The sequence below is a fragment of the Pistacia vera genome, unplaced genomic scaffold (genome assembly GCF_008641045.1).
Source record: "Pistacia vera cultivar Batoury unplaced genomic scaffold, PisVer_v2 Contig254, whole genome shotgun sequence".
Lineage (NCBI taxonomy): Eukaryota > Viridiplantae > Streptophyta > Magnoliopsida > Sapindales > Anacardiaceae > Pistacia > Pistacia vera.
Genome location: NW_022196062.1, coordinates 259300 through 398737, shown reverse-complemented (window position 1 = coordinate 398737; position 139438 = coordinate 259300). Strand labels below are relative to the sequence as shown.

General features: G+C 34.5%; 17 protein-coding genes, 2 long non-coding RNA genes, 1 other non-coding gene and 3 pseudogenes across 26 annotated transcripts in view; 12 read left to right on the top strand and 11 right to left on the bottom strand.

Annotated features, from left to right (window-relative positions):
- Nucleotides 1-385, bottom strand: part of LOC116132503 — a 2209-nt gene extending 1824 nt beyond the window's left edge. Inside the window, exon 1 of the mRNA XM_031418169.1 lies at nt 1-385. This exon is cut by the window's left edge and continues 13 nt beyond it. Within this exon, the coding sequence (XP_031274029.1) occupies nt 1-332 (332 nt within the window). The 5' untranslated portion in view covers nt 333-385.
- Nucleotides 386-10335: 9950 nt separating this feature from the next.
- On the bottom strand, nt 10336-15979 carry LOC116132497 (guanylyl cyclase 1). Of its 3 annotated transcripts, none has more exons than XM_031418164.1 (10): nt 15842-15979; nt 14729-15036; nt 14386-14510; nt 13809-13920; nt 12674-12748; nt 12215-12303; nt 11800-11858; nt 11332-11404; nt 10640-10715; nt 10336-10433 (listed from the first exon to the last, which is right to left on the bottom strand). In XM_031418164.1, exons 2-10 carry the CDS (start codon nt 14903-14905, stop codon nt 10407-10409), a joined length of 813 nt encoding a protein of 270 aa, XP_031274024.1. In that variant the 5' UTR covers nt 14906-15036; nt 15842-15979; the 3' UTR covers nt 10336-10406. The 3 variants fall into 3 exon arrangements, with proteins under 3 accessions (XP_031274024.1, XP_031274023.1, XP_031274025.1); XM_031418163.1 differs by having other exon boundaries at nt 14729-15027; nt 15842-15973; XM_031418165.1 differs by lacking the exon at nt 15842-15979 and having other exon boundaries at nt 14386-14528; nt 14729-14858.
- Nucleotides 15980-22178: 6199 nt separating this feature from the next.
- Nucleotides 22179-24888, top strand: LOC116132523 (annotated as a pseudogene).
- Nucleotides 24889-28216: 3328 nt separating this feature from the next.
- On the top strand, nt 28217-39988 carry LOC116132521 (annotated as a pseudogene).
- LOC116132494 lies at nt 30469-30834 on the bottom strand. Its single transcript, XR_004128424.1, has 3 exons — nt 30755-30834; nt 30582-30657; nt 30469-30497 (listed from the first exon to the last, which is right to left on the bottom strand). It is a non-coding gene; the product is annotated as an uncharacterized LOC116132494 (long non-coding RNA).
- A 506-nt stretch (nt 39989-40494) lies between the features above and the next one.
- LOC116132495 lies at nt 40495-40835 on the bottom strand. The gene is made up of 3 exons (XR_004128425.1): nt 40800-40835; nt 40655-40715; nt 40495-40525 (listed from the first exon to the last, which is right to left on the bottom strand). It is a non-coding gene; the product is annotated as an uncharacterized LOC116132495 (long non-coding RNA).
- Nucleotides 40836-43405: 2570 nt separating this feature from the next.
- On the top strand, nt 43406-46552 carry LOC116132498 (rop guanine nucleotide exchange factor 5-like). Its single transcript, XM_031418166.1, has 7 exons — nt 43406-43821; nt 44232-44348; nt 44486-44640; nt 44813-44887; nt 44970-45260; nt 45387-45743; nt 45825-46552. The coding sequence occupies exons 1-7, from the start codon at nt 43533-43535 to the stop codon at nt 46338-46340; spliced, it is 1800 nt and encodes a 599-aa protein (XP_031274026.1). The 5' UTR covers nt 43406-43532; the 3' UTR covers nt 46341-46552.
- An 80-nt stretch (nt 46553-46632) lies between these two features.
- Nucleotides 46633-46704, bottom strand: TRNAP-AGG. The gene has a single exon. It is a non-coding gene; the product is annotated as a tRNA-Pro (tRNA).
- Nucleotides 46705-49804: 3100 nt separating this feature from the next.
- On the top strand, nt 49805-50361 carry LOC116132520. The gene has a single exon (XM_031418183.1). It carries the CDS (start codon nt 49810-49812, stop codon nt 50359-50361), a length of 552 nt encoding a protein of 183 aa, XP_031274043.1. The 5' UTR covers nt 49805-49809.
- Nucleotides 50362-52105: 1744 nt separating this feature from the next.
- LOC116132490 lies at nt 52106-52933 on the top strand. The gene has a single exon (XM_031418157.1). The coding sequence runs from the start codon at nt 52295-52297 to the stop codon at nt 52814-52816; it is 522 nt and encodes a 173-aa protein (XP_031274017.1). The 5' UTR covers nt 52106-52294; the 3' UTR covers nt 52817-52933.
- A 437-nt stretch (nt 52934-53370) lies between these two features.
- Nucleotides 53371-54018, top strand: LOC116132492. The gene is made up of 2 exons (XM_031418159.1): nt 53371-53743; nt 53835-54018. Exons 1-2 carry the CDS (start codon nt 53401-53403, stop codon nt 53849-53851), a joined length of 360 nt encoding a protein of 119 aa, XP_031274019.1. The 5' UTR covers nt 53371-53400; the 3' UTR covers nt 53852-54018.
- A 136-nt stretch (nt 54019-54154) lies between these two features.
- On the bottom strand, nt 54155-56379 carry LOC116132491. The gene is made up of 5 exons (XM_031418158.1): nt 55925-56379; nt 54928-55149; nt 54753-54828; nt 54606-54666; nt 54155-54480 (listed from the first exon to the last, which is right to left on the bottom strand). The coding sequence occupies exons 1-4, from the start codon at nt 56063-56065 to the stop codon at nt 54650-54652; spliced, it is 456 nt and encodes a 151-aa protein (XP_031274018.1). The 5' UTR covers nt 56066-56379; the 3' UTR covers nt 54155-54480; nt 54606-54649.
- Nucleotides 56380-78787: 22408 nt separating this feature from the next.
- LOC116132519 lies at nt 78788-81930 on the bottom strand (annotated as a pseudogene).
- A 1624-nt stretch (nt 81931-83554) lies between these two features.
- Nucleotides 83555-86795, bottom strand: LOC116132475 (cucumisin-like). Its single transcript, XM_031418136.1, has 10 exons — nt 86673-86795; nt 86407-86495; nt 86220-86311; nt 85867-86110; nt 85271-85784; nt 85073-85170; nt 84764-84982; nt 84551-84662; nt 84261-84474; nt 83555-84164 (listed from the first exon to the last, which is right to left on the bottom strand). Exons 1-10 carry the CDS (start codon nt 86760-86762, stop codon nt 83623-83625), a joined length of 2214 nt encoding a protein of 737 aa, XP_031273996.1. The 5' UTR covers nt 86763-86795; the 3' UTR covers nt 83555-83622.
- A 5751-nt stretch (nt 86796-92546) lies between these two features.
- On the bottom strand, nt 92547-95903 carry LOC116132484 (cucumisin-like). Its single transcript, XM_031418151.1, has 10 exons — nt 95779-95903; nt 95472-95560; nt 95245-95336; nt 94888-95131; nt 94291-94804; nt 94091-94194; nt 93781-93999; nt 93568-93679; nt 93276-93489; nt 92547-93179 (listed from the first exon to the last, which is right to left on the bottom strand). The coding sequence occupies exons 1-10, from the start codon at nt 95866-95868 to the stop codon at nt 92638-92640; spliced, it is 2220 nt and encodes a 739-aa protein (XP_031274011.1). The 5' UTR covers nt 95869-95903; the 3' UTR covers nt 92547-92637.
- A 3703-nt stretch (nt 95904-99606) lies between these two features.
- Nucleotides 99607-108139, bottom strand: LOC116132518 (cucumisin-like). Its single transcript, XM_031418182.1, has 18 exons — nt 108036-108139; nt 107710-107801; nt 106629-106723; nt 106265-106508; nt 105174-105687; nt 104990-105090; nt 104645-104863; nt 104420-104531; nt 104107-104320; nt 103488-104068; nt 102122-102210; nt 101895-101986; nt 101660-101781; nt 101099-101202; nt 100789-101007; nt 100576-100687; nt 100284-100497; nt 99607-100187 (listed from the first exon to the last, which is right to left on the bottom strand). The coding sequence occupies exons 1-18, from the start codon at nt 108132-108134 to the stop codon at nt 99646-99648; spliced, it is 3765 nt and encodes a 1254-aa protein (XP_031274042.1). The 5' UTR covers nt 108135-108139; the 3' UTR covers nt 99607-99645.
- A 3219-nt stretch (nt 108140-111358) lies between these two features.
- On the top strand, nt 111359-112760 carry LOC116132517 (ras-related protein Rab2BV-like). The gene is made up of 2 exons (XM_031418181.1): nt 111359-111523; nt 112272-112760. The coding sequence occupies exons 1-2, from the start codon at nt 111359-111361 to the stop codon at nt 112758-112760; spliced, it is 654 nt and encodes a 217-aa protein (XP_031274041.1).
- Nucleotides 112761-115804: 3044 nt separating this feature from the next.
- Nucleotides 115805-118917, top strand: LOC116132476 (protein NRT1/ PTR FAMILY 5.6-like). Of its 2 annotated transcripts, none has more exons than XM_031418137.1 (4): nt 115805-116095; nt 116835-117094; nt 117176-117720; nt 117802-118917. In XM_031418137.1, the coding sequence occupies exons 1-4, from the start codon at nt 115960-115962 to the stop codon at nt 118679-118681; spliced, it is 1821 nt and encodes a 606-aa protein (XP_031273997.1). In that variant the 5' UTR covers nt 115805-115959; the 3' UTR covers nt 118682-118917. The 2 variants fall into 2 exon arrangements, with proteins under 2 accessions (XP_031273997.1, XP_031273999.1); XM_031418139.1 differs by having other exon boundaries at nt 115806-116095; nt 116877-117094.
- A 141-nt stretch (nt 118918-119058) lies between these two features.
- Nucleotides 119059-121917, top strand: LOC116132479 (BEL1-like homeodomain protein 9). The gene is made up of 4 exons (XM_031418144.1): nt 119059-119771; nt 120601-120956; nt 121049-121109; nt 121182-121917. The coding sequence occupies exons 1-4, from the start codon at nt 119202-119204 to the stop codon at nt 121656-121658; spliced, it is 1464 nt and encodes a 487-aa protein (XP_031274004.1). The 5' UTR covers nt 119059-119201; the 3' UTR covers nt 121659-121917.
- A 715-nt stretch (nt 121918-122632) lies between these two features.
- Nucleotides 122633-124952, top strand: LOC116132478 (protein NRT1/ PTR FAMILY 5.6-like). The gene is made up of 3 exons (XM_031418143.1): nt 122633-123129; nt 123211-123755; nt 123837-124952. The coding sequence occupies exons 1-3, from the start codon at nt 123046-123048 to the stop codon at nt 124714-124716; spliced, it is 1509 nt and encodes a 502-aa protein (XP_031274003.1). The 5' UTR covers nt 122633-123045; the 3' UTR covers nt 124717-124952.
- Nucleotides 124953-125236: 284 nt separating this feature from the next.
- LOC116132516 (BEL1-like homeodomain protein 9) lies at nt 125237-127778 on the top strand. Its single transcript, XM_031418180.1, has 4 exons — nt 125237-125806; nt 126635-126990; nt 127083-127143; nt 127216-127778. Exons 1-4 carry the CDS (start codon nt 125237-125239, stop codon nt 127690-127692), a joined length of 1464 nt encoding a protein of 487 aa, XP_031274040.1. The 3' UTR covers nt 127693-127778.
- Nucleotides 127779-128963: 1185 nt separating this feature from the next.
- Nucleotides 128964-133777, top strand: LOC116132483 (mitochondrial substrate carrier family protein B-like). 3 transcript variants are annotated; one of them, XM_031418148.1, is made up of 8 exons: nt 128964-129115; nt 129220-129541; nt 130269-130445; nt 130548-130700; nt 131037-131138; nt 131253-131323; nt 131444-131511; nt 133329-133777. In XM_031418148.1, the coding sequence occupies exons 2-8, from the start codon at nt 129317-129319 to the stop codon at nt 133568-133570; spliced, it is 1038 nt and encodes a 345-aa protein (XP_031274008.1). In that variant the 5' UTR covers nt 128964-129115; nt 129220-129316; the 3' UTR covers nt 133571-133777. The 3 variants fall into 3 exon arrangements, with proteins under 3 accessions (XP_031274008.1, XP_031274010.1, XP_031274009.1); XM_031418150.1 differs by having other exon boundaries at nt 128965-129115; nt 130551-130700; XM_031418149.1 differs by having other exon boundaries at nt 129065-129115; nt 129315-129541.
- Nucleotides 133778-134156: 379 nt separating this feature from the next.
- LOC116132480 (protein DA1-related 2) lies at nt 134157-137339 on the bottom strand. Of its 2 annotated transcripts, none has more exons than XM_031418145.1 (11): nt 137188-137339; nt 136625-136712; nt 136402-136513; nt 136025-136145; nt 135835-135918; nt 135626-135745; nt 135322-135534; nt 135182-135244; nt 134944-135059; nt 134758-134822; nt 134157-134668 (listed from the first exon to the last, which is right to left on the bottom strand). In XM_031418145.1, exons 1-11 carry the CDS (start codon nt 137215-137217, stop codon nt 134346-134348), a joined length of 1335 nt encoding a protein of 444 aa, XP_031274005.1. In that variant the 5' UTR covers nt 137218-137339; the 3' UTR covers nt 134157-134345. The 2 variants fall into 2 exon arrangements, with proteins under 2 accessions (XP_031274005.1, XP_031274006.1); XM_031418146.1 differs by having other exon boundaries at nt 134758-134816; nt 137188-137338.
- Nucleotides 137340-139438: the final 2099 nt, after the last annotated feature.

The following is a 139438-nucleotide window of genomic DNA, read 5'->3' as shown; positions in this document are numbered from 1 at the left end:
TTAGTGAGACCAGGAACAGCGAGTTTCTGAGTTGAGGAGTGAGTGAGACGGCGAGTTAACCCAGCAAGGAAGTCCTCCTCGTCGCTGGTGTTCTCCGTCTCAGTCGAACCTTGCACTGACACCACCGGAGAACTAAGGGCTGAATCGAGCGAGTCAAACTCGTAAGGAAACTCAGTAGGGAAGCTGAGAGTACTGGGCTTCTTCAACTCATCAACACTCTTCACATAACCGTTCTTCACAACGGGGGAGTTTTCCTTATCCACGATAAGTACATCTTCAAACTTAGAAGGTAACCAAAAGACGGCGTCGTTCAAAGACTCTGACTCGGCCATGTTGGCAGAAGAAAAAAAACAAAGACACAGAATAGAGTAGAAGAGGGTTTGGTTTGGTTTGGTTTTGAGAGCTGCGTTTTGCTGCGTGAAGAAGATTTAAATCCTTAATAATGACGGAGCTTTGAGTTTGAGAGAAAGAGAGAGAGAGAGAATGAGGGACCCAACAAAAGAAGAGTAAAGAGAGAGAAAGATGGATGAGAATGTTGACGACAAGGTGCTTTTATTAAGGTTTCAGGGTTGCTTCGAGACAGCTTCAAAAAAAATTGTAAGAAGCAAAAAATGCACGGCACAGAGAAGGAGAGAGACGGCAAGGTGGATCGAGACGTTTGTGCTGCTGCGTAATTCGCCTGCCATCTGTGCATTTTTATTAGGGTTTAACATGTAAGTAACCCATATATGTGATTAAACGGAAAAATAGAGTGTAATCTGGCTACTCAAAGCAACGTGCGGAAACCATCACCTGGTTAATTAGGATTTTTAGGCGAATTAAGATCTTGAGCTCGATTCGTCTCAATTGTTAATACAAATGGTGACTATCGGTTTATTCAATCATTAACTTAAGGTTTTAAGAATTAATTAACGTATCGGTAAGTTGGTCCAAACACCCCGATCATTAAAAAGAAAAAAAAAAAATAGTGTGGGAGGGTAACATAGGACAAGTGATGTTGTGAGTATATAATAGTTGACTCTAATGTCAAAATCATGATTGGATCCCATACAAGGGTGGCCATGTAATTATTTGACTCACTGTTTATCATTTGCAAAGGAATAAGATTGAGGTCAAATGCAAATTTTTATTTTTATTTTCCATGTATAAATTAATATTTTTAAAATATATATTCACCAAATGTTAATAGAATAATGTTACAGTTACCGAAGGATGCACATTAAATAACATGACAAAATTCTAACTGTAGATTTAATCAATAGTCAAGATTATGTTACGTCATTCGGTGTACATCCTTCTATAACTATATTATTTTTCATGTTAATATACCAAATATTTATCATTTCAAGTAGTGAGGGTTATGAAGTTTAATTATTAATTAAATTAAAAATAATATAATTAAAACTTGAAAGTAACGAACATTGGGTTAATTTTATAAAAGGCTATGATGTTGATTAAGATGATTACAGGTGGAACCCACGTTTGATTTGGGTAAGAAACATATATAGCTAGTAGCAGCACATTCTCAGTCCTCATTGCTGCTTTATTCGTAGCACTCTGTGTCACTAATTAAAGTAACGACATAATCATTATCACTTCTCCACCCCATAATTCCTCATTACTATCTATTAATTAACCCTTAATCATTTTATTATTTATTTTTTTTATTTTTTTTTTAACACCTTATCTTATCTTATCTTCTTCTTACGTTTTACTGAGGACCTTAAATGAAACGTTTAAGAAACGTTATCTACCAAATGGGTTTTTTCTTAATTAATTAAACTTGATTTTGTCCTTTTCTATTACATAATATTCCAATTTTAGAATAAGTTGAATTAAGATTCTAGTGTTCTTCTTGTAATTTTGCTATCTTTATGATTCTTATTTGATATGTAAACCAAGTCAATTCTAAATTTAAATATAAAAATATATACCAAATAAAATAATTCAATTCGTTAGGTTTAGATATGATGGTCACATTATTAGATTTACCTAACAAAATTCCCATTTTAAATTTGAAATCTTCATTATTTATATGATATAATCTTATTTATAAATTAAAATATTTAAAAATTTTAGTTTTTTATTAATTAATTAATCCATGCGTTATGTTATGTGTAAGAATATAAGCCATAATGAGTAAAACATCATTTTAATGATAAATTTCACAGATTTTGCCTGCTCTCATTGTTGCTTCTTGAAGCAAGCTAAAGTAAGTGGGTGTCACAGAGGACCCGTGAACTGCCTGGTGATCACAGCATTATCCACTGTGTTTAATAGGGGAATCTGAATCTTCTGGTTACGTGGCGTTAACCCAGATTCGGCAGCTTAATTGTCATTATCCTTTCTGTAATTTCGCCTCTTTCAACGCCTCCAATTTCACGCCGTTATCTAACGCCATTTAGCTTTTCTATAATTAATATTAATCATTATTCATAATTTAAATATTTTTTATTTATTAATTTAAGAGATAATATCTAAAATTAATTATTATTTTTGTCGGGATTACACAGTAATTAAGGATAAGTTTATCATAATCATGATTACATGGATCACATCATCCAAGTCTCATAGGCAAAGACGCAAAGTCACCTATAAGCCTAGGTCTCTAAGACCTGTGCCCTACAAATATTTGGTCGTTATAACGACAGTTATCACGGACCTGAAAACCGAATTATAGTTGATTCAATACATTTCCCGCTAAAAGTGATGATTGGAAATAAAAGAGAAAAAAAAGAAACAAAATTTATTAAGAGAGTGAAACGAGGAAGTTGCTGTGGGCCGTGCGACACCTTCTGAAAATGACATCACATTAGCCAAAAGAGCGGGAACAGAATTTTTTTTTTTTTTTATAAATTTCTAAAACTCATAATTATATCGATTTGATTTGATGACCGAATATTTTCTCTAAATTTTGGGGTGCACTTAGTTGATTATTACGATACCTTTCACAATAATATTTAAAAAAAAATGGGGGAGTATTACATGTAAGATTTAGAAATTAAAAAAAAAATACCTTTAAGTTTTTGTATTTAATAAACACTCTTATAATAAAATATTAAAAATAAACAAAAATACCCTTTATCTACCAATTAAATATTGACAACGGGTCACCACTATCGGAGGGTGGCCAGAGTTATCATATCGATACACAACCGACTGGATCTGGCTGATCATGCATTGATATAGCCTTTTTTGGTCAGATCTACGGTTAGATCTGGCCACTGACTTTCAGATCTTGTAGTATTTGGCTGTTAATGACGGTTAAAAGATATGGCCATCGTTGATAATTTTTCGGTCAGATCCACTGTAGATCTAATGAAAAAATACTAGATCAACGCACTACTGACTAAATCTAGCTGGTAGTGTGTCATTATATCAGATTCCGGCCAGCTTCTAATGGTGGTGGCCGGAATCTGGCAAATGTGGATTGTTAGGGTGTTTTTGTCAATTTCTAAAAAAAATTGGGTATTTAGTTAAATTAACAAATCTAAGGGGTTTAAAAAGAATTGAATAATATTTTAAGAATACGCAAATAAATGTATTTTTGAGATAGAATAGGGAATAAAGTAGTGAAAAATTGTGTACCAAATGATTGTTGAAAGCAGTTATCCACAGCATTTTGTGTATTTATAAGGGGTAATAGAAGTTTAAAAATTTCAAGAAATTTGCTTGTATATTAGAGGAAATTAAGGTTATATTAAAGGGTAGAGTCGACGATGAGCCGACACGATACAAAAAAAGTACGACACAACACGACACGACACGACACTAAAATATACAAGTTGTGTCGTGGGCCTTAAAAAAGGCACGTGAGCCAGCATGGCATAACACAAAAATAATAAAATAAAATTTATAAAATTATAAGAATTTAAAAATTAATGAAAATAAGATATGTAATAATTTTTAATCCTAATTTCTATGTTTGTATTTGTAATTTATAATTATAACTCATAAATAATAAAAAGTATTAAAATTTAATTAATATTTTATAATTAATATAAATATAAAATATCATTAAATATATCAAATAAAATATTTTAATAATAAGTTAAAATTATTATAATTTATAAATATTAAATTTAAATATTTTTAGAAAACATGTAAATCGATGTTAGGCACGAAATGATATATAACGTTGGTAATGGTAATTTAGTAGGAGTAATGTTATCGTCATTGATGATAATAAATTAAATTTATGTATAGAATGATATAATAAAATTCTAATGATTTTGTTACTCTCATTCTATGTACAAATTTAATATACTATCATCGCACAAATTTAATATAAGTGATTGTATTATTTTTCAATTTGGTAAACGGGCACGGCATAATAGGCACAAATTTTGTCTGATATGACACGACTTACGATATAATAAGTCTTGAATTTTAAGACACGGTCTATTGCCACCTCTCTCAAAGGTAATAATGTCTCTAAGCGTACAACTTATTGCTCTGTATGGGCTGCCATATGGTACTGCGCAGTTCATCGGTGTTGGCGGTTTAATATATTAGTCCCACTCTCATTAAACGCGTGTGTGCTCACTTTTAATTAAAATGTTAATATCTCGTATCTCTGTGCGTGAAAGTCCAATTAGTTGTCTTACCGTACTTGTCAGAGAGAAATTATTGATAAAATATTTTGTCTGATATCAACTAATTTAATATAAGAAATTAAAAATAATTAATTAAATAAACAATTAGGCTCCGTTTGGTTCACAATTTTATGTTTTTGGGAAAAGTTTTTTGAAAAAAGTTAAAAAAAGTTGAATTAGGCGGGTATTACGATGTAGGATTTACAAATTGATAAATATCCCCTATGTTTATTTTTTTACAAAACACCCCTTATAATAAAATATTAAAAGTTAACAAAAACACCTCCAATCCACCCTCAAATACGGACAGCCGGCCACTACCACCGAAGGGTGATCGGAGTCGCCGTAACAAAAACATTAAAAATATTTAAGGGTATTTAATTGAATTAACAAATTTAGGGGGTTTAAATAATGTTGAATAAAGTTGAATAATATTGTGAATTTTTGAGTATTTTACTGTTTAACTTTTTTGGGAATACTAAAAGTAGTATTCCCAAAATCCAACCAAACGAAGCCTTAATCTCATTGACTAACAACTTTTTTGGTGGGATAACTGTTCTGTAGATATATATAATAGAAAAATTATTTTATCTTATTTGATTAAAGAGGTAATTATGATATTTTATCATTTTATAAATAATTTTTGTTCATTAATGGGCATCAGACGATATACCGCGCGTGAGAAAAGTATGAGTAGTAAGCGCGTATGGATAAAGCTAAAACGAAGACTGACGGACACAGACACATTCGTGGTGATTGTTGGTGGGCTGTGTCTGCCGACCAGTCTGCACAAACTAGTCCTTTTTTCTTTTTATTTTAACCCTAAACTTTACTTTATTTTCAAAAATACATATTGTAAATTGCCCACAGATAGAAATTTCCATTTTTTATTGTATTTCACCCCTCAAGAATGTGTTTTTAATTTTGTGGGAGAGATTTTTAGTAATTAAGCAAAAGATAACTAGATAAGGGATCTAAATGATATTTATCGTGAATTTGTGGAAATATTACATCATAAATAGACGTAAACAGAAGTTTGCTTTGATATTCCCGCAAGATATTTTTGAATTTGGCGCCGAAATACACAATCAACCGTCAGTGTCACAAATCTTCTGAAATGAGAAGACATAAATAAATATTTTATTATTTAGGTTTTTGAAATTTGAAGTTTAAACTCAACGGTTGGAATGGATATGGGGCAGGTAGCTATTTCCCACTAGAAGCCAATGTCTCATTGATTGGTTAATTTGTAGTTGCTGATTTTAAATTTGTTTTGGGATAATGACATCCACCCTCCCATCCCATGTCCAGTTAAATAACGAAACATCGTCAGAATTGTATTATTATTATGGATTAATGAATATTTGTTTAATTTATAAGTGTACCCTCTCCTTTAATTGGAAGTAATACTATATCAATAATATTTTTTATAAATTTTCTCTCATAATCCTAACGTGATATTTCGTAATTAATCAATTTATAATTAATTAATAAAACTTATATGGGACTTGTTTTGAATTGACTAATTGTAAGCTGTCACGCCAAGGTTGTGAGAGAAGGTTGTTGGTATAGTATTATTCATTAATTTGACGATTATAAAAACCTAAGTTCTCCTTATAAATCCTACGAGTTAACTACTTTTTCCCACCTAAATAATAGTTTAATGATATTTTTTCACCCATAGATTTTTAAAATATAATTTTATTATCCAAATTTATATTTCGACGACTAACAAAAAACAAACTCGATCCAGACTATTGGGGTTTTAAAGAAAGAAGTCCAATAATAAGTCTTTTGGTAGTAAAATGTTGAAATTCGGTTATTGAGATTGATTAGAATTTGACCTGAGAGAGGCGATCTCTCGATTGCCGACGATTAATGGCATCAACAAAAGTAAGGTTTAAAAGGTTTTAATAAATGATAATCGAAAAAGAGAATAGTAATGATGTGAGATCGTAACGATGTTGAAATTGAAAATAGAATATAAAATTAGATAATAAAGTAATATTTTAAATGTTTATAGGCAAAAAAAAGTGTCATTAAACCGTTATTTGAGTGGAAAAAAGTTGTTTACTCTTAATCCTACTATCTTTCTATTTATTTGTGGTAAAAATTAAACATAAATGTGATGCACATGTACCATACCAAATCTTCACCTTTCTTATTCAATGAGACCTGCCCTGAATCTGTAGGGGTATGGAATCTTTCATCCTTATATGTCACGTTAGCATGTGTCATTTATCCATATTAGGTGATTACAAAACACTCCTTCCACCAAAGATATTGAGAAATAAATGGAATTAATAGTACGTCTCCAGTCCAGAACTTTGTATTAATAATGAAGCAACACGTACTAGTTTTCTTCAATGGATTTGACTTTGAATGAAAGATGTTAGGTTTGGTAAATAAAATAGAGCACCAACCATGCAGAAAAATTAACAGTGAATTGATTTGATTTACTTTCTAACACATGCCTCTCTTAATTTTTAAGTCCTTAACCTCTGAAATGGCAGATTTTAACTGGGCCAGCTTTCTTTGTGGGTGAAATGGAGTAAATGAATGTTTTTTTTAATTTAATTAAATTCTAATAATAAAGAGGTTAGGTCCTTTTATTTTACCCTTGATTTAGGGGTACATTTGTTTTAGTATTTTTGAAAACATAAAAATTGGGTAATAATAATAAGGTAAAATTTAAAATTTAATAAAATATCCCTTAATTTTTATTAATTTATTGAACACCCCTATAATAAAATTATTAAAAATTACAAAAATATCTCCGCTCACCCATTAAATACCGACAGTCATCTACCACCGTTAGAGGGTGGCTGGAGTTACCGTATCGATGCACGATTGGCTAGATCTAGTCGGTCATATGCTAAAATGACATTTTTACAGTCAGATTCACCGTGAACCTAATCGAAAAATGCAAGATCTACAACTAGATTTGACCATAAACTATCAGATTTGGTCGCGTTTTTTTTTTTAAGTATAATATTAGGGATAAAATAATTTCTATTTATGATATGGTAAGAATGAAAGGACGAAAACAAGTGCGAATTGATGGGCTTTAGAAAATTGAATGCTTAGGATCCCTACTTATATAACATAAGATCAAGAGTACACTCTGACTCACGTGCTCTACATGTAATGCTGAGTGGTCAATGGTCAATTCCTCGAATACAGGGCACCAATAATGCAATGTATTACCCTTTTAAATGAAACCACTTTCATAATAAATTCATTTCCCTACCAAGAAAAATCTTTTTAAATTTTTCTACCTTTTTTCTTTTATATTTATTAAGGGTTTAATGATAACTTTTTTAATGGGATTTTATGATATTTATCGGGGAGTTTTGTTAAATTTATTTTTAATATAATATTGAAATACATGGAGTTGAGGTTCACATGACATGGTCATTAAATATCCTAGATTCCTCAAATATATGAAAGCTAATTGAAGCAATGGATGAATTGAATTAAGTTTGTAAATGGGATTTTCAGATCCAAAAAATGGGACACCAGATCTACAAAAAATCCTGGAATGAATCTAAATCACTTGTTTCTTTTCCGACCCTTAAGTGTTGTGACTGCAAGGCTTGGCTTATTACTAGAAATTGACAAGAAAGAACCCACCATAAATCTGGCTAAATGGAGGGTATCTGAAAAGAACTTGACAGATAGGCAAAATTATGTTTATTAGAAAATGACATGTCCATGCCTAACACAACCCTTTTGTTCTTCCAAGCCATCAACTCTATTATTATTAGTATTATTTTGTGTGAGAAATGTCTTGTTTGTAGTTATGGGCAACTAGGTCTAGCAGAGGATGCACATGCTTCATTTTTTTTTTTTATATATATATTTTTTTTAAGGTTTGTAAGTACATTAAAATACTGCTACAAAGTGGGGATGTAAGAAAGTGATTTGGGAGTGGATTTGTCAGTTGAATTTGATGACAAGTTTGGAGCAACCTAGGACCATTTGTTCATGGTTCTAACTCCCTCTATGCAACCATGTGATTGGTGTCATTATTGGTTCCATGAAAAATACAAAAAAAAAAAAAAGCTAAATATTTATATTTAAATGCCTAGTTTGAAACTTCCAATTACAAACACTAAAAGATTTTGGCCGACACCAACTAAATATCTGCCTGCCCTAAGAAGTTAAAGAAATCTTACTTTTTTCTTCCCCTAAAATAATCCTGAGGTGAATTTAAGTGGTTATACAATTTTGTGCGTTATCCACATAGACAAACAAAGAGGGAAGTGGGCATGCGAGAATTGTTTGAAATTCGGAAAAAAAAAATATGACCGAAGCGAATAATATGTAATGCAATTACATTTACAAAGGACCAAGTAATGGGGTGGATGTATGGAGAGACATGTCTCATTGTTCTACGGGAAATAATAATAATAATAATAATAAAGGGTGTCGAGAACCTTGTTTTGGGAGATTCTTGGAAATATGTTATGTTATGTCCTCCAATACCACTGTAGCTTTACATCTTCGTTTTGAATCTCCCTCTCTTATGTCTAATTAGCCCATTACACGTCCATCACCAACTCACTAATTCTATTAAACAATTTACACACTTTTCTCCTTTTTTTTCTTAAAAAAAAAAAAAAAATTAGATTTGTTCAACATGCCTGCAATTAAGAACCTAACTCGATTCAGGTAATGTGTCCCTTTTCGATCAGATTTATACAATTTAAAGATTCATTATTACCTAATCATATTAATTTTTCTATGTTTTCAGGGATTTGTTCCCGGCAGTTGCAGGCTGCCCAAAAGCCTCCGGTATTGCAGCATTTTTATTTGGATATGGTATCAGTATCACTACCCTTCTAAAAAGATAAGACTCGTGCTAAATAACCTCCACCCTTTTGCTATACTGCACAAGCAAACAACAGGTTCTGATTTGGGCTTGCTTACAAAGATGCAAGCCAATGAGCAACGATACAATGTTTTTCTGATGAAAAATGATATCCTTACAAAGATCCATATAAAAAATGCTACAAAATAATATCAATAAGAAGAAAAAAATAAAGAAAAAACAGAAAAAGAGATAAGAAGAGATAAGAAGAGAGAGAAATCATAAAAATCAAAGGTAAGGATTGTCTTTGTATACCCCTTTGTATGTCTTTGTAAAACGGGCATTGCTCTTTTATGATAGTTATAAACTTATAATAGGTCAAAAAATTAGTGGGTATTACATACGAAATAAATACAAAAATGGAAATAAGAATCTTTTCTTTCATATTTTAAGAATCACAGGCAGAATAAACAATCGGAATACTGTCCTTCAAGAAAATATCAGCAAAAAAAAAATTGAGATTACAATTTTATCTTAAACAGGAGGTGGTCAGTATTTAGCAGTACCGATAATATTTTCGATTTCAAGAACACTACTGAGATAATTAAGAAGAAAAAAAAAATACATTTGCAAAGTAATTGAAGCATAATTTATTAAACAAAAGTGCCAATGAAAAGCGGACCAATTTATTGAAGAAAAAGTGGTATAACTGAGCTTTCAGAATCTGTTTGAAGACAGGGCAACTGCCTGTGTCTCAACATTATTTGGAAGAATAATACACAATCTATTAAAAGAAAAGAATTTACAAAAATTATATGTTAATTTACATTTAAATATGAATTAAATACTTACAAGCATATATGCATGTAAAGTGAAGTGAGAGATTTTATCAGTTTGGTTTATAATGATGCACATATTATACACAAATTTGTAATATACGCAAGGTGTAATGTCACATAATCGGATTGACATGAAGAAAGTTATGCTCAAGAAAAGGTCTACTTCTCACTCTTCCCCAGGGATATCTGTAAGATGGAAAATTGGAAATATTGAAAATAAAAGGTGATAATTTTAATAAAACTAGAAATCAAATCTTTTGTTCATGTAATGACTCGGTTCTGTTTTATTTACTTCTTATTTCTTAGATCATACTCGTGTTAATTATGAATTTAACAAGGTTTTGTGAAAATACACTAACATTATGAGGCATTGGCAAGGTGAAGATAATTACCAGGAGAAGATCTTCGTCAGTACCAAAGGATTTTCGAGCTTCTTCAAGGCGCTTTGATGAGACCCTCTCATGTTTCCTGCACAAGTTTTCAAAGACCATGCTTCGATAACAAGCTAAACTAAATTTTCAAATGCAAATACTATTGACAAAATATCATAAAAAAAGATTTAACATCCTAAAAAATGATGCCCCAAGTTCTTCCAAGCAAATGAGGCGCAAAATTTTGTTAACATTTTCTGAAAAAGCATTCACAGGGCAAATAAATTCTGTTTAAATGGTTCTACCTAACAAATTTGAATTATTTAGCACAATCAACTAACATTAACCATAACATTACAGGGAGATACTCTGATCCCCAGTCCATCCACCATTTTAAAGAACTATATTTATCTGAATAATATATCTTGTTAAGTTTAGGGAGACCTTCAAAGTTCTAGTTTTGACATATAGTTTGGAACACAGGATTTATTTGCTTTGGTAAGCGTACACTAGCAGTGTAGTCCATCACAAATTTTTTTACCATAAGAACTGACTCCTGAGTGCTTAGTCATTCACGCACCACCATATTAATGAACATCGATATTCTCAGCCAAAAAATTGGTTAGGAGCAAATGTTCTTTTTCCTTTCCTTTCTGTTGTGATCTATCAACGGGGAAAGTAGAAATGACAACAAAAGAGAACAAAGATTATACCCAGAACTGGCAGGATCTCTGATTTCAAACTCATCTGCACCAGCATCGTAGCCACATATCACAACATAGTGACCTAAAGAAGACATTCCATCTCAACAATATCAATTCAAACGTCTCACACATATATAAGAATTAAAGAACAACTAAGTATACTTCTCCAGAAAATTTTGAAAGATAAGGATTATTGACCCTGATATAAAGGATGGATATCAAAAGAAAAGAATCTAACACACCGCTTTTGTATTAACTCAATCATAATGACATAACTATGTCTATATATACACTCAGAAATTGTCATGTAGCACCCAAAGAAGATTTGACCAGAACAAGTTAACAATGAATATTCTGTTAAGCTCCCTAAGATAAATAGACTGAAATAAGTCCATTTGAGCACTCTATTATATAAAGCAATGCTAAGACCCTTATCACAAAAAGTAATGAACATTGAAATTAAACACCACTCCTCACCAGTATAACCACAGTCGTTGTAGAGGCCCGGGACAATGACATCCTCCATCCAAGGCTGACTGTGACACAAAAGTTTGGCAGAGCATTTAATAAAGGGGACAATTATTACTTAAGAGCAGCTCTTCTTTCTAGTGAAGCCTTTAGTTTAAAGTTACTCATATGCAGAAGTAATGGAGGTGGAAGAAGTAAAGAGGATGTATGAAGGGAAAGTTTTGGCTAATTAAATACGCTAATAAACTTTGTCATGAAAACTAAAAAATATAGAGATTTTTCCTCATTTTTTGGGTCTGCACAAGACAGGAAAATATACATGGTATAATAACATAATAGCCATGTAACAGTTAAAGGTGAAATTATTTAAAAGTAAAAATACAAAAAGCACAAATAAAAGAAATATATTGTAGGAAGTAAATACCTTAATTTATACTGGTCAACTAATGCAATCGCAACATAGTTCCCAGACAATATCTTGAGAGAAATTTCTACTCTGCTGATTGACCTGCACTGTAAAAAGGAGAAGGTTCGTAGGCTTATCCAAAGAGTATATTTAAATCAAGCATGAATAAGGAGCATCTTAATGATGATAGATAATAAAAACAAGGTGGTTTTTGGTCCACTTCTAGGTTCATCCCAATTTACCTTCCATACGTTTTGATACTCAATGAAACCAAAATAAATATTTACTAATCCAAGAGAGACCAACCCATCTAGTTCAAATTTTCAAGTTACACTCTGTAAAATATGAACACTGTGCAACAGTCCAGCTTCAAAATTTGTTGCAACGAGACAGCGGAAAACACTTTACCATAGAACATTGCTGTGCAAACAAAAAATAATTCTAAAACATGAAGTGCATTTGATGACAGGATTATACCTCTATATTAATACCAGCTCCCCTTGCTTTCTGGAATAGCATATCCACTCGAACAAGATCAGTGGGCAATTGCTCCTGCAAAATATTGAGACAAAACATCCACTAATATTACTGTCACAAATGGCAATGAAATGAACTAAAAAGTATATTAATAGTCAACTATAAATTACAAAAGCGTCAAGGAAAGATCATAAGAATGATAATATATGTACAGTTGAATTGAGGAAAACAACAGTAGAGAAAAAAATATATCAAAACCCTGTTTTTTCTTTCAGAAGCCAAATCCTGCTAATAGAATCATCACAAGCATTAATGCATGATAAATAGCAATAGCGGCTATTAATCCAAGATTCAGTTAATGCCTAGAGAAAGAGGAATAAAGTAAGTCTTATCGATTAAATGTCAGTTGCTCATGGTAACTGGTTTATATGATCAATAAGAAAAAACAACTATCAGATAAAATATACACAAAAACAATAAGTTCTAGTTCCACCATAAAATAAAATCTACTTTGGCAGTTTAAGAAGTGTTGATCAGGGATATGATAACAGAGCTCGAAAACCCCAAAGCTTAATGAAACACATTGTGGTGAAGGAGGCAAAAAGAGAGGCCCACATCTATAAAAAATGATGTTGTTCACTTCAAACTAGTGTAAGAACATGAACTTTGTATAATAGTCAACATCAAGCATATCCTAAAAAGTATGGATGGCATGGGTAATAACATATAAACTTTGCACATCTATATTCATATATCAAATGCCAACTAAACCAAGCAAATTGTCTTTGCAACTTTGCACTCCAAACGGACATGAAAAAGTATAATCCAGCATACCTCATCATTAATGATTTATAATGTGTTAAAAAAAAAAAAAAGGAAAAAACAACATTCAAGAAAGACTACTCAATAATGAGATTGGCCTTTAGGTATTGATGGTAGCACAATACTTTGAAATCTAATCATGCAAAGACTAGGTGCTCCAAGAACTCAACATTTGTTCATCTTACAATAGAGATAAACCCCCAAACAGAACAAAAAAACATCATGTTAAAAAATTACTACTTGATCAATTTGCAAGTTACAATAAAAGAATTACTAGGTCATTGAAACTACTCATGCATATGAAAGAAATCACCTGGTAAAATGTCTCCACAGAGTAATTGGGGTTTGCTCCAAATGTTACTGTGAAGTAGGAAAACTTAACATTAAATTTCTGCAGTAAATATGCCAGATCGACGGTCCAAATGCTGCAATAAGATTTTGGGAATGAGATTCATCATATATTTTTCATACCAGCTCATACTACTGCATCTCAAGTATACTCCACTCACTTTTTAAAAATGACAACATAGAGGCTTATGGGTACTCCTCCACACTATCAACTTTATTAGAGCACATAGTATTCATGTCAAGATCAGCAATCAAGCTAACTGATCAACGGAAGAGCCATTAAGCTATCTTAGAGAAGACCTCTTCATGTCTCTCATATCATTCAGTGCATCCATGACCTATGATGCAATCTATATGACTATCTAACATCTTTAAACAAGTTTTTCATTTAAAAGTTAAGAAAGCTTTCACTCCATTCTTATTTTCAGCGATTCCAAACAACAAATGCTTCTATTTTAATCAATCAGATAAAATTATCAACAACTAAATTCACAAAGCAGTCCATAAAAAAATGACGTTCTATTTTATAGTGAACAACAAACCTGGTTGTGCAGCATAACTCTGCCAAACCTTGAATATCACAGTTGTTGATTCCAATTGTTCTCAATACCATCAAAACGCATGCAAGGCCACAGTCCCAAGACTCTTGCTGGTTTATATGAGGGACCTACAACCACCAGGCCAACTTAAAGTATTCAAACAAAACTAGAATTACAACTTGCTGAAAAATATTGATTATCAATAAGAATGTTCATAAACATAAACAAAATTAAAGTTTTACGTTGTTATCTTATTTCATGATCTATTTACTAACTACCTAAACCTAAAATCCAACATAAAGTGTATATGAAAAATAAGGCATAAAAAGAGCCAATATGCACTCACTTGAACAAAGTGCACTCTTGGCAAGACTGCATCATTGTACTTCTCATTACTTGACAAGTGCTCAGATGAGCAGCGTTCTACCACACTTACAAGATTTCCATCTGATACATTCACTATTTCTTCTTCGTCTTCTTCGGCTTTAAGAATCTTATTTAATACAAAATAAAAAGGCCACATGAGCAACCAAATTCACAGTGGAATCCAGCACAGCTTAACCAGGTTGTTAAAATCAGTCTGAGTATCTTCTCAGCTTTGTCCTGTAATCCTTCAAATTATTCCAAGAGTATCACTTCTCAAACCTGTTGCAGCTATGACATGCAAACAATAAGAATAATAGTAGCAGTAAAGAAAAAGAAAAGAACTTCTGTGGCTATTACATAAAATTGTATGGTTCAAGTTTTGCAATTCTGATTAATACAAGCTAGCATCAACTTGTAAACTACTATGCATCAATAACTTTGCATTTGAAATGCAATTACAATTTAGCATTCCACTGATTGGAATCACTTTGCGCTTAATAATTTTCTTAATTTTTAACAGACATCATTAATTCCATAAATGAAACAGAGTTCCATTAGATTAACTTGTATGAATGTTTAAGCCTCTTATTATCAACATTTTGAACAATTCTTCACACAAATCTACTCTTGATCACATGTAAACCTGAATACCGCCATCACAGTTAATCTGCTCATAGTATGAGTTGTTCTATTAAACTAAAATCAATCTCATTCTAGAATGATTTGGTCTGAAACAATGATATTTAGCTCAAACTGCTTCGTTCTCAACAACTTTTAATTCTCAATAATCATAGAAATTCAAAACCTGAGCCAATTCTTACAAGTTCTACACCAGAACCACTAGAGATCAATTAAATCAGTGCTGTGTGTATACAGCTCATAAAATGGCAGCTCAAATTCATAATTAAATAAATCAAAACGAAAAGCAGCAGAAATCGATCAAAGTATCAAAGATAATTAAGATTTCAGCTTAATAAGAACGTAAGATGATAATTAACTAGTGATCTAATCAAATGAACAGAAAAAAAAAAGAGTAATCCTTTATAAATTACGCGTATATCTTGACATATGTACAGAGAGTTAAAAAATTTACCTAAGAAAGAGAAAGTTTGATTGACGAGAGAGAAAAAGACGCTTGTCCGAGAAAGAAAGGATGAAAGTTTCTTCTTTTTCTGTTTTCGCTCGCCTCTGACTCTTGACTTTAAGGTGATTGATCGTTTCTGGAGAAAATATAGCGTAATTGAAAATAAGCGAGCGTTTTAATTACTTATACGTTATACCGATCCGTGCTGGCACCCCTGCTTGCTAATCCGTAACGGTTTGTCGTTTTTAGTTAAAATATGTATAATTGTACATGCCAATCATGCCTCTAACATTATTAGTTTCCAATAAAAATTTAATGTTTTAGTGGCAAGTCATTTTGTTTCCTCTTCCAATAATATTATGTGATATAATTTAATAATTAATTTTTTTTTAAGTTATGCAAAGTATTTATGAAATTAAATATGGGTCCAGCAAAAATTAAATATGGAGTAAACTACTTTTTCCCACCCAAGCTTTGCCTTTTCACCAAAAAAGTTTCAAAATACCACTTTCCTACTCAAAGTTTATATTTCGTTTACTACCCATAATACACTTTCCGATTCGACAACCAATAGAGAGCAAACTCAGTTCAGGATATTGAGGTTTTTGAAGAGGGATGCCAGTAAGTCTTTTGGTGATAACAGGTTGGATTTTGGTGATCGAGATTGGTCAAAATCTAACTTGGAAGGGGCAGTTACGCGTTTCACAAATCGCTCGATTGCCAACAATTGACAAGGTCAGCGAGAGTAGGGTTTAAAAGGTTTTAGTGAGTGATGACCGGAAAAGAGAATGAAGGTGGTTTGACGTCACAAAGATGTTGAAATTAGCCGACAATTGGTTGGAATATAAACTTTGGGTGAAAAAGTGGTATTTTAAAACTTTTTGGGTGAAAAAGTGTCATTAAAGCAAACCTTGGGTGGGAAAGAGTCTTTTTCTCATTAAATATGAGTTAAACTATTGTAATACAAATTTTTGACAAAAATTCCTGATCATTAATTCATAATAACCTAATGACTTAAAAACTATTTAGTTGGCATTAAAATTTAATTAACTCTAATTTCTTATCCAAATCCGTTGGATTACATTAAGTCAATGGACTATGGATTTGTGTTACAATAACTAAACTCAGTAAATATACTCACAATTTTATAATATAATAATATAAACACATTTTACAAACTAAAAAATTGTTTTGAAAATTTACTTACTACTATATGAATATGAGCTGAGCCGGGCCGGACCAGACCAGTGAGGCTTTGACCCAATCCATGCAACATAGCAGAGCCCATTACTATTCAAATGGACGAACGAGTGGTCTAAAAGTCCTGACATTTGTTATAATGAATCAAAAGTAGCCCGTGATTCATAAATGGCCTATTGAAATAAATCACTTCAACTCTACTATAACCTGACGCTCCTGGCACAGAGATTACATTTTTGTTTGTGAGTACAAACAATGAAACAAATATACCCAAAAGAGGTCATTTTCTTTTGGGGCAGAAAATCTTGTTGGACAATCGACAAAACGGTGGTTTGAGGATTAGCCTCAAGATGCCTAAGATCATCTTTGACAATAAATAAAAAGATTGCCCAATTTGTAGGTTTTGAAGTTTGAATTTGAAGTCCTTGAGTTGTTGAGTTCCATAATATTATAATGTGAGATTTTATGGGTGTTTGATTTGTATTTAGTTTTAAGTATTAATCATTCATAAATCATAGTTTATTAATGAAGTGTTGGTGAAAAGGGCAGGTGGCTCAAGTGGGTTCAATCCTTTTTAACATCTAACCTTTTTATGGGTCATTACATTACTTAAAAGGTGATTTGGTCTAACCACTTTGAAGCTTCTTCACCATTGTATTAATATAATAAATGCTAATTAGAAGTAGGGCGACCTTAGCCCTAAATGGGAATTTAATTCAATCTCTTATAATACCAAATTAATATTAATTGTTATTTTAAAAACTTATATTTAATATAGTAGCCTATTATGATTTCTGTTTTCCTGTAAATAACAAAAATCACTTAAGATTTATGAAACGACATAAATCTTTGAGCTATTAAGTTTTACATGTTAAAATAAATGGGAGGATGGTAATTGGATTAAATTTATGAACTCGTAATAATTTATGTTTTTCAACTGCTTATTAACTTCTATAATGGTAAAGAGAATTTTATTAAATTGGAAACCTTATGAGAATTTTATATTATATCAACTTCAAAAGGTCGATGTCTTCAACTCTAAATTCAACATTAACTATTATAATTTTGTCTTTAACAATTTTATCTTTAAATTAATCTCAAATTGGGCATGGATGTTTATACTATAACACTTTATTTGATTTCATAAGAAGGTTTTTTTTTTTTTTTTTCGCTTATATAAGAATGATTATATTTAAATTATTTAAAAAGAAAATAAGGTAGATGTGGACAAATGATTCCAAGAAACACAAAGTTGAAATGAAAAGGCGGGATGTAAGAATTAAGAGGATAAAACTTTGATAAAGTGACCACCATGCCTACATAAAAAGTCAAGGGTTATTTAACTTTTTTATGGTGAAAAAGGTTACTTTTTATTATTTTTTCAACTCAATTTGCTAGCCGTTGCTGCTCCTTTTCCCCTTTTTCTATTTAGTTGTAAGTTTTTTAAAGACTCAAAAGGAAATGAAATGAAGTTCGTTTTAGAAGATTTATATTGAAAGCTCAACTACCCACTCAAATCATTTGATGTATAACCAATTGGGACTAAATTGTGAGAATACTTCAACTCCAATTAAGAACTAAGAAAAAGATACCCAATAATTGTTTCTCCATGTGAAACATTTAATTTGACATGTGAAAATTCGTAATGTTGTCCTTATTTAATTCTTTAGCTCGATTAAACTTAAAGTTGTGATTGATTGATGTTTAGCGTTGAAACTATTTTCCTCCTGCTTAGGGAAACTAACGCTATCACCTAAAAATGGAGATTCTATCATTCAAATAACGATGTAAAGGATCTAAAAGATATTTTTAACAAATTACTTAACCTTTTTTACATTAGAGAATTGCAACAATGCTAAAATGGTTAGTAATTTATTCAAAATAGACAACCATTTTAGCTAAAATGACAAATCGAACTATCAATTGAACGGTTTGATAGGAACTCTTAGGTGTATTGCTCAAAAGGTCTTGAATTTGAGTTCCTTTTCGGATGTTAATAGAGGTAGTCACTAGAGCTCTTATCTGGCCGGTAATTTTAAGATCCCGAAAAATTAATTAAGATATATATAAGCTGATCTAGATACCCCTGATGCTTAAAAAAAAAAAAAGGACAAGTCATTTGGCCTACACTTTTCAACTGATTATTCAAAATATAATTTTTACCCTTTGCATCATTACATATAATTGACAAACATGTTATTCAGTGGTTAGAATATTAGTTTCCCAGAATTGGGAGGGGAAAACGTTTTCACGACAAATTTTAGGATGGCAATTGAATGAGCCCATAAATGTAATTCAAATAGACATTGTACAAGCCAATGGGCAATTGCCAATTTGCCACGTCCTCTCTAACATGTCTCACATAAAAAATTATCTTACATTTAAAATAGCCCTAAGGTTATCAGTTTTAATCAAAACTCTAGACTAAACGAGTTTTTATAAAGGCTCTATTTTCGAGCAACAAAAAGTTGGGTAGTATATGATTAGAGAATAGACATTTTAGATCAGAATTCACTCAGATCCTGAAAAAAACCACCACCTGTCTTTTTCCCTATATCAAATATTCACATCAAACGGCTACTTCATCATTCAAATTAACTAACAACTTTACCATATTACCCTTCTACCAAATCTAAATATTACAAAATGTGCCAACTTTTGTCACTATCCAAAACGATAGCCCCTTCAGGACAAAATATAAGGCTCGTAAATATACTATACATCAAAAAAAAATAATAAAAAATAATAATAATAATAATAATTTAATGGCAAAATACGTTTACAAATTTCATGGCTGCCAATCTGGCACATAATAACAATTTATGGTTACATAATAGCAATTAATATAACATTTAGGGTACGTTTGGTTTATCATTTTGGTAGAATTTTAGGAATAATATTGAATAATTGGATAGGGGAGTATTACGAGATAAAATTTAAAATTTATGAAAAAGCTTCCAAGGTTTGCTAATTTAATAAATACCCTAATATATTAAATATTGAAAATGATAAAAACACCCTTACCACTCGCAGTGCCTGATTCTGCCACCAGCCGGAATCTGATCGGAAAATGGAAATGGGAAATGGCCACACATACCGTCGGATCTGGACTGTATTCGATCGATATGGCCTTTTCTGGCCTTATCCACCACGGATTTGGCCGAAAAATGCAAATTTAAGGCCGAATGTGGCCTTCGACGGCTGGAAAAGGCCATCTTTGGTCGTCAGCAACGACCAAGATATGACCGTCGTTGTCTGTCAACGATCACGGATTTAGACAGAAAATGCCAGATCTGGCCATTACCGACAATTTTCGGTGGTGTTGTGACTGTTTTGATAGATTCCCGCTACCACCGGCGGTGGGTTGTCGGAATCTGACAAGTATTGGCGGGTGGGAGTGTTTTGTTAGTTTTTAAACTTTTTTCTGGGGGTATTTAATGAAATTAATAAACTTATAAGGTCTAAAAATAATTAAAAAAATAGACTAATATTTTGAGAATAACGTGCCAAACAACATTTGAAGAATATGATCCAATATAGATAAAAACAATAAGACAAACTCACTCTTAGCTATTAATGGACCGTTGTGTGTATTATCTTTTTGGGTCAAAAGTAGGTGGCTCTATAATTAGGACCACCTATAGCTATAAATATTTTCCTTAATTTACTTTATGAAAAGATATTATATTTTTATCTACATTTAGATAATGGGACAATTATAATTTTGATTATGTAATTAATGAACGTGAAGTTATAGACTTTGATAGGGTCTAATTTTTTCGAGTTATTTATAAATTTGAAGGCATAAATACATAAAGTAATATTTGACTTATTTTGTGGCGGAAATTAGAAAATTAATAAAGTTTTGAAGATGAATTATATTATACTTAACATCACGTTACTTTCGATTAATTCAACAAAGGAGTCAAAGCATGCGAAAATTTTGACTCTAAATTTTACCCATGTTTTGAGATTTTATTATGTATTCCCCTAAATACATGTACATAATTTATTCAATAAAGTATGAATAGCCGTATTTTTTGTGTTAATTCACATGATTTTATATTAATTTAAAAAACTTTTGAATATGGGATTTTTGCCCATGTTTTGAAGAATTTAATTGAGGATTTGACCCAAATGCGAGTTAAATATGTATTACATATAGAATACAAGAATAGTAGGTATGAATAGCCTATTTTTTCTTCTTTTTGTCAAATTACACCTTAAATCACATGAATTACATTAGTTTTAAAAGTTTTGAATATAGGATCTAACCATGTTTTATGTTAATTGACATTATTGAACTTAAATACGTGTACACATTCATATAATAAATTTTTTTTTATGGTCAAATTCATACATTAATTTCTCTAACGAGGTTGGAAATTTTTGTTTTTAAAGTTTACAATTTTAGAAAAAATAAAAAAAAATTGGTTGATATATTTCAAAAATATTTTAAAATGTTTTGAAATTAAATTCTATTTTCTTTAAAATATAAATAATTTGATGGTCCAAATAGGCCAGTTAATAATTCAATTTCGTTCATAATTGTATTTAAAATAAAATAAATGGAGTTTAATGTTGAAATGTAAAACAAGGCTGAAATTCACCCCACAAATTAAAAAAATGAGCTGGAAATATAATCAAATTAACCATCTAAAAATCATTAATTCTCAACATACACCTACTTACCTGTCCGTTAATTTTATATAGGAAAAAAAAAATAAAAATTGCTAAAATCATTTTATTTTCAAACAATTTCAGAACGAACCCATCAAGTCAATTTTTTAATTTAATTTTTTAAATTTATTAGTACACAAAAAATTAAAAATGACTCGGAAAAGCGAGAAAAGAGCAGGTAAAACCGTAACTCATGGTATTTAGCAGGGTAAATGTAAATTCGTAGTGTTTCCCATAGTCCGCCCAAACCTGCCAAAGTACGTATATTTTATTATAATTTGAACGAACGTATTTTCTAGTCAGTCACTGAAAGTGAAAGAGAGACGTTGTCATGTCTGTGCTTCTTCTTAAAACTTTCTCTTCATTTCAATTTCAAAATCAAAAATCAATTTCGACAGTCACAGGACAAGACATTTTCAAACCACAAACGTTTTCCTTAGTTGTGTTTCAATTTATTTTGGAAAGAATGGGAAGTTTAGTGAAGAAGAATGGTACTGGTGGTAGTGAGACAGTGACAACTACTACCACTGAGTCCGGGACGAGTCAAGAAAGAGTAGTAGTTCAGCGGCTCAAGCTGTGATGACTCATCGAGGAAGTGAAAAAAATGGGTCTTGTTCACCCTTCTTTTGGGTTGGCCTATCAGGAAAGCTGAAGTGTCGAAGAAAAGTTTGGTTTCTGATGAAAAGGGAAATGAAGAGAAGAGCCATTTTGATGATTTGAAGTTTAAGAAACGGGTTCTCTCATTTCAGGTTGGCTTTTTGGCTTTTGGGTATGTTTGGTTGCTGAGAAAACATTGTGGGAAAAGGATAAAGTTTCTGTTTTTGAGTTTAAACTTATTTCTTTTAATTAAGTCGTACAACTTTTGGATCAGATGAGGTGTTTCTGTTTGATTACAGAAAGTACGCAATTCTGATGTTTTAGATTTCAAATTTAGAATTTAAATGTTTTTGTTTCAGGACTAGTACAGTAAAAATTCAAAATTTCTGATGTTTTAAGTTATCCCTGTAACAAAAGGAGTAATATAGTTTTTATGTTTCTACCGGTTTGTCTTTGGGTAGTGGATTAACATTTTTTTTTTTTTTTTCTGATTATGTTTTCCTTTTTTTGGTAAACTGATTATTTTTATTTTACTTGGTGATTTGGAAAAGATGGATATGATGAAGGAAAGGTTGCAAAATTGTTGCTTGGTGAAGACATGTCAGGTTCTGGTAAAGGTGTTTGCCCAGCTTTGGCTATCTAATTCCATTACCAATCTATGTGGTATGCTCTCTTCTTTGTGTGCAGATTTCTCTCTATTACAATTACTTTTCAATTTCTTTTTTGTCGTTCTTAATTATTTGGACTGTAATTTACTATCTTTTGGTATGATTTTTAGCTACTATATTTGGACAACTGTGGAGATTAGAACCTTACCTTCTGAGAAGAAATCAATGTGGAAAAGAGAATGGAGCTGCTTCTTTGTGTTAGTGATCACATTGTGGAATTGATCCCATCTTGGCAAACATTTTCAATGGAAAAAACTTGAGGTAAGGGAAAATTTTAGGCCTTTCTGTTTTTTTCTGAAAGTGCTTGAACTATACACTTTCTTTAATTGTAAGGATCTCAGGAAAAGCTGAACTTTTGAACCTTCTCTACTTTCACCATCTGATTTATGGCGTTTTGAGCTAAAATGGGTGTTTTGCAATTTGTAGGTCATGTCTTGCAGGCCTAGATCAGATATTTTCATGAATCTCCCGCTCTCAGGAAACTAGACAACATGCTCCTTGTAAGATTTCACTTTCATTGTTTCATTGTTCTCAGTTTGGTAAAGCCATTTTCAACTTACATCTAGTTTATTCTATGACAGGAAATATTGGATAGTTTTGTGGATACCGAATTTGGTATGTTGATCAAGGGATTATAGCCCCAGAAGCAGATGGATCAGCCTCTTTCGGAAAACAATTCAGCGGCAAGAAGAGAAGTGGTGGCTTCCTGTGCCCCGTGTACCTGCTGGTGGCCTCTCTGAAATTCAAGAAAGCAACTGCATCACACGCGTGAATGCACAAACCAGATCCTTAAAGCTGCAATGGCCATAAATAGTATTACCTTAGCAGAAATGGAAGTGCCTGAGTCATACTTAGAATCACTTCCAAGGTTGGATATCCAAAAGATAATTCTTTTTCTAGTGTCAACTAAATCATCACAAATGTTTGATTATGATGCTTGTTTTATGCAACTGTTTTTTTTTTTTTATTTGTTTGTTCTCAGAATGGGAGAACCTGTTTAGGGGAAGTTATTTACAGGTAATTACTCAGATCAGTTCTCTGCTGACTGCTTGCTAGATTGCCTTGACCTGTCCTCAGAGCACGTTGCTCTTGAGATAGCAAACCGTGTGGAAGCCTCAATATACGTGTGGCGTCGAAGAGCTCACTCGAAGCCCCAACCAAATCCAAATCGTTCCACTGCAAAATCATCATGGGAATGGTGAAGGACTTCATGATTGATGGAGAAAGAGGGAATTGCTTGCTGAAAGATCTGAAAGTCTCTTGCTTTGCTTGAAACAGCGGTTTCCTAGTCTACACAAACTACATTGGACACCAGCAAGATCACTGCAACAAGGTTCTATTTCCTTTCTTGAAAATCTTGTTCCTTTCACTATATATGAACTTCAACTGAGAAGTTCTTTTGAACTTTTCAGGATGTTGGGAAATCCATTCTTGAGAGCTATTCAAGAGTTTTGGAGGTCTGGCATTCAACATTGTGGCTCGGATTGATGATTTATATATTGTGGATGACTTGAATAAAATTCAGATAAGCTGTCATCAGTTACAACAGTAGTGTAATTTCTCATAAGAAAGTTACAATCCCCTTCGGTAATGTGCCTGCCTCAGGCACTCCGTATAAAGCAACATAACACACCAAGCTTCTCACCTGCACCTCTAATTAGTCCTGCAAGAGGGAGAGACTCCTTTTCTCGCAACAACAACAAGGCTAACCGCCGCGGTTTGGGGTGAAGAGAGTGTTGTCAAATTATCTTGGTGTTGACACAAAAGCAAAGGTGTGTGGGAATCCAACTGAGGAGATAAGTTCAGTTGCAACAAATGGTTATGAAGGTTTGGTGCATCAAGAATTCATCATCAGCCAACCAAAATGGGACGAAGTTGTGCCAAAATCAGCCTCGATATACTGTCTCTTGAGAGTTTTTGAGGAATGAAAAATACAGTGTGAGAATTAGGATTGTTAATGGTAGAGGACATTTCTTGTGACTATGAGTTGAAATATCTTGTTTACCCATCTTATTGGTTTATTTGAATGTAATGTAGCTGTGAGTTGATAGAATAATATATATATGAGATTGCAGATTGGCTTCATCAGATCAGAGAGTTTTGAGGGAAAAACGAAAATACTTTGGCATTTATGAGTTGATTCTTATTTTCCGTTCAGGATATCTTTTCATGTGCCATAAAAAGATGAACATCTTAAACGGGGCATTCCGAGAATTGAACTCGGGACCTCTCGCACCTAAGCGAGATCATACCACTAGACCAAAGCTGTTGTATTTGTGTTGTTGTGATTTTAAATTATAACATCAATACAAGTTTAATCCTTTTTACAAGCATTTTGAATTAAGAAAATGGATAAAACATGTGAACCCAGAAAACAAAAAAGGGGATACTGACAATAATTCGAGGATGTTTACTTCAGTGCTTCGTTTGATAATTCATTTGGAATATGACCCTTTCAATTTGAGACATCAACAAATACACATAAATAGTTGGAAAATTGTAAAAGTATAAAGAAGCTTGAACTACAATTGTAAAGTATAAGATCTATTATGAGACTTACTCATCCCAGGAGGTCCATCAAAATTTAAATTAAATATTTAGTTAAACAATTAAACACTAAGTCTTATTAACAAACAACATATATATCTATATAATGTTGAGCAGACTGCTTCTTCTAACGAACGTAGGAGATATATGATTGCCATGTAGGATGTCGTTAATTGGTCCACGTGTTTGCTGTTTATTGAGGCTTGTTATAATGGAATTATTCACATGCATTCAATTAATGTATTCAATACAAATATTTCACATTCTCTTTAATTTGAGATCTTTCACATTTCTTTATATATCTATATAATGCTGAAGCAGATTGCTTCTTCTGATGCCACGTAGGATTGAATATGATCGCCATGTAAGATGTCGTTAATTGGTCACGTGTTGTGTTTATTGGGCTTGCTAAAAGGGACTATTCAAATGCATTCAATTAATGTATTCAATACAAATCTTTACATTTCTTTTAATTTGATAAAAATGTATGTACACAGTCTTTTTTTTGTTTTGTTTTTTCTATATATATGGAATGAATAATAAAAAATGTATTTACATTACAAACGTCATAAAAAAATAACTAACCATTAATATATTACATACAACCATTAATATATTACATACAACTGTTCAATATATGATTCTGACGATATATTTCATTTTTAATTCTAGATCTTTCACATTCCTCTTTATTTGATAATTACTAATGATTCATGTGTGTTATTGATTTCCATGAATATTAAGAGATTGCTATAATAAGGATTATTCACATTCATTCAATTAATATATTCAAATAGATCTTGCACATTCCCTTTTAATTTGAGATCTTTCAATTCTCTTTTAATTTGATAAATACTAATGATTCACATGGTGTGTTATTGATTTCCATGAATATTAGAGATTGTATATAGGGATTTATTCACATGATTCAATTAATGTATTCAATATAGATCTTTCACATCTCTTTTAATTTGAGATCTTTCACATTCCTTTTTAATTTGAAAATTACTAATTTTTGTTCGCAATCGTTCATACAAACGTCATTCAATGCATCTAAAGCTATATAAGAATAGACAAACCAACAATCCATACACCTTCAAATATTTATTTCATTTCACACAGATATCATTAACAAATGGAAGACGAAAAACCAACTTGTCAATCCAAAATCCAAACAAATAGAAGCGTGCGGTAATAACATCAATGATATATTATATCCTTCTACTATCTACTTTTACATGTCCATTGTTAATTTTTAGCAGTTCAAGCATAACATCATATAGTTCTACTTTTTTCCTTGAGGAATACCAAGTCTTTTTCTTTGGTAACAATCAGGGATTCACGTTTCGTAAATCGAATATTATGCATGTTGAGCTGTTATTTCTAACAAAACATTCATAATATCTTTTTCATCACTCTGATAGTGTTGAGTTTGTCCAGCTGGTTTTAAGGTTTTGTAGAATACCTCAGTTCAGGGGACCATCTGATGTTGAAACAATTTCTCTTGCCATTACAATTGTTATTACAGTCTTCAATTTATAACCAAACTTATGTATTTTTCTTATGAATAAAAGATAACAACTCTCTCATATGCAGAAGATACTCTACTTTAATCGAACCGAAAACTTCCAAAGAAAATTCTTTAAACATAAAAAAAACTGATAAAAAAAATCTATTAAAAATATTTGACCTTTTTTTTTTTTTGTGAAACAATAATCGTTTACGATTTCTTAAAATATAAAAATTCAATAATAAAATAAAAATAATTTAATAAATAAACCCGCCAATGCGGGGCATGCCATCTGTTATAAACATAAATTAACAACGCAGGCAGATAAAATAAATATACACTACTATCGTTGTCGGGGTCATAGATTTAGTGAAAGAAACATGGAGATTTATAGGTTCGGAATGAATACTTACACCCTTATAATTAATCGTACTTTGTGAAAAGTTAATTCGGACAAAAACCACTACTGTGGCATGATGGTAAAAGAGCAAAAAAAGATCTAACATGGTTTCTGAAGTCGGTTCCCCAAGGTAAAAAAACAAGAGGAAGATTTAACATGGTCTCCAAAGTCCTAAGAGAATGATCTAACATGGTCTCCTATATGCGAGTGTCCTTGAGGGTAAAAAAACAAGAGGGGGATCTAACATGATCTTCCGATTCGAGTCTCCACGGTTGCTAATAGAGGTGGCAATTAGAATTCTTATCGACGGTAGTTCCAAGGTTCAAAGGATTATTGAGGTACGCGTAAGCTAACCCACACTCTCGATCATTCAAAAAAAAAAAATTTCGGATAAAAAATCCGATCCAATTTATTATACATTAAAAAAAAAAACTAATGTATGATTATGATGAATGGGTAATTACCCAACATAAAATGTTTAGTTAATAATATTACAATGAGTCAATAACGAGCAATAAAGCAACAACTTTCCAATGATCAATTTAATAATCAAATTAAAACCATATAATATAAATATAAATTCCATGTCACGATTTAGTAACATTACTTGCCACTATTCTTTTTCAGCTTTCAACGTGAAATGCGTACGTTCACTCTGGACCAAATATTCAAATAAAGCTAACTACTTCCCAATGATCCCTCTCCTCTTTCTCATTATCGACCAAAAATTCCTCAACTCCGAATCTAAATCTCCTCGTCTGATCTCTAAGCGCGCCGTTTTAATGACGACGAGCATCCACATAACGGCCCTAGATGCCCGTCAACGTTAACTCCCTTTTCACTCTCGCCGTTTTCGTGGGCTGGCAGGAACCCCAGGGACCTCCAGCACCCTCATCACCGATCTCATTGCAGGCGGCCCAAACTTTGCCGAGAACATGATCTCCTTCCACGTGTACGCCTTCAGTTCCTTCTTGTTTTCTAGCATCATTGCGTTGAGTCTGAAGCAAGCCATCCGACGTTTCAACCAGTCACACATTTTGATTCGGATTTCGAGGCTCAAGTCACAAAGGTTTGCTTCGGGTCGGGATGCTGGTTTCGGTGTCGGGTCGGTTGCTGGATGTATTTGTTTGATGATCGCGTTGGTTAATCTCGTTCAAATCAAACTTGGGACGCTGTCGTGTGCGAATGGAAGTGGGCATGGTTTTGCGCCATTGTGCCGCTTGTGATTTGGTCCCTGTGCGTTGTTGTTTATGTTTCTGTTGTTTTGTACGCTTTTCTAAGGCTAGTTAGTTTTTTTTTTTTTTTGGTCGTCTTATTGTTCTTGTGTGCTGTGTAATGGTTTAGTTAAGAACTATGAATTGACAGGAGAGATGCGTTCTTAGGTTAATAAAAATTCTGATGAAAATTTGATGTTAATGAATTAACTTTTTTTTTTTTTGTTTTTTTAAATTGGGTTTATTGTAAATTGGGATTGGTTGGTTTCGAGATATTTGTAGTTGTAGGGGTGGCAAGCTAGTTTAGTAGAGTTTGAAATTGTTGCATTGATGTAGTGTTAGTTGATTGTGAAACGTGTTCGATTGCTATATATTTTGAAGGATAGAAAATTAGTGGAAGGGTGGCTAAAGCTTTCGAAAGCACTAAAAGTTATTTGCTAAAATAGTTGGTAATCTTCATCTGCAATAGGGTGTTTGGTGAGAAAATAGTGACTTTTGGTTTTAGTGGTTCTTCCACTATGATTTGGAGTTGACGTGTAAAGATATCTTTAGCTGCATGTTTCAGTATAAATCCTGCTAGATTGTGGAGTGTTTGTGCATCGCATTGAAGAAAATGGAAACTCCAGAAGTACACTTGCATTCTTGTGTTTCTGGAATTTGGGCATTTCTGGGTCAATAATGGAGTTGATGGGGCTGGTAATGTGGGAAATCATCCCCTGATAGGGAAGCTTTTAAGCTCGTTCCCTGTGAATGGCTGGCAAGATGAGAAGGCTCCAGTCTCCGGCCAGTGCTGCCAAGCAGTCAAGAAACTGGCCCAGAACCCCAAATGCCTATGTGCTGTTATGCTGTCTAATACAGCTAAGAGCTCCGGTGTCAAGCCCGAGATAGCCATAACCATCCCCAAGCGTTGCAACCTTGCTGATCGTCCTGTGGGTTACCAGTGTGGAGGTAAGCTGGCATATTCTTAGCTTTTCGCTGAATATTTTTCCATTATGCTTCCAGGCTTGGCTTCAATTTGATTGGTTTTTGTTTGTTGCAGCTTACACACTGCCTGAAGAGTAAAGAGAGTAAGTTATGGTGCCTGTGGTTGTAAAGTGGTTACTACTAGCTATAACCATGCTTTGATTTTATCCTTGTTGCTAGTTTATCTAGCTTGTTAAATTGTGTATACTTGTTACCCAGGCATCTGAATAATATCAAATAATCTATTGTCTTTGCTTAACAAAATTGCTGCTTCTTGTTTGAATTTTGCTACAGAGTCTATTAACTCAATAAACTGTTCATGTTTACAATCTCAAGCTGATGAGTTTTAGTTCAAAGTGAAAGTAAAAAGAAGGTGGGAGACTAATAGAGAGATACAGAGAATATATCAGTCCATATATAATATTTTAGTTTGAGGGCTGAAAACCCAGAAAACATGGTTCATCAACTGAAAGGAAAATGGGTTTGTTACACAAAGAGACTGTGTACATGATTTCCCGTTGAGTGATGACATTAAGTTCTCTTATATTATCAGAGCTCATATAGATATATAACTTGCTCAAGTTGACTAGTTGGAAAAAAGAACCCATCATGTTTGCAGCAAGTCCTGACTTCATTACTCTCAGCTATTCTCTTCTAATACTAGACCACTTATTTCTAATAATATAAGATAAAAGTTGATCACCATTCCTGAAGTAACCAACAGCAACAATAGTTTATAATGCTATATTAATGTATTCAGAAAGCACAAGAGGAATAAACGAATCAGATAACCATTTAACCTACCAAATGGATTTAGAATAACTTACTGTATATCTAGATGGTGACTTTGCTTATATGAGGGCAAGGTATTAGTAATAGAGCGAGCCTGCAGAAAAAAATATACATTAAACTCTTATTTAAGTGTCAAACTTGGAAGATTAATAGGCTTACTAAATGTTAACCAACATACCCTGCCACCAATTTCCTCTTGAAGCGCTGTTAGCATTGTTTCCATTAGGGTCATCCTCTCCCCCATCTTTCTTAGACTGAAGATAACCCCAAAAATAAATAAATCAGTTATAATTTGGTAATGCTACATGCTATTATAATTGAGGACATGATGTATGGGTTTATTTAACTTACAGCATGGTGAGATTCAGTGGGGGTTTTGGTTCTTGGAGAGTAGTTTTCTTGGCCTCCATATGTATATTGAAGAGCTAAAATAGCAAGGTTCTGCAGTTTCATTCTGATAAATTGAATTTTTTCTTTGCTACTAAAAAATACTCTCAGCCTTGGTGTTTCGCCCTGCTTTTAGTGACCCCATTATTCCACTGTGAGAAGACTCTTTCCCACTTTCCATCTGATCATCAATCAAAAAGAAAGAAAATATTTGATTCAGAACGTGCAACATAATTTTTTCATCAACTTCAAAGAGAAGCACACTTCTTTCGATTCAGGAAAATCCATTGGGGTGTCTTTTTGATGGAGCAGCCAAAGACACTGGATTGTCCTTGAGATAACAGTAGTCTGTCTGTATACTATAAACTAGTTCAATACACAGTAATAAACAAATAAAAGAAATCTATCCTAATTCCTAGATCTGTAAAGGAAAACAAATCCAAACCTTTAAATAAACCCTTTTTTTCTTTATAGTGAACAAATGATTCAAATTCAATTTTCTAAATCTACTTGTTCTCTACCAACCATGAAAACTAGCTCACTAAACATTAATATATGACATGCAGCTGATGAAAGAACTTTCAACTTTGGCAGGCACCCCTCTATATTGTCTCCTATAATATTCAATTTGAGAGATCCCAATTTTAACCCAAATAAACTTTAAACTCCTGAGTAGAAAGTAAAAGAACAACCCTCCAACGAAACATGACAAATATATGTGATTCACTTAACCAAGAACTTTGCAAAGCTCAACAAAGCAAATAAAACAACCATTTTAATAACATAAGCTATCTGCCGAAGAGCAAGGCCACTAGTCTACCAACGAAAAATAAAGATTTTTAAGTGTTAAGCATGAGCAAATCTAAAAGCAAAACAATATAGATATGTACTGAAGTGAAGTATTTTTTATTTTAACTAATTAGAAGAAAATAATTATACCGTTGATGGTGGTGGGAAAATAGAGCTAAAAATCCCAGTGGTGGAGGATGAAGAAGATGAAGAGGAGTCCTTGGGACCAAAAAGATGATCAAAATTTCTGGATGAAGAAGAACCACCTGTTGCTTGCCTTTTGTTTCCATGTTAAATTATCAGAAGTAGAGCAAAGCAAGGCTAGGTAAGGTAGCTTTCTTTGTCAAGTAACGAACAAAACTACTCTTGATAGTTTTCTCTTAACGGGAAACGACCTCGCTGACTAAAAGACCCTAAAGAAGAGCAGTGGATAAGCTTTGCAGAGATAGAGACAAACAGATAACTAGGAGGCAGATAGCAGAGAGCAGTGAAGATTGCAGATGGTTGAAGATATTTCAAACGGCTCTGCTATTTATAGACCCCAGAAACCACAGTTCTCTTGGCGCTACTACCCCAGTGGCTTCATTCATTTCCTCCCTCTCTTTGACACATGGGCTCTTCCTTTAACCAGTGGATTCACTGCCAGCTTCAATCCCTCGAAGCCACGCGTCCTCATATTCTTTCTTTCATTTTCATTCAAATGTTCGGATACGTTATTTACGTATCTAATAGTTTCACTAAAAGAAAATGTTTTATAAATGTACTAAAGATGTGATATGTTTATTCCATGACACTTGTTTGACTGGTTTTGTTTCGAGATTTAGGGAGAGATTGAAGAAGGCTCTTCACTTCTAGACTTTGGGTTTCTATGGAGATAAAATGGAAAGATTGTTCACTATTATTTGCTCAACTTGGGCAATTCGGGATATGCTCTATTTCTACAAACAGTGACTCCCAACAATTCTATCCAACTTTTTTGTCTACCAAAATCAACAAAGATACCAAAAAATATATGGCAATCTTCCTTCAAATCTTTGAAAATCAAAGACAGAATATATGATTTTTCTTTGATTTCAAAGACAGTATTAAGAGTTTCTGCCTTTTCGCCATTTTCTTTGAATTTCATCAAGAGTTAGTAGATGTTTGTTTATTAGTGTAGATACATGAACACTTCCTTGAAAAGTCCCACAAATATATAATCTGATCTTTCAAATGGATTTATTCAAGATTGTTATGAAGAGTAGGGCACTTATACAAGCAAAAAAGCAAAGTCATTAGCTTAAACAAAAGGTTAATTAATTGAGGCGGCAGGTAGCACTATATATTTAAGGATGATTTGAAATGATCATCTAGGTATCTCTTGAAGCCAGCCATGGAATAAATAAACTATAATAAGAAGGCTAAACGTCCGTCCAAGAATATGGCACTTGTGTGTCTTTAAATGGTTCTAAGTAGATAACGATCACACTAATGTCTATTCTAAACCAGATCAACATAATAAATTGTACTTGTTAATTAAACAATCTTTTTTTCTGGATGAGGTTCGTCTGAGACTAAAAGAACCAAATATAAAAGAACAAAGATCACTGATATATACATGATCCATTTTCTTGGAAGATTTCGAATCCTATTTATCATTAATATGTGGTTATAGATCTTTTCTTTTAAGTAATTAATTAAACTAAAGCTCTCCATTTACTTCATGTCACGTGTAATCCCACTATAATCCAGGGTGATAAAGCAAGATAATATATACGAGGCTTATAATTGATAGAATTTCCATGGAAGAAGATACTGAAGTTTGGGAATTTTGTTTGACAATCTTCCTTAAGGTTCCTTTCGGATAGCTTTTGCGATAGAGGATAAGTGCATGCATGAAATGAAAACTGCCTTAATTAAATTGTGACAATTTCACTTGCAAAAGTTAAAAAGAATTTTCTAGTGTAAGTGAGACAGGCTTCAAACATTGAATTGAAATGCCTTCAATGGCATATTCCACCATTTTCTCAGTATTCTTACTGACCATTTAAGTGAAACACTATTCAGTCACTATTATAGAAAGTATATATACCTGGTCGTCTCTCCCATGAAGCTACTTGTCAAATTGCAAGAAGTGAAGAACCAAATATTCCAAGTTTTCTGGATTCTACCCCAATTTGCCATTTAGCTAGTTTTGATTTTGAGTAAACAACAGATTCCCACGCAAGGTTTAGTGAAATCCCAAAATTGATACTCCTAATTGCATTTATTTCAGATTTCTGCCCTTAAATTAACATCGTTAATGACTGTTGGAGGTGATCGGAAATGGTGAGTGAGGTCAGCAAGTGGAGGTATGATTTTTGTAGAGGAGGTTGTAAGGAGTCCAACAGTAGTCTCAGAAGTCCTTTTGGACTTCGAAATCGGTCAGAAAAACCCAAAAACCGTCGGCTTGGACGTTACTAACGTGAGCCGTCTTTTGCTAACACGAACCCATCTTCAGCCAAAGAAAGCACCGATGCACTTTAGTGTGCTAACGTGCCATAGTGAAAAGTTGAGAATTCTGTTAAAATAAAGAAAACGATGTTACTTTAAGATGAGAATCTAGAATAAATGCAATTAGGAGTATTAACTTGGATTTCGCTAAACCTCGGGTGGGAATATGTCATTTTCTCTTTGATTTTCGACACATGCTTATTATTGGTCACAATTGACGATTTGATTTTGAAGCTTTAGATGATATAAAATTCTTTAGATGGATCTACTTTTGTTGATGTGCTTTATGAAATTTGTTTGCGTAAGGCTGAGTGTGGAATATTACGTATGTAATATAATGCAGAATTTAATCACTTACCTCCATCCGTATGGTTCAAGTGTTGTAGAAAGCCAAACATGAATGATTTGTGAGTGAGTGTTTGAGAGATAACACAAACTACATTGGACACCAGCAAGATCCACTGCAACAAGGTTCTATTTCCTTTCTTTGAAAGATTCTTTGTTCCTTCACTATATATGAACTTCAACGAAGTTCTTTTGAACTTTTCAGGATGTTGGGAAATCCATTCTTGAGAGCTATTCAAGGTTTTGGAGAGTCTGGCATTCAACATTGTGGCTCGGATTGATGATTTAATAAGTGGATGACTTGAATAAAAATTCAGATAAGCTGTCATCAGTTACAACAGTCAGTGTAATTTCTCATAAGAAAGTTACAATCCCCTTCGGTAATGTGCCTGCCTCAGGCACTCCGTATAAGCAACATAACACACCAAGCTTCTCACCTGCACCTCTAATTAGTCCTGCAAGAGGGGAGAGAATCCTTTTCTCGTCACACCAACAACAACAAGGCTAACCGCCGCGGTTTTGGGGTGAAGAGAGTGTGTCAAATTATCTTGGTGTTGACACAAAAGCAAAGTTGTGGGAATCCAACTGAGGAGATAAGTTCAGTTGCAACAAATGGTTATGAAGGTTTGGGCATCAAAAGAATCTCATCAGCCAACCAAAATGGGACGAAGTTGCGCCAAAATCAGCCTCGATATACTGTCTCTTGAGAGAGTTTTGAGAGAATGAAAAATACAGTGTGAGAATTAGGATTGTTAATGGTAGAGGACATTTCTTGGACTAGAGTTGAAATATCTTGTTTACCACTTATTGGTTTATTTGAATGTAATGTAGCTGTGAGTTGATAGAATAATATATATATGAGATTGCAGATTGGCTTCATCAGATCAGAGAGTTTTGAGGGAAAAACATGAAAATACTGCATTATGAGTTGATTCTTATTTTCCGTTCACGGAATATCTTTTCATGTGCCATAAAAAGATGAACATCTTAAACGGGGCATTCCGAGAATTGAACTCGGGACCTCTCGCACCTAAGCGAGAATCATACCACTAGACCAAATGCCCTTGTTGATATTTTGTTGTTGATTTTAAATTTATAACATCAATAACAAGTTTAATGCTTTTCAAGCATTTTGAATAAGAAAATGGATAAAACATGTGAACTCCAGAAAAAAAAAAATGGAGGATACTGACAATAATGAGGATGTTACTTCAGTGCTTCGTTTTGGAAATTCATTTGTGAATATGACCCTTTCAATTTGAGACATCAACAAAATACCATCAATAGCTTGGAAAATTTAAAAGTATAAAGAAGCTTGAACTACATTGAAAGTTCAAAAGACCATCTATTATGAGAATTACTCATCCCAGGAGGTCCATCAAAATTTAAATTAAATTTTTAGTAAACAATTAAACATCTAAGATCTTATAACAAACAACAGTATATATCTATATAACGTTGTAGCAGACTTTTTTTGACGATACGTAAGATGAGCATGATCGTCATGTATGATGTCGTTAATTGGTCCACGTGTTTGCTGTTTATTGGGCTTGTTATAATAGGAATTATTCACATGCATTCAATTAATGTATTCAATACAATATTTCGCATTCCTCTTTTACTGAGATCTTTCACATTTCTTTTATATATCTATATAATGCTGAAGCAGATGCTTCTTCTGAGCCACGTAGGATTGACATATGATCGCCATGTAAGACTCGTTAATTGGTTCCCGTGTTTGTGTTTATTGGGCTTGCTAAATAGGGATATTCAAATGTATTCAATTAATGTATTCAATACAAATCTTTACATTCTCTTTAATTTGAAATTTCATTTTTTTAATTTGATAAAATGTATGTACACAATCTTTTTTTTTGTTTTTTGTTTTTCTATTATCAATGGAAGATAATATAAAATGTATTACATTTACAAACGTCATAAAAAAAAAAATAACTCACATTAATATATTACATACAACGTGTAATATATTGATTCGCAACATGTATTTCAATTTTTTAATTCGAGATCTTTCACATTTCTTTAATTTGATGAATTACTAATGTTTCAGTGTGTGTTATTGATTTCCATGAATATTAAGAGATGCTATATAAGGATTATTCACATTCATTTAATTAATTATTCAATAAAGATCTTGCACATTCCCTTTTAATTTAGATCTTTACATTCCTCTTTAATTTGTAAATCACTAATGATTCACGTGTGTGTATTGATTTCCATGAATATTAAGAGTTGTTATATAGGGATTTATTCACATGAATTCAATTAATGATTCAATATAGATCTTTCACATTCCTCTTTTAATTTGAGATCTTTCACATTCCTTTTTAATTTGAAAAATTACTAATTGTTGCGCAATCGTTCATAAAAACGTCATTCAATGCATCTAAAGCTATATAAGAATAGAATCAACACATCCATAACCTTTAAAATTTATTTCATTTCACACAGATATCATTAACAAATGGAAGACGAAAGACCAACTATTGTCAATCCAAAATCCAAACAAATAGAAGCGTGCGGTAATAACATAATGATTACTCTTATATTTTATAATATCTACTTTTAATCCATTGTTATTTTTAGCTGTTCAAGCAACAACATATATATAGTTCTATTTTTTTCCTTGAGGAATACAAGTGCTTTCTTTGACAATAACAGAGATTCACGTTTCTGTAATACGATATTACATGCATGGTTGAGCTGTTATTTCTAACAAAACATTATAATATCTTTTCATCACTCTGGCAGTGTTGAGTTTGTTAGCATGACTTTAAGGTTTATAGAATACCTTAGTTCAGGGGACCATCTGATGTAAACAATTTCTCTTGCCATTACAATTGTTATTACAATCTTCAATTTATAACAAACTTTATGTATTTTCTTATGAATAAAAGAAACAACTCTCTCATTAGGCAGAAGATACTCTACTTTAATTGAATCGAAAACTTCCAAAGAAAAATCTTTAAACATAAAAAACCCGTAAAAAAATAAAAATAAAACTAAAAAAAATTCTATTATAATTAATATTGACTTTTTTTGTGAAACAATAACGTTTACGATTTCTTAAAATATAAAAATTCAATAATAAAATAAAAATAATTTAATAATAAACCCGGCAATGCGCGGACATGCCATCTGTTATAAACATAAATTAACAAGTGGCGAATAAAATAAATATACACATACTATTGTTGTCGGGGTCATAGTTTAGTGAAGAAAACATGGAAATTTATAGGTTTCGGAATGAATACTTACACCCTTATAATTAACATACTTTGTGAAAAGTTAATTCGGACAAAAAAACACTACTGTGGCATGATGGTAAAGAGCAAAAAAAGATCTAACATGGTTTCTGAAGTCTGGTCCCCAAGGTAAAAGACAAGAGGAGATTTAACATGGTCTCCAAAGTCCAAGAGAAGGTAAACATGGTCTCCTAATGCGAGTGTCTGAGGGTAAAAAAAAAGAGAGGGATCTAATATGTCTTCCGAATTCGAGTCTCCACGGTTGCTAATAGAGATGGCAATTAGAACTTTTATCCGACCGGTAGTTCCAAGGTTCCAGAGGATTATTGAGGTACACGTAAGCTAACCAACACCTCGATCATCAAAAAAAAAAATTCGGATAAAAAATCTTGATCCAATTTATTTACATTAAAAAAAAAACTAATGTATGTTATGAGAATGGTAATTACCAACATAAAATGTTTAGTTAATAATATTACAATGAGTCAATAACGAGCAATAAAGCTAACTACTTCCCAAGATCAATTTAATAATCAAATTAAAACCATATAATAAATATAAATTCCATGTCACGATTTAGAAACATTACTTGCCACTATTCTTTTTCAGATCTTCAACGTGAAATGCGTAACGTTCACTCTGAACAAATATTCAAATAAAGCTAACTACTTTCCCAATGTCCCTCCTCCTTCTTCTCATTATCCGACAAAAAATTCCTCAACTCCGAATCTAAATCTCCTCGTCTGATCTCTAAGCGCCGCCGTTTTAGACGACGAGCATCCACATAACGGCCCTAGACCCTCGTCAACGTTAACTCCTCTTCACTCTCGCCGTTTTCGTCGGGCTGGCATGGAACCCCAGGGACCCCTCCAGCACCCTCATCACCGATCTCACTTGCAGGCCTGGCCCAAACTTTGCCGAGAACATGATCTCTTCCACGTGTACGCCTTCAGTTTCTTGTTTTTAGCATCATTGCGTTGAGTCTGAAGCAAGCATCCGACGTTTCAACCAGTCACATTTTGATTCGGATTTCGAGGCTCAAGTCAACAAAGGTTTGCTCGGTCGGGATGCTGGTTCCGGTGTCGGGTCGGTTGCTGGGTGTATTGTTTGATGATCGCGTTGGTTAATCTCGTTCAAATCAAACTTGGGACGCTGTCGTGTGCGAATGGAAGTGGGCATGGTTTTGCCGCCATTGTGCCGCTTGTGATCTTGGTCCCTTGTGCGTTGTTGATTTATGTTCTGTTGTTTTGTACGCTTTTCTACAGGCTAGTTAGTTTTTTTGTTTTTTGGTCGTATTATTGTTCTTGTGTGCTGTGTAATGGTTTAGTTAAGAACTATGAATTGACGAGAGATTGCGTTCTTATGGTTAATAAAATTTGACTTGAAAATTTGATGTTAATGAATTAACTTTTTTTTTTTGTTTTTTTTTAAATGGGTTTATTGTTAAATAGTGGATTGGTTGGCTTTCTAGATATTTGTAGTTGTAGGGGTGGCAAGCTAGTTTAGTAGAGTTTGAAATTGTTGCTTGATGTAGTGTTAGTGATTGTGAAACGTGTTCGATTGCTATATATTTTGAAGGATAGAAAATTAGTGGAGGGTGGCTAAAGCTTTGAAAGCACTAACAGTTATTTGCTTAAAATAGTTGGATCTTCAATCTGCAATGAGGTGTTTGGTGAGAAAATAAGTGACTTTTGGTTTTAGTGGTTCTTCCACTATGATTTGTGAGCTTGACGTGTAAAGATATCTTTAGCTGCATGTTTCAGTATAAATCCTGCAGATTGTGGAGTGTTTGTGCATCGCATGAAGAAAATGGAAACTCCCATGAAGTACACTTGCATTCTTGTGTTTCTGGTAATTCTGGGCATTTCTGGGTTCAATAATGGAGTTGATGGGGCTGGTGAATGTGGGAAATCATCCCCTGATAGGGAAGCTTTTAAGCTCGCTCCTGTGCAATGGCTGCACAAGATGAGAAGGCTCCAGTTCCGGCCAGTGCTGCCAAGCAGTCAAGAAACTGGCCCAGAACCCCAAATGCCTATGTGCTGTTATGCTGTTAATACAGCTAAGAGCTCCGGTGTCAAGCCCGAATAGCCATAACCATCCCCAAGCGTTGCAACCTTGCGATCGTCCTGGGGTTACCAGTGTGGAGGTAAGCTGGCATGTTCTTAGCTTTTCGTGATATTTTTCCATTTGCTCTAGGCTTGGCTTCAATTTGATTGGTTTTTGTTTGTTGCAGCTTACACACTGCCTTGAAGAGTAAAGAGAGTAAGTTATGGTGCCTGTGGTTGTAAAGTGGTTACTACTAGCTGTAACCATGCTTTGATTTTATCCTTGTTGCTGTTTATCAGCTGTTAAATTGTGTTAACTTGTTACCCAGGCATCTGAATAATATCAAATAAACTATTGTCTTTGCTTAACAAAATGTGCTGCTTTTGTTTGAATTTTTGTTACAGAGTCTATTAACTCAATAAACTAGTTCATGTTTACAATCTCAAGCTGATGAGTTTTAAGTTCAAGTGAAAGATAAAAAGAAGGTGGGAGAACATAATAGAGAGATACAGAGAAATATCAGTCCATATATATATTTTAGTTTGAGGGCTGAAAACCCAGAAAACATGGTTCATCAACTGAAAGGAAAATGGGTTTGTTACACAAAAGAGACTGTGTACATGATTTCCCGTTGAGTGATGACATTAAGTCTCTTCATATTATCAGAGCTCATATATGACATATATACTTGCTCAAGTTGACTAGTTGGAAAAAAGAACCCAATATGTTTGCAGCAAGTCCTGACTTATTACTCTCAGCTATTTCTTCTAATACTAGCACCACTTATTTAATAATATAAGATAAAAGTTGATCACCATTCCTGAAGATAACCAACAGCAACAATAGTTATATAATGCTATATTAAGTATTCATCAGAAGCAGAAAAGCACAAGAGAATAAACGAATAGATAACCATTAACCTACCACAAGTGGATTTAGAATAACTTACTGTATATCTAGATGGTGACTTTGCTTTATATTGAGGGCAAGGTATTAGTAATAGAGCGAGCCTGCAGAAAAAAAATATACATTAAACTCTTATTAAGTGTCAAACTAGGAAGATTAATAGCCTTACTAAATGTTAACCAACATACCCTGCCACCAATTTCCTCTTGAAGCGCTGTTAGCATGTTTCCATTAGGGTCATCCTCTCCCCCATCTTTCTTAGACTGAAGTAACCCCAAAATAAATAAATCAGTTATAATTTGGTAATGCTACATGCTATTATAATTGAGGACATGATGGATGGGTTTAATTTATACTTACAGCATGGTGAGATTCAGTGGGGGTTTTGGTTCTTGGAGAGTAGTTTTCTTGGCCTCCATGTATATTGAAGAGCTAAAATAGCAAGGTTCTGCAGTTTCATTCTGATAAATTGAATTTTTTCTTTGCTACTAAAAATATTACTCTCAGCCTTGCTGTTTTCGCCCTGCTTTTAAGTGACCCCATTTTCACTGTGAGAAGACTCTTTCCCACTTTCCATCTGATCATCAATCAACAAAGAAAGAAAATATTTGATTCAGAACGTGCAACATAATTATTTCATCAACTTCAAAGAAGAAGCACACTTCTTTCGATTCAGGAAAATCCAGGGGTGTCTTTTGATGGGCAGCCAAGACACTGGATTGTCCATTGAGATAACAGTAGTCTGTCTGTATATACTAAACTAGTTCAATACACAGCAATAAACAAATAAAAAAATCTATCCTTATTCCTAGATCTGTAAAGGAAACAAATCCAAACCTTTAAATAAACCCTTTTTTTCTTATAAGTGAACAAATGATCAAATTCAATTTTCTAATCTACTTGTTCTACCAACCATAAAACTAGCTCACTAAACATTAATATATGACATGCAGCTGATGAAAGAACTTTCAACTTTGGCAGGCACCCCTATATATGCATTCTTCCTACAATATTCAATTTGAGAGATCCCAATTTTTAACCCAAATAAACTTTTAAACTCCTGAGTAGAAGTAAAAGAACAACCTCCAACGAAACATGAACAATATATTGGATTCACTTAACCAAGTAACTTTTGCAAGCTCAACAAAGCCAAATAAAACAACCATTTTATAACATAAGCTATCTGCCGAAGAGCAAGGCCACTAGTCTACCAACGAAAATAAAGATTTTTAAGTGTTAAGCATGAGCAAATCTAAAGCAAAACAATATAGATATGTACTGAAGTGAAGTATTTTTTATTTTAACTAATTAGAAGAAAATAATTAAACCGTTGATGGTGGTGGGAAAATAGAGCTAAAAATCCAGTGGTGCAGGATGAAGAGATGAAGGAGTCCTTGGGACCAAAAAGATGATCAAAATTTCTGGATGAAGAAGAACCACGTTGTTGCTTTTGTTTTCCATGTTAAAATTATCGTAAAGTAGAGCAAAGCAAGGCAGGTAGGTAAGGTAGCTTTCTTTGTCAAGTAACGAACAAAACTACTCTTTGATAGTTTTTTCTTAACGGGAAACGACCTCGCTGACTAAAAAGACCTAAAGAGAGCAGTGGATAAGCTTTGCAGAGATAGAGACAAACAGATAAACTAGGAGGCAGATAGCAGAGAAGCACGTGAAGATTGCAGATGTTGAAGATTTGTCAAACGGTCTCTGCTATTATAGAACCCCAGAAACCACAGTCTCTTGGACGCTACTACCCCATGTGGCTTCATCATTTCCCCCCTCTCTTTGACACATGGGTCTTCCCTTTCAACAAGTGGATTCACTGCCAGCTTCAATCCCTCGAAGCCACGCGTCCTCATATTCTTTCTTATTTTTTATTCAAATGTTCGGATACGTTATTTACGTATCTAATGTTTCACTAAAATGAAAAGTGTTTTAAAATGTACTAAAGATGTGATATGTATTCCATGACACTTGTTTGACTGGTTTTGTTTCGATATTTAGGGAGAGATGAAGAAGGCTCTTCACCGTTCTAGACTTTGGAGTTTCTATGGAGTAAAATGGATAAGATTGTTCACTTATTTGCTCAACTTGGGCAATTCGGGATATGCTCTATTTCTACAACAGTTGACTCCCAACAATTCCTCTATCCAACTTTTTTGTCTCACCAAAATCAACAAAGATACCAAGAAAATATTATGGCAATCTTCCTTCAAATCTTTGAAAATCAAGACAGAAAATATATGATTTTTCTTTGATTTTCAAAGACAAGTATTAAGAGTTTCTGCCTTTTCGCCATTTTCTTTGAATTTCATCAAGAGTTAGTAGAATGTTTGCTTCATATTAGTGTAGATACATGAACACTTCCTTGAAAAGTCCACCAAATATATAATCTGATCTTTCAAATGGATTTATTCAAGATATGTTATGAAGAGTAGGGCACTTATACAAGCAAAAAAGCAAAGTCATTAGCTTAAACAAATAGGTTATAATTGAGGCGGCAGGTAGCCATATATATTTAAGGATGATTTGAAATGATCATCTAGGGATCTCTTGAAGCCAGCCATGGAATAAAATAAACTATACTAAGACACGCGCACCCAAACACACCGATCAGGGTAAAACCGTAACTTCACTGGTATTTAGCAGGGTAAAAATGTAAATTCGTAGTGTTTCCCATGAGTCCGCCCAAACCTGCCAAAGTACCGTATATTTTATTAATAATTTGAACGAACGTATTTTCTAGTCAGTCACTGAAAGTGAAAGAGAGACGTTGTCATGTCATGTGCTTCTTCTTAAAACTTTCTCTTCATTTTTCAATCTTCAAAATCAAAAATCAAATTTCGACAGTCACAGGACAAGACAGTTTTCAAACCACAAACGTTTTCCTTAGATTGTGTTTCAATTTATTTATTTTGGAAAGAATGGGAAGTTTAGTGAAGAAGAATGGTACTGGTGGTAGTGAGACAGTGACAACTACTACCACTGAGTCCGGGACCGAGTCAAGAAAGAGTAGTAGTTCAAGCGGCTCAAGCTGTGATGACTCAATCGAGGAAGTGAAAAAAATGGGGTCTTGTTCACCCTCTCTTTTGGGTTGGCCTATCAGGAAAGCTGAAGTGTCGAAGAAAAGTTTGGTTTCTGATGAAAAGGGAAATGAAGAGAAGAGCCATTTTGATGATTTGAAGTTTAAGAAACCGAGTTCTCTCATTTCAGGTTGGCTTTTTGGCTTTTGGGTATGTTTGGTTGCTGAGAAAACATTGTGGGAAAAGGATAAAGTTTCTGTTTTTGAGTTTAAACTTTATTTCTTTTAATTAAGTCGTACAACTTTTGGATCAGATGAGGTGTTTCTGTTTGATTACAGAAAGTACGCAATTTCTGATGTTTTAGATTTCAAATTTAGAATTTCAAATGTTTTTGTTTCAGGAACTAGTACAGTAAAAATTCAAAATTTCTGATGTTTTAAGTTATCCCTGTAACCAAAAGGAGTTACTAAATATAGTTTTTATGTTTCTACCGGTTTGTCTTTGGGCTAGGTGATTAACATTTTTTTTTTTTTTTCTGATTATGTTTTCCTTTTTTTGGTAAACTGATTATTTTTTATTTTACTTGGTGATTTGGAATAGAGATGGATATGATGAAGGAAAGGTTTGCAAAATTGTTGCTTGGTGAAGACATGTCAGGTTCTGGTAAAGGTGTTTGCCCAGCTTTGGCTATATCTAATTCCATTACCAATCTATGTGGTATGCTCTCTTCTTTGTGTGCAGATTTCTCTCTATTACAATTACTTTTTATTTATTTATTTATTTTATTTTATTTTATTTTTTGTTGTTCTTAATTATTTGGACTGTAATTTACTATCTTTTGGTATGATTTTTAGCTACTATATTTGGACAACTGTGGAGATTAGAACCCTTACCTTCTGAGAAGAAATCAATGTGGAAAAGAGAAATGGAGCTGCTTCTTTGTGTTAGTGATCACATTGTGGAATTGATCCCATCTTGGCAAACATTTTCAAATGGAAATAAACTTGAGGTAAAGGGAAAATTTTAGGCCTTTCTGTTTCTTTTTCTGAAAGTGCTTGAACTATACAGCTTTCTTTAATTGTAAGGATCTCAGGAAAAGCTGAACTTTTGAACCCTTCTCTACTTTCACCATCTGAATTTATGGCGTTTTGAGCTAAAATGGGTTGTTTTGCAATTTGTAGGTCATGTCTTGCAGGCCTAGATCAGATATTTTCATGAATCTCCCTGCTCTCAGGAAACTAGACAACATGCTCCTTGTAAGATTTCACTTTCATTGTTTCATTGTTCTCAGTTTGGTAAAGCCATTTTCAACTTACCATCTAGTTTATTCTATGACAGGAAATATTGGATAGTTTTGTGGATACCGAATTTTGGTATGTTGATCAAGGGATTATAGCCCCAGAAGCAGATGGATCAGCCTCTTTTCGGAAAACAATTCAGCGGCAAGAAGAGAAGTGGTGGCTTCCTGTGCCCCGTGTACCTGCTGGTGGCCTCTCTGAAAATTCAAGAAAGCAATTGCATCACACGCGTGAATGCACAAACCAGATCCTTAAAGCTGCAATGGCCATAAATAGTATTACCTTAGCAGAAATGGAAGTGCCTGAGTCATACTTAGAATCACTTCCAAAGGTTTGAATATCCAAAAGATAATTCTTTTATTTCAGTGTCAACTAAATCATCACATAGTGTTTGATTATTGATGCTTGTTTTATGCAACTGATTTTTTTATTTTTATTTTCATTTGTTTGTTCTCAGAATGGGAGAACCTGTTTAGGGGAAGTTATTTACAGGTACATTACATCAGATCAGTTCTCTGCTGACTGCTTGCTAGATTGCCTTGACCTGTCCTCAGAGCACGTTGCTCTTGAGATAGCAAACCGTGTGGAAGCCTCAATATACGTGTGGCGTCGAAGAGCTCACTCGAAGCCCCAACCAAATCCAAATCGTTCCACTGCAAAATCATCATGGGAAATGGTGAAGGACTTCATGATTGATGGAGATAAGAGGGAATTGCTTGCTGAAAGATCTGAAAGTCTCTTGCTTTGCTTGAAACAGCGGTTTCCTAGTCTAACACAAACTACATTGGACACCAGCAAGATCCACTGCAACAAGGTTCTATTTCCTTTCTTTGAAAGATTCTTTGTTCCTTTCACTATATATGAACTTCAACCGAAGTTCTTTTGAACTTTTCAGGATGTTGGGAAATCCATTCTTGAGAGCTATTCAAGAGTTTTGGAGAGTCTGGCATTCAACATTGTGGCTCGGATTGATGATTTAATATATGTGGATGACTTGAATAAAAATTCAGATAAGCTGTCATCAGTTACAACAGTTAGTGTAATTTCTCATAAGAAAGTTACAATCCCCTTCGGTAATGTGCCTGCCTCAGGCACTCCGTATAAGGCAACATTTAACACACCAAGCTTCTCACCTGCACCTCTAATTAGTCCTGCAAGAGGGGAGAGAACTCCTTTTCTCGTCACCACCAACAACAACAAGGCTAACCGCCGCGGTTTTGGGGTGAAGAGAGTGTTGTCAAATTATCTTGGTGTTGACACAAAAGCAAAGGTGTGTGGGAATCCAACTGAGGAGATAAGTTCAGTTGCAACAAATGGTTATGAAGGTTTGGTGCATCAAAAGAATTCATCATCAGCCAACCAAAATGGGACGAAGTTGTGCCAAAATCAGCCTCGATATACTGTCTCTTGAGAGAGTTTTTGAGAGAATGAAAAATACAGTGTGAGAATTAGGATTGTTAATGGTAGAGGACATTTCTTGTGACTATGAGTTGAAATATCTTGTTTACCCATCTTATTGGTTTATTTGAATGTAATGTAGCTGTGAGTTGATAGAATAATATATATATGAGATTGCTGATTGGCTTCATCAGATCAGAGAGTTTTGAGGGAAAAACGAAAATACTTTGCATTTATGAGTTGATTCTTATTTTCCGTTCATGGAATATCTTTTCATGTGCCATAAAAAGATGAACATCTTAAACGGGGCATTCCGAGAATTGAACTCGGGACCTCTCGCACCCTAAGCGAGAATCATACCACTAGACCAAATGCCCTTGTTGATATTTTGTTGTTGATTTTAAATTTATAACATTAATAACAAGTTTAATGCTTTTTACAAGCATTTTGAATTAAGAAAATGGATAAAACATGTGAACTCCAGAAAAAAAAATGGAGGATACTGACAATAATTCGAGGATGTTTACTTCAGTGCTTCGTTTTGATAATTCATTTGTGAATATGACCCTTTCAATTTGAGACATCAACAAAATACACATCAATAGCTTGGAAAATTGTAAAAGTATAAAGGAAGCTTGAACTACAATTGAAAGTCTCAAAACGACCATCTATTATGAGAATTACTCATCCCAGGAGGTCCATCAAAATTTAAATTAAATATTTTAGTTAAACAATTAAACAGCTAAGATCTTATTTAACAAACAACATCTATATATCTATATAATGTTGAAGCAGACTGCTTCTTCTAACGTCACGTAGGATTGATATATGATTGCCATGTAGGATGTCGTTAATTGGTCCACGTGTTTGCTGTTTATTGAGCTTGTTATAATAGGAATTATTCACATGCATTCAATTAATGTATTCAATACAAATATTTCACATTTCTCTTTTAATTTGAGATCTTTCACATTTCTCTTTTATATATCTATATAATGCTGAAGCAGATTGCTTCTTCTGATGCCACGTAGGATTGATATATGATCGCCATGTAAGATGTCGTTAATTGGTCCACGTGTTTGTTGTTTATTGGGTTTGCTATGAAAGGGACTATTCAAATGCATTCAATTAATGTATTCAATACAAATCTTTTACATTTCTTTTTTAATTTGATAAAAATGTATGTACACAGTCTTTTTTTTGTTTTGTTTTTTCTATTATCTATGGAATGAATAATATAAAAAATGTATTTACATTTACAAACGTCATAAAAAAATAACTCACCATTAATATATTACATACAACCATTAATATATTACATACAACTGTTCAATATATTGATTCTGACGATATATATTTCAATTTTTTAATTTGAGATCTTTCACATTCCTCTTTTAATTTGATAAATTACTAATGATTCATGTATGTGTTATTGATTTCCATGAATATTAAGAGATTGCTATAATAAGGATTATTCACATTCATTCAATTAATATATTCAAAATAGATCTTGCACATTCCTCTTTTAATTTGAGATCTTTTACATTCCTCTTTTAATTTGATAAATTACTAATGATTCACATGTGTGTTATTGATTTCCATGAATATTAAGAGATTGTTATAATAGGGATTTATTCACATGCATTCAATTAATGTATTCAATATAGATCTTTCACAATCCTCTTTTAATTTGAGATCTTTCACATTCCTTTTTTAATTTGAAAAATTACTAATTTTTGTTCGCAATCGTTCATACGAAACGTCATTCAATGGCATCTAAAGCTATATAAGAATAGACAAACCAACAATCCATACACCTTCAAATATTTATTTCATTTCACACAGATATCATTAACAAATGGAAGACGAAAAACCAACTATTGTCAATCCAAAATCCAAACAAATAGAAGCGTGCGGTAAATAACATCAATTGATTACTATTATATTCCTTCTACATATCTACTTTTACATGTCCATTGTTTAATTTTTAGCAGTTCAAGCAATAACATCAGATATAGTTCTACTTTTTTCCTTGAGGAATACCAAGTTCTTTTTCTTTGGTAACAATCAGGGATTCACGTTTCCGTAAATCGAATATTATATGCATGATTGAGCCTGTTATTTCTAACAAAACATTCATAATATCTTTGTTCATCACTCTGATAGTGTTGAGTTTGTCCAGCGTGGTTTTAAGGTTTTGTAGAATACCTTCCAGTTCAGGTGGACCATCTGATGTTGAAACAATTTCTCTTGCCATTACAATTGTTATTACAGTCTTCAATTTATAACCAAACTTTATGTATTTTTCTTATGAATAAAAGATAACAACTCTCTCATTATGCCAGAAGATACTCTACTTTAATCGAACCGAAAACTTCCCAAAGAAAAATTCTTTAAACATAAAAAAACCTGATAAAAAAATATTCTATTATAATTAATATTTGACCTTTTTTTTTTTTTTGTGAAACAATAATCGTTTACGATTTCTTAAAATATAAAAATTCAATAATAAAATAAAAATAATTTAATAAATAAACCCGCACAATGCGCGGGCATGCCATCTAGTTATAAACATAAATTAACAACGCAGGCAAGATAAAATAAATATAACATCTACTATCGTTGTCGGGGTCATAGATTTAGTGAAAGAAACATGGAGATTTATAGGTTTCGGAATGAAATACTTACACCCTTATAATTAATCGGTACTTTGTGAAAAGTTAATTCGGACAAAAGAACCACTACTGTGGCATGATGGTAAAAGAGCAAAAAAAGATCTAACATGGTTTCTGAAGTCTGGGTTCCCCGAAGGTAAAAAAACAAGAGGAAGATTTAACATGGTCTCCAAAGTCCTAAGAGAATGATCTAACATGGTCTCCTATATGCGAGTGTCCTTGAGGGTAAAAAAACAAGAGGGGGATCTAACATGATCTTCCGAGTTCGAGTCTCCACGGTTGCTAATAGAGGTGGCAATTAGAATTCTTATCCGACTGGTAGTTCCAAGGTTTCAAAGGATTATTTGAGGTACGCGTAAGCTAACCCAGACACTCTCGATCATTCAAAAAAAAAAAAATTTCGGATAAAAAATCTCGATCCAATTTATTATACATTAAAAAAAAAACTAATGTATGATTATGATGAATGGGTAATTACCCAACATAAAATGTTTAGTTAATAATATTACAATGAGTCAATAACGAGCAATAAAGCTAACAACTTTCCCAATGATCAATTTAATAATCAAATTAAAACCATATAATATAAATATAAATTCCATGTCACGATTTAGTAACATTACTTGCCACTATTCTTTTTCAGATCTTCAACGTGAAATGCGTAACGTTCACTCTGGACCAAATATTCAAATAAAGCTAACTACTTTCCCAATGATCCCTCCTCCTTCCTTTCTCATTATCCGACCAAAAAATTCCTCAACTCCGAATCTAAATCTCCTCGTCTGATCTCTAAGCGCTGCCGTTTTAATGACGACGAGCATCCACATAACGGCCCTAGATGCCCTCGTCAACGTTAACTCCCTCTTCACTCTCGCCGTTTTCGTTGGGCTGGCATGGAACCCCAGGGACCCCTCCAGCACCCTCATCACCGATCTCACTTGCAGGCCCGGCCCAAACTTTGCCGAGAACATGATCTCCTTCCACGTGTACGCCTTCAGTTCCTTCTTGTTTTCTAGCATCATTGCGTTGAGTCTGAAGCAAGCCATCCGACGTTTCAACCAGTCACATTTTGATTCGGATTTCGAGGCTCAAGTCAACAAAGGTTTGCTTCGGGTCGGGATGCTGGTTTCCGGTGTCGGGTCGGTTGCTGGGTGTATTTGTTTGATGATCGCGTTGGTTAATCTCGTTCAAATCAAACTTGGGACGCTGTCGTGTGCGAATGGAAGTGGGCATGGTTTTGCCGCCATTGTGCCGCTTGTGATCTTGGTCCCTTGTGCGTTGTTGATTTATGTTTCTGTTGTTTTGTACGCTTTTCTAAATAATCAAATAGAGATCTTTTACATTCCTCTTTTAATTTGATAAATCACTAATGATTCACGTGTGTGTTATTGATTTCCATGAATATTAAGAGATTGCTATAATAGGGATTTATTCACATGAATTCAATTAATGTATTCAATATAGATCTTTCACATTCCTCTTTTAATTTGAGATCTTTCACATTCCTCTTTTAATTTGAAAAATTACTAATGTTTGTTCGCAATCGTTCATACAAAACGTCATTCAATGACATCTAAAGCTATATAAGAATAGATAATTCAACAATCCATACACCTTTAAATATTTATTTCATTTCACACAGATATCATTAACAAATGGAAGACGAAAGACCAACTATTGTCAATCCAAAATCCAAACAAATAGAAGCGTGCGGTAAATAACATCAACTGATTACTCTTATATTCCTTATACATATCTACTTTTATATATCCATTGTTTAATTTTTAGCTGTTCAAGCAACAACATCATATATAGTTCTATTTTTTTCCTTGAGGAATACTAAGTGCCTTTTCTTTGACAATAATCAGAGATTCACGTTTCTGTAAATCGAATATTACATGCATGGTTGAGCGTGTTATTTCTAACAAAACATTCATAATATCTCTATTCATCACTCTGGCAGTGTTGAGTTTGTCTAGCATGACTTTAAGGTTTTATAGAATACCTTCCAGTTCAGGCTGACCATCTGATGTTAAAACAATTTCTCTTGCCATTACAATTGTTATTACAATCTTCAATTTATAACTAAACTTTATGTATTTTTCTTATGAATAAAAGATAACAACTCTCTCATTATGGCAGAAGATACTCTACTTTAATTGAATCGAAAACTTTCCAAAGAAAAACTCTTTAAACATAAAAAACCCGGTAAAAAAATAAAAATAAAACATAAAAAAATATTCTATTATAATTAATATTTGACATTTTTTTTGTGAAACAATAATCGTTTACGATTTCTTAAAATATAAAAATTCAATAATAAAATAAAAATAATTTAATAAATAAACCCGCGCAATGCGCGGACATGCCATCTTGTTATAAACATAAATTAACAATGTTGGCGAGATAAAATAAATATAACACCTACTATTGTTGTCGGGGTCATAGGTTTAGTGAAAGAAACATGGAAATTTATAGGTTTCGGAATGAAATACTTACACCCTTATAATTAACCAATACTTTGTGAAAAGTTAATTCGGACAAAAAAACCACTACTGTGGCATGATGGTAAAAGAGCAAAAAAAGATCTAACATGGTTTCTGAAGTCTGAGTCCCCTAAAGGTAAAAGAGCAAGAGGAAGATTTAACATGGTCTCCAAAGTCCCAAGAGAAGGATCTAACATGGTCTCCTAAGTGCGAGTGTCCTTGAGGGTAAAAAAAATAAGAGAGGGATCTAATATGGTCTTCCGAATTCGAGTCTCCACGGTTGCTAATAGAGATGGCAATTAGAACTTTTATCCGACCGGTAGTTCCAAGGTTCCAGAGGATTATTTGAGGTACACGTAAGCTAACCTAAACACTCTCGATCATTCAAAAAAAAAATTTCGGATAAAAAATCTCGATCCAATTTATTATACATTAAAAAAAAAAACTAATGTATGATTATGATGAATGGTTAATTACCAAACATAAAATGTTTAGTTAATAATATTACAATGAGTCAATAACGAGCAATAAAGCTAACTACTTTCCCAATGATCAATTTAATAATCAAATTAAAACCATATAATATAAATATAAATTCCATGTCACGATTTAGAAACATTACTTGCCACTATTCTTTTTCAGATCTTCAACGTGAAATGCGTAACGTTCACTCTGGAACAAATATTCAAATAAAGCTAACTACTTTCCCAATGATCCCTCCTCCTTCCTTTCTCATTATCCGACAAAAAAATTCCTCAACTCCGAATCTAAATCTCCTCGTCTGATCTCTAAGCGCCGCCGTTTTAATGACGACGAGCATCCACATAACGGCCCTAGACGCCCTCGTCAACGTTAACTCCCTCTTCACTCTCGCCGTTTTCGTCGGGCTGGCATGGAACCCCAGGGACCCCTCCAGCACCCTCATCACCGATCTCACTTGCAGGCCTGGCCCAAACTTTGCCGAGAACATGATCTCCTTCCACGTGTACGCCTTCAGTTCCTTCTTGTTTTCTAGCATCATTGCGTTGAGTCTGAAGCAAGCCATCCGACGTTTCAACCAGTCACATTTTGATTCGGATTTCGAGGCTCAAGTCAACAAAGGTTTGCTTCGGGTCGGGATGCTGGTTTCCGGTGTCGGGTCGGTTGCTGGGTGTATTTGTTTGATGATCGCGTTGGTTAATCTCGTTCAAATCAAACTTGGGACGCTGTCGTGTGCGAATGGAAGTGGGCATGGTTTTGCCGCCATTGTGCCGCTTGTGATCTTGGTCCCTTGTGCGTTGTTGATTTATGTTTCTGTTGTTTTGTACGCTTTTCTACAGGCTAGTTAGTTTTTTGTTTTTTGGTCGTATTATTGTTCTTGTGTGCTGTGTAATGGTTTAGTTAAGAACTATGAATTGACAGGAGATTGCGTTCTTATGGTTTAATAAAAATTCTTGACTTGAAAATTTGATGTTAATGAATTAACTTTTTTTTTTTTTGTCTTTTTTTTAATTTATTTTTTTTTTTTTTGGTTTTTTTTAAATTGGGTTTATTGTTAAATAGTGGATTGGTTGGCTTTCTAGATATTTGTAGTTGTAGGGGTGGCAAGCTAGTTTAGTAGAGTTTGAAATTGTTGCATTGATGTAGTGTTAGTTGATTGTGAAACGTGTTCGATTGCTATTATATTTTGAAGGATAGAAAATTAGTGGAAGGGTGGCTAAAGCTTTTGAAAGCACTAACAGTTATTTGCTTAAAATAGTTGGTAATCTTCAATCTGCAATTGAGGGTGTTTGGTGAGAAAATAAAGTGACTTTTGGTTTTAGTGGTTCTTCCACTATGATTTGTGAGTTTGACGTGTAAAGATATCTTTAGCTGCATGTTTCAGTATAAATCCTGCTAGATTGTGGAGTGTTTGTGCATCGCATTGAAGAAAATGGAAACTCCAATGAAGTACACTTGCATTCTTGTGTTTCTGGTAATTCTGGGCATTTCTGGGTTCAATAATGGAGTTGATGGGGCTGGTGAATGTGGGAAATCATCCCCTGATAGGGAAGCTTTTAAGCTCGTTCCCTGTGCAATGGCTGCGCAAGATGAGAAGGCTCCAGTTTCCGGCCAGTGCTGCCAAGCAGTCAAGAAACTGGCCCAGAACCCCAAATGCCTATGTGCTGTTATGCTGTCTAATACAGCTAAGAGCTCCGGTGTCAAGCCCGAGATAGCCATAACCATCCCCAAGCGTTGCAACCTTGCTGATCGTCCTGTGGGTTACCAGTGTGGAGGTAAGCTGGCATGTTCTTAGCTTTTCGCTGAATATTTTTCCATTATGCTTCTAGGCTTGGCTTCAATTTGATTGGTTTTTGTTTGTTGCAGCTTACACACTGCCTTGAAGAGTAAAGAGAGTAAGTTATGGTGCCTGTGGTTGTAAAGTGGTTACTACTAGCTGTAACCATGCTTTGATTTTATCCTTGTTGCTAGTTTATCTAGCTTGTTAAATTGTGTTATACTTGTTACCCAGGCATCTGAATAATATCAAATAATCTATTGTCTTTGCTTAACAAAATGTGCTGCTTCTTGTTTGAATTTTTGCTTACAGAGTCTATTAACTCAATAAACTAGTTCATGTTTACAATCTCAAGCTGATGAGTTTTAAGTTCAAAGTGAAAGATAAAAAGAAGGTGGGAGACATAATAGAGAGATACAGAGAATATATCAGTCCATATATAATATTTTAGTTTGAGGGCTGAAAACCCAGAAAACATGGTTCATCAACTGAAAGGAAAATGGGTTTGTTACACAAAAGAGACTGTGTACATGATTTCCCGTTGAGTGATGACATTAAGTTCTCTTCATATTATCAGAGCTCATATATGATATATATACTTGCTCAAGTTGACTAGTTGGAAAAAAGAACCCAATATGTTTGCAGCAAGTCCTGACTTCATTACTCTCAGCTATTCTCTTCTAATACTAGCACCACTTATTTCTAATAATATAAGATAAAAGTTGATCACCATTCCTGCAAGATAACCAACAGCAACAATAGTTATATAATGCTATATTAATGTATTCAGAAAAGCACAAGAGGAATAAACGAATCAGATAACCATTTAACCTACCATAAGTGGATTTAGAATAACTTACTGTATATCTAGATGGTGACTTTGCTTTATATTGAGGGCAAGGTATTAGTAATAGAGCGAGCCTGCAGAAAAAAATATACATTAAACTCTTATTTAAGTGTCAAACTGTGGAAGATTAATAGGCTTATCTAAATGTTAACCAACATACCCTGCCACCAATTTCCTCTTGAAGCGCTGTTAGCATTGTTTCCATTAGGGTCATCCTCTCCCCCATCTTTCTTAGACTGAAGATAACCCCAAAAATAAATAAATCAGTTATAATTTGGTAATGCTACATGCTATTATAATTGAGGACATGATGTATGGGTTTAATTTATACTTACAGCATGGTGAGATTCAGTGGGGGTTTTGGTTCTTGGAGAGTAGTTTTCTTGGCCTCCATAGTATATTGAAGAGCTAAAATAGCAAGGTTCTGCAGTTTCATTCTGATAAATTGAATTTTTTTCTTTGCTACTAAAAATATTACTCTCAGCCTTGCTGTTTTCGCCCTGCTTTTTAAGTGACCCCATTATTCCACTGTGAGAAGACTCTTTCCCACTTTCCATCTGATCATCAAATCAACAAAGAAAGAAAATATTTGATTCAGAACGTGCAACATAATTATTTCATCAACTTCAAAGAAGAAGCACACTTCTTTCGATTCAGGAAAATCCATTGGGGTGTCTTTTTGATGGAGCAGCCAATGACACTGGATTGTCCATTGAGATAACAGTAGTCTGTCTGTATATACTAAACTAGTTCAATACACAGTAATAAACAAATAAAAGAAATCTATCCTTAATTCCTAGATCTGTAAAGGAAAACAAATCCAAACCTTTAAATAAACCCTTTTTTTCTTTATAAGTGAACAAATGATTCAAATTCAATTTTCTAAATCTACTTGTTCTCTACCAACCATAAAACTAGCTCACTAAACATTAATATATGACATGCAGCTGATGAAAGAACTTTCAACTTTGGCAGGCACCCCTATATATTGCATTCTTCCTATAATATTCAATTTGAGAGATCCCAATTTTTAACCCAAATAAACTTTTAAACTCCTGAGTAAGAAGTAAAAGAACAACCCTCCAACGAAACATGAACAAATATATGTGATTCACTTAACCAAGTAACTTTTGCAAAGCTCAACAAAGCCAAATAAAACAACCATTTTAATAACATAAGCTATCTGCCGAAGAGCAAGGCCACTAGTCTACCAACGAAAAATAAAGATTTTTAAGTGTTAAGCATGAGCAAATCTAAAAGCAAAACAATATAGATATGTACTGAAGTGAAGTATTTTTTATTTTTAACTAATTAGAAGAAAATAATTAATACCGTTGATGGTGGTGGGAAAATAGAGCTAAAAATCCCAGTGGTGCAGGATGAAGAAGATGAAGAGGAGTCCTTGGGACCAAAAAGATGATCAAAATTTCTGGATGAAGAAGAACCACCAGTTGCTTGCCTTTTGTTTTCCATGTTAAAATTATCGGTAAAGTAGAGCAAAGCAAGGCTAGGTAAGGTAGCTTTCTTTGTCAAGTAACGAACAAAACTACTCTTTGATAGTTTTCTCTTAACGGGAAACGACCTCGCTGACTAAAAAGACCCTAAAGAAGAGCAGTGGATAAGCTTTGCAGAGATAGAGACAAACAGATAACTAGGAGGCAGATAGCAGAGAAGCACGTGAAGATTGCAGATGGTTGAAGATATTGTCAAACGGTCTCTGCTATTTATAGACCCCAGAAACCACAGTTCTCTTGGACGCTACTACCCCATGTGGCTTCATCCATTTCCCCCCCTCTCTTTGACACATGGGTTCTTCCCTTTCAACCAAGTGGATTCACTGCCAGCTTCAATCCCTCGAAGCCACGCGTCCTCATATTCTTTCTTTCATTTTTTATTCAAATGTTCGGATACGTTATTTACGTATCTAATAGTTTCACTAAAATGAAAAATGTTTTATAAATGTACTAAAGATGTGATATGCTTATTCCATGACACTTGTTTGACTGGTTTTGTTTCGAGATTTAGGGAGAGATTTGAAGAAGGCTCTTCACTGTTCTAGACTTTGGAGTTTCTATGGAGATAAAATGGATAAGATTGTTCACTTATTTGCTCAACTTGGGCAATTCGGGATATGCTCTATTTCTACAAACAGTTGACTCCCAACAATTCCTCTATCCAACTTTTTTGTCTCACCAAAATCAACAAAGATACCAAGAAAATATTATGGCAATCTTCCTTCCAAATCTTTGAAAATCAAAGACAGAATATATGATTTTTCTTTGATTTTCAAAGACAAGTATTAAGAGTTTCTGCCTTTTCGCCATTTTCTTTGAATTTCATCAAGAGTTAGTAGAATGTTTGCTTCATATTAGTGTAGATACATGAACACTTCCTTGAAAAGTCCCACCAAATATATAATCTGATCTTTCAAATGGATTTATTCAAGATATGTTATGAAGAGTAGGGCACTTATACAAGCAAAAAAGCAAAGTCATTAGCTTAAACAAATAGGTTAATTAATTGAGGCGGCAGGTAGCCATATATATTTTAAGGATGATTTGAAATGATCATCTAGGTATCTTCTTGAAGCCAGCCATGGAATAAATAAACTATAATAAGAAGGCTAAACGTCCGTCCAAGAATATGGCACTTGTATGTCTTTAAATGGTTCTAAGTAGATAACGATCACACTAATGTCTATTCTAAACCAGATTAACATAATAAATTGTACTTGTTAATTAAACAATCTTTTTTTCTGGATGAGGTTCGTCTGAGACTAAAAGAACCAAATATAAAAGAACAAAGATCACTGATATATACATGATCCATTTTCTTGGAAGATTTCGAATCCTATTTATCATTAATATGTGGTTATAGATCTTTTCTTTTAAGTAATTAATTAAACTAAAGCTGTCCATTTACTTCATGTCACGTGTAATCCCACTATAATCCAGGGTGATAAAGCAAGATAATATATACGAGGCTTATAATTGATAGAATTTCCATGGAAGAAGATACTGAAGTTTGGGAATTTTGTTTGTCAATCTTCCTTAAGGTTCCTTTCGGATAGCTTTTGCGATAGAGGATAAGTGCATGCATGAAATGAAAACTGCCTTAATTAAATTGTGACAATTTCACTTGCAAAAGTTAAAAAGAACTTTCTAGTGTAAGTGAGACAGGCTTCAAACATTGTATTGAAATGCCTTCAATGACATATTCCACCATTTTCTCAATATTCTTACTGACCATTTAAGTGAAACACTATTCAGTCACTATTATAGAAAGTATATATACCTGGTCGTCTCTCCCATGAAGCTACTTGTCAAATTGCAAGAAGTGAAGAACCAAATATTCCAAGTTTTCTGGATTCTAGCCCAATTTTCCATTTGGCTAGTTTTGATTTTGAGTAAACAATAGATTCCCACCCAAGGTTTAGCGAAATCCCAAAATTGATACTCCTAATTGCATTTATTCCAGATTTCTACCCTTAAATTAACGTCGTTAATAACTACTGGAGGTGATCAAAAATGGTGAGTGAGATCAGCAAGTGGAGGTATGATTTTTGTAAAGGAGGTTGTAGGGAGTCCAACAGTGGTCTCGGAAGTCCTTTTGGACTTCATCAGTCGGAAAAACCCAAAAACCGTCAGCTTGGACGTTACTAAGAGCCGTCTTTTGCTAACATGAGCCCATCTTCGGCCAAAGAAAGCATCGGTGCACTTTAGTGTGCTAACGTGCGTCGTGCTATAGTGAAAAGTTGAGAATTATGTTAAAATAAAGAAAATGATGTTACTTTAAGATGGGAATCTATAATAAATGCAATTAAGAGTATTAACTTGGACTTTGCTAAACCTCGGGTAGGAATATGTCATTTTCTCTTTGATTTTCGACACATGCTTATTATTGTTCACAATTGACAATTTGATTCTGACGTTTTAGATGATATAAAATTCTTTAGATGAATCTACTTTTGTTGGTGTGCTTTTTGATATTTGTTTGGGTGAGGCTGGGTGTGGAATATTACGTATGTAATATAATGCGGAATTTAATCACTTACCTCCATCCATATTGTTCAAGTGTTGTAGAAAGCCAAACATGAATGATTTGTGAGTGAGTGTTTGAGAGATATCTTCTAGCCTATACCTTCAGAACCTTTTGTATTTTGTGATATCTCTTCGATGGAGAAGATGATATCTTTATATATGGCTAGGCTAAGGACCAAGTAACGCCCATCAATTGCCTTTAAACTCCCATCAAAGATCAAAAGAGGTAGTTAATAACTCCTTTAAACCACGTTGAACTGCATAATTGTGGCATGTAGCCACATCAAGTCTTACACTGAGATTTAGTGAACATATTTAAATAAGCTTTTGAATTAAATATTCAGCAAATTATTGAAACATTAGATCCCCCATATAAGTTTTTCTGACAATTTAGAGGGGTTTTTCTGATATTTTTTTTTAAAATAATGGATATATATAGAAAAAGTTGATCTCTCAGGGTCCTCACTATCTCGCTAAAAATGAAAAGACAACGTTGTTTAAGATAGCAAACAACGTCTTTTTGCTTTGCATAACGGAAGCAAAAGGTCTTCCAATGTCCAAACCCTGTTCGTGCGAGATTGCTTCTCCCATTGCATCGGAATCTTCGGCCGTCATTGCCAGAATATGCCACCAGCATCACCGTACTGTTAGATTGACGTTAAAGTATTTCCTAAGGACAGAGCATTAAGTCCACGCATCAAGTCGTTCCTTAAGCTCGTCAACGCCACGCCGTAACAATGTTTACTTCTACAGAAAACCCGTTTGAGAGATTAAATGACGAGAGATTTATCTAGTAAACTCAACTCTAAAATTTGTAGCAGTTGGTGTTATAGTTGCTAGAAATTAATGTGTAATTTGTGCAGGCACTTCAAGGGGCCTGATCCTCCAATTTGTAACCAATATTTGTATGAACTGAATAATCTCATTATTGATGAAATGATGAAATACTTATAGTGACTTACAGGTAGACTTGGTCAAATGGTGACCAATGGACTCAACCATACTACCCCACTAAATTAGGAATTGACCCACGTACAAATAAACTAACCCACTAGGCCATGGCGACCCATTAACACATACCAGACTCTATCATGTAAAGATAAATAACAACATAAAAGCAAATAAAGATAAATAAGGGCCCTATTTTCATTGACCCAGCCCATGTGATCCTGACAAGCCCTCTAAAGACCAGGGTTTCTTTCCAATTCGTAATATATCTCTCCACTATAGAAAAGCTTGCCCTCAAGCGTAGGAAATCATCGTTTGAGCTCATCACGATCCACCCAGGTTGCATCTTTGACAGCCATTCCTTTCCACTATACCAGCATCTCTACTCTAGCTCGCTGTCCCTTCTTAATCATCCTTCTATTCAATATCATCTCGGGCTCAGGCTCTAGAGTTGCCTCTGTTGTTACCTCTGGCAGTTCGGTAAATGGCCGTATGTGTTCTCCCACTATCTTTTTTAAACAAGATACATGAAAAATAGGATAGATCTATGAGTTTTGTGGTAGATGATCTAGTTTGTACGCAACTTTCCCTATTCTTTGTACCACCATGTACGTCCCATAATATCTTCGCGACAGTTTGAGGTTTCTCCTCATCACAACGGATATTTGCCGATATGGACGCAACCTTAGGTAAACTTTATCTCCTACTTGAAACTCCTTGTTAGTCCTCTTTCGATCTGCATATAACTTCATCTTGGCTTGTGCTTCCTTCAAGTTTTCCTGGACTAATTTGTTGATAAGCTCTCTGTTTCTGAGCTCCTCATCTACGGCTTGAACCCTTGTGGAGCCTGGCTCATACGGCAACATCCTTAAGAGTGGCTACCCGTAAACCACTTCATATGCTGAAACCCTAGTTGAGGTATGCTCTGATGTGTTATAAGCATCCTTAGTCATAATCAACCATCGTGCCCAATCATGTGGTTTGTCTCTTGAAAAACATTGTAAGTAGCCTTCCAGTTTTTTATTCATCACCTTTGTTTGACTGTCAGTTTGAGGGTGGTATGCTGAACTCAGTAGTAGTTCTATGCCACTGATCTGAAACAGTTCTTTCCAGAACTAGCTTGTAAAAATTGGATCCTTGTCACTGACAATGGTTAGTGGGAAACCATGCAATTTAAATACATTGTCTAGAAAAACACGTGCTACTGTTATTGCTGTATATGGATGTGAAAGAGACATGAAGTGAGCATATTTGCTCAAACTGTCTATCACCACCATGATCACTGTACACCCTTCTGAAGGTGGTAACCCTTCAATGAAATCCATGCTTATATCCTGCCAATTTCTGGTAGGAATTGGCAAAGGCTGGAGTAGGCCTGTGGGCTGAATTGTTCCCATGTTGTTTCTTTGGCATATATCACAAGTTCAGATGAAGGCTCGAACATCCCTTCGCATATCAGGCCAGTAAAATTCCTTTTTTATTCGAGCAAATGTTTTATATACTTCTGTGTGGCCCCCCTAATGGACTGCTATGGAACTGTTGCAAGATCTCTTGCTGGAATGGCACCAAGTTTCCCAGATGTAACCTCCACTTGTAAAAGAGTAGGTTATTGCGAACTTGGTACTGAGTTTGGTCCAAGATTCCCTGATGGTAGTTGCTCATCAGCTCCTGCAACTGGGAATCTTGGGGGTAAGTCTTTTTAAGCTTTTTCTATCCATTGGGTTTGCATGATGCTTATGGCTAATGGTTTAGTTGTTATGGAGGATGGGCTGTTTGTGTTCTGTTTGGGTGGAAGGGTTGGATTCTAGTTTGGTGTTTGAGTTGGTTGTTGGTTTTGGTTTTTCTGTGTAAGGTAACCTAGATAGGGCATCTGCCATTTTGTTGGTTCCTCCACTTTTATACTCCACTGAGAAATCACATCCCAGCAACTTAGATACCCATTTTTGTTGGGCAAGAGTACACACTCTTTGCTCCAAAAGGTATTTCAAGGCCTGTTGATCAATGCGGACCTTGAAATGTTGCCCTACTAGATAGTGTCTCCATTTTCATATGGCCATCACTAGGGCTAATAGTTCTTTCTCATAAGTAGAAAGCATGAGACTTCTGCCCTTCAAACCTTGACTTAGATAGGCAATATGCCTTCCTTCCTACATTAACACAACTCCTAACCCTTCACCTGAGGCATCACATCCCACCACAAAATTCTCAGTGAAATCAGGTAATTTTAAAACTGAAGGACTAACAATGGCTTCTTTCAATCTGTCAAAGGTTGCTTGAGCCTTGTCAGACCCCACCAAAGAGTTCTTCTTAAGTAGAGCTTTTAGGGGTGATGCTATGGTGCCATAACCCTGCACAAACTTTCTGTAATAACCAGTGAGACCCAAAAATCCCCTTAAGGCCTTCAAATTTTTGGATAGTGGCCAACTCTATATAGCTGTAATCTTGTGGGGGTCGGCTTTAACTCCATGCTTAGAAATCAAGTGACCAAGGTAATCCACCTCACTACAACCAAATACACATTTAGAATGTTTTGCAAACAATTGATGAGACTTTAATGTATCTAGAATAATCTACAAATGCTGTAAGTGGTCTTCTAATGACTTGCTGTAAATTAATATGTCATAAAAAAAAAAAAAAAAAAAAAACTAAAACAAACTTTCTCAAATAAGGTCGAAATATCTCATTCATCAATCCTTGGAACGTAGAGGGGGTATTGGTAAGCCCAAAGGGTATTACCAAAAACTCATAGTGACCCTCATGGGTCTTAAAGGATGTCTTGGGTATATCCGATTCATATATTTTGATTTGATGGTAACCAGAACGCAAATCCAATTTAGAAAATATTTCAGTCCCATTAAGTTCATCCAATAACTCATCAATGTTAGGGATATGATACTTATCTTTCACCATGTCTTTATTGAGGGCACGGTAATCCACACACATTCTCCAACTCTCATCCGCCTTCCTAACAAGCAACATTGGAGATGAATAGGGACTTTGACTTCCTCTTATGATCCCACTTCTCAACATCTCAACCACCAATCTTTCTATTTCTGTTTTTTGGTAGTACGGATACCTATAAGGTCGAATACAAGCTGGTTTTGAACCCTCATGCAACACAATTTTATGATCATGACTCCGAGGCAGAGGTGGACCACTAGGTTTTGAAAACACAACCCCAAATTTTGCACTATTTTTAACATTGTTGGTATGCTGGACCCTTCAACTGTCCTCACTTCTCCTCCAATTAAATGTAACCAGACCCCCTTAGCAGACCCCTTGTTTAGCTTTGGAACATGTTCTTCTTCTTCTAAAAACTCTCGAGGTGGCTACAGCCCCTGTAATTTAAACTCACTTCCCTTGAAATTAAACTGCATGATTAAATCAGTGAAATTCCATAGAATGGACCCTAGACTTCTTAGCCAATCTACGCTTAACACCACATCACAACCTCCCAAAGTCAACAGATAAAGATTAGCTTTAACCCTTAAATTTTATAGTTGAATCCACAAAGCTATGTGTACTACCTGTGTCAACAAGAATTAAAATCTTGTGATGATTAATAAAACCCTCAACCCTTATGGTCTTAGGTGATAGTGAACCTGCCATGGCATGCAATGATATGCCTAGCAGTTCCCTTAACACCTTTTCCTTCTTTTCAGATTCCTCCGATTGAATAATGGCCAGCTTCCCTACACTTGTTTCAGCTTCCTCTTCTTCTTCCTCCTCTAATTCTTCCAATAGAAAAATCCTGGGTCGGCTACACTTATGCCCAAAATGGAACTTCTCATCACAATAGTAACAAAGCCCCCTTTCTTTTCTTTCTTGCATTTGGGTAGGGGTAATTCTTTTTATAGGCAAGGTGGGTTTTCTGTTTGGGTTATGGATAAGGGGATAGTTTTTGTTTTCTGGCTTAGGTGGTGGTGGTGGTAACCTCATTAGAGGTGTGGGTGCCTGGAAGTTTGGAAAGGTAAGTATTTGAGGGTACAATCTGGTTGTATGCTCTATTCGGTATCCCCTTATTTCTCCTAGCCACCTCCTCCTCTTGCAACTTAGCTAAACCAAACGCAACTAAAATAGTGTTAGGTTTAAGCATAGTTACCGTAATTTTCAGATCATCCCTTAAACCGCTAATAAAAGTGCTAATACGAAAGTCCTCCGTAAGCCCATTAATCTTATTGGATAAGGCCTCAAATTCAGTTTGGTATTCTTCTACAGTAGCTGTTTGCCTTAATTTAGTAAATGCTCCCATTGGATCTTCATAAGTAGAAGGTCCAAAACGCACTTTAAGTGCTGAAATAAATTCATCCCATCCTCTAATAGACCCTGAATCCATTAACCAACAATACCAAGATAATGCCTTTCCTTCCATGTGGAAGAAGGCAATTTGTAGTTTTTGGTCCTCGGGTGTATTAAAGTAGGCAAAAAACTATTGAGCCTTAAGAATCCACTCCATGGGTTCCTCTCCATTAAACTTGGGAAAGTCTCGCCTAAGAGTCCTGGCATGAATACCCGCATTCCCTTCAAACAGAGGATTATGATTAAACCAACCTCTTGGATTGGTAGATACATCTCCCATTTGTGGATTATTTGCTTGAACTACCAACTGTTCATAACTGGCTGCCAAGTTGTTGAGCTGCTGCAACACTGCTCATAACATGTGTTTTTGCTTGTCTTGTTCTTCCTGCAGGTGCACAGATTCCCCCTTCAACATAGAAACTGCTTCTGCCAATTGGGCATGGCGTGTACCCTCAGCCATGGTGGAAGAACGCGGCTCTGATACCATTGTTATAGTTGCTGGAAATTAATGTGTAATTTGTGTAGGCATTTCGAGGGGCTTGGTCCTCCAATTTGTAACCAATATTTGTATGAATTGAATAATCTCATTACTGATGAAATGATGAAATACTTATAGTGACTTACAGGTAGACTTGGTCAAATGGTGACCAACAGACTCAACCATACTGCCCCACTAAATTAGGAATTGACCATAGTACAAATAAACTAACTCACTAGGCCCTGGTGACCCATTAACACATACCAGACTCTATCATGTAAAGATAAATAACAACATAAAAGCAAATAAAGATAAATAAGGGCCCCATTTTCATTGACCCAGCCCATGTGCTCCTGACAAGCCCCCTAATGACTAGGGTTTCTTTCCAATTCGTAACAGTTGGCACCATGCGCATGGTAGCATCCCAGTCGCAACTTACCACACCACTGTAATTGCTCTGCGTCCATCTCTAAGTCAACTGCATTTACTATTATTATATTATCTTTTAAATTTTAGTTATATGTTTAGAATTCATGTCTTGTGATATTTGGTGCAGTATTTAGGTAGAAGAAAGCCTGGGAAATCTCGTAATTTTGCATCCTACAAATTTTTTTTTTTTTTTTTTAAATTTGATTCAGTAATGCTCTGTTTGGTTGTGGAGAAAATAAAAATTTTACCTTTATGTGCCCTGTTTATGCCATCATTCTTGCACATTGTAGCATTTATAAAATAACCCGTGAATGAATTATATATTAAGGGAGATGTTATGCTCATTGTGATCAAAGTCGATTGACTTGTAGATGATTTCACTGTTGAACAAGCAGCTGAAAGGGAGATAGGATGGTTATTGATACTCATCTTTGCTGGGACTGCAACTGTTGTTGGTGTCAGTTCTTTCCCTGATGGGTTTGTGAATTGATTTTCTGTTAGCTTTTGATTGGAGGCTCCTTAACGGAATGTTATGATTTGCTATTCTTTCTAGGGGATAGTTTGATACAACAGTCGGTGTCACTTTTGAAAGTTTGGCGATAGATGGTAAAGATTTTTTTTTTTTTTTTTTCTACATTTTTTTATGGATAGCAATGAACTGTAAATTTAGTCTGTATGTAGTGCTTTACTTAGAGTATGGCTAAGTAATGACATAAATTTGAAATATTTACGGTCTGCAGTATATTAATTTTGCTTTCTTCTCAATCACAGATGACAGAGGATGAAAACAGTAGAAATTAAGTGGTGGAGAGCAGGAACTTCTAAATATGTTCCTCTGAAAGCTTTTTTTTTGAGCAAATTGCATGTAGAGGTATCCGTAACATATTACAAGTATACAATCCTAGAGTGCATTAACCTTTTATGTTCTGAACTCCACAAATATTTACTTTCATATTTCTTTGTTGCTTAACCCACCTTGTCCTTTTGAGCAGATGAACTTGTTGGAGCTTTACACCATGCTGGGGCAATGTCAGTGACAAAGTCTACTCCTTGCTCGTATGAGGATGCAGAATCAACCCTACTAAAGAGAATCCAAGACTTGAGATACGATATTTTAACTTGAGGTCGTATTATGAGAAATACTCCTCCAACTTTTAGGTCAAGAAAGTTTTGTCCGAAAACAATGTCTATTTGGAAGATAGATCTGTTTTACCTGGACAAAATGCATATAGTGCCTCGTACCTTATCATTCATTCTAATCTATTTGGAAGATAGATCTGTTTACACTCTAAAATCTTTCCAAGGATTGGGTTAAGTGGTAAAAGGCCCATTGCATTACAGGGAAGGTTGGGGGATTTTTCTAAGATAAAAATGTTAAAGATCAAAACTAAGTCCAGAGGTTTCTGTTAGAGATCGAGTCCAAGAGCTATCCACCAAACCACCTGGAGCTATATTCTCCAACAAAATATTGCAGTTGACCACTATTTACTTTGACTATTTTAAAGATAAGTGTACGAGAGATAAGCTTAAATCAGTTCTTCTCAAAAGAAGAATTTAAAAACTATTCCTCACGCATTGGTAATATTCAAACTCGTCGTATTTATGTATTCTTGGCATTGACGTATTTGATGTGCGTATCCTGTCTTCATAGAACAAAGTAATTGAAATAATATCATGCATGCGAAAGCCGTCTAAGACGTTTCTTAGAAAAAAATTGTGACTTAAGAAGTTTTCTTTATCTAAAGTTTGATCATTGATGTGCTCATATGGAATTCCGTTTAAGACGTTTCCATGGAAATTTGTGAAATTTCCTTATTCAAGGTTATGATACATCAATTTTATCATGTCATCATTCAATAACAAGATAAAACATTGTGTTGTATACACATTCATAGTATAAATATACACCACAGGAAAATTGTTTTCCCTTGACCAACTTTAACGTGATGAAGGCTTCATAAATTTGTTTTATTATACACAAAAGACATGCCCTTTACTTTCGGTGGAAACGACTCAAGATCATAACATGTTATTGCCTAATTGGTTAATTTTTAATGTTAAAGATTGATCATGCACTTAATGATAAACCTAAATGATTGGTGGGTTGAAAAAAATGATTGGTTTTGACGTACAGTAAGTCAAGTAAGATGCTGGTTTTAACTGAGAAAGAATCACACACCGTAAAGACAGGGATTGGGATGAACTTGGACAACATATATTTCAGAATAAGACATATTAAACATGTGGATGGTTTTATTCTATCTTAATTCAATTATTGGTTTGTTTTTTCTCTTATTGTGTTTAACACGGAAATTAATTCACAAATGAAAATTCTTAATACCTTTTAAATAGTCAATTTGACCTGCAAAAGTTGAGAATATTTTCTTCAGTGTAATTAATATATGCTTGAACATTGAAATATCATTCCAAGTTGCATGCCAAAATATTCTCTTAATCTGTCTACTTAACCTTCCAAGAAGTTAATGTAAAAGTAATATATAATATTCCCAACTTCCTTTCTCCTCTCCATCTGTCTACTTAAACCTTCCAAGAAGTTAATGCAAAAAGTAAAACATATAATCCCAAATTCTCCATTATTCTCTATATGTTTTAGATGAAGTGTTGAATATATAAAATATAAAAATAGATAACGTGATACATCCGTCCAACCCTAATATTCTTTTTATGTGTCTAGGTTCTAAATACAATTTTTCTTTTTTGATGACCAGGGGTGTTCGGGCTAGCTTATGCCTACCTCAACTAATCCTCTAGGACTCTAGAACTACCAATCAGATAAGAGCTTCAGTGAACACCCCTATTAGTAATCAATGAGAGACTCAAATTTAAGACCTCTTGAGTAATACTCCCAAGAGTCCTTATTAAATTACTTGGCTACTCAGGGGTTAGTTAAAAGGAAAAAAATAAAATAAAATACAAATTTGTTGTAATGTACATATAATTTCTCTACTATATAGAATAATTGCATAAATTGTTGATTGGTATGCTTGTTTTAATAGAATATTTCAAAATAAAATTAAAATATAAAAATAAATAACGTGATACATCTGTCCAACCCTAATATTCTTTTCATGTGTCTAGGTTCTAAGTACAATTTTTCTTTTTTGATGACCAGAGGTGTCTGGGCTAGCTTACACGCATCTCAACTAATCCTCCATGACTCTGATACTACTGTCTGGTTAAAAGCTTCAGGGACTACCCCTATTAGCAACTAAAGAGGGACTCGAACTCAGGACTTTTTGAGTAATATACCCAAGAGTCCCTATCGAATCACTCAGCCACTCAAGGGTTGGTTAAAAGGAATAAAAAAAAAAAAAAAAATACAAATTTGTGGTAATGTGCATATAACTTCTCTATTATATAGAGTAATTGCATAAATTGTTGACTGGTATGCTTGTTTTGACAGAACATTTCAAAATAAAATTAACTCCATAAATATCAATATTCCTAACAAAAGTCAATTATAAAAGGTCAAATTTTTTTATATTGATTTCCATGGGTCACAGACCCTGCTAAGTTTTAGTAGCTATTCTAGAAATTCTAGAGGTAATTGTCAAATTGAATGAGGTGAAGATCCCCAATATTCTACGTTTTCTGGAATAGAAGCCAATTTTCATGTACGCACGTGGAGTTTTCACATGTCTAAGCTTTAGGCAAAGCTTTAAATTTCAACATACCGTTATCGGTGGTGAATAAATTAAATTGACAATTTGAAGTCTTTGACGATATAAATGCGTTTGATAAATGTAGTTTTCTTGGCGTACTGTTATTAATTTGATGTAGCATCAATGCATGGATTTTTGCATGCGTCAACTATTTTACTTAAATTTCTAAATGGATCGATCAAACAAATTAATTAATGCTCCATATTATCAAAGAAAAAATGCATAGTGTGAATAGATTATGACAGGCAATAGTATGAAATTGAATGAGTTAAATTAATCAACTGAATGATGTGGTTCCTATCTGTCCATAATTCGTTGTCGCTTTTCACAACCAATAATGCTAAGAAATTAACGTTTTCAGTCGTGAAATCACGAGTACTCCAATATTAATTGCTAATCTCCTTTTCTCTAGTCGGCAAGGCAGGAGAGTTTGGACCACTTAATTTTGATTACATTACAAGTCATCTCCGACGTATAATTTATGCTTTTCTATGAATTAAGGCTTTAATATTCAAAAGCAAACCAATTATATAGAATTCTTAAGAATCTTCAAAAACTCTTTGATCGAAATTAAACATTTGAAGTTTTGAACCACTACTGGCTGATTTGATGATATAAGAGTAAAGGAGGATCTAACGACTAATATGATCTTCAAGTTTGAGTCCCCTTAATGGTAAAAGAGCAAGATGAAGATCTAATATGATCTCCTGAGTTCGAGTCCTCATGATTGCTAATAAGGATGGTCATTAGAACTTTTATCCAGTTGATAGTTCTAAGATTTCAGAGGATTAATTAAAATTTACACAAGTTGGCTCAGATACGTTCGATCATTAAAAAAAAATTTAACATTTGAACTAAATTGAGCTCGCATCAAAGCTTTTAAAAATAGTACTCATTGAAGTTAAAAATCTTATGAACTAATCATAGCACTGAATTATTATTTGACGAAACGTGAAGGAGCAAAATTATGGTTCAATTAATTATCTTAATTAATTATATTGAATTATTATGCTACAGCTTACAGATACAGCTGAAGTAGCTAGCCGCGTCTTTATTGCAGTTTGAATTTCTGTAATGTAGATTTTGCTTAATTCACTAACGCACTTAACGATCAAATGACGAAAAAAAAATTGACACTTGCCTGAATATCATGTGGGATCAAGAGCATAACACAGTGAAACTGAGAGGAAGAGCTTGATAATGAACGGAGATCTCTCTAGGTTTTTTTTAAGCCCTTTCATATATATTCTTTGCTTTATGATTTGACTATCTTATTGAAAACTACTCAGATATTGAAACAATAAAAATTAATTTGCTTAAATTCCATCTTAATTAAACGACTGAAAAAGACCAAAAAGAAAAAAAAAGAAAAAAAAAGAGAAAGTACATATTGCAGTTGACAATCTTATTGTATATATGTATAGAGTACATGAAGAAGATCAGTGAACATATTTCCATGGAAGACATTTAAACTTTGAGCAAGAACCTTCCCATGTGCTTGTGCATTCACCTCCCTCGCCATCACAACACTTGCACTCAACTCCAAGGCTCGCAAACGTCTTTGAATACCCTACATACAATCACAAAAAATAAACTATGATATCATTATTTGATTACTAGAACATCATCTATATATATAGAAAGAATTAATGCATGCAGCCTTTGTATAAATAGATCAATTACCAGGATGATTCACAAACATTGGCCTGCTGGCTTCTGCAACTCTACAGCTTGGAGAATGAACTACTGCAAGAATCACCAAGAGCAAAACAAACAACTGAAAACGCTTATGCATGGCCATATTTATGATATAGTATTAGAACTGGAATTCTTAAGCTTGCGAGCTCTTGTGTGTTTTAATGGAGAAAAAAGGAATTCTTTGCTTAGTTGTTTTACTCTGATAGTTGTTTATTGAAGGGTTTTGGCGGTATTTATAATTGAATGGTGGGGATCCTGTAGAAAAAATGTGGTGGAAACCATACGCGTTATTTTCTTATCTCCAAGAAGGCTCAGAGTGGGACCTGCATGTAGGTCTGAAATCAAGAAGACTCCGTGTATTTACCACGAAAATTCTTACATGAAACCTTGTCTTCTTCTTCCTCCATTCTTCACCTTTAATTTCACTTTTTACATTTGAAAAAGGGTAACATTTTGGGATATAATTAATTTAGACTAAGTAATTGAAGTGATACTTTGTTTCAATATCTAATACCCTTTTCTCTTATTCAAAACTTTAATTTTTGAGACACTGTTTCTTCGAAATATTTGAGAATTGAGAGTGTATACCTTACATTTGTTGGTTAGATTGCTACACAAAAGGTGAAATATATAGTTTCCACATCATATGATAAAATTAGATCTTCTCTAGACTTTCCCCAATGTTTTAGCTGAATTCAACTCAAGATTTTAAAGACTATAATAAGAAATCGGCTCATCTTACATCATCCACCGAGATTTTAGTACATTGGGTTTATTATACATTGATATATATATATAGAATTGATGAAGATTTTCTTACTCTAACTACTAAAGAAATTTTCTTGGAAAGTTTTTAATCATTGATGTGCTCATATGGAATTCCGTTTAAGACGTTTCCATGGAAATTTGTGAAATTTCCTTATTCAAGGTTATGATACATCAATTTTATCATGTCATCATTCAATAACAAGATAAAACATTGTTTTGTCTACACATTCATAGTATAAATATACACCACAGGAAAATTGTTTTCCCTTGACCAACTTTAACGTGATGAAGGCTTCATAAATTTGTTTTATTATACACAAAAGACATGCCCTTTACTTTCGGTGGAAACGACTCAAGATCATAACATGTTATTGCCTAATTGGTTAATTTTTAATGTTAAAGATTGATCATGCACTTAATGATAAACCTAAATGATTGGTGGGTTGAAAAAAATGATTGGTTTTGACGTACAGTAAGTCAAGTAAGATGCTGGTTTTAACTGAGAAAGAATCACACACCGTAAAGACAGGGATTGGGATGAACTTGGACAACATATATTTCAGAATAAGACATATTAAACATGTGGATGGTTTTATTCTATCTTAATTCAATTATTGGTTTGTTTTTTCTCTTATTGTGTTTAACACGGAAATTAATTCACAAATGAAAATTCTTAATACCTTTTAAATAGTCAATTTGACCTGCAAAAGTTGAGAATATTTTCTTCAGTGTAATTAATATATGCTTGAACATTGAAATATCATTCCAAGTTGCATGCCAAAATATTCTCTTAATCTGTCTACTTAACCTTCCAAGAAGTTAATGTAAAAGTAATATATAATATTCCCAACTTCCTTTCTCCTCTCCATCTGTCTACTTAAACCTTCCAAGAAGTTAATGCAAAAAGTAAAACATATAATCCCAAATTCTCCATTATTCTCTATATGTTTTAGATGAAGTGTTGAATATATAAAATATAAAAATAGATAACGTGATACATCCGTCCAACCCTAATATTCTTTTTATGTGTCTAGGTTCTAAATACAATTTTTCTTTTTTGATGACCAGGGGTGTTCGGGCTAGCTTATGCCTACCTCAACTAATCCTCTAGGACTCTAGAACTACCAATCAGATAAGAGCTTCAGTGAACACCCCTATTAGTAATCAATGAGAGACTCAAATTTAAGACCTCTTGAGTAATACTCCCAAGAGTCCTTATTAAATTACTTGGCTACTCAGGGGTTAGTTAAAAGGAAAAAAATAAAATAAAATACAAATTTGTTGTAATGTACATATAATTTCTCTACTATATAGAATAATTGCATAAATTGTTGATTGGTATGCTTGTTTTAATAGAATATTTCAAAATAAAATTAAAATATAAAAATAAATAACGTGATACATCTGTCCAACCCTAATATTCTTTTCATGTGTCTAGGTTCTAAGTACAATTTTTCTTTTTTGATGACCAGAGGTGTCTGGGCTAGCTTACACGCATCTCAACTAATCCTCCATGACTCTGATACTACTGTCTGGTTAAAAGCTTCAGGGACTACCCCTATTAGCAACTAAAGAGGGACTCGAACTCAGGACTTTTTGAGTAATATACCCAAGAGTCCCTATCGAATCACTCAGCCACTCAAGGGTTGGTTAAAAGGAATAAAAAAAAAAAAAAAAATACAAATTTGTGGTAATGTGCATATAACTTCTCTATTATATAGAGTAATTGCATAAATTGTTGACTGGTATGCTTGTTTTGACAGAACATTTCAAAATAAAATTAACTCCATAAATATCAATATTCCTAACAAAAGTCAATTATAAAAGGTCAAATTTTTTTATATTGATTTCCATGGGTCACAGACCCTGCTAAGTTTTAGTAGCTATTCTAGAAATTCTAGAGGTAATTGTCAAATTGAATGAGGTGAAGATCCCCAATATTCTACGTTTTCTGGAATAGAAGCCAATTTTCATGTACGCACGTGGAGTTTTCACATGTCTAAGCTTTAGGCAAAGCTTTAAATTTCAACATACCGTTATCGGTGGTGAATAAATTAAATTGACAATTTGAAGTCTTTGACGATATAAATGCGTTTGATAAATGTAGTTTTCTTGGCGTACTGTTATTAATTTGATGTAGCATCAATGCATGGATTTTTGCATGCGTCAACTATTTTACTTAAATTTCTAAATGGATCGATCAAACAAATTAATTAATGCTCCATATTATCAAAGAAAAAATGCATAGTGTGAATAGATTATGACAGGCAATAGTATGAAATTGAATGAGTTAAATTAATCAACTGAATGATGTGGTTCCTATCTGTCCATAATTCGTTGTCGCTTTTCACAACCAATAATGCTAAGAAATTAACGTTTTCAGTCGTGAAATCACGAGTACTCCAATATTAATTGCTAATCTCCTTTTCTCTAGTCGGCAAGGCAGGAGAGTTTGGACCACTTAATTTTGATTACATTACAAGTCATCTCCGACGTATAATTTATGCTTTTCTATGAATTAAGGCTTTAATATTCAAAAGCAAACCAATTATATAGAATTCTTAAGAATCTTCAAAAACTCTTTGATCGAAATTAAACATTTGAAGTTTTGAACCACTACTGGCTGATTTGATGATATAAGAGTAAAGGAGGATCTAACGACTAATATGATCTTCAAGTTTGAGTCCCCTTAATGGTAAAAGAGCAAGATGAAGATCTAATATGATCTCCTGAGTTCGAGTCCTCATGATTGCTAATAAGGATGGTCATTAGAACTTTTATCCAGTTGATAGTTCTAAGATTTCAGAGGATTAATTAAAATTTACACAAGTTGGCTCAGATACGTTCGATCATTAAAAAAAAATTTAACATTTGAACTAAATTGAGCTCGCATCAAAGCTTTTAAAAATAGTACTCATTGAAGTTAAAAATCTTATGAACTAATCATAGCACTGAATTATTATTTGACGAAACGTGAAGGAGCAAAATTATGGTTCAATTAATTATCTTAATTAATTATATTGAATTATTATGCTACAGCTTACAGATACAGCTGAAGTAGCTAGCCGCGTCTTTATTGCAGTTTGAATTTCTGTAATGTAGATTTTGCTTAATTCACTAACGCACTTAACGATCAAATGACGAAAAAAAAATTGACACTTGCCTGAATATCATGTGGGATCAAGAGCATAACACAGTGAAACTGAGAGGAAGAGCTTGATAATGAACGGAGATCTCTCTAGGTTTTTTTTAAGCCCTTTCATATATATTCTTTGCTTTATGATTTGACTATCTTATTGAAAACTACTCAGATATTGAAACAATAAAAATTAATTTGCTTAAATTCCATCTTAATTAAACGACTGAAAAAGACCAAAAAGAAAAAAAAAGAAAAAAAAAGAGAAAGTACATATTGCAGTTGACAATCTTATTGTATATATGTATAGAGTACATGAAGAAGATCAGTGAACATATTTCCATGGAAGACATTTAAACTTTGAGCAAGAACCTTCCCATGTGCTTGTGCATTCACCTCCCTCGCCATCACAACACTTGCACTCAACTCCAAGGCTCGCAAACGTCTTTGAATACCCTACATACAATCACAAAAAATAAACTATGATATCATTATTTGATTACTAGAACATCATCTATATATATAGAAAGAATTAATGCATGCAGCCTTTGTATAAATAGATCAATTACCAGGATGATTCACAAACATTGGCCTGCTGGCTTCTGCAACTCTACAGCTTGGAGAATGAACTACTGCAAGAATCACCAAGAGCAAAACAAACAACTGAAAACGCTTATGCATGGCCATATTTATGATATAGTATTAGAACTGGAATTCTTAAGGTTGCGAGCTCTTGTGTATTTTAATGGAGAAAAAAGGAATTCTTTGCTTAGTTGTTTTACTCTGATAGTTGTTTATTGAAGGGTTTTGGCGGTATTTATAATTGAATGGTGGGGATCCTGTAGAAAGAATGTGGTGGAAACCATACGCGTTATTTTCTTATCTCCAAGAAGGCTCAGAGTGGGACCTGCATGTAGGTCTGAAATCAAGAAGACTCCGTGTATTTACCACGAAAATTCTTACATGAAACCTTGTCTTCTTCTTCCTCCATTCTTCACCTTTAATTTCACTTTTTACATTTGAAAAAGGGTAACATTTTGGGATATAATTAGTTTAGACTAAGTAATTGAAGTGATACTTTGTTTCAATATCTAATACCCTTTTCTCTTATTCAAAACTTTAATTTTTGAGACACTGTTTCTTCGAAATATTTGAGAATTGAGAGTGTATACCTTACATTTGTTGGTTAGATTGCTACACAAAAGGTGAAATATATAGTTTCCACATCATATGATAAAATTAGATCTTCTCTAGACTTTCCCCAATGTTTTAGCTGAATTCAACTCAAGATTTTAAAGACTATAATAAGAAATCGGCTCATCTTACATCATCCACCGAGATTTTAGTACATTGGGTTTATTATACATTGATATATATATATAGAATTGATGAAGATTTTCTTACTCTAACTACTAAAGAAATTTTCTTGGAAAGTTTTTATTATTTTCCAGAGAATATCCAAAGGATATATACATTTGCTGAGCAGAAACTACCGGCGGCATGGTATAGTGTAATTAAACATTTTTTTTATTAATTTAATCTAAAGCTAGGTTGAAAGTAACCTGATCACTAGTTGTCAAAACGTTTAGAAGACTCTTTTCCAAATCAAACTGCATGATATATATTGCCTTAACGTGTTCTCAGGAGTCAGTTAAAGACCAATGTAGATGAAGTCTTTTTATAATATTATGTTTATATAATGGATGATGCATTAGGATGTCATTCGTTTGAAAAAAAACACTGGCTTCTCGAAGAGAATCAGTGGTCTTTATATTTGCAAATCGGAATGATTATTTTAAAAGAAACTGTTTATGTGCAAATATAATTTCTTTTTTGCTAGTGAATCCAAAGGTTCTACGATCTTGCTAAATATTCTCCGGGAATGACCTCTTGGGCAGCATAAGTGCTTGTTTTATCAAAATCAATAAGAGTAAACCGATTTTTTCCCACCCAAATAATGGTTTAATGATATTTTTTTACCTACAAACTTTTAAAATACTATTTTATTACTCAAATTTATATTCCGTTTCTGATTCCGGTATCATTGCAATCGCACATCACCACCATCATTCACTTTCCCGATCATCACTCACCAAAACTCTTCAAACCCTACTTCCGTCGATCCCACCAATCGTTGATAATCGAGCAATTAGAGTTTATGCAACTACGCCTTCCAAGTCAAATTTCGTTCAATCCCAACAATCAAAATCCAACTTTCTACCACCAAAGACTCATCGGCCTCCCTTCTTCAAAAGCCTAAATAGTTTGGACCAAGTTTACTCTCTATTCGTCTCTAGAATATAAATTTGGATAATAGAGTGGTATTTTAAAAATCTATAGGTGGAAAAGTATCATTAAACCATTATTTGGGTGGGAAAAAATCGTTAACTCAAAGGAATAAATATAAAATGCAATTTTCTTTTAAGAGTTTTACATAACAATTTAATTTCCCTCATAATATGATGAGTAATTTTGTATTAAAATATAGATACTGTATATAACTTCACATGATCTAGAAATTCAACAAAATTTTCATAAATTCTAAGAGAGTAATGAAAGCGTGGAGGGAAAAGTCTTAGAAACTGACCATCATTTGATTCATGACATATATAGCCTGAGACTTGAGAGGATTCAATGAATTTAACCGAATATTCAATTTTATTTACTTGTAAAATTAAAACATACCCACCAAGCTTAATTGTCTAAGAACATTCCAAGAAATTAATAAATGTTGCAAAGGTTTTCACTTTCCTAAAGTAATTAATATTTTATTATTAATTAATACTATGAACTTTGAATTCAACTAATGAATTGCTTTCTTGTAAATTCAGAATTCACTGTAGTAATAATTTAATTCTTAAACTGTTCCCCAATACCTTCTTCCTTTAACTAAAATATTGTTTCGTAAATTGGAGTGAAAGTACTAAGTAGCAATATTGCAATGGCGGCCTAGACTTGACTCTAATTTATTTGATTGATTCAAATACCGACCATATAATACATACATTTACATTTTTCACATTGTTTAATTTTACCAATAACTTTTGAAAGTTGAAATTAATGGGATTATTGAATTCTTCAATCTGGTCAAGAAATTTACTGAAGGAGTTTGGACTTTAAGAAGACCGAAATATATAAAATTCCAGATTCAAATGTATATAATATAACCACTACGCGTTATCAATTATTTTATTAACAGGTATAAAATAAATTTATATTCTTTCAAGATATCTAATAAAATCTTCATGTTAACACAATCTTTTTACCAAAGATATGAATCTTAGAGGGGTTTATTTATATATTTTGAGAAAGTGGGTTGGGATAAAACTCACTTCCAAAAACTAGCTCAAGAAAGGAGAGAGTCTAATCACATATATATACATCATGATAGTCTATCAATTTGGTGATGTAAAATAAATACAATTTCTAATACCCTTTCTCACGCTTGACGTGCACGGCTAGGGTTCAAACCTATCATTGCCCCCCAAACAAATGTGGGTCAAGGGAGGAGGGAGCCCTAGGGTCCAAACCCATCACCGTCCCAAACAAACGTGACTATGTGAGATAAATCTAATTTCTAACACCCTCCCTTATGTTCGGCGTGCATGGTCAAAGTCGAAACTCATCATCACTCCGTCACGCTCAGTGTGCATGACTAGGGTCTAAAAACATCTATTTATTTGTTTTTCCTGTTAAGTGATAGGTGAGGATTAAAAGAAATAAAAGAAGTCATTGATGTAAAAATAATTAAAGAAAATAATAACTCGTTGAAGCAGTTTCCAGGATTCAGACTGGAATAACAGTTGTTCACATTATCTATTCAGAAACCATCCTTTCAAAGCCACTTGTTTCAACTGATAATTAAAGTCAGAAGAGAAGACATGGTATCTTTGAAATCAAGGTTAGCCCTCGTAATGGTTTGGCCAAACCAAAGATACAAACAAAACGATGAATAGCAAGCTGAATGACAGTGATTTGATGATGATGATGATGATGATAGCCATACCTCATCTTCAATAATATAACATCGCATACTTAGTATTTTCCCACTGCAAAATTAGAAACTCTGCCGGGATTTTCACTCTTATCAGCCAATTTTGCCGATCACGTCGGCGCTTCAAATTTTTTTTTTTTTTTTTTTTTTTTTCAAAATACTCTTTTAATAGAAGAACTCTATAATTCACTGTAACAAGTGGATTATCTTGATAATGTCTCGTAGCGAATCATAATCTTACCTGAATTGACCATCATTCGGGTGGTCTGATGGTAAAAGAACAAAAAAAATTTACATGAATTTTTAAGTTTGAGTCCATTAACTCTTACTCAATGATAATTTTAAAGTTCTAAATGATTAGTTAAGGTACATACAAACTGACTCGAGACCCCATGATAAAAAAAAAAAAAAAATTTCTTACTTGAATAAAGATAAAATAGCTGAAGTAGAGTTGCAGCAGTTCTTCACAATTTCGGCAAGAAGACCTGGCCATTGTACTTTTGAACAAAGAATAGGTACTTTTGAACAAAGAATAGGTACTTTTATACTTGTCTCCAGAAAAGCACTTTTACAGAAGTACTCCATGTGCATCACAGGAAAGATTAAGACGAGCAAATCAATTCTTCCAAGATAAAATTCTATTTCAATAACATCGTTTTTCAGGAAATTAAATAGCACTTCAGTTTTTCAACCAATAACATATGAATAAATCTGTTTAATTATCAGTTAGACAGAACATAGGCAACAACAGGGCTCCTAACTTGATGCACCTCATCATCCCAAACCAAAGAACCAGAAGTCATGTCCACGGATTTCGCCATCGTTGCTGTAACTGTCAAAACAAAAAATTTCTTCTCCCCGAGAGACTTGAAAGACAGGATACATGGTTGAACTTGGACACTCAGTCCAGGCTGAGTCTTCACAATTGCCTTGTAAGTGGAATTTGCTGAACCAACATTCGTGACAGTTCTATGGAAGACGCGAGAAGTAGATTGCCTAAATTTGGTTGATACAGCGAAGGAAGGATAGTTCAAGTCCCATACGGTTCCATTGTTTTGTTTGGAACAACTAGTCTTGTCTGTAGTCAACTTCCTTAGATGTTCAGCATTCTATCCTTGTCCACACAAGAATTTAACATAATCAAGCACCCCAGCATCATATACCAAACCAGGTTCAGTGGCTTTCAATGGATTCAGATGACCTGATCCGTATGCAAACTCTGCATCCCTGTTATCTTCAACACTCATGGGAGAAGCTGCAATGTAATCATCATTGACAGTAAAAGATTGATTCTATTAACAATTTTACTTCGAGTACACATAGGTAACAAATTATAGAGTTACCTGTTGTCATTAGAGCAGACTTAATAGCAGCAGGGGACCATGTTGGGTGGAAAGACTTGATGTAGGCTGCTACGGCGGTCACGTGTGGGCAAGCCATGGATGTCCCTGAAATTATATTGTAAGGGGATACTCTATTATATTCTGACGTAGTTGAAGCTTGTGTCCATGCAGCTAAAATGTCCACTCCAGGAGCAGTTAGATCAGGCTGCAGAAACCAAGAAATCAAATCAAATTAATAGAACTAACAGAAGCATGAAACAAAATGGAGAAAGTTATTCAATTCATACCTTGAGAATATCTAATGTGATAGGGTTAGGCCCCCTTCCAGAAAACGTAGCTATTGGAGGGGCCAATTCATCCTTCACCATAATACTCTTGAAAATTGTAGCTGTTGGTTTTCTGTTGATATTTCACAAGAATGCAACTCAGTTAAAACTATTAATTTAACCATTTTACTTCCTCCAGTAGATTGAAACACAGAAATTCAGGGAAGTACCTAGTTGAGTTCAAGTATTTTTCAACCTCACTTCCATTATTCAAGTTCAAGTAAGAAGCAGGTTAAGAATAAGAAAAGGCCACATCTTGTGAAACTGTGCCTTGCATTATACAACCAGCTGCTCCCGCCTTTGCTGGTCCGTTCCCAGTTCCCAACTCATCACAAAGAACCATTTTTCCTCGTACCAAGGTTTCGTTCAAGGAGTCCTCTAAGCAGATCCTGAATTTCATGATAAATTTTATGCATTTATAATGTTTGGAGCTTAATATCATGTACACTAGAACATAGTGAAGAAAAACATAACAAAACATTCGCATTCAACATATTCATATTACTTGGCATATGATATTTCGGAACCTATTGTTTCTCTGTCAGGGGCATCTCCTCCATAGATGAGAGGGAACATCTTTCCCTTAAGGTCTAGATTATTTATAGAGATTCCCTACAAATATTAAAGGTACGCAATGGTAAGTCATAAGATAATTGAACATGTTTACCTGGAAAATAAGCAAATGAGCAATTGCTCTCACCCTCATAAACGTGACCATTTCCCAACTTCACTTTAGCCACAAACTTTCTGTCAATGGTGCTACCAGCCACAGAGAGTGACCACAGCGAAACGTTAACAGCTGTTGCAGGATGAGGACCAGTATTACCAGCAGAAGTGGATGTTAGAATACCATTCTTCATTGCATGGAAATATCCAATAGAAATAGAGTCTTCAAAATAATCCGAAGCAAATTCACCCCCTACTGAAACAGAGATTATGTCAACACCATCAGCAATGGCATCATCAAATGCCGCGAGAATATCGGCATCATCGCATTCGCATCCATTAGACCAACAAATCTTGTACATTGAAATGCGTGCAGAGGGAACCCCTCCGCGTGCTGTTCCAAGGCCAAGGCCAAACTGACTTGCCTTGCTAACTACGCCACCTGCGGCTGTTGATGAAGTATGAGTTCCATGTCCTTCCGAATCTCTTGGTGACTTAAAATTCTTCTGCCCCAAATGTTCCATTCGCTCTGTAGTATTTAGCTCCAATAATTTTGCTGAAAATTGCGGCATTTTTTTTAGAATCATTTCAAGTCTAATTTTTTCTCATGTTCCTATATGCAAATAACTATGTAATGAGATTTACTTGTTACAAGTGAAATTGGACGATGTTTGACAAGTTCCCTTCCATTTTTTGGGTGGTGGACCAAAATTTGTATCATTAAAACTTTCAGACTCTGGCCAAATTCCTGAGTCGAGCATTCCTATAATGATATCGCTTTCAGTAGTTGTTGCTCTTGTGACATTTTGAGAAAATCCCATGAAGTCCCATGATCTTGTTGTGTGTAGTTGTTTCTTTCCATTAGGGAAGACTGATACTACACCTTCCATGGCTGAAAATCAAAATGTTACATCAAAATAATGAAAAAATAAATAAATAAATTTCTGATCTATATTAATAAAGCACATCTTAAAATAATAATATAACAACCTTTCAATCTCTGGGCTTCATCTTGGGTCAACCTAGCAAGAAACCCATTGAAGCTCCTGTGGTAGCTGTGGAGTAAATGTTCTTCGGCGCCACTGTTTAATGCAAATAATAAGTTAACTATTGATGAGTTATTCAGAGTTAATGGCATGAATACACATCACACATGTTAAAACAATACAGATAAAACATTTTGACATTTATGTTCTTGTATGTTATTACCTTCCAAGAAATTCTTGTAGCACGCTGGCGTGGAATAAAGATGCTGAGAATTCACCGTCTGGACGATCGCCCATATATACAATATACTCCTGCATCCAAAAAAGTCAGCAAAATATAACATCAATGTACACAATAACATATCAGATTATTATCTAAAAGATTTTGATAGTATTAAAATACTTTGAAGAACATGAACTCAGTAGGCTAATAATATTATATAAAACAAACCTTTCGATCATCTGATGATGAGCCATTTGTGCAGCTGATGAGCAAAGTGAGATTAAGCAGGACAACCCATGAAAGAGTTATTTGACTTCCCATTATATATAGGCTTCCCTACTTCTCTTTAGAGCATCATGCAGAGATAAAACGCATCCAGCTGGAGAGTATTATAAGTAGACTAGCACTGAAACATAAGTTCAACTTAATTGAGTTCAAACTCTAAAGTCCACATTTGAATTAACTTGATTAGGGTTGAAGTTAATTGGATCATATTGGATAAGATATATAGATTGAGTTCAAGTTCAATTGAGTTTAAACTTGAAAGTCCGGAGGGTACAATGGAGTGGATTAGTTTAATGCATAAATTGATTTAAATCAATGTAAGTAACAAGTATTAAATATTATATACATATTTAATTTTTAATCGGGGATGGCATTTCTTTCTCCTAATTCCTATTTCCTGTGTTTATCCGGGCGTCCAATATCACATTTGTTCATACTTGATTTTTACACCAACGACTTTGCACGTGTAAAGTGCTAACAAGTTGCATGTGAGTTGATTATAGTGAATAGGTAAGGTACTGTGAGCACAGTAGCATGCAAAGACGTAAATATAAAGTTGATAAGATGATTTTGATAGTGGTTCGGATACTTAAAGAGAATCCTACGTCCACTGTGAAATAGAATTTGAGGTGAGTCCGATTCCTCATCTAATAAGGTCTTGTTGAATGAGAGGATTACCCTCTCTTATAAATCAGCATGCTTGAGCGTGCCTAGTCAGTGTGAGACTTCAACACTTCTCCTCACGGTCAAGCCCATATGTTGGGTCATGCCTGTTATTGGAGGTAGTTGTCGGCTCTAACTCCTCACCCGCTGGTCAAACACTCAGCTCAACTGAACTTGGGCTCTGATACCATGATAGAATTTGAGGTGGGTCTGACTCCTCATTCAATAAAGTCTTATTGGGTGAGAAGTCAGACCCACCTCAAATTCTATCATTGTTTAATATAAATTACTTTCTGATCGCTAGACAAGCTTACAAGAGGTCGCGAGCTGCGACCTGGGATTACAAGTGTTTGGTGTTCCAAGTGTTCTTAGAGAATGTCAAGCCAGTCTTTTTCTAGTCGCGTGTCTTTGCTACTTTCTTTGTTGAATGTGTGAATATCCAATCCTGATTTTATGAGGGAGAGCTACCTATTTATACCTGTTTAGCACAAAGTAATGATTACACTTTTGCAAGTGACCTGATGCCATGAAGATCCCTCTTGCCTTTTCATTCGTTGAGAACTCAAAAAATATCCTTAAATTAAATGGGGCTTGGACAGGTGTTTGAATCAAATTCACCTAGGCACAAATTCTTAGTTGGTTTGGGTCTGTGATAGCTATATGCCTTTTACCTGTGGAGATGTGTCAAGTTTTGGACTGTAGAATGCTTTCCTAGATTCTGATTGGTGCTTGATGACATCAACATATTTCAGCCCTTATTTTAGGCATAATAACATTGCTGTGTGATTAATATTACATAAGTGGGGGGCTTACATCAGAGCAAATGATTCACCAACAATTAGTAGTAATTTCAAATCTATTTTGCAGCATTTGGTGACCTTCCCCTGCTCACTTGAGAACAATAGGCACTTTTACATGCAAAACTTGTCTTCAAAGAACTTCAATCGTGAATAATAAAAAAATTTATTACAATGAAATTGATCAAACTATGCTTTTTTATTCATTACAGTAAAGAAATTTAATAGCACTTCAGTTTTTCAACCAATAATTTGTGCATAAATCTGTTTAATCTTCAGATTCAAAGAGATAATAAGCAACAACTGGGCTCCTCACTTGATGCACCCCATCATCCCAAACCAAAGAACCAGAGCTCCTATTCAACGATTTCGACACCTCTGCTGTAACTGTGACAACAAAGGATTTGGTCTCCCCAACATACTTGAAAGACAGAACACTTGGTTGAACTTGGATCCCTAATCCAGGCTGAGTCACAACAGCTGCCTTGTAAGTGGACACTGGTGATCCAACATTTGTAACATTTCTATGGAAGACGCGAGTAATATAATGCGTAGAATTGGTTGATACAGCAAAGGAAGGGTAGTTCAAGTCCCATACAGCTCCCGTGTTTGCCGCGGAACAACTGCTATTGTCCCCAGTCACAATCCTTAGAAGTGTAGTGTTGTAACCTTGTCCACACAACAATTTAACATAATCAAGCACCCCAGCATCATATATCAATCCAGGGTCAGCTGCTTTCACTGGATTCAGATGACCTGATCCGTATGCAAACTCTGCATCGCTGTTATATTCAACATTCATGGGAGAAGCTGCAATGATCATTGAGAGTTATAGGGGTTAATTAGATCATTGATTCATGCTTAAAGGTTACTTCGAATATGCCTAGACGACAAATTATGAGTTACCTGTTGTCATTAGAGCAGACTTAATAGCAGCAGGAGACCATGTAGGGTGGAAAGATTTAACGTAGGCTGTTATGCTGCTCGCGTGTGGGCAAGCCATGGATGTGCCAGAAATTATATTGTAAGGAGATATTCTGTTATCTTCTGGATATTCTGACACAGATGTAGCTAGTGACCATGAAGCTAAAATGTCCACTCCAGGAGCAGAAAGGTCGGGCTACATAAACCAAGAAGTCAATTAATAAAACCGATAAGGGCATGAAATCAAATGGAGAAAATTATTCAAATTATACCTTTAAAATATCTGTTGTGACAGGGTTAGGTCCTCTTGACGAAAATGTAACCACTGAAGGTGCCATTTCATCCTTTACATCAATACTCTTGATTATGACAGCTGTTGGTTCACTTTTGATATTTCACAAGAATGATAGTCAGTATTACTAATTGAACCAGTACTTATGTTTTCAAAATTAGATAATAACAACGAATTTCGGGGAAGTTTATACCTAGTTGAGTTCAAGTATGTTGCAACGCTACTTCCATCCCTCAAGTTCAAGTAAGAAGTAGGTAAAGGATAAAGAAAAGACACATCTCTAAAACCTTCATCGCGCATTATACAACCAGCTGCTCCGGCAAGTGTTGGCCCCTCCCCTGTGACTAATGCATCACAAAGAACAATTTTTCCTCGTACCAAGGTCTCATTCAAAGAGCCTTCCTCGCAATACCTGTATTTCATAATAAATTTTAAGCAATATAATGTTTAGAACTTGACATCATGCACACAGTATACCACAACATCTTCATTTTCATATTACCTGGAGTCGGATCCAACCCAACCTCCTGTTTTGTTGGGCGCATCTCCTCCATAGATGAGAGGGAGCGTCTTTCCCTCAAATGTATTTATAGAGATTCCCTACAAGTAGAGGAAAAAAAAAAAAAGTTAGGTATTAATGGTAAGTCACAAGAGGCTTAATTGGAAAATGTTTACTTGGGAAATAGGCAATTGCACTTACATCATAAAACTGACCATTGCCCAACTTCACTAGAGTATAAAACTTCCTGTCAATGGTGCTAGCAGCCACAGAGAGTAACCAAGGTGCAACGCTAGAGACTGATGCATAATCAGGACCAGAATTACCAGCAGAATTAGATGTTAGTATACCATTCTTCATTGCATGGAAAGCTCCAATAGCAATGGGATCATCAAAATAATCATCAGCAAATTCACCCCCAACTGAAATAGAGATTATATCAACACCATCAGCTATTGCATCATCAAATGCTGCGAGGATATCAGCGTCAGGGCAACCATCAAACCAACAAATCTTGTACACAGCAATGCGTGCAGAGGGAACCCCGCCACGTGCTGTTCCCAGGCCAAGGCCAAACAGACTTGCCTTGCTAACTAAGCCACCTGCTGCTGTTGATGCAGTATGAGTCCCATGTCCTTCTGAATCCCTTGGTGACTTAAAATCTTCTTGACTGAAACTTCCATCTGCTCTGTAGTATTTAGCTCCAATAATTTTGCTGGAATTGCAACGTATGTCAGAATTATTTCAAGTCTAAGTATTTTGTATGTGTAATTTTCTCATGTTTAGATTATATTTACTTGTTACAAGTGAAATTGGATGACGATTGGCAAGTTCCCTTCCATTTTGCGGGAGGTGGACCAAATTTTTCATCGTTGAAACTCTCAGACTCAGGCCAAATTCCTGTGTCAAGCATTCCTACGATGATATCGCTTTCTGTAGTTGCTCTTTTCACACTCTCAGAAAATCCCATGAAGTCCCATGACCTTGTTGTGTGTAGTTGTTTTCTTCCATTGGGGAACACTGAGACCACCCCTTCCATGCCTGAAAATAAAAAAAATGTAACATCAAATCAACGAATATATAATAATTAGATCAGCTTCTTATCTCCATTACTTCAAATATGAAATACATAAAATAGTAAAGGAACAACCTTTCAGACTCTGGGCTTCTTCTGGCGTCAATTTGGCAACAAACCCATTGAAGCTTCTGTGGTAGCTGTGGAGTAGATGTTCTTCTGCACCACTGTTTAATGCAATTAATTAGTAAAGTTGACAAGGTTAAATATTAAATTTGTTTCATATTGACATTTTAGTTCTTAATGACTCATATTAATAAACCTTCCAAGAACTTGTTGCAGCATGCTTGTATGGAAGGAAGATGCTGAGAAATCTCCCTTTGGACGATCACCCATGTAAACAATATAGTCCTGCATCCAAAAGCCCAATATTCATGACTAAAAATAAATAAATATGAAGACAATAAAGTTGTGTTTGGTTGAGGATTCCTCAGAGATATATATTGTTTAAGATTATCTAAAACACTATAAAATCAACACAAAAATGTCTTAGATTATTAAACGGCTTCATAATATCCAAAAACAAACCTTGCGCTCATCCAATGAGCCATTGGTGCAGCCGATAAGCAAGGTCAGACTAAGGAGGACAAGCCATGAAAGAGCAATTTGGCTTGCCATTATAAGCTTTCTCTTAACAGCAAGAAGTGTATATTTGATAGTTCATGCAAAAGAAAAAAGAAACGTCCTTATATATAAAAGTTGAAGTTAAATAAACTTTATTGTTTTCTCAAACACCATAGTTTACCTCGCCCAAAATTTAACCAATCCGTCCACAGCCGGCGTTTGACCTTTTCTCTTCGTTTTTCTTACACCCATTTCATCATCAGGCTGGGAAAATTTTTTAACTTAATGCTTAATATTTTAATATTTGTGCATGAAATCTTCGAAGTTTTAATCTGTTCACAATGTTTCCAGCACATGCAGTAATGGTGATGATATTGACAAGGTTGATATTATCCAAGAAACTGTCGTAGAATAGAAAATGTTTAATTGGCTAGCCGTTTTATATCGCTTCATTAATTGGTTTTCAACCCAGAAATTTTTGCTATTATTATTACTTTTGAGAGTAACGTATAAACATTCTACTATACTATCTATTGAACACGGCCAAGTTATGCATGTTTTAGAATATGAAATAAAAGTTAACTATATAATAAGATTATTATAGTCCATAAATTAGATGCCAGGAACCACGAGACAAGATTTTTGGAGAATGACCCTTTCTAAAAAGTTAGATTAAAAAATAACCAACTTCTAAAAGATTTTGTAAGCAAGACATCTCCTAAGATCATTTAACACTTCTACACCTATCTTTCACGTTTAATCATATGAATCCATTTCTTTCATGAAAATTGAAAAAAAAACTTTTGGTTTAAAATTTAATGAAATGTAGAATATATAGGCTCCATTTGGCACATATATCGGGAAAACTAGAACACAAAATTTGCGTTTGATTCACCTATATTCAAAATATAATTATAAATTATTCAATTTTAACCCCTAAAATTTGTTAATTTAACTAAGTAAGCCAATTTTTTTTTTAAATTGACAAAAACACCCCAGCAACCCAAATGTATCAGATTCCGGCCACCATTGCTAGAAGCTGGCCGGAATCTAGTGTAATGGAGCACTACCGGCTGAATCTGGCCGGGATTCAGCCGGTAGTGAGCCGATTTAGCATTTTTCGACCATATTCACGGTGGATCTGGTCGAAAAAGGCCAAATCTACGGCCAGATCTTTGGCTGTAGACAATCATCAACGACGGCCAAGATATGGTCGTCGTTGACTATCAACGACAGCCGTATCTTTGACTGTCATTGATGACCAAATGCGGCCAAATCTACGGTGGATCTGGCCGAAAAAGGCCATATCGGCGCACGACCGGCAAGATCCATCCGGTCATGCGCCGATACGACGACTCTGGCCACCTTCCGATGGTGGTGGCCGGCTGTCCGTATTTAATGAGTGGGTTGGGGGTGTTTTTATTAACTTTGAATATTTTATTACAAGATTGTTTAGTAAATAAATATACATAAGGGGTATTTTTGTTAATTTTCAAAATTCTACATCGTAATACCCACTCAATTTAACTTTTTTTCAAAATATTATTCTAGTTTTTTGGTTGATTTTTAGAAAGAATCTACTGTTTTTATAGTGACTTTGGTTGACCAGAATCGAGCGACTTGAGTTTTTAAATTTTCTAGAAATTACTTTTTCCGATTCAAGTGTTAGAAAGTGAGTTTTTCCCCCCCTAAATATGCAATATTTTACTTATATTATACACATATGAACATAACATATACCCCCATAAATATATACAAACAATATATATAAAAACATAAATCTAAAAACATTAAGGAGAAGAGAGAAAATAAAAGAAAAAAAGAAGAGAAAGAAAGAAGTGAATTAAATGGGACGGGTAAAATCATACAGAATTTTTATCAAAAGTCTTATCAAAACAATTAGAGAGATGAGTTATTTTTTAATTGGACTCTTAAAATAGGGTCATGTAAATAATTATTTCAAATTTTTGTTTGCTTATTTAATTCATGGTTGTCAAATCGCTTATCGTATCGTATATCAAAAATTTAATTTTTCGAATTGCATATCATATCGTATCGTAGGATATGTTTTTTTTTTTTTAAAAAAAAATTAAAATTAATATCATCCCCAACATTAATTAACGAATATTATGATATTACTAGCTTTAAATTATGATATTACATAATTAAAATTTATCACAAAATTAAGAATCTATATCATTTCCTCTCAGTTAGTCATATCATTTCCTCTCAGCTAGTCATATCATTTCCAAGATCAATGTCAATATCTATATCTCCACTTGTATTATTATTATCATACAAAATAGGCAACACATTTTCCTCTTCATTTTTTCCATGCAAAATAGGTAAATTTAGGTGGTTTTTAGTGAACCGGGTTGGGTGACCCAGATCCGACCCGAATTTTTTTTTGGGCCTTCAGCTCAAATTAATAAAGTCGTATCAATATTTTTAAAGATACAAACTGATACTTATCGTATAGTAGGGTACATATCAACGTATCGAAATGTTTAAAATACACTCCATGATATGTATCGTTGGCGACTCATATTGAATCGTATCGTAGGATATATATCACGTATTGTAGGATACTAATAACCATGATTTAATTATCTTAAAAGAGGAAAATACTTTGTCAAGATTGTCTTGAAAGATTCAATCATAATCTAATTTCATCAGATTGATATATTCTGATAGAGCAAGTCTACACTTATTGATTCTGCATACCGACTCTCCATCCTGACTGATGTGGAGTGCGACGTGAGGAGTCCCTAAAACCATAGATATAGTATTTTCCATTCTGATCGAAAAAAATTTGAATTAAATAAACTTCATTGTTTTCTCAAACACTCTATAGTTTAGCTCGCCCAAAAATTTAACCAATCCGTCCACAGCCGGCGTTTGACCTTTTTTCTCTTCTTTTTCTTACACCCATTTCACCATCAAGCTGGGAAAAATGTTTAACTTGATGCTTAATATTTTAATATTTGTGCATGAAATCTTCGAAGTTTTAATCTGTTCACAATGTTTCCAGCACATGTAGTAATGGTGATGATATTGACAAGGTTGATATTATCCAAGAAACTGTCGTAGAATAGAAAATGTTTTATTGGCTAGCCGTTTTATATCGCTTCATTAATTGGTTTTCAACCCAGAAATTTTTGCTATTATTAGTACTTTTGAGAGTAACGTGTAAACATTCTACTATACTATCTATTGAACACGGCCAAGTTATGCATGTTTTATAATATGAAATAAAAGTTAACTATATAATAAGATTATTATACTCCATAAATTAGATGCCAAGAACCACGAGACAAGATTTTTGGAGAAGGACCCTTTTTAAAAAGTTAGATTAAAAAATAACCAACTTCTAAATGATTTTGTAAGCAAGACTCTAAATGATTTTGTAAGCAAGACATCTCCTAAGATCATTTAACACTTCTACACCTATCTTTCACGTTTAATCATATTAATCCATTTCTTTCATGAAAATTGAAAAAAAAAAACTTTCGGTTTAAAATTTAATGAAATGTATGTTTTTTGGTTGTTTTTTAGAAAGAATCTAGTGTTTTTATAGTGAAAGATATATGAAATATTGAAAGTATGTTTAGACTTTGGCTTGCGTTGAAGACCTGATGATCAAACCCAAGAAATTTTGAATAAACTTGAAGTTGTTATAGTCCAGTCACTCGAGTCCAATAGCTGGAATAGGGTATAATGTTATTGATCTCTCTTAAATGGGACATTTTTTATATTTTATAGTACATACAATCATGGTTATTAGTATCCTACGATACCTGATACATATCATACGATATAATTTGATACATATCGCTAATGATACGTATCAGAGAGTATATCTTAAACATTTCGATACGTTGATATGTATCCTATAATATGATACGTATCTATTCGTATCCTTAAAAATATCAATACAAATCAATAGGACTTTATTAAATTGGGCCAAAGGCCCAAAACAATTTGGGTCAGAATCGGGTCACCCAACCCGGTTCACTAAAACTTGCTTAAATTTACCCATTTTGCATGGAGAAAGTGAAGAGGAACATGTGTTGCCCATTTTGCATGATAATAAATAATACAAATGGAGATATAGATATTGACATTGATCTTGGAAACGATATGAAAAGTTGAGAGAAAATTATATAGATTCTTAATTTTGTGATTAATTTTAATTATGTAATACCATAATTTAAAGCCAATAATACCACAAAATTCTTTAATTAATCTTGGTGATGATATTAATTTTTAGAAAATTTTGATTATTTTATTAATTTTTTTAAAAAATGCATATCCTACACTACGATACACGATACATAATTCAAAAAATTATGTTGTCGATACACGATACGATATGTGATTTGACAACCATACATACAATCGCTTATATAAACAATAGATTACATTTTGTCATTTAACTGATTTCGTAAGAGATTATATTTTAAATATAATTTGTTATGAAAACTATCTATTATGTTGAATATTAATTCACCCATACAAATATTAAAACGACCCACTCAAATGAGGTATGACCAGAATCGAGCGACTTCAGTTTTTAAATTTTCTAGAAATTAGTTTTTCCGATTCAAATGTTAGAAAGTGAGTTTTTCCCCCACTAAATATGTAACATTTTACATATATTAAACACGTATGAACATAACAAATACCTCTATAAATATATACAAACAATACAAAAACATAAATCTATAAACATTAAGGAGAAGAGAGAAAATAAAAGAAAAAAAGAAGAGAAAGAAAGAAGTGAATTAAATGAGAGGGGTAAAATCATACAGAATTTTTATCAAAAGTCTTATAAAAACAATTAGAGAGATGAGTTATTTTTTAATTGGACTCTTAAAATAGGGTCATATAAATAATTATTTCAAATTTTTGTTTGCTTATTTAATTCATGGTTGTCAAATTGTGTAGCGAAAATCTAATTTTTCGAATCGCATATCATATTGTATTGTAGAATACACCTTTTTCAAAAAAAAAAAATAATAATTTTTTTAAAAATTAATTTCATCCCCAAGATTAATTAACGAATTTTGTGATATTATTGGTTTTAAATTATAGTATTACATAATCAAAATTAATCACAAAATTAAGAATCTATATAATTTTCTCTCAACCATTCATATCATTTTCAAGACTAATGTCAATATTTATATCTCCACTTGTATTATTATTACCATACAAAACAAGCAACACATTTTCCTCTTCATTTTCTCCATACAAAATAGGTAAATTTGGGTGGGTTTTAGTGAACCAGGTTGGGTGACCTAATTCCGACTCGAAAAAAATTTTGGGCCTTCGACTCAAATTAATAAAGTCGTATCGATATTTTTAAAGATACAAGCCGATACGTATCGTATCGTAAGGTTTAGGATATACTATTTGATATGTATCATTGGCGACCTATATTAAATCGTACCATAGGATATGTATTGCGTATTGTAGGATACTAATAACCATGATTTAATTCTCTTAAAAGAGGAAAATACTTTGTCAAGATTGTCTTGTATGATTCAGTCATAATCTAATTTCATCAGATTGATATATTCTGATAGAGCAAGTCTACACTTATTGATTCTGCATACCAACTCTCCAACTGATGTGGAGTGAGACGTGAGGAGTCCCTAAAACCATAGATATAGTATTTTCCATTCTGATAACCAGTGTTTTACTTAAATTAAGCCATATCGAAGCTAAGTGCACAATAACATGAAAAAAATTAAGAAATGCAAATCTACTCAATCCCAAGGTAAATTTCTACTCTCTTGTCATGGTTGATGCAAATAAAATTAAAAATTCTATATCTTAATGAAAACCAAGCTTTTTTATTCATTAAAGTTAAGAAACTAAAGACCACAATTCAGCTTTTCAACTAGTAATTTGTGCATAAATCTGTTTACACTTCAGATTCAAAGAGATAATAAGCGACAACTGGGCTCCTCACTTGATGCACCCCATCATCCCAAACTAAAGACCCAGAGCTCCTATTCAACGATTTCGACACCTCTGCTGTAACTGTGACAACAAAGGATTTGGTCTCCCCAACATACTTGAAAGACAGAACACTTGGTTGAACTTGGATCCCCAATCCAGGCTGAGTCACAACAGCTGCCTTGTAAGTGGACACTGGTGATCCAACATTTGTAACATTTCTATGGAAGACGCGAGTAATGGATTGCGTAGAATTGGTTGATACAGCAAAGGAAGGGTAGTTCAAGTCCCATACAGCTCCCGTGTTTGCCGCAGAACAACTGTTATTGTCACCAGTCAAAATCCTTAGAAGTGTAGCATTGTAGCCTTGTCCACACAAGAATTTAACATAATCAAGCACCCCAGCATCATATATCAATCCAGGGTCAGCTGCTTTCACTGGATTCAGATGACCTGATCCGTATCCAAACTCTGCGTCGCTGTTATATTCAACATTCATGGGAGAAGCTGCAATGATCATTGAGAGTTGCAGGGGTTGATTAGATCATTGATTCATGCTTAAAGTTTCGTTCGAATACGCCTGGATGACAAATTAAGAGTTACCTGTTGTCATTAGAGCAGACTTAATAGCAGCAGGAGACCATGTAGGGTGGAAAGACTTAACATAGGCTGCTATGCTGCTCGCGTGTGGGCAAGACATGGATGTGCCAGAAATTATATTGTAAGGAGATACTCTATTATCTTCTGGAGATTCTGACACTTTTGTAGCTAGTGACCATGAAGCTAAAATGTCCACTCCAGGAGCAGTCAGGTCCGGCTACACAGACCAATTAGTCGAAATTAATAAAACTGATGGAGCCAGAAAATAAAATGGAGAAAAATAAGCAATTTATACCTTGAGAATATCTGTTGTGATAGGGTTAGGTCCCCTTGATGAAAATGAAACTACTGAAGGGGCCATTTCATCCTTTACCGCAATACTCTTGAATATAGCAGCTGTTGGTTCACTGTTGATATTTTACAAGAATCACAGTCAGTATTACTAATTTAACCATTATTTATGTTTTCAAAATTAGATTGTAACAAAAAATTTCAAGGAAGTTTATACCTAGTTGAGTTCAAGTATGTTGCAACCTTACTTCCATCCTTCAGGTTCAAGTAAGAAGTAGGTAAAGGAAAAAGAAAGGCCACATCTTGATAAATTTCATCGCTCATTATACAACCAGCTGCTCCTGCAAGTGCTGGCCCCTCCCCTGTGTCCAACCCATCACAAAGAACAATTTTTCCTCGTACCAAGGTCTCATTCAAAGAGCCTTCCTCGCAATACCTGAATTTCATAATAAATTTTAAGCAATTATAATGTTTAGAGCCTAACATCATGGATATAGTACACCACAACATTTTCATTTTCATATTACCTGGATTCGGATCCATCCGCACCAGCTGTTCTGTTGGGTGCATCTCCTCCGTAGATGAGAGGGAGCATCTGTCCCTTAAGATCTACTGTATTTATAGAGTTTCCCTACAAGTAGAGGAAAAAAAAAGTTGGGTATTAATGGTAAATCACAAGAGGCTTAATTGGAAAACGTTTACTTGAGAAATAAGCAATTGCACTTACGTCATAAACCTGACCATTGCCCAACTTCACTGGAGTCAAAAACTTCCTGTCAATGGTGCTAGCAGCCACAGAGAGTAACCAAGGTGCAACGCTGCAGATTGATGCATAACCAGGACCAGAATTACCAGCAGAATTAGATGTTAGTATACCATTCTTCATTGCATGGAAAGCTCCAATAGCAATGGGATCATCAAAATAATCATCAGCAAATTCACCCCCAACTGAAATAGAGATTATATCAACACCATCAGCAATTGCATCATCAAATGCCGCGAGAATATCAGCATCAGGGCAACCATCAGCCCAACAAATCTTGTACACAGCAATGCGTGCTGCGGGCACCCCGCCACGTGCTGTCCCATTCCCAAGGCCAAACAGACTTGCATTGCTAACTAATCCACCTGCTGCTGTTGATGAAGTATGAGTCCCATGTCCTTTTGAATCCCTTGGTGACTTAAAATCTATTGGACTGAAGCTTCCATCTGCTCTGTAGTATTTAGCTCCAATAATTTTGCTGGAATTGCAACGTATGTTAGAATTATTTCTAGTCTAAGTATTTTGTATGTGTAATTTTTCTCATGTTTAGATTATATTTACTTGTTACAAGTGAAATTTGATGACGATTGGCAAGTGCCCTTCCATTTTGCGGGAGGTGGACCAAATTTTTCATCGTTGAAACTCTTAGACTCAGGCCAAATTCCTGTGTCAAGCATTCCTACGATGATATTGCTTTCAGTAGGTGCTCTTTGCACACTCTGAGAAAATCCCATGAAGTCCCATGACCTTGTTGTGTGTAGTTGTTTTCTTCCATTGGGGAACACTGAGACCACCCCTTCCATGCCTGAAAATCAAAAAATTGTAACATCAAATAGATGAATATATAATAATTGGATCAATTTCTTATCTCCATTACCTTAAATATGAAATACTCAAAAAAGCAAGTAAAGGAACAACCTTTCAGCCTCTGGACTTCTTCTTGGGTCAACTTGGCAACAAACCCATTGAAGCTCCTGTGGTAGCTGTGGAGTAGATGTTCTTCTGCACCACTGTTTAATGCAAGTAATTAGTAAAGTTCACAAGGGTAAATCTTAAATGAAACATATTAATAAACATCTTATTAAGATGTTAGATGACTTCTTATTTTTGGTTATATTTTATGATTAGAATTTGATTTAGAAAACCTTCCAATAACTTGTTGCAGCATGCTCGTATGGACGGAAGTCGCAGAGAATTCACCCTTGGGACGATCACCCATATAAACAATATAGTCCTGTATCCAAAACAAAGAATGTGTCAATCCAATTGTCGGCCTAAAATTTCAGCCCAACTAATCTGTGACCAGTTCTGGCCCATTCATTGGGCCGAGATAGCCACATTCTGTCATTAGAATATCGGCCTAAGGCCTAGTAAATTTGGCAGAGAAGAGAAAGGAAAAAGCAATAAACTTGTGTTTGGTTGAGGATTTCTTAGAGAATATCCGAAACAAACCTTTCGATCATCCAATGAGCCATTAATGCAGCTGATAAGCAAGGTGAGACTAAGCAGGGCAAGCCATGAAAGAGCCATTTGGCTTGCCATTATAAGCTTGTCTTAAGAGCAAGAGGTGTATATTTGATAGTTCCATGCAAAGGAAAAAGATGGCATTATATACTAAAAGTTGAAATATTTAAAAATAAACTAAAAATTCATTCCATTGTTTTCTCAAACAACGTATAGTGAAGCTCGCCACAAATTAACCAATCCGTCCACAGCCGGCGTTTGACCTTTTTTCTCTTCTTTTTCTTACACCCATTTCACCATCAAGCTGGGAAAAATGTTTAACTTGATGCTTAATATTTTAATATTTGTGCATGAAATCTTCGAAGTTTTAATCTGTTCACAATGTTTCCAGCACATGTAGTAATGGTGATGATATTGACAAGGTTGATATTATCCAAGAAACTGTCGTAGAATAGAAAATGTTTAATTGGCTAGCCGTTTTATATCGCTTCATTAATTGGTTTTCAACCCAGAAATTTTTGCTATTATTAGTACTTTTGAGAGTAACGTATAAACATTCTACTATACTATCTATTGAACACGGCCAAGTTATGCATGTTTTAGAATATGAAATAAAAGTTAACTATATAATAAGATTATTATACTCCATAAATTAGATGCCAAGAACCACGAGACAAGATTTTTGGAGAATGACCCTTTTAAAAAAGTTAGATTAAAAAATAACCAACTTCTAAATGATTTTGTAAGCAAGATATCTCCTAAGATCATTTAACACTTCTGCACCTATCTTTAGCGTTTAATCATATGAATCCATTTCTTTCATGAAAATTGAAAAAAAACTTTTGGTTTAAAATTTAATGAAATGTAGAATATATAGTTTTTTGGTTGATTTTTAGAAAGAATCTAGTGTTTTTATAGTGATTTTGGTTTACCAGAATCGAGCGACTTGAGTTTTTAATTTTCTAGAAATTAGTTTTTCCAATTCCAAGTGTTAGAAAGTGAGTTTTTCCCTCCCTAAACATGTAATATTTTACTTATATTATACACATATGAACATAACATATACCCCTATAAATATATACAAACAATACAAAAACATAAATCTAAAAACATTAAGGAGAAGAGAGAAAATAAAAGAAAAAAAGGAGAGAGAAAGAAGTGAATTAAATGGGACGGGTAAAATCATAGAGAATTTTTATCAAAAGTCTTATAAAAACAATTAGAAAGTGAGTTTTAATTGGACTCTTAAAATAGGGTCATATAAATAATTATTGCAAATTTTTGTTTGCTTATTTAATTCATGGTTGTCAAATCGCGTATCATATCGTGTATCGAAAATTTAATTTTTTGAATCACATATCATATCGTATTGTAGGATACACTTTTTAAAAATAATAATAATAATTTTTTTAAAATTAATATCATCCCCAAGATTAATTAACGAATATTGTGATATTATTGGCTTTAAATTATGATATTACATAATCAAAATTAATCACAAAATTAAGAATCTATATCAGTTCCTCTCAGCCATTCATATCATTTCCAAGATCAATGTCAATATCTATATCTCTACTTGTATTATTATTATCATACAAAATAGGCAATACATCTTCCTCTTCATTTTCTCCATGCAAAATGGGTAAATTTGCATGGGTTTTAGTGAACCGGGTTGGGTGACCTAGATCCGACCTGAATTTTTTTTGGGGCCTTCGGCTCAAATTAATAAAGTTGTATTGATATTTTTAAAGATACAAACTGATACTTCTCGTATCACAGGATACATATTAACGTATCGAAAGGTTTAGGATACACTCTCTGATATGTATCGTTGGTGACCCATATTAAATCGTACCATAGGATATGTATCGTGTATCGTAGGATACTTATAATCATGATTTAATTCTCTTAAAAGAGGAAAATACTTTGTCAAGATTGTCTTGTAAGATTCAATCATAATCTAATTTCATCAGATTTATATACCAACTCTCCATCCTGACTGATGTGTAGTGTGATGACAAGAACTTGAAAATACACATTTAGTTAGTGGTTTATGGGGATTATTTTTGGGAAATTAGACTTAATTTGGTAAAGTTGCTTAACATTTTCATAATTGTCTTTTACGGGATCACGAGTGTTTTTGGTGTTTTTTAGGCCACTAGTGCTTAAATGTTATGCTCGGATGAAGAATCATGTCGGCAACGGAATGAGTGACGAGTGGAAACAAACGGATCAAGAATCGGAGTTGAATTGAAGAAGTTATGGAAGTTTGAAGTAAAGAGAAGACTCTAGATTACGCTCTAGCTTGAGCATACCTCAGTCTTTTGAGAATATCTTGAGTTGTAGAACTCATATTAAGACTATTCTTTTACTGTTGGAAAGATAATTCAAAGAGCTACATTTTATATGTTTATCACTTCTCCAAATTTCATCGTTATAGAGCTAAAAAATCATTATCTCTGAAGAATAGTGGAATGATGCGGGAAGAAGAAGAGTATTACTGTGCCGCAGCACAGTGCCGTGGCACACTTTGTCCAATAGCTACCATGCTGCAGCACAGTGCTGGGGCACAGTCACGGTAGTTAAGAAATTGTCATCCGTTTTTATGTAGGAAAATAGGGTTAAAAGTCCTAAACCAAATAAAATTAAGAAAAATAAAACCTAACCCTTGTGGGATAAAAATAGAAGTCTTTTAGCATTATTTTGGGAGATTCTTTGGGGGAGAATAAGAGGAGGAAAACCTGTATAGAAGAAAAATAACAGAAGTTATGGAGCTTTGATTCACAATATAGAGAAGTTTTTCTCGTTCCTTTCTGATAAACTCATTATAATTGTTTTAATAAAGATGATTGTTTCTTTCATGTTTATTATGAACTAAATTCATTCGCTAGGGCTAAGATGTAGCTCAATCTCTTGATTATGTATTGATTTATGCTTACTAATTTTTATTAAGAATTTTTCCTAAAGTTTTACTATTATACCTAATGCTTTTGATTCTTAAGGGCCAAAGAATTGAATGAACTAATGGACTAGGTTGAGATCGAGAGATGATACTTAGTTGGTCTATGATAGTGAAATCATAAGTTGAGCGAATGCTAGAGATAGGTTATTGTGACTTGTGAGGTTTTGGTAAACTCTATAGAGCATAATGATCTTCAATTACTTAAATGTGATTAAAGATAATTCGGGTTAGTAATTAGGAGTTAATTCGATAATTGTTCGAAAGAAATTTATTGGAAATTTAGGGAGTTTGACCTGAAGGAGAGCTTAATAAAATTAACATAAGTGATCGATACATATGAGTAAGAGTTGGTGTGAAGTCTATGCCCTAGATCTAGTCATCTTGTTTTAATCCAAAGGTTTATTTTAATTGTTCTCTGTTCAGTTCTCTTTTTAAATTCAATTGTTAATTTAGTTTAAATTTTCTTTGATACAATTTGGATTGATCAAATAATAATAGGATAGTTTATTGGTAATTGATAATAGTAATTTCCTTGGGTTCAATATCCATAATTTTACACTTTATTACTTACACGATTTCGTACACTTACGAAAATCTACAACATGCGACGTGGGGAGACCCCAAAACCATAAATATAGTATATTTTCCACTCTGACAACCAATGTTTTACTTAAATAAAGCCACATCGAAGCTAAGTGCACCATTACATAACAAAATTAAGAAATGCAAATCTACTCAATCCCAAGATAAATTTCTACTCTCTTGCCATGGTTGATGCAAATAAAATTAAAAATTCTATATCTTAATGAAAACCAAGCTTTTTTATTCATTCAAGTCAAGAAACTAAAGACCACAATTCAGCTTTTCAACTAGTAATTTGTGCATAAATCTGTTTACACTTCAGATTCAAAGAGATAATAAGCGACAACTGGGCTCCTCACTTGATGCACCCCATCATCCCAAACTAAAGATCCAGAGCTCCTATTCAACGATTTCGACACCTCTGCTGTAACTGTGACAACAAAGGATTTGGTCTCCCCAACATACTTGAAAGACAGAACACTTGGTTGAACTTGGATCCCCAATCCAGGCTGAGTCACAACAGCTGCCTTGTAAGTGGACACTGGTGATCCAACATTTGTAACATTTCTATGGAAGACGCGAGTAATGGATTGCGTAGAATTGGTTGATACAGCAAAGGAAGGGTAGTTCAAGTCCCATACAGCTCCCGTGTTTGCCGCAGAACAACTGTTATTGTCACCAGTCAAAATCCTTAGAAGTGTAGTATTGTAGCCTTGTCCACACAAGAATTTAACATAATCAAGCACCCCAGCATCATATATCAATCCAGGGTCAGCTGCTTTCACTGGATTCAGATGACCTGATCCGTATCCAAACTCTGCGTCGCTGTTATATTCAACATTCATGGGAGAAGCTGCAATGATCATTGTGAGTTGCAGGAGTTGATTAGATCATTGATTCATGCTTAAAGTTTAGTTCGAATACGCCTGGATGACAAATTAAGAGTTACCTGTTGTCATTAGAGCAGACTTAATAGCAGCAGGAGACCATGTAGGGTGGAAAGACTTAACATAGGCTGCTATGCTGCTCGCGTGTGGGCAAGACATGGATGTGCCAGAAATTATATTGTAAGGAGATACTCTATTATCTTCTGGAGATTCTGACAATTTTGTAGCTAGTGACCATGAAGCTAAAATGTCCACTCCAGGAGCAGTCAGGTCCGGCTACACAGACCAATTAGTCGAAATTAATAAAACTGATGGAGCCAGAAAATAAAATGGAGAAAAATAAGCAATTTATACCTTGAGAATATCTGTTGTGATAGGGTTAGGTCCCCTTGATGAAAATGAAACTACTGAAGGGGCCATTTCATCCTTTACCGCAATACTCTTGAATATAGCAGCTGTTGGTTCACTGTTGATATTTTACAAGAATGACAGTCAGTATTACTAATTTAGCCATTATTTATGTTTTCAAAATTAGATTGTAACAAAGAATTTCAAGGAAGTTTATACCTAGTTGAGTTCAAGTATGTTGCAACCTTACTTCCATCCTTCAGGTTCAAGTAAGAAGTAGGTATAGGAAAAAGAAAGGCCACATCTTGATAAATTTCATCGCTCATTATACAACCAGCTGCTCCTGCAAGTGCTGGCCCCTCCCCTGTGTCCAACCCATCACAAAGAACAATTTTTCCTCGTACCAAGGTCTCATTCAAAGAGCCTTCCTCGCAATACCTGAATTTCATAATAAATTTTAAGCAATTATAATGTTTAGAGCTTAACATCATGGATATAGTACACCACAACATTTTCATTTTCACATTACCTGGATTCGGATCCATCCGCACCAGCTGTTTTGTTGGGTGCATCTCCTCCGTAGATGAGAGGGAGCATCTGTCCCTTAAGGTCTACTGTATTTATAGAGATTCCCTACAAGTAGAGGAAAAAATAAGTTGGGTATTGATGGTAAATCACAAGAGGCTTAATTAGATTAGTGTATTGATGGTAAATACACTAATACAATTTTTTTTGCAAACTTTGGAACTGTAAATCATTTTTGGGGTCAGAACTCAGTTAAATTAAAAAAATATATTAATTTCTCAAATGTTCTCCTTGCAACAGATAATTGCTAGTGTTGGGCTGGATAAAAAGCTATACACTTATGACTCAGGGTCTAGAAGACCATCGTCTTGCATTACTTATGAGGCACCTTTCTCTTCATTGGCCTTTAGAGATGATGGTTTGGTACTGGCAGCTGGAACTAGTAATGGTCGAGTGGTGTTCTATGATATTCGTAGCAAACCACAGCCTTTTACCGTTCTTCGCGCTTATGGTGGTTCAGAGGTAGGCTTCTTTCCTATATATGTNCTGTGTCAAGCATTCCTACGATGATATCGCTTTCAGTAGGTGCTCTTTGCACACTCTGAGAAAATCCCATGAAGTCCCATGACCTTGTTGTGTGTAGTTGTTTTCTTCCATTGGGGAACACTGAGACCACCCCTTCCATGCCTGAAAATCAAAAAATTGTAACATCAAATAGATGAATATATAATAATTGGATCAATTTCTTATCTCCATTACCTTAAATATGAAATACTCAAAAAAGCAAGTAAAGGAACAACCTTTCAGCCTCTGGACTTCTTCTTGGGTCAACTTGGCAACAAACCCATTGAAGCTCCTGTGATAGCTGTAGAGTAGATGTTCTTCTGCACCACTGTTTAATGCAAGTAATTAGTAAAGTTCACAAGGGTAAATCTTAAATGAAACATATTAATAAACATCTTATTAAGATGTTAGATGACTTCTTATTTTTGGTTATATTTTATGATTAGAATTTGATTCAGAAAACCTTCCAATAACTTGTTGCAGTATGCTGGTATGGACGGAAGACGCAGAGAATTCGCCCTTGGGACGATCACCCATATAAACGATATAGTCCTGTATCCAAAACAAAGTATGTGTCAATCCAATTGTCGGCCTAAAATTTCAGCCCAACTAATCTGTGACCAGTTCTGGCCCATTCATTGGGCCGAGAAAGCCACATTCTGTCATTAGAATATCGGCCTAAGGCCTAGTAAATTTGGCAGAGAAGAGAAAGAAAAAAGCAATAAACTTGTGTTCGGTTGAGGATTTCTTAGAGAATATCCGAAACAAACCTTTCGATCATCCAATGAGCCATTAATGCAGCTGATAAGCAAGGTGAGACTAAGCAGGGCAAGCCATGAAAGAGCCATTTGGCTGGCCATTATAAGCTTCTCTTAAGAGCAAGAGGTGTATATTTGATAGTTTCAAGCAAAGGCAGAAGATGGCATTATATACTAAAAGTTTAAATATTTAAAAATAAACTAAAAATTCATTCCATTGTTTTCTCAAACAACGTATAGTGAAGCTCGCCTGAAATTTACCAATCCGTCCACAGCAGGCGTTTGGATTTTTTTATTCACCATTTTATCAAGCTGGGAAAAAAAAAAGGGAAAGTAATTTGTTTCACAAAGTTTCTCAGCAATTGCAGTAATGGTGATGATATTGAGAAGGATTTTTTAAGAATATTTTTGATGTTTTCCAAGATACTTTCATACAATTGAAAACGTTTATTTGGCTAGCTGTTCTATGTTTGCTTAATTGGTTTTGTTGATGTTATCCAAGACATTGTCATACAATTGAAACTGTTTATCTTTTATGTTCTATAGTTTTCGACAGTGCCTTCGTTCACGTAAGACATTTTCTTTTCGTCCTTGATGTTGCCAATTTGTTTTTTTTTTTTTTTTTTTATGACCGAAAGTGCCCAAACCAATTTATGCGCATCTCAACTGATCCTCCAGGGCTTTGGAATTATCGGTTAGATAAAAATTTCAATGGCTACCTTCATTAGTACCCGAGGAGAGACTCGAACTCAGACCCTATTGAATAATACACCCAAAAGTCCTTATCGAACTTCTTAATTACCTAGAGGTAGTTCAATTTGTTATTCTCGTTAAAGTACTCTCTAACAAAGCATGAGACAAAACTTTTGGTTGAATATTTGTTTCTCTTAAAGAGAAAATTTATAAATACTTGTCAAGATTTTTTTTTTGTAAGATTTATTACGTAAATCAGACGCACACATTTCATATGATTGTGAATATAAAAAGTATGAATTAATGGAACCTGAAGACGAGTAGAAATATAATTTTGTTATATGTCTGTTGGAATTAATTATTTTTTGATGTTGACACAAGATACACAATGATGGGGCTCCTCACTTGATGAACACCATCATCCCAGACTAAAGAAGCAGACACTATGGACTGGACCATTGCTCCTTCAATTGTGAGTGTAAAGGCTTGCCTTTCTCCCAGAAATGTGAAATTTAGAGTGTCAGGATTTGCTTGGATTTTAAGTCTTTCCGGGGCTGTCACAGAAGCTTTATAAGTAGACGACGGCGATCCCACATTTGTTACAACCCTGTTAAAGACATGACTAATATTCCCTGATCCTGATGTGTTGGCAGAAATGGCAAAGGAAGGGTAGTTAAGATCCCAAACTGTTCCATTAATGGTTTCTGAACAGCTACTGTTGTCACCAGTAACAAGTTGAAGAATTGAGTTGTTATATCCTTGGCCACATAAAAACTTTATGTAATCAATGGCCTCTGCATCATATACCAACCCAGGATTTAGAGCTTTAATGGGATTTATTTGGCCTGCGCCGTAAGCAAATTCAGCTTCCGGGTTTGATTTTGAACTCATAGGAGTAGCTGCGAAGAGGAAATAAGTGGCAGAGAGTTTAGCCAAATTGAAAGTGATTGTGCAGTTAACTCTGGAGATCAAGAGTTATAGCCAATAATAATACTACCAGTGGTCATAAGAGTGGATCTGATGGCACCTGGAGACCATGTTGGGTGAAAGGATTTGACGTAGGCAGCTGCAGCAGTAGCATGTGGGCAAGCCATTGATGTTCCTGAGAATATATTGTATGGAACGAACCTATTATCCCCTTTAGTTTCTGAAACAGGGTTAACAAGAGACCATGCAGCTAGAATGTCAACTCCTGGAGCAGATAAATCTGGCTGCAATGGCAGTAAAATTTTTCAAATCAATATATTAATAATCCTCTACGAGATTGAGTAATACGACTAATGTATAGCTATACATATTTAACAAGTTACCTTAAGAATATCAGAAGTTACAGGATTTGGACCCCTTGAGGAAAATGAGACTATGTAAGGAGCCGATGTGTCAGTAGCCTCATGGCTCTTAAACAAAGTAGCAGTCGCAGTGCTGTGACAGAATAGTTATTGATAAAACTACTTTGTCGTGATCCAGTGGTTACTAATTGTAGGACAAATTTTAAAATTTCAAAGTGGAAAAAGTCCAAAAGATTAGATTGAGACCTGGTTGAGCGTAGGTAGAGCATAACTTTGTTACCATCGGCCGTGTTAATGTAAGATGTGGGCAAGGGAAAATGGTATGCAGCATCTCTGTTGCTTTGGCCACGCATCAGAGCACCAGCTGCTCCGGCGTAAAATGGTCCTTCTCCTGTATCCAGAATATCACAAACAACGACTTTTCCCTTCACTAAATTTTGGTCCAACGAGTCCTCCAAGCAAAAACTGCATTTTAGCAACAACTCTCGTTATAGATTTTCCATTATCAAACGACAGATTGAAACCTATTTTTGTCTTCATGGATTCTAATTGACAATTTTTTTTCCACTAAAAGAGAAGAAGAAAATCAACCTTGACGAAGCATTTGTGTAGCCTGCAGAAATATTTGGCGCATCTCCACCGTAAATAAGAGGAAGCATACCTTCAAGAGTAGCTGTATTTATTGATATTCCCTACAAACAACAGAGCAAATCTTTTAAAACCTCAAAAAAACAACTTTGTTGTTGCAACTTAACATGGCATGAAAGTTAATTACCTGGTAAGTTTGGTTGTTTCCCAGTTGCACCGTGGTCAAAAACTTCCTGTCAATGGTGCTAGCAGCCACAGAAAGAAACCATGGAGCAACATTGGTGATACTTCCAAGGGAAGGACCATCGTTACCAGCAGCAACAGAGGTTAATATCCCCTTCGTCATGGCATGAAAAGCTCCAATGGCAATTGCATTATCGAAATATTCTTGAGGATTTGACCCTCCAATTGAAATAGATAAAATGTCTACTCCATCAGCAATGGCATCATCAAATGCAGCAAGCATGTCAGCATCGTAGCAACCGTCTGCCCAGCATACTTTGTACACGGCAATACGTGCTGATGGGACACCGCCCCTAGCCGTTCCCTGGGCAAGCCCATATAGGCTTGCCGAGCTAACTAAGTTACCGGCTGCTGTTGATGAAGTGTGCGAGCCATGGCCATTCTCATCTCTTGGAGAAATTATATCACCCGCAGGAAATTCTCCATCACTTCGGTAGTATCTTGCTCCTATGATTTTGCTGCATAACCACATTGTTACGACACCGTATTCGTATTGAAGAATATGGGGATTTAGGTGGATTTTGGAAACTAGTCTGAAATTAGTAGGGTTGGATATAATTTGGGCATGGGGCCCATTGTGAAAACTAGAAACTTAAGGGGGCTAGATAAATTTTATGTAAATAAAATTTACACTATTGATTCCATCTTCCAATTAGAATGCTATCATCGACTATTGGATTTATTTTGATGGTATGCACATTTTAGTTAAATAACAAAACTCAATAGTTGATATTGATTTATTAATATCTAGGGTTAATTTCATTCGGTATTTTAAGAGATAGTTAAGTTTAACATTTCAAATACTTTCCAAAATTATAAAATATTATCTGAAATTATCAACAGCCTTCTGAAAATATAAAAAATAAACCCCTAGAAAATGTAAAAACCCCCACACAAATTAATATTAAAAAACTTTAGGTTTTCAATACTTTTTAAAAAGACATTTATATTTTAAATATCTCTAAGGAACTAATGAAATTAACTCTAATTATTATGTAGTACTTTGTGAAATATTAATGAACAGTGATGATTTACTTGTTGCAAGTGAAATTGGAGGAGGCTTGGCAACTGCCCTCCCATTTGGTAGGTGGTGGACCGAATCCTTGATCATCAAAGCTGGCAGACTCCGGCCAAATTCCAGTGTCAAGCATTCCAATTACGATATCACCTTCAATTGTTGCTCTTTCAACTTGTTGAGAAAAACCTATAAAATCCCATGACCTTGTTGTATGGAGCTTTCTCTTTCGGTTTGGAAATACTGATACTACGCCCCGCAATCCTATTTATAAATATCAAAGTTACAATAATTTTTACTACTCCATATTGATCTTCAGACGTATTGATATGGTTACATTAATTGGAAAGAAAGAAAATGAAATTATAATTAACGTCCACTCACTGGCCATTCTTTGAGCTTCCTCCTCAGTCAGCTTCACCACAAATCCCTGGAAACTTCTCTTGAAGCTACGAAGTAGAGATTCCTGACCAATGTTGCTGAAATCATTCAATTCAGATTTAAATATCATTAACTTGTCAAGTTGAATATCTAGGAGATAGGCTTATATTGTTATTATATTTTTAACTCTTATTAGGGTTGATGCAGTCATTGATTAAATAAGTTAATCTTTACCTGCATGCACTTTCGTTGAACATATGAGATGAATTCAAACTAAAATTTCGGTCAAGCTACTCATCTCAATATATAATTTTAGCTGGGTAAGCTGTTGAAATGTGAAGCCACTTCACAAAGGACCTGGGCATGGTAATTACAAAAGATTTGGATGGTGGAAATAAGTAATAATGGTAATTAATTTGAGTAGAAAAAAAATTAGTGGGCGAGTAATTTAGGAGCGGCAAGAGACTATGACCAAAGTATGTGAAGACATTTAATGGTTATAATTTTTAACGTTAGGAAGGTGAAAAATAGAAAATTTACTATCGATTTGGAGGCTGTGGTTTCCTGTAAGTACTATGGCTCATTTCTCCAAATCTATGACCAACATCACACCACCCAAACTCATGCACTAGCCTTTCCTTTCTCCTATATTTTCGCAAATTGTCTTTCCTCACTTATGAGAGAAAGTGTATGTTGTTCTCTCTTAATCTTATAGAGAGGTGGTTGTAATTTTTTTTATGGACTTAATAAAATCTTTCTTGTCTTGCCCTGTGGATGTTTCCCTCTTAATCAATTGAAGGTTTTACCACGTAAATCTTGTGTCGATTATTTTATTGTGATTATTTTCACTCTCTATTCTTTTATTCAAATTTACGCTGCTAGTTGAGTCCATCAACTTCCCAACATAAACAACGTATGTAGCATAGCATATATATATATATATCTATATATATATATATATATATATACACACACACACACATTTTGATTATAAATTTATAATGACATGTATACAGTTGATTGATGCGATTAATTTTAGAGAAAAATATGTAAAATACAGCAATGAAATAGGTATATAATTAACCTGCCGAGAACTTGTCGTAGCATGCTTATGTGAAGAGCCGCTGTGGAGATAATTTGGCCCTCTGGCCGGTTTCCCATATACACAATATAAGCCTGCACCATATAATCCATATTACAAAATGTACAGAATCTACTTTGCAATAAACAGTGAGATTCGCCATACACACACACACGCATACATATTTAGCAGAAATTTCTCAAAATGTAAATATAAAAGTAGGAACTCAATTAGCGCAGTTGATAATTTTAATTTACAAAGAAAAAACTAACTAGTCTGTAACATACGGCACAGAATGAAAATAGAAGGTTAAGAGAAGAAATGTTTACCTGTCGATTGTCTTGAGAAACAGTGTGTTTGATAAGTAAAGTAAAGGTGAGACTGTACAGGATGAGAAGCCACGGGAAAAAAGAGATTTTGGCTGTCATTTGAACCATTCAGACGAAAGCTTGTTGGCTAGAACAGTTATGACGAAAGGCTTTTATAGAAGAGATGAATAACAAATCACTCCTCAAGAAAGTTTCGAATTCTATAGTTTTTATTTAGTTCTTTGTATATATAAATATGATAAATATTTCTTAATCAGAGCTTATATAAAAATAATTTTGTACCTTTATATACAAATTTTGAAATTGTCCGTTTATCCTTTGCTGCAAGTAAATCACCCCGGACGGCTTCATACATATTTTTAAATAAGAGTAAACAACTTTTTCCCACTCGCACCCAAGGTTTGCCTTAATCACATTTTCCACTAAAAAAGTTTCAAAATACCATTTTTCCACCCAAAGTTTATATTCGGTTAATACCTAAAATAAACTTCACTTTCTCAGTTAACATTCGACGAGTTACTAAGAGTTAGGGTGAAAAGGGTTTTTTAGAGTGGAGGTCGATGGATCAAATAGTGGTTACTAATTGAATATTCGTTGCTGTAATCAGTTGAAAATCAGCTAAGAATAAGAAACTCTAACTTTGCAGTGACTATAAATCGGTGAGAAATTAGGGGTTAGAGTGAGAGGGTTTTTGTAGAGAGGAGATTATAGGTTCAAATCATGATGACGAAGAGAATTTTTACCACCAAAATCAGCTTTAGGTAATAACCAAATATTAACTTTGGATGAAAAAGTGGTATTTCAAAATTTTTTTTGGTGGGAAAGTGTCATTAAGGCAAACCTTGGGTGGAAAAAAGTTGTTTACTCTTTTAAACAATTAAATTTTAGTCCTTATTTCACTTCCCACAAGTTTATTATTAAAATTCTACACATAAATACATGACAAAATTTCATGCATATATTAAGGAGAAGTCAAATGAAGACTTAATCAAGGTGAGAAAATTAATTGGTCCCATTAATTAATTAATTAGCAGGCGTTCAACTTTGATAATTTATAAATATTTTTATAATAAAGATTATTTGTCATATACAATTGGCATAAGTAATAAGATTTATTTCCAAGTCTAGATTCAGAAATCTGCACTAGTCTTCTTCCCATAATTCTATGTACTAAAAGCCAAAATTTTATATTTCTTCACCATTTCAACTAACGTTATTGTGGTTACAATTTCTTCACTATTTCTTTTGTATTTTACAGTAGATTTATATATCAGTAATTTATTGTTAAAAGTTACATAATCGCATATGTATAATTATATATTCAGTTGCCCACAAAATAAAAATCTTATTATATATGTTCATTAATCATAGTAGAATTTTGATACAAATAAAAATCTTATGGTTATTCAAATTAATTGGTCAATTTATTCATCACATGATCCTCATTCATTATCTTTTCATATACTGAGATCTTTCTATTATTATTCTTAATTCAATCGCAATAACAACTTAATGATTAAGATTACAACATCACAACAATAATTCCAATATTAAACGAATTGATTACCCTTCACTGGCTCTTGCTCGTAACTTAAATATAGAAATTTATTTTCAGGCTTGAACATCTTAGATCTAAGTTTTAAAATAAAAAAATAAAAAAAATAAAAAAAAAATTGTTAAAAAACAAAATTTTATGGTAATTGAATATTAATTATTAAAGATTGATTCGCAATCGTCTATTATCGATAGTGATTATTGACTAAATTATAAATAATTTATTCGTCGGTAGTATTGTTGTGCTTTATATTTACTTTGAGAATTAAATTAGTCACCGCATATTCAAAATAGACAATGTAAAATAAATAAATTAACAAGAATTTTAAATTCACTAAATCAATCAATGTGAATAGAATTTAATTATAATCAACAACATCTTAAAAGATCAACGCATATATTATAGAATACTGGATTAATAGTAAAGGGTTATAAATAAATCTGTTTGTGCCATGATTCTTGATTATTTAATTCCTTAGAAGAGAAGTGACAAATTTTTCAAAAGCGACAGAAAGATTAAGTCTTCCTTTCCAATAACGCACACTAAATGATGACTTTTAAAATGAGTTCCAGTTATCGGATGTATTTAGAAATGAGACTTATCCAATTTAATAATAGTTTATTGGACCCTTCCATTAAAGGCCCGATAAACTCTAAAGTTCATACTTTGTTGTCGGTCAAAATTAATCAAAACTTTAATATGATTACGTTAAGCCCATTAGTATATTAGTAGACTATTCATTTACCCGGTTTTAATTAAACAACATATAATTAATGTTAACCCATAATTAGCAAATTTTTCTAACAGACAATACATACTATATGATAGAATTGAATCATGCAATTGAAAATTGATGAAAGAAAATATGAGTTACAAAAAATCGTTTACGTTAAGATATATGAACTCATGGATATTTATGACAGTTTAATCAAATATAGGAATGTGATCTGTAATTAATAAATAATAATTCAATAAATCTTATAATAAATAATATCATTTCAAATATAAGATAAACACATTTACCATGTTATTTCTTTGCCAGGAAAATATCTTTGCACTACACAACCAGTTCGATCCGGTTCTGTCGTTGTTTTATTTTGTGTCTCTGGTTTTCACTTGGATCCTGGCTTCAGAAACAGCTACATTACATAAACCCTTTTGGATAACTCCTATAATTTTGTTCCCTCCAATTCAAAGTTGAAATTAATTCATCCATTATATATATTTTTATCCTAAAGAAACAATGTTATATTGCCCTAAGAAATAATGAAACTATAATAAAATTCCAAAATTAATGTCACATTAATTTTGGAATTTTATAGTTTAATGATATATGAGAATTAATTAATTCAGTGAAAAGATACAAAAAGTTTATCAGGTATTTATTTAAACATACCGAGTTTTGCTGGTTACATCCCACAATGAAGGCCGTTTTAAATGCCTTTCCTTCAGTTATTCTGTTTCCTCTCTCGGTCTGTGTAAACCAATCTATGCTCTCTCTCTCTTCTTCCTTCGCCTGAACCTCCCTCTCTCTCTCTCTCTCTCTGTGTGTTCAATATTCTCAATAAACAAAACATCTGATTTTTGTGATTACTTCCATTTCATGGTTAGTTTATTTTATTTGTTTTTTTTATTTTTGTTCATGCATGCACGTGGAAACAGTTTCTGGCATTGTATTTGATGTGTGTTTTTTTTATTTATTGATAATGATGATGATTGTGGTTGGATCTAATAGGTTTATGATAAAAGATAGAAAGAGAGATTGAAAATGGCTTACAAGGTTGATCACGAGTACGATTATCTCTTCAAGATTGTGTTGATTGGAGATTCTGGAGTGGGAAAATCCAACATTCTTTCCAGGTTTACAAGAAATGAGTTCTGCTTGGAGTCTAAGTCCACTATTGGTGTTGAATTTGCAACCAGGACTCTTCAGGTTTGTCTTTCCCATTGCCCTGATTTCTGATTTTGGTAATATTATTATTTTTTATTTAATTTTATTCATTGTGAAAATTCTTAATTTTATTTCTTGTTTTAGAGGCTATTTTTACCATTGATCTCCAGTGTATTGGAGTTAAATCTTCTAGGTCAGTTTTTCTAGTATCATTTGCAACTGTTTTATGGTACATTATATTCATGTTATTGTTAGGCATCATCTTAAAATTTACAGTTGTCATGGGGAAGAAACTCAATTAATGGTGAAATCTATAGATTTTCTTCTCCTTGAAAAGCATTGAAACATTAGTGCCTATTCCATCTCGATTGAATTTATGTCTCGCGGACTGGCACAAATGGGTGTTGCTTTTCGTATAAAGGTCTTGTAGTGGCTGATAAATGGCACATAAATAGGCTGTAACATGAACTTGCAAGGCTTTGAATGAGGAAAAAGAAATGAGAAAAGTATTTTGCTAATGCTCGGATTGTTGATTTGCTCAAAAACCCAATTTGGTGCCATTTCGATTTTCGGCAGATTAGTGGATTTGCATCAACCTTTTCATACTAGATTGTGGTGCCAAAACAAGAGTTGTGCATAGATAATTTGATAGCAACCGAAAAAATATCAGCTTGTGATTGCCCTTCTGTGGGTCTTCTGTTTCGTGAGATGAAATCTCTCTGTTGGGTTGGCGTAGTTTACAAGCATTAGAATATCTTCTAGCTGATTAGGCTTGTCTTTATGGATGCAGGTAGAAGGAAAGACTGTAAAGGCACAGATATGGGACACAGCTGGTCAAGAGAGGTATAGAGCTATCACTAGTGCTTACTATAGAGGAGCTGTTGGTGCGCTTTTGGTTTACGATATAACCAAGAGGCAAACCTTTGACAATGTCCAAAGGTGGCTCCGTGAGCTGAGGGACCACGCTGACTCCAACATAGTCATTATGATGGCTGGGAACAAGTCCGACCTTAATCATCTTAGAGCAGTTCCGGCAGAAGATGCTCAATTATTGGCAGAGAAAGAAGGTCTCTCATTCCTGGAGACGTCAGCGTTGGAAGCGCTCAATGTTGAGAAGGCATTCCAGACAATTTTATTGGATATCTACCACATTATTAGCAAGAAGGCACTGGCAGCGCAGGAGGCAGCTTCCACAACTGGAATTCCTCAAGGCACCACCATTAATGTTGCAAATCTATCTGGTAATGTCAACAGGAGACCTTGTTGCTCTAATCAGTAAGATACAAAGTATTCCTCTGTACAAGCAGGAGAAGACAAAGACAATTTTGTTCAATCAGGGCAGATATGAAGAATTTTTTTCTTGTCACATACATATATTCCTCTTAAGGGTCTATGGATATCAGGTTTTTAGTTAATGAGAACCACGGTTTAACATGAAGCAAAGGTGTTTCAAGACGTATTGTTTGATTTGACATTAACGGGCTGAAGAATGTAGGTCGGAAATTATTGTTTGTTAGCATTTTCTGGGATGCAGGGAGGAAAAAGAAATTGTAAGCAAGCGTCATTGTTCATTGTTAGTACTAAAATTATCTTCTTTTGACCCTGCTTATTCAGATTCTTACAAATTAATGTGCAATAAATCTTTTCTTTTATTTTTCAAGTTTGAAAGCTGATCCCGGCTAGTCTAATATTGAAGATTTCCTTGATTTGAGTCGAATCCTATGGTAGAATGAGATTGTTGTGTCTTAATCAGTGGAATTCTATATGATTTTAGCATCTGTGTAACTGAAATACTTCCGAGACTCAAGCATATTTTGACCAGAAAGAGACGTTATTCAAGATCATTCAGAGTAAGGTTCCTTCAAATATAATAACAGACACCCTTTATGACTTCTTATGTGCTACTCATATACTTGATAAGAATTCAAAGAAAAGTTCCCAGGAGAATATCATTATTGATATGGAATCTGCTTTATACAGGTTGTCAAGTCTATTAGTTGATAGTTTAAATATTCGTTTCAAGGAACATCTTAACAGAAACGCCTATAGATAATAGAATCAGTAGGCTACACACAATGTCTGCGCTGCCCTTTCTTCTTTCGGTTTGTAAAATTTTACTCCCTGGAAAATCTTGATGGACCTTACCATGTTCAGAACTGGCAGAGATATTGTGAGAAACAATGTATTAGGTTCTCTTTTGTGGTTCCTTTATCATTTTATGCAACTCAAACACACTCAACCAGTTTTGCATTTCAAAACGATACTGATGAAGATAATATAACACTAGAATGTCAAAAATCTCTTATATGCCTATACAAATGCAGTTGTTTGACATTGACATGAGATGTGTCTCTAACTAGCTTAAAATTGATGCACTGCTCCAATATCTTTAAGATTTGATGGAAAGAGACTGCTACAACGTTATCATGCCCGTAGGCAGTAACATTACTGATCGTTTAATGCATTTCCATAGACTTTTGTTATTCTTTTTTCGTTACCATAGACTGATAACATTGTTGATCTGAAAACTTAACTTCTATTGTGGAGAATCCTGCCTTTTGGTGCTTAACAGGGGTAAATTTGATTATAAGTATGATGAATAACCACTGTCCCTACTCTCTATGCTTTCCTGAAATAGAAAAATAATGCGATGATTCCATAATCCATTATCATTAGCTTCTGACTAGCTAGAAATTTTATACTGAGGTATCAAATTAGTGGCAATGGCATCCACCATAAGAGAATCACCAAGTTTTTGTCAACTTAAGAGTGTGTTCTCCCTTTAGTTTGGCCTACCACTGTCTTGAAGGAATTCTCCAATATAATTTAACTACACATGCAAGGATTGCAAAACGTCAAATTTAACTATTTGAAAAGTATGAGAGCCAGTAGGTGGAATAATTTGAAGTTTAGAATCTATAGCCAGATGATAAATATATATTAATTCAGCTTTGCTTTTGGATTTTTCAATCCAAAATGTGTATGGTAATTTAATTGAAGCATCCAGCTTTGAGTTTTCTAATCTAAAGTGTAGAACCTCTTTGACTGGAAAACACAAGTTACAAACTTGCAGCCAGTAGCAACAGCTTAACATGAACATTGTAAAGAAAAAAGCAGTCAAAAGTCTAATCCCCTTTTGGTAAGTAATATTTTTGCTAAATTAGTGGGTACTCTTTTGTTTCCACCTTATCTCTACATAGAGGTTAAAAGTATAAGAATAAAAGTACCAAAAGTTAACCTTATATTATACCCGCAACCAATAATTTCTTAGCATATATCCAATAAGAACCTAATAAAGAATGGTTCTACCGACAAATTAATCATGACTTAACAATCATACTTTGTTCCTAATAAACTAAACAAATCATTCATAAATCATCCCATTTATATGCTTGACCAATTGGTTTATTTTGGAACAATAAGTCATGATAATTGCAGCACATTTCTTTATTTATCAGGTTCTTACCGGATATATGCTGAGAAACTATCGTCTGTAGGTATTAATATAGATTAACTTTGGTACTTTTATTCTGATACTTTTTTAATTTTGGTTGGGATGATACATAATTTTTTTTTTATTATTGGGATATCCGGATCAGTTTGCGTGTGTTTCAATTAATCTTTGGAGTTCATTGAATACCTTACAAGCTTCATGCAAGTCTCGTACATTTGCTGAGAGCTATAGTATAAGCCACCTCTAACCACCTAAATGAGCTAGCTTTTTACTGGTTAAAAAGAAGATTATGATTAGTAATGAATAAATTAAGAAGAACCTAATAAATGAGGATTGATCTTGACCAAACATCATAGTGTATATATATATATATTTGCTCAGAGCTATAGTATAAGGCAACACTAACCACCTAAATGAGCCAGCTTTTTACTGGTTAAATAGAAGATTATGATTAGTAATGAATAAATTAAGAAGAACCTAATAAATGAGGACTGATCTTGACCAAACATCATAGTGTGTGTGTATATATATATATATAAAGTTGGGTAAAAATTCAGATAGAAACCAAATTCTACCAGCATAGCTTGGACAAAAAGAGAGGGAGACCATATCTTTCCTATTTCTCCTTTATCACTGTACATGAAAATATCAAACTTTTTGACTTCGAGATTAATTGCTGATCATTAAACGTAAAATATGTAAGATGGTTGAGCATCGGTACTATTGCATCTTTGCCTGGTTAACAAACGACAAACTTGAGTATAGTATCAACCTTTTTCATAGAACCATGACAGATGAAATTAAATTTTGCTCTATATCTAACTTACAATTTCTCTTTCACCTTAACATAGTGGAGAACCTTAATAACCAGCTATCGCACCCCAGTAACCAAAAAGCAATTAAACAATTCTCCAACTATAAAGCCAGGCATGCCCACCACTCAAACCCACACAAGTTAGACCTCTCTTAGTTTATCCTTGTTCAGTACTTTCTCTAGCTTGAGTAATCTGCCATTACTGAGGATATGGAGCCGGAAGTGGAGCAGATGAAGAGAGAAAGTGATGAAGAGAAATGGGTTAATGATTTATCTGTAGATCATAAAGGAAATACTCCACTCCGAGCTTCAACTGGTGTATGGAAAGCCTCTCTCTTTATCATCAGTAAGCATTGATTTAATTTTTCATAGTTTCACCATCTTATTTCCACCTCTCTAGCTTCTTGATAATGCATGTTTAGATGGTTAAACATTCGTTAAATATCACCTAAACATAAAGTAATCACGTAACGTATTTTTGTTTATTATTATAAGACTATTATTGTTTGAATGAAGCCCACATGTGACAAACTTTTTTTCCTGGAAAAAGGTTTGTTTTACGCAATAAAGCTGTAGTGCTGGTAACTTTCTTGCGAATGGGCTCGTCTTTGTATTTTGTCTTTGTAGGCGTGCAAGGGGAGAGAAGTTTGTCAACATTGTTGATGCTTGAAAGCTGTTATTTTAGTCTTAATTGAAGAAAGCTAAAAGACAGACATGGCGCCTATGATATAATCCCTGGACCCTGCTTCACTGTCATTTCAAGGTTGCTTTAGACCGAGGAAAAGTAATATATCAAAAATTGAAGGGAAAAAAAAAGTGTACAATAGAGACAAAATACTAGTCAAATTTAGAAGAAAAATCAAATAATTGAGCAGAAAAAAGATTTCACACTATGGTGCCTCAGCCCAAAAACCATACTGAGCCTTGTAGAAAGTAAATAGGCTAATTAGACATTACCCTTTGAAAAACTTGTACATGTTAATATTTTATTGAGTAGACAAATAGAAATTTTATTTTGATTATGCAGTTCTAGTAATTACCGAACCCAAAAGTTTAAATTGTTGATTGTTCGCATAAATTCAAAGTAAAAACATTAGCTTTGTATTTGTTACTTGATTTTGGAGCAGCCATTGAATTCAGTGAGAGGCTGAGCTACTTTGGATTAGCTACAAATCTCATCACATACCTTACCAAAGTGCTCCAACAAGATCTTGTAACAGCTACAAAAAATGTGAATTACTGGACAGGAGTCACAACATTAATGCCCCTTATTGGAGCTTATATAGCAGATACTTACACAGGGCGCTTCACTATGGTTCTGCTTTCTTCTCTAATCTATCTTATGGTAAGCATTTGAAAAGTGATTCATTAATTACCCTTTTCAGAATTCAAGTTTTGGTTAATATAATCAGTATTTTTGGTTCAGGGTTTAAGCCTCTTGACCATGTCTCAGTTCATTCCAAGTTTAAAGCCGTGCAAATTAAATGTCTGTCAGCGGGCAAGGAGTGTCCATGAAGTGATATTTTTCCTCGCAATGTATTTTATATCAATTGGAACTGGGGGACATAAGCCCTGCTTGGAGAGTTTTGGAGGTGACCAGTTTGATGATGATCATTCAGAAGAAAGAAAGAGGAAGATGTCTTACTTCAATTTGTGGAACTTTGCCCTTTGTTGTGGACTCTTCCTTGGTGTAACAGTTATAGTTTATGTGCAAGACCATATTGGTTGGAACGTCGCAAGCCTTATTCTCACCATAACAATGGCAGTGACAATAGTCACCTTTTATGTGGGAAAGCCTTATTATCGATATCGGCGATCAGAAGGAAACCCTTTAGCGCCTCTGTTGCAGGTTTTTGTTGCAGCCATAAGGAAGAGGAAATTGCTTTATCCTTCCAATCCTTCTCTTTTATATGAAGTCTCTAGGTCAGAGAAGTCCCCTGGAAGGCTTCTGGCTCACACGGATAGGCTTAGGTAAATAATATTATTATCTTTTAAAAGGTGATGAATGTGGTTGATTATTTTGAATTGACTCTTGTCCTTGTTGATCCACAGGTTCCTAGATAAAGCTGCAATAATTGAAGATGAGGAAGGCATCGTAAATGAGAAAAGTCGTAATCCCTGGAGATTAGCAAGAGTGACAAAAGTTGAGGAGTTGAAGCTTGTTTTAAATATGGTTCCCATATGGCTAACTGCGTTACCATTTGGAATATGTGTGGCCCAAGCTCCAACATTATTTGTTAAACAAGCTGCTGCAATGAACAGAGAAATCAGCAACGATATCAAGACCCCACCGGCCACCAATTACTCTTTTGGGGCCATTGCAATGATAATTTCCATTACCATCTATGAGAAAGTACTTGTTCCATATATAAGGAGAGTCACCGGCGACGAAAGAGGGATTAAAATCCTCCAGAGGATTGGTATTGGCATGGTACTTGCAGTTTTGGGAATGATTGTTGCAGCCATTGTTGAAAGGAAAAGGTTAAGTATTGCTGATGAAGAGATAATTCAAGGGGGAAATCATAAAGTGCCCATGAGTGTGTTTTGGTTGGCTCCCCAATATGGGATTCTTGGAATAGGAGATGGATTTGCTCTGGTAGGATTGCAAGAGTACTTTTATGATCAGGTCCCTGATTCAATGAGAAGTTTGGGTATAGCTTTTTATCTAAGTGTGATCGGACTCGGGAGTTTTCTAAGTAGTTTTCTCATCATACTTGTGGATCATATCACAGGAAATGGTGCCAAAAGCTGGATTGGCAAGGATATAAATACTAGCCGTGTGGACAATTTCTACTGGTTGCTGGCAGTATTGAATGGGCTGAATTTGTGTGTTTATGTTTACTTGGCAAAGAAATATACTTACAAAAATGTTCAAGGCAGGGTTGTTGCGGCTGATTCCAATAACAGTGATGGAGTGGAGTTAATGCCCTGATATATTTCTTTATCTATGAAGGCAAACTCATGTAAATTATGCAAGATAAAGCTAGTGTTCACATTTGTTTTGTTTTTATGTAAATCACTTTATTCAACTCAAATATCCTGTAACTTACCATTTTCAAGGTTTTGATTAAAGACTTTTGGGACAAGTAAAATTGTGCGGTCGGTTCCAGAGACCTGGGAATCATAGATAAATAACAGATGCCAAAAACTTGTTTTTATTTGAAGTCAGTAAAGTAAATTTTACGATTTTACAAGTAAACTTTACAAGACTGCAAAATGCAATCCAAGAGCCATGGAGCACTGTGTCAATTGGGTTCTACTAAAACCCGAAGTTGCTAGTTCTGCTAAACCCACACACTCGCACACAAAAAGGCTCCTGCTTAAACAGTAACACTGAGCCTTCTGTCTAGCAAGTTAGATCATGATCATAATAAATTCAGAGTCACTTCATTTCCTTCATTCATAGCTATATATCATCTTCTCTCTTTCTCTCCAACTCAAAAGCTTCAATCATGGCAGAAAATCTTGATCAGCAGTCCCATGTGCCCCAACAAAACAGAAGAAACAAGCTTAGAATCACCACTCATACCACCCAAGAACAACCCTCAACTTCACCAAGCTTTCAAACAACACCAAATTCACTTTATCAACTCAACCAGCCAACAATATCACCATCTTCTTCTTCTTCATCACAAATCCTGTTCCCCGGCTGTGTCCAAAGCTTCTTAACTGATTTTAACCACCAGCCCTTTCCACCACTTCACCCTTTTCCTTTAAACTTCAATGCACAACAATATGATCCAGTTTCAGGTTTTGCGGATTTATTGAAGCTCAGAGGTGATGTTAGAAGTTTGGTTCCTTTAGGTCCATTTACAGGCTACGCTTCCATATTGATGCGTTCAAAGTTCTTAAGGCCTGCACAGCATATTTTAGATGACTTTTGTGGTAGTGTATATTTTCAAGCTTCAGACTTTCAAATGGATGGTTTTACTGACAGTGCAGTTCTTAGAGATTTCATTGCCTTTAGTAACAGAGTTGATCGTTCATGGAAGAACTCCAAGCTGATCATGATGCTGGAAGAGGTAAAATAAAAAAATATAAAAAATTCTTTAGAAACTGTTTGGTTAGTGAGAAAATTATGGAAATGAAAAAGGGTACAAAAATAAAATGTAAATTTTATATGTTAAATGGACTGTGGTCAATGTTATCAATTGGTCATTTATGGAAGATAGATTTTTGTGCAGAGTAAATGTAAATGGATTAGCGAAAGTGACCCCTACTCGTGATGTCTTCTTTTGTTTCAGTTGAATTGAATAAATGAAACAGATGATGATTTGATTGTTCTGAGTGAAAATTAGTAATCTTGGGGTAAGATATCTGATTTATTTTACCAACAACAGCAGGCATGACGAAAAGGTGTCTTGTCTTGTCAAATTAAATCATTCTACTGTTCCTTTTTTGTTCTGTTTCGTTTCCAGTGTTATTTTTCTATTACTTTTCTTACCTTTCTGTGCTGATTGCCTGTTACTTTTCTGGTCGCTGGCCTTGTGGATTGTGCTTCCGGTACCCCACTGATTCCTGCCAATACGAAGTTACATAATTCGCTTACTTGCACTAGATGCTTTGTACAGTCATAGCTAGGCCTAGGAGGATTTTACCTCTTTAAAGTGTACTAGGAGAATATTTACACCATTAACACTTGTTCAAAGCTACTGTTATTTTCAAGTTACCCAATTAACATCTTAATGACCAATGGAAGAAGAAGTTTGTTTATAATTGAATTTAGGGAGAGTTGTTCAGAGGGAATGGCAAAAACAATGGATTTAGGCACTATTAGGAAGATGCATAATTGCGTTAGAGTGCCCTAAGACCACAAAATCAATGCATTAAAAATGTTCTTTCTGTCATCAGGTTTACAGGAAATACAAGCTATACTGCCAACAGATGCAATCAGTTGTTGCCTCGTTTGAAACTGTGGCCGGTCTTGGAAATGCAGCTCCATACATATCATTTGCTTTGAATGCCATATCTAAGCATTTTAGTTGCCTGAAGAATGCCATAATGGACCAAATTGTGGTTTCTGGCAAAACTCTTGGTGATGGAATTTTCAGCAAAGACTCTATTCCAGGGCCTGGGACTGCTGAATCAAGTTTCGGTAGCCAAAATTTGGGCTTTCTTCAGCGTCCTGTCTGGCGATCTCAGAGAGGACTTCCAGATTATGCATTATCTGTGCTCAGAGCATGGCTCTTTGATAACTTTCTGAACCCGTGAGTGTAACACTTTTATTTTCTAGTAGATATGTGTTCGCTCCAATAGCACATATTAGTATTCTAAAACTGGTTTTTTCTTTTCATATTAGTTATCCTTCCGATTCAGAAAAGCAAATGTTGGCCCGGCAGACTGGTCTATCGAGGACTCAGGTGAACAATCTTTTTATGTTAATTTTGTGACCAAATTCAAGCTGGAATCATTATTGCAAATTGCTTGGACAGGTTTCCAATTGGTTCATTAATGCAAGAGTAAGAGTGTGGAAGCCAATGGTGGAAGAGATGGATCTGCTTGATCAAGAACAGAGAGCTCAAGGACCATCATCGGAAGCTGTAAATGCTGATGATGTTCATATGACATCTCATCAACTAAACAGAAGCGCTTCTGAGATATTCCCTCTACCCTCACAAAGCGAAAAGGCTCAACAAGCTCCAACTAAACGCCGTAGGAATAAATGTGCCCAAATGTCTGAGAAGAACGAGGAAGACAAGCATGCAACTCACAGTGATTTGTCTAGCGTTCATCACATTGGTTGTGGCAGTGGAAGCAGTGGTGTTTCTCTAGCATTGGGGCTCCACCAGAACGATGGAAATGAGTTGTCTCGGCCCTTCCCTGTAACCATTCCGCGCCATTTCAACCTTGAAATGGATGTTGCGATGGATATTACAGCAGGATTTGAAGCTCAAAATCACCAATCTTGAAAAGGATATCAAAGGGAGGTTAAGCTAATGCATTTGACTACTTACATTGCCTGAAATTAATTTCTTTTTACTTAGTTGTGTTCTAGCAAAATCTTGATCGATCATACAAGTTGTTATCAACCATGAATAAATTAGACAAACTAGGATTGTGGGAATTCTCTTTGTTTTACTTCATGGAACAGGATTTTGCTAGACTTTCTTAGAACTCCTTACTGCCTCTGATGGGCTCTATGTTAAATGGAACTGCGACTTCTTAGTGTTTGACCATGGCTCGCAACTAGCACAACGATTGTTGGGTTCACAAAATTTCATTATGTATTACAAGTAACTTTACAAGACCGCAAAATCCAATCCAAGACCATGGAGCACTGTGTCAATGGGTTCTACTAAAACCCGAAGTTGCTAGTTTGCTAAACCACACACTCGCACAACAAAAGGCTCCTGCTTACAGTAACACTGAGCCTTCTGTCTAGCAAGTTAGATCATGATCATAAATTGAGATCACTTCATTTCCTTCATTCATAGCTATATATCATCTTCTCTCTTTCTCTCCAACTCAAAAGCTTCAATCATGGCAGAAAATCTTGATCAGCAGTCCCATGTGCCCCAACAAAACAGAAGAAACAAGCTAGAATCACCACTCATACCACCCGAACAACCCTCAACTTCACCAAGCTTTCAAACCCACCAAATTCACTTTATCAACTCAACCAGCCAACAATATCACCATCTTCTTCTTCTTCACACAAATCCTGTTCCCGGCTGTGTCCAAAGCTTCTTAACTGATTTTAACCACCAGCCCTTTCCACCACTTCACCCTTTTCCTTTAAACTCAATGCAACAGCGCCTATGATATAATCCCTGGACCCTGCTTCACTGTCATTTCAAGGTTGCTTTAGACCGAGGAAAAGTAATATATCAAAAATTGAAGGGAAAAAAAAAGTGTACAATAGAGACAAAATACTAGTCAAATATAGAAGAAAAATCAAATAATTGAGCAGAAAAAAGATTTCACACTATGGTGCCTCAGCCCAAAAACCATACTGAGCCTTGTAGAAAGTAAATAGGCTAATTAGACATTACCCTTTGAAAAACTTGTACATGTTAATATTTTATTGAGTAGACAAATAGAAATTTTATTTTGATTATGCAGTTCTAGTAATTACCGAACCCAAAAGTTTAAATTGTTGATTGTTCGCATAAATTCAAAGTAAAAACATTAGCTTTGTATTTGTTACTTGATTTTGGAGCAGCCATTGAATTCAGTGAGAGGCTGAGCTACTTTGGATTAGCTACAAATCTCATCACATACCTTACCAAAGTGCTCCAACAAGATCTTGTAACAGCTACAAAAAATGTGAATTACTGGACAGGAGTCACAACATTAATGCCCCTTATTGGAGCTTATATAGCAGATACTTACACAGGGCGCTTCACTATGGTTCTGCTTTCTTCTCTAATCTATCTTATGGTAAGCATTTGAAAAGTGATTCATTAATTACCCTTTTCAGAATTCAAGTTTTGGTTAATATAATCAGTATTTTTGGTTCAGGGTTTAAGCCTCTTGACCATGTCTCAGTTCATTCCAAGTTTAAAGCCGTGCAAATTAAATGTCTGTCAGCGGGCAAGGAGTGTCCATGAAGTGATATTTTTCCTCGCAATGTATTTTATATCAATTGGAACTGGGGGACATAAGCCCTGCTTGGAGAGTTTTGGAGGTGACCAGTTTGATGATGATCATTCAGAAGAAAGAAAGAGGAAGATGTCTTACTTCAATTTGTGGAACTTTGCCCTTTGTTGTGGACTCTTCCTTGGTGTAACAGTTATAGTTTATGTGCAAGACCATATTGGTTGGAACGTCGCAAGCCTTATTCTCACCATAACAATGGCAGTGACAATAGTCACCTTTTATGTGGGAAAGCCTTATTATCGATATCGGCGATCAGAAGGAAACCCTTTAGCGCCTCTGTTGCAGGTTTTTGTTGCAGCCATAAGGAAGAGGAAATTGCTTTATCCTTCCAATCCTTCTCTTTTATATGAAGTCTCTAGGTCAGAGAAGTCCCCTGGAAGGCTTCTGGCTCACACGGATAGGCTTAGGTAAATAATATTATTATCTTTTAAAAGGTGATGAATGTGGTTGATTATTTTGAATTGACTCTTGTCCTTGTTGATCCACAGGTTCCTAGATAAAGCTGCAATAATTGAAGATGAGGAAGGCATCGTAAATGAGAAAAGTCGTAATCCCTGGAGATTAGCAAGAGTGACAAAAGTTGAGGAGTTGAAGCTTGTTTTAAATATGGTTCCCATATGGCTAACTGCGTTACCATTTGGAATATGTGTGGCCCAAGCTCCAACATTATTTGTTAAACAAGCTGCTGCAATGAACAGAGAAATCAGCAACGATATCAAGACCCCACCGGCCACCAATTACTCTTTTGGGGCCATTGCAATGATAATTTCCATTACCATCTATGAGAAAGTACTTGTTCCATATATAAGGAGAGTCACCGGCGACGAAAGAGGGATTAAAATCCTCCAGAGGATTGGTATTGGCATGGTACTTGCAGTTTTGGGAATGATTGTTGCAGCCATTGTTGAAAGGAAAAGGTTAAGTATTGCTGATGAAGAGATAATTCAAGGGGGAAATCATAAAGTGCCCATGAGTGTGTTTTGGTTGGCTCCCCAATATGGGATTCTTGGAATAGGAGATGGATTTGCTCTGGTAGGATTGCAAGAGTACTTTTATGATCAGGTCCCTGATTCAATGAGAAGTTTGGGTATAGCTTTTTATCTAAGTGTGATCGGACTCGGGAGTTTTCTAAGTAGTTTTCTCATCATACTTGTGGATCATATCACAGGAAATGGTGCCAAAAGCTGGATTGGCAAGGATATAAATACTAGCCGTGTGGACAATTTCTACTGGTTGCTGGCAGTATTGAATGGGCTGAATTTGTGTGTTTATGTTTACTTGGCAAAGAAATATACTTACAAAAATGTTCAAGGCAGGGTTGTTGCGGCTGATTCCAATAACAGTGATGGAGTGGAGTTAATGCCCTGATATATTTCTTTATCTATGAAGGCAAACTCATGTAAATTATGCAAGATAAAGCTAGTGTTCACATTTGTTTTGTTTTTATGTAAATCACTTTATTCAACTCAAATATCCTGTAACTTACCATTTTCAAGGTTTTGATTAAAGACTTTTGGGACAAGTAAAATTGTGCGGTCGGTTCCAGAGACCTGGGAATCATAGATAAATAACAGATGCCAAAAACTTGTTTTTATTTGAAGTCAGTAAAGTAAATTTTACGATTTTACAAGTAAACTTTACAAGACTGCAAAATGCAATCCAAGAGCCATGGAGCACTGTGTCAATTGGGTTCTACTAAAACCCGAAGTTGCTAGTTCTGCTAAACCCACACACTCGCACACAAAAAGGCTCCTGCTTAAACAGTAACACTGAGCCTTCTGTCTAGCAAGTTAGATCATGATCATAATAAATTCAGAGTCACTTCATTTCCTTCATTCATAGCTATATATCATCTTCTCTCTTTCTCTCCAACTCAAAAGCTTCAATCATGGCAGAAAATCTTGATCAGCAGTCCCATGTGCCCCAACAAAACAGAAGAAACAAGCTTAGAATCACCACTCATACCACCCAAGAACAACCCTCAACTTCACCAAGCTTTCAAACAACACCAAATTCACTTTATCAACTCAACCAGCCAACAATATCACCATCTTCTTCTTCTTCATCACAAATCCTGTTCCCCGGCTGTGTCCAAAGCTTCTTAACTGATTTTAACCACCAGCCCTTTCCACCACTTCACCCTTTTCCTTTAAACTTCAATGCACAACAATATGATCCAGTTTCAGGTTTTGCGGATTTATTGAAGCTCAGAGGTGATGTTAGAAGTTTGGTTCCTTTAGGTCCATTTACAGGCTACGCTTCCATATTGATGCGTTCAAAGTTCTTAAGGCCTGCACAGCAGATTTTAGATGAATTTTGTGGTGGTGTATATTTTCAAGCTTCAGACTTTCAAATGGATGGTTTTACTGACAGTGCAGTTCTTAGAGATTTCATTGCCTTTAGTAACAGAGTTGATCGTTCATGGAAGAACTCCAAGCTGATCGTGATGCTGGAAGAGGTAAAATACAAAAATACAAAAATTCTTTAGAAACTGTTTGGTTAGTGAGAAAATTATGGAAATGAAAAAGGGTACAAAAAAAAAATGTAAATTTTATATGTTAAATGGACTGTGGTCAATGTTATCAATTGGTCATTTATGGAAGATAGATTTTTGTGCAGAGTAAATGTAAATGGATTAGCGAAAGTGACCCCTACTCCTGATGTCTTCTTTTGTTTCAGTTGAATTGAATAAATGAAACAGATGATGATTTGATTGTTCTGAGTGAAAATTAGTAATCTTGGGGTAAGATATCTGATTTATTTTACCAACAACAGCAGGCATGACGAAAAGGTGTCTTGTCTTGTCAAATTAAATCATTCTACTGTTCCTTTTTTGTTCTGTTTCGTTTCCAGTGTTATTTTTCTATTACTTTTCTTACCTTTCTGTGCTGATTGCCTGTTACTTTTCTGGTCGCTGGCCTTGTGGATTGTGCTTCCGGTACCCCACTGATTCCTGCCAATACGAAGTTACATAATTCGCTTACTTGCACTAGATGCTTTGTACAGTCATAGCTAGGCCTAGGAGGATTTTACCTCTTTAAAGTGTACTAGGAGAATATTTACACCATTAACACTTGTTCAAAGCTACTGTTATTTTCAAGTTACCCAATTAACATCTTAATGACCAATGGAAGAAGAAGTTTGTTTATAATTGAATTTAGGGAGAGTTGTTCAGAGGGAATGGCAAAAACAATGGATTTAGGCACTATTAGGAAGATGCATAATTGCGTTAGAGTGCCCTAAGACCACAAAATCAATGCATTAAAAATGTTCTTTCTGTCATCAGGTTTACAGGAAATACAAGCTATACTGCCAACAGATGCAATCAGTTGTTGCCTCGTTTGAAACTGTGGCCGGTCTTGGAAATGCAGCTCCATACATATCATTTGCTTTGAATGCCATATCTAAGCATTTTAGTTGCCTGAAGAATGCCATAATGGACCAAATTGTGGTTTCTGGCAAAACTCTTGGTGATGGAATTTTCAGCAAAGACTCTATTCCAGGGCCTGGGACTGCTGAATCAAGTTTCGGTAGCCAAAATTTGGGCTTTCTTCAGCGTCCTGTCTGGCGATCTCAGAGAGGACTTCCAGATTATGCATTATCTGTGCTCAGAGCATGGCTCTTTGATAACTTTCTGAACCCGTGAGTGTAACACTTTTATTTTCTAGTAGATATGTGTTCGCTCCAATAGCACATATTAGTATTCTAAAACTGGTTTTTTCTTTTCATATTAGTTATCCTTCCGATTCAGAAAAGCAAATGTTGGCCCGGCAGACTGGTCTATCGAGGACTCAGGTGAACAATCTTTTTATGTTAATTTTGTGACCAAATTCAAGCTGGAATCATTATTGCAAATTGCTTGGACAGGTTTCCAATTGGTTCATTAATGCAAGAGTAAGAGTGTGGAAGCCAATGGTGGAAGAGATGGATCTGCTTGATCAAGAACAGAGAGCTCAAGGACCATCATCGGAAGCTGTAAATGCTGATGATGTTCATATGACATCTCATCAACTAAACAGAAGCGCTTCTGAGATATTCCCTCTACCCTCACAAAGCGAAAAGGCTCAACAAGCTCCAACTAAACGCCGTAGGAATAAATGTGCCCAAATGTCTGAGAAGAACGAGGAAGACAAGCATGCAACTCACAGTGATTTGTCTAGCGTTCATCACATTGGTTGTGGCAGTGGAAGCAGTGGTGTTTCTCTAGCATTGGGGCTCCACCAGAACGATGGAAATGAGTTGTCTCGGCCCTTCCCTGTAACCATTCCGCGCCATTTCAACCTTGAAATGGATGTTGCGATGGATATTACAGCAGGATTTGAAGCTCAAAATCACCAATCTTGAAAAGGATATTAAAGGGAGGTTAAGCTAATGCATTTGACTACTTACATTGCCTGAAATTAATTTCTTTTTACTTAGTTGTGTTCTAGCAAAATCTTGATCGATCATACAAGTTGTTATCAACCATGAATAAATTAGACAAACTAGGATTGTGGGAATTCTCTTTGTTTACTTCATGGAACAGGATTTTGCTAGACTTTCTTAGAACTCCTCACTGCCTCTGATGGGCTCTATGTTAAATGGAACTGCGACTTCTTTGTGTTTGACCATGGCTCGCAACTAGCACAAAGATTGTTGGGTTCACAAAATTTCATTATGTAACTCGATATTTTTTTTAATTGTAGAAAAAATTAAAAGAAAAACTAGCAAATACCAAGTTATACAAAGTGGTTATCTATCGTATTTATGATTTACCTAGTCTATTGAGTTTATAGGTTATTCAATAGACTTTGATAATTAATTGAAGTGTGAATAAATTGGTTTAGATAAACTTCGGTTGAAAAAGAAAAAGAAAAAATAGCATATAACATATAATATGTCGTGTTACTTGTTATATGTGTTATATGTTGAAACCGAGGAAAAAAGATAATTGAAGTTTAGAAAGTAATGTCAAAGAAAGGGGAAAGGAGATATCTTTGCTTCTAATTCACATAAAGGGAAAGAGAATAATTTGGGGTTTTTTTTTCCAAATCCCAAATTACATGTACATTAATTTCAAAATGTTTTCAATAATATTGAAAATGTTGTCAAATAGTTGAAAAGGTTTTTGTTATATTGGAAAAAAAGAACTTTACAATAAACAAATATTAATAATGTATTTCTTTTTATTAATTTACTGGGATTGATATTTGTAAATGAAAAATCTATCAAGACTTGGCTATCATCTACCAAACATTAATGCTACGTGGCATTATTGCAGTGGACAGCTTCATTAACCGACTTCAAAATTCTAGCCTAACACCTCATGTGCACTACAGCATCTCAACTTGTAAGAATATTCCCAGTAAATACTAGGACAACCCGCGAGAGAAAAATAACCTACATCCGTTAGCACCTGAACCAGAAAAAATACTCCATTGAGAATCAAACACGTCATTACTTTCAAAAGATATATGCCACGTAGGATCATGGTCTCACATAAACCCGCGTGCTACAAATACAATACAAGCTAACCACTGAAAATTTTTAAAGTCGGTTGGTTGAGTTTGATGATGACGCAAACCCTAACCCACGACTATCCAACTTAAAAACCAAAAAACCTATACGACAGCGTTTGCACTCATCTTTTTTGTGAAAACGATATCGTTTGGATCCGAAATCCTTTTCTCTCCTTTAAAGTTACGCCGAGGACTGAGGAGGGAAGGACGAGCCTGAAATTTACAGAAGTAGAGAAGAAGAAATTTATGGAATTTTGTGCTGAAACTTTGTAAGTTCAAAATTTTACTCTCATTTGGTACTCTTCATAAATGGGTTAAGGATTTTTTTCTTGTTCATTTTGTTACAGTAACTGTTTTTTATCTTTCTTCATAGCAAATCACTCAGCTTTGTTCAGATTTCAAGAAGAAAACTCAAAGAGAGAAAGAGAGTTTTACTTATTTTAGTATTATCATTATTTTTGTGTTAAGAGATGCAAACGGAAGCGAGAATGGGGGTGGTGGTAGAGGGAGGGCAGAGAGGTTTGAGTTCAGGCCATGGAAGCGTGAGTGTTGATAAGTTGTCAAAACAGAAGCAACAAATGTTGCAGAATCATTCTCAGATCGGTACTATGTCACATCTTCTTGCAGGAGGTGTAGCCGGTGCTCTTAGTAAGACCTGTACAGCTCCCCTTGCTAGGCTCACCATTCTCTTCCAGGTTTGTTTATTTGGCTTTTCCCATTTCTGTTTTCTGAATGATATTTGTTTTGTATAGAGTTAGATTTTTTTATAGTTGAGATTTAATACGGTTTGATGTTTGTTTTGGCTGGAGGAATTTTTTTGTTGGGAGTGATTTTGGCTTGTTGTTGATTATAGTTTTTGGTGTCTTTGGTTTGTGTTAAGAGTTGATGTGATGATGTTTTTGTTTTTGTTTTTGTTTTTGTTTTTGTTTTTGTTTTTGTTTTTGTTTTAACTTTCTTTTATGTTTGTAATTGAATGTTAGAATTTGAATTTGAATGGTTGAGTTGAAAATATTGAGGCGGGGTTGAATGATTTAGATTATGAAAATCTAAATTATATATCAGTAATAATAGTAAGTGCTTAGAGATTGAGGATGTGATATTAAATAGTTGATGTTTATGATATGAAGGATGTGTTGAAGTGATGTTTTCAGATATAGAAGTGCCATTTTGGAGACTATGGATTTTGAGATGCTTTGAAATTATTCTTAACACTTGTATTTGGATTAGAAATTGTTCCTTGATGTTGGTTGGATAGTGAAGGAATTAGGTGGAATTGGTAGGTAGTAGCTTTGAATTTAACCTCGTATTCTTTTGCAACTGAACAGTCTCTTATTGGTTAGTCGTTGTTCTGATGTGTGACTGTTTTTGCCCTCTTACTTGCTTCAATGAAATCATCATTCAATTTTTTTTCTGCACAAATAGGTGCAAGGTATGCATTCTGATGGTGCAGCATTGAGGAAGGCTAGTATATGGCATGAGGCTTCACGAATAGTTAATGAAGAAGGATTCAGGGCTTTCTGGAAAGGGAATCTGGTTACTATTGCTCATCGTCTACCATATTCTTCTGTCAACTTTTATGCTTATGAACAGTACAAAAAGGTTGGTATGATATTCTATATGCATATATATTTTTCATGCAAGACAATCACATCAGTAGATGTTTTGCTTATTTGTCCTTATAGCTTAATTTTTTCTGTGTAGCAGTTACTACAAGTAATTCCAGGATTGCAAAGTCGTGGGGAAAACATGGGTGCTGATGCCTGTTTGCATTTTTTAGGCGGTGGTTTAGCAGGAATAACAGCAGCATCTGCTACATATCCGTTGGATCTTGTAAGGACACGCCTTGCAGCTCAGGTAAGATTAGCATGTTCTCATTGATGTTCTGCCAGGAAGGAAATTTTTTACTTGCTTCTTATGTTTTGTACTAATGCCATGGTAAGATCGTCTAGTGTTACTGAATTTTTATGTGCTTGAGTTTAAATTTTCATTTTATTAATTTAAAAGGTTAGTGGCCACTGGAGACTGTTGTTTGAGTCTGCTTTCACATTGAATTCAAGTCTTCTAAGAACAGGATTAATTAAATGTTGGCCTAACTTCTGGATTCAAACTGCAGTCATGCTAGTTGTTTTCCTCCCTCCTTTCTGTTTGTGCATTTGCTTCTTCATCAACTTAGCTACTATTTTTTTGCAGACTAATGTAATCTACTACAGAGGTATTTGGCATGCTTTACAAACTATTTGCAGAGAGGAAGGAGTTTTGGGCCTCTATAAGGGACTTGGTGCAACACTTCTTGTGCGTTCTCTGTTGTTTGTTTTTTTTTTTTTTTTTTTTTTTTTTTAAATTTTAGTTTTTGCTAATATGATTGCTATTTTTATGTGTAATTGACTGCATTTGACATTCATGCAGGGTGTTGGGCCCAGCATAGCAATTAGCTTTTCAGTATACGAAACATTGAGATCTTTTTGGCAGTCACAGAGGTGATCACTCCATAATTTGATTCAGCAATTCTAGGGTTTGAATACTGCTTTCTTATGATCATTGTTGCATGCATCCATTTCTTATCTGTTAACAATTCTTTGGTATCATTCTTACACCAGACCGCGTGATTCTACTGTGCTTGTTAGTCTAGCATGTGGCAGTCTTTCAGGCATTGCATCATCAACAGGTGACTAATGTTGGAACTGCTACCTTCAGTTTTTCTTGCTATTTTAACTGAGCTGTCTGTAATTATCTTCATTTTCTTGTTGATATACGTTGTGGTGTTGTTTGTCCTATTTCCGGAACCTAGTATTCTTATCTGGTACATTGGTCATATCATGTTTTCTGTCCTTCTGTTTGTGCTAGTAATTGAAATATTTTGTTTGAGTAGTTCCTTTCGGTTATTTGTTTCTTAAATCATAAACTGTTAATTTTGTGGTTACATAAGTTTGTTATCATCATATATTCCTTGTGTAAGCCATGAGTTCAATGGTATCTTTGGATGACACTGAATTTTAACTTCCACATCAAATGTTAATTAGTGGTGTTATTTTAGTTAGCAACCTTCTTTTTAAATACTTACATAAGTTTGATTAGAAAATGTTAATTTATATGTATAGAAGTTAATATATCTAGCTGTTTATCATGCTTTGCAGAGACGGAGATTATGGTGAAGGCTCTGCATTAAGCATCTAACCAAGACTGACCCCTACTAGAGCCACATACCAAGAGTACAGTAGTATTTTTGTCTGGCGTTTGAGAATTTTAGTACGGAAAATAACAAAACATTTACCTTTTCTATCAGTTGCCTGACTTCATCTTTATGTGTGAAGATCTGGTCTGGATTAACTGCATCACCAACATTTCTTCAATAACATGTGTCCCCAAGCATTGCAGTTGGTTCCATCATGGGGTGGTGGTACTATTCTCAGGTGAACCTATACTGTTGTATCATTTACTGACAATGGAAGATTGAACTAAATTTAAAATAGAGTGGTAGCTGGTGATGAATTCATGCATATAGGTAAAACTGACAACTTCATACAAATAATACGCTAACCATTCCTCCTAACTGATAACTCCCACTACATTGTCAAATGCATGGAACAATAGGCAGACTACAATGGGAGTTGCCATCCATGGTTCTATCGCAGGCTGGCCCTGGTTGACAGAAATGCATACATGATTTTGCATTCACGTAAGGCCTAAACCACTTAGCGGGTGATTATTCCTGTTTAATCTGAGGTGATGCATTCCTAATAACATGGTTGTTACCGAGAAGATAGTATTGTGTCTTAACTTGTCATATTATCTTCAGACTGAATATTTACATGCAAAAAGATCTGCCATAGGTTGTATGTTAGCAAGTTTATGAACTGTGTTAATTTTGAGCTGCCATAGAGTGCCATTGCAGCCGCAGTATCAATTGCTTTCTCTGCAGTTCACTTATCTTCCTCAAAGTGAGTACAGTGAATAATATTTATGCTTTTGGTACATTTAAATGGGTTTTGTCCTGTTCAAAATTGATGTTTCATCATACTGTTGTCATAACTGCTGCCAAATTGTTTCAAGCTACTACAAGTTTACAATCTATTGGTAAGCAGGGACAGCCAATGATCTATAGCTTTCTTCTGGTTACTGATTCATAATATTTTTTGTGCTGGCAGCATTACAACATCTTGAACTGGCTTTCTGTAAGCAGTGTCTTTCTATGGTCAACAAGTTGAAAACTATTTAATTAATTCTTAAATATGAGTATTTCAGGCATAATAAGATGTTTTTAACTTCACAATGTAATCTTGAGGTGGTGGTAGTGGTGGTGATTTTCAACCATTTTTATGTATGATTACTCTTTTGATATTGTACTGTTCGTTGAACAAATCTTTTAAAGAGAAAAAATCATTAACATTCATAAGTAGACAGTTCAATTCGGATACTGATACTTCCTCATCCTGTTAGACTAATGTATGGCCCTTTTGAATTTGATATTTGTATAATTTGCAGCAACGTTTCCTCTGGATTTGGTGAGGCGTAGGAAACAATTGGAAGGGGTAGGTGGTCGAGCCAGGGTGTACACAACAGGCCTTTTTGGTATTTTTAGGCACATAATCCAGACTGAAGGGTTTCGTGGGATGTATCGAGGGATTTTACCAGAGTATTACAAAGTGGTTCCTGGTGTTGGTATATGTTTCATGACCTACGAGACACTAAAGATGCTTTTAGCAGATGTTAGTACCAGCTTATAGTTCTGCGACTAAAAGAATGAGGTGCTTGAGCTGGTATGTAATAGGGTAGCCCCTTAAGTTTCATGTGCTTTCTCATTGCGGTTAATTACATGAGACTGCAGTGGGAATTAAATTTTTCCGTGTATAGATAGTGAGGAGTAAACTATGATGTCAAATGTATCTGGCATTGTTGTCCTCCCAATTCTCAAATACATCAATTTGATAGGAGATGGTTTTTTAGTCATACCTTTTTAGTAGCAACAATTTTTTACCTCGCAATGTTCTAACTTAAATTACCGCACTGTATCATCAACACATTTGAGTTGAATGAAACATTTCAGCACAAAAAGCTTCAGTTAGTGACTTGACTTGGTAAGTCCAATGTCGTCTTTTATTCGATGCATTACTATTCTTTCAGTTTAAGTTTACTTGCAAATCCTAATTCTTCTGTAATCAAGTATGAACTTTTTAACTATTAGTATGCAGCTTAGTTATCCACAAGTTTTGCACCCAGATTGTTCTCTTAGATGCCAAGAGAAGCTTTAGAGAGTTTCACTGAGCAATGAAGAGGCATGATTGGAGCATGAAAACTATTGAACCTGAAGAATTATTCACTCTTGGCAAAAGGATAAAATGGAGTATTATTAAGACTTGGAAGTCGTTTGTGACATATAATATCATGATTGAACCTCATTAAAAATATAAGAGGAGAAGCTGCTTAAGCTTCTGCAAGTAAATTAGCTCAGTCGCTTTGAGGGAAAACACTATCTTCAACCCCAGAAGCTCTTGTTAGTGTTTAAAGTGGAAAATTCCCAGTTAGGCGAATATGCTCAAGAGTACGACGTAAACCATACTTATTGACGGCTGCATTTGCAGCTCTGAATCCTCCCCCATATGCTGGAGAAGCATCATGGGCAATTTGGTGCATGAAAAACTCGCCAAGCTTTTTTTCAACCCCAGATCTTCCACCTTTCTTCGAACATGAAGAAGATGAGGAAGCTGTCGATGTCGATGTCGATGGCATGTGTTTAGATCCTGGCAAAACTTCTGACTCAAGCCACATGTATGAAAGCACTTGACAGATACCTTCCTCTACTTCAGGATTAAGATTGCGGTAGCCTGCAACATCAAAAGATAATTGAAAAATATAACAACAGTAGATATTAAAAGATTATTCCAAGAAAAGATAACCAAATGGGTATATATACCTTTTAGGCGCAGCCAACCATGCATCAACTCATGGGCAAGAATAGCACCTGTTAGTAATCTGCATCTAGCAAGGACAATAAATTAATGGGAACCAAACAGAAGAGTCACAATACTCATAAATCAGAATCTTAAGACTCACTGTTAAGCATGCTAAGGAGGAATATATTGCTTGTTAATAACATTACCTAGGAAGACCATAAAGAACAAGGATAGCAGTAACTTCACATTTCCGAGTCAACTTCTGCGGCTGAGTCCTTATTCCTACCAGCCGGTTGCCTCCAATTCTTGGCCTCTTTTGTATCTGGATTTAATCAAATTGAGGATACAGAACATGCACTTCATTAATAAAAGTTTGCTTCCTTATGAACTTGTTCTAAATTTAGACAAGCAAAAAATTATTTTTACAGATTGCTGGTAACATACACTTGTGACAGTCTGCTCTTCAGAAAGACATAAACCCCTTGTCTCTGGCAGGTGATGGTAGCCCTGGAAAACCGCATATGAATCAGAGAAACCTTTTCACAAGCCAAATTCATAAAATTTAGAGCAAAGAAGTGTATTACATTCTTCTCGCTGACAATAGCTTCATTAAGTGCTTGTCTTTCAACAAGAAGCATGGGAATCTGCTGATCTAGTTTCATATTCATTCCTTCATAATAGTCTCTGATGGCATGGTAAAGGGGTTGGCAATCACCAGTGTCCATAATAGCTGATTCCATGCACTCTAAGCACAAACTCCGCCCATCCTCCAAAGAATAGTACCTCGCATTCCAAGACTACATGGAAAACAAAAACATGATTAACACTTTCTTTTTTCGTTTTCGGATATATTTTGGAGATGAAACTATTTTTAACATGGATTAGTACCTCCAAACGTTCACAACTACAGCAGCGAGATGTGCGATCATGTTCATGAGATGGGCAGTACTTTTGGGACCAAAATGGATGGCATCTATACTCAATTAGACCAGCTCCATTTGTAGGAATCTGAAATATAATGAAATGGAATATAATATAATGCAGCAAGCAAACACAATTAGAGTACAATGAATTAATTAAAGTCAATTTTTTCTTACAAATTGGTGGCAAACTTCACATTTGGGATGTGTCAACTCCTTGAAACAAGACTTGTGATAAGGATCCTTCCCTGACAAAGAGAACTTGAGATCAAAAGAAAATAACCAGTTAACAATCAGAAGAAAGAAAAAAGTTCAAACATGAAACTCAGATTCTGGTTCGGAAACTAATCCAAGAAAATCAAACTACCTCATGCTCAGTAATTGGGTAGCCACAAGAACGACAACGAAAGCAGTCTGGATGAAAAAATGTCCCCATACAACCCAAATAGTTGCCATGTCCAATGTCACGGTTACATCCACCACATAATCTGAAAGTAAGAGGATCGTTGACTGCTTTCTTATGCGTGAATACTCAATTTCATAAATTCACATATACAAAAGGTAGGAAATTCTCTAATTAAAACGTCTTGATATTAATTATGTCAGGATTATGTTTATATACAATTGAATTCTTGTGTAAACAGTCATTTCAGTCTAATAACGATGAATCTAGCTATGTTTAAATATGATTTTAACAAAATTTAAATCAGGATTAACTAGAGAACACATATATGAAAAGCTCACCTATATCCTCTTGGATTATAAGGTTGAGGAGCGTAAGGAGGATACGAAGGTATCAGACTATCCTGAACTGCCCAAGCAAAATCTTCATCATTATCTGCTCGCCATCTTTGTCCTGAGAAATACCCACTCATCAACTGTTACCATAATCTCTTTTATATGTTTGCGATCTTTTAGAATTATATCCGAAAATAATTTCTGAAAAAAATTTCAATTAAAAACTGACCATTTGGTCTCTTCGATTCTTCACCAAGAGAGAGTGCAATTGCACGGTCTAATTCATCTTTATCTCTTTCATTTCTAGAACGGTCATCCTGATGACAATAGAAAAACTAGTTAATTAACCACAACTGAACCCACGTAATAATCTAGCCATTACTTTATTCTGCATTAAAAAAAATATAAAAACTGTAGATAACTTGTACTGTAAAAGAGAATCCCAAAAGAGGGCATTTATTATTATGATTTTTTTTTTCCAAAAAGAAAAGATAACTTTCATGCAAGAATATTAAATCGATTTTCAAAAACCTCCTGGAAGATCAATGAAATTTATTTAATTTTGCAGGAGAAAAGAACCAGTGATTTGATCACGTAACATGGTTGCCGGCTTGCAGCGCTATAAAGCACTAAGTTATTACCCTTAATTAAACTTAAACCAGCTTTTCCATTTTAATTTGAGCTCTTTTACAGTCTGTAAAGATTTAATTTGTTACATATGGTAATATTTTAAAAAGTGATTAATAAATAATATCAAAATTTTTTAAAGAAATAAGTTCAAAATATTGTTACCACGGATCGACGTGGTGTATGCCAAACCATGCTTTCTTCTCCGAGAAATGTGGTTGACGGCCATCGCTACTACTATTTCCACCGCCACCAGCACCGCCGCCGCCGCCGCTGCTGCGAGCTGAACCACTGCTCTTAAAAAGCTAAGCCATTTCATAAAGCGAGACTTCTCTCTCGTGTGAAGAACAAAGTCCCCTGCTTACCATAAAACATTGAATCCAATATAACCCCCCACCCACCAAGCAATAAAATTATCTCAATATATAATCAAACGTTTCTCCAAAATCAAAGTAATTTAAATAACTACAATCTTTAAATATTACTCATTACTTAATGTACTTAACACTTTACATTATCATATCTAACATATTAAAAATTAGCTATGTTACATTATGCGAATATAAAATACTGCTTTTTTTTTTTTTTTTTGTTACCAAAGTGTCCGAGCCCGCTTACGCTCACCTCAACTAGTCATCAACCCTGAACAGGCTTCCGAAACAAGACAAGTCCTACAGTCTATGACCACAATATTAATAACCGTTCTGTTATTTGAACCTAAAACTTTTTTTTTTTGTTACCGGGGTGTCCAGGCTAGTTTACACTCACCTTGACTACCCCGATCCTAACAAGATTTCACAAATAGGGTAGTCCTGGTCCGTAATAATAATATTAACAATCGTTCTTGTGATTCGAACTAAGACTATAAGGGGAGCAAATCCCTGGCCCCAAGTCTTCACCACTTGGCTAACTCATTGTTGGTTTATTGCTTGATATTTGAACATGCATATTAATATATACGTATATATAATAATAATAATTCCAAATTCAATGAAACCCTATATGTGTGGAACTACATGTTTTGCCAAAATGGGATAGGCTAAAAAACCAAGGAAAATATGGGAGATTTAATAATATAGAAACATAAATCTGGTATAGGGAAATATTATGATATGTATGAGATTGAAAAAAGAAAGAAAGAGAGCTTACCGTAAATACAAGGATTAGAGATATGGTTGACAGATGAAGAAGGAGGAGCCATGAAGGTACGTGGAAGAAGAGGTGTTAGGTTTCGCCGGAATACAGAAACGAAAACGATAGAAAGATAGAGACAGAGAGGGAATGAATGGAAATGAGTGGAGAGAAGAGAGAGAGAGAGAAACAATGCAATAGGCATCGTTAAATGGGGAGTTGAAAAAAGCAAGAGAGAGGAATCAGAGGAGAGAAAGAGGATGAAGAGAAAGAGATTCTTGGCTTGAGAGGAGGAAGAGAAAGTAGAAAAGAGGGCAGAAACGAAACGATCACACACACACACACACAAAAACAAAGAAAGTTAAATGTGGGCAGAGAATCTGTGAGATGGAGGGTTTAATTAAAGTAACCTTACGGACGGCTGGCTCATATTCTAAGAAATTCTTCAAAACACCCCATCACCAATCGGCTTCATGAACGAGCTGGATAGAATTTTTCATGTCCCCTTTAATCGGCGAGTAAAAGAGGAAGAGGGGGGTCGAGATTATTTCAAATGATCAAAATATTCTCTTAAATTACAAGCAACAGTGAGATTTTGCAACAGAGGATCTGTTATAGGATTCTTGCAAATTCAATATATACTGACCTGTGGACAATGGATTTTCCTTTTTGATTCCAATCAAATTTTATTAAGTTTCGGTTACATATATGTATTTTCATGGAAAGTCTATCGTTGAATTTATGCTCCAGTGTTATTCTTCTTCTTGCTGAGTGCATGGACATGATTATGGGAGAGAGACAAGAATTTCTCATTGGAATAAATTGGTAAAGTGATCAAGATGTGATCATAAGTTTCTGCATGATGGTGATCAGTGAGTAAACTTGAGGTTCAAACTTTCCAAAAGTTTATATGCGTTTAAGTTTACATAAAACATTCATTTGATTTTCATCTTCTTAATTAACAGACCAAGTTCAAGCAAACTCTGCACATATAGCTTTCATTAAGCTGACAGATTTCTCTCAGACTAATAACATGTTTTAAAAATTCTCTTGTGGAAGACAGATAAGATGCTGCATTAATTTTACACATTAAAGGAGGAAACCTTGAGATCTGAATTAAGAAGTTCACCATTTTCAGAACTATAAAAAGCTTTTTTTTTTTTTCCCAGTAATTTAACTCTGATCTATCTGTACCATCAAAGGGGAACATATACCCTAAACACAGGAAGCTCCAACTTTCAAGAATAAAGCCACACATTTTTTTTTTTTTTTTATACCAATATAA

Excerpts from the sequence above, each read along its gene's own strand:
- LOC116132497 (XM_031418164.1), bottom strand. The coding sequence starts at position 14,905 with ATGTGGCCTTTTTATTTTGTATTAAATAAGATTCTTAAAGCCGAAGAA. Across the intron at positions 10,716-11,331 it reads AGAGATCCTGCCAGTTCTGG|GAAACATGAGAGGGTCTCAT; the intron begins GTATAATCTTTG and ends AAACTTGTGCAG. Across the intron at positions 10,434-10,639 it reads CTGACGAAGATCTTCTCCTG|ATATCCCTGGGGAAGAGTGA; the intron begins GTAATTATCTTC and ends TCCATCTTACAG.
- LOC116132498 (XM_031418166.1), top strand. The coding sequence starts at position 43,533 with ATGGGAAGTTTAGTGAAGAAGAATGGTACTGGTGGTAGTGAGACAGTG. Across the intron at positions 44,641-44,812 it reads CAAATGGAAATAAACTTGAG|GTCATGTCTTGCAGGCCTAG; the intron begins GTAAAGGGAAAA and ends TGCAATTTGTAG. Across the intron at positions 44,888-44,969 it reads AACTAGACAACATGCTCCTT|GAAATATTGGATAGTTTTGT; the intron begins GTAAGATTTCAC and ends ATTCTATGACAG.
- LOC116132520 (XM_031418183.1), top strand. The coding sequence starts at position 49,810 with ATGACGACGAGCATCCACATAACGGCCCTAGATGCCCTCGTCAACGTT.
- LOC116132490 (XM_031418157.1), top strand. The coding sequence starts at position 52,295 with ATGACGACGAGCATCCACATAACGGCCCTAGACGCCCTCGTCAACGTT.
- LOC116132492 (XM_031418159.1), top strand. The coding sequence starts at position 53,401 with ATGGAAACTCCAATGAAGTACACTTGCATTCTTGTGTTTCTGGTAATT.
- LOC116132491 (XM_031418158.1), bottom strand. The coding sequence starts at position 56,065 with ATGGAAAACAAAAGGCAAGCAACTGGTGGTTCTTCTTCATCCAGAAAT. Across the intron at positions 55,150-55,924 it reads TTTTCCCACCACCATCAACG|ATGGAAAGTGGGAAAGAGTC; the intron begins GTATTAATTATT and ends TTTGATGATCAG. Across the intron at positions 54,829-54,927 it reads CCACTGAATCTCACCATGCT|TCTAAGAAAGATGGGGGAGA; the intron begins GTAAGTATAAAT and ends GGTTATCTTCAG.
- LOC116132475 (XM_031418136.1), bottom strand. The coding sequence starts at position 86,762 with ATGGCAAGCCAAATTGCTCTTTCATGGCTTGTCCTCCTTAGTCTGACC. Across the intron at positions 84,475-84,550 it reads TCACAACAGATATTTTAAAG|CCCGACCTTTCTGCTCCTGG; the intron begins GTATAATTTGAA and ends TGGTTTATGTAG. Across the intron at positions 84,165-84,260 it reads GTCTGCTCTAATGACAACAG|CTTCTCCCATGAATGTTGAA; the intron begins GTAACTCATAAT and ends TGATCATTGCAG.
- LOC116132484 (XM_031418151.1), bottom strand. The coding sequence starts at position 95,868 with ATGGCAAGCCAAATGGCTCTTTCATGGCTTGCCCTGCTTAGTCTCACC. Across the intron at positions 95,561-95,778 it reads GCTCATTGGATGATCGAAAG|GACTATATTGTTTATATGGG; the intron begins GTTTGTTTCGGA and ends TTTTGGATACAG. Across the intron at positions 95,132-95,244 it reads AGAAGTCCAGAGGCTGAAAG|GCATGGAAGGGGTGGTCTCA; the intron begins GTTGTTCCTTTA and ends TTTGATTTTCAG.
- LOC116132518 (XM_031418182.1), bottom strand. The coding sequence starts at position 108,134 with ATGACAGCCAAAATCTCTTTTTTCCCGTGGCTTCTCATCCTGTACAGT. Across the intron at positions 105,688-106,264 it reads TCCAATTTCACTTGCAACAA|CAAAATCATAGGAGCAAGAT; the intron begins GTAAATCATCAC and ends GTGGTTATGCAG. Across the intron at positions 101,203-101,659 it reads CTACTGAAAGCGATATCATC|GGAATCTCTATAAATACAGT; the intron begins GTAGGAATGCTT and ends CTCTACTTGTAG.
- LOC116132517 (XM_031418181.1), top strand. The coding sequence starts at position 111,359 with ATGGCTTACAAGGTTGATCACGAGTACGATTATCTCTTCAAGATTGTG. Across the intron at positions 111,524-112,271 it reads TTGCAACCAGGACTCTTCAG|GTAGAAGGAAAGACTGTAAA; the intron begins GTTTGTCTTTCC and ends TTATGGATGCAG.
- LOC116132476 (XM_031418137.1), top strand. The coding sequence starts at position 115,960 with ATGGAGCCGGAAGTGGAGCAGATGAAGAGAGAAAGTGATGAAGAGAAA. Across the intron at positions 116,096-116,834 it reads AGCCTCTCTCTTTATCATCA|TAAAAACATTAGCTTTGTAT; the intron begins GTAAGCATTGAT and ends ATAAATTCAAAG. Across the intron at positions 117,095-117,175 it reads CTTCTCTAATCTATCTTATG|GGTTTAAGCCTCTTGACCAT; the intron begins GTAAGCATTTGA and ends TTTTTGGTTCAG.
- LOC116132479 (XM_031418144.1), top strand. The coding sequence starts at position 119,202 with ATGGCAGAAAATCTTGATCAGCAGTCCCATGTGCCCCAACAAAACAGA. Across the intron at positions 120,957-121,048 it reads TTTGATAACTTTCTGAACCC|TTATCCTTCCGATTCAGAAA; the intron begins GTGAGTGTAACA and ends TTTTCATATTAG. Across the intron at positions 121,110-121,181 it reads CTGGTCTATCGAGGACTCAG|GTTTCCAATTGGTTCATTAA; the intron begins GTGAACAATCTT and ends TTGCTTGGACAG.
- LOC116132478 (XM_031418143.1), top strand. The coding sequence starts at position 123,046 with ATGCCCCTTATTGGAGCTTATATAGCAGATACTTACACAGGGCGCTTC. Across the intron at positions 123,130-123,210 it reads CTTCTCTAATCTATCTTATG|GGTTTAAGCCTCTTGACCAT; the intron begins GTAAGCATTTGA and ends TTTTTGGTTCAG. Across the intron at positions 123,756-123,836 it reads GCTCACACGGATAGGCTTAG|GTTCCTAGATAAAGCTGCAA; the intron begins GTAAATAATATT and ends GTTGATCCACAG.
- LOC116132516 (XM_031418180.1), top strand. The coding sequence starts at position 125,237 with ATGGCAGAAAATCTTGATCAGCAGTCCCATGTGCCCCAACAAAACAGA. Across the intron at positions 126,991-127,082 it reads TTTGATAACTTTCTGAACCC|TTATCCTTCCGATTCAGAAA; the intron begins GTGAGTGTAACA and ends TTTTCATATTAG. Across the intron at positions 127,144-127,215 it reads CTGGTCTATCGAGGACTCAG|GTTTCCAATTGGTTCATTAA; the intron begins GTGAACAATCTT and ends TTGCTTGGACAG.
- LOC116132483 (XM_031418148.1), top strand. The coding sequence starts at position 129,317 with ATGCAAACGGAAGCGAGAATGGGGGTGGTGGTAGAGGGAGGGCAGAGA. Across the intron at positions 130,701-131,036 it reads GGACACGCCTTGCAGCTCAG|ACTAATGTAATCTACTACAG; the intron begins GTAAGATTAGCA and ends ATTTTTTTGCAG. Across the intron at positions 131,324-131,443 it reads TCTTTTTGGCAGTCACAGAG|ACCGCGTGATTCTACTGTGC; the intron begins GTGATCACTCCA and ends TTCTTACACCAG.
- LOC116132480 (XM_031418145.1), bottom strand. The coding sequence starts at position 137,217 with ATGGTTTGGCATACACCACGTCGATCCGTG. Across the intron at positions 136,713-137,187 it reads ATACACCACGTCGATCCGTG|GATGACCGTTCTAGAAATGA; the intron begins GTAACAATATTT and ends TATTGTCATCAG. Across the intron at positions 136,514-136,624 it reads AGAATCGAAGAGACCAAATG|GACAAAGATGGCGAGCAGAT; the intron begins GTCAGTTTTTAA and ends GGTATTTCTCAG.